The 120,732-nt window shown below is 33.3% G+C and overlaps 4 protein-coding genes across 15 annotated transcripts; 2 read left to right on the top strand and 2 right to left on the bottom strand.

The window, feature by feature from the left end:
* Positions 1–2,238: 2,238 nt before the first annotated feature.
* LOC132749501 (phosphatidylinositol 3-kinase regulatory subunit gamma-like) lies at positions 2,239–16,366 on the bottom strand. Its single transcript, XM_060739291.1, has 6 exons — positions 15,959–16,366; positions 14,588–15,045; positions 10,244–10,476; positions 9,599–9,775; positions 5,255–5,422; positions 2,239–4,474 (listed from the first exon to the last, which is right to left on the bottom strand). Exons 2-6 carry the CDS (start codon positions 14,966–14,968, stop codon positions 4,252–4,254), a joined length of 1,182 nt encoding a protein of 393 aa, XP_060595274.1. The 5' UTR covers positions 14,969–15,045; positions 15,959–16,366; the 3' UTR covers positions 2,239–4,251.
* An 11,438-nt stretch (positions 16,367–27,804) lies between these two features.
* LOC132749500 (kelch-like protein 3) lies at positions 27,805–49,406 on the bottom strand. The gene is made up of 12 exons (XM_060739290.1): positions 49,283–49,406; positions 46,525–46,689; positions 42,134–42,362; positions 41,561–41,736; positions 41,046–41,142; positions 40,227–40,493; positions 39,712–39,829; positions 38,790–38,987; positions 33,328–33,429; positions 32,382–32,510; positions 31,699–31,839; positions 27,805–30,317 (listed from the first exon to the last, which is right to left on the bottom strand). The coding sequence occupies exons 2-12, from the start codon at positions 46,650–46,652 to the stop codon at positions 30,142–30,144; spliced, it is 1,761 nt and encodes a 586-aa protein (XP_060595273.1). The 5' UTR covers positions 46,653–46,689; positions 49,283–49,406; the 3' UTR covers positions 27,805–30,141.
* A 38-nt stretch (positions 49,407–49,444) lies between these two features.
* On the top strand, positions 49,445–105,349 carry LOC132749496 (uncharacterized). Its single transcript, XM_060739261.1, has 21 exons — positions 49,445–49,581; positions 50,194–50,236; positions 53,717–53,860; positions 55,981–56,071; positions 60,392–60,412; positions 62,999–63,076; positions 76,800–76,908; positions 80,396–80,465; positions 81,874–81,947; positions 82,676–82,748; positions 83,289–83,342; positions 83,567–85,940; positions 89,678–89,784; positions 90,439–90,459; positions 91,097–92,418; positions 92,751–92,819; positions 96,190–98,521; positions 102,606–102,921; positions 104,075–104,163; positions 104,646–104,740; positions 105,143–105,349. Exons 2-17 carry the CDS (start codon positions 50,222–50,224, stop codon positions 96,260–96,262), a joined length of 4,695 nt encoding a protein of 1,564 aa, XP_060595244.1. The 5' UTR covers positions 49,445–49,581; positions 50,194–50,221; the 3' UTR covers positions 96,263–98,521; positions 102,606–102,921; positions 104,075–104,163; positions 104,646–104,740; positions 105,143–105,349.
* A 654-nt stretch (positions 105,350–106,003) lies between these two features.
* Positions 106,004–109,839, top strand: LOC132749493 (loricrin-like). 12 transcript variants are annotated; one of them, XM_060739257.1, is made up of 5 exons: positions 106,004–107,870; positions 108,166–108,219; positions 108,592–108,654; positions 108,847–108,894; positions 108,931–109,839. In XM_060739257.1, the coding sequence occupies exons 1-5, from the start codon at positions 106,259–106,261 to the stop codon at positions 109,284–109,286; spliced, it is 2,133 nt and encodes a 710-aa protein (XP_060595240.1). In that variant the 5' UTR covers positions 106,004–106,258; the 3' UTR covers positions 109,287–109,839. The 12 variants fall into 12 exon arrangements, with proteins under 12 accessions (XP_060595240.1, XP_060595243.1, XP_060595242.1 ...); XM_060739260.1 differs by having other exon boundaries at positions 108,823–108,870; positions 108,955–109,839; XM_060739259.1 differs by having other exon boundaries at positions 108,823–108,894; positions 108,955–109,839.
* The last annotated feature ends 10,893 nt before the right edge of the window (positions 109,840–120,732 follow it).

Genomic DNA, 120,732 nt, shown 5'->3' with positions numbered 1-120,732 from the left:
CGTCCGGCCGGCCGTCCGTCAGTTAGCAATTTGGTTTCCGGAGCATAACTTTAATAAGTTCCATTTGGCCCACAATGTTCAAACTTCATAGTATGATTGTCCATATTGGGTAGAAGATCCCTATTGATTTTGGGGTCACAAGGTCAAAGGTCAAGGTCACTATCACCTTAAAACTGAAATCAGTTTCTGGAGCATAACTTAAGTTCCATTTGGCCCACAATATTCAAACTTCATAGGATGATTGTCCATATTTGGTAGAATACCCCAATTGATTTTGGGGTCACAAGGTCAAAGTCACTTAGTCTATTACCTTAAAACTGAAAACAGTTTCCAGAACAAAACTTAAGTTCCATTTGGCCCACAGTGTTCAAACTTCATAGGATGACTTAGTCTGGTTCCCAGCTTCTATTGTAAACAAATAGACAAAGGGCAGGTAATCCAGACTAAGGATGACTGTCCATATTGGGTAGAAGGCCCCTATTGATTTTGGGGTCACAAGGTCAAAGGTCATTCTTACTTTAAAACTGAAAACAGTTTCCATACCCTAACTTAAGTTCCATTTGGCTCACAGTGTTCAAACTTCATAGGATGATTGTCTATATTGGTTAGAACACCCCTATTGATTTTGGGGTCACAAGGTCAAAGTTCAAGGTCACTATTACCTTAAAACTGAAAACAGTTTCCGGAGCATAACTTTAGTTCCATTTGGCCCACAATATTCAATCTTCATAGGAGGATTTCTATTTGAAGGAGGTAATACTTTATGTAATTCCCATGTCTTACAAATGCTTCATCCTTACTAAAAAAAAAAACACTTTCGGGCATATATGCTCCGCCTAGCGATGCTCTTGTTATCAATGTGACATCTAATTTTATTTCATTAATTATATTTTTCATAACACAAGTGGGAAGTAATGGCACCTAATTGATATCCAAAATTACATGTATACTTCATGTAGGTGCACAGAGTCTTCCACATAGAAATTTTAAAAGACCCTGATTTTAAAAGACCCTGTTGTTACAGTATATAAGACTATTTACACCCAAAGAATGTCAAATGTTCTTATAATTTACAAGGTATGTATTCCTATTTGAGACTGGATTTTTATTACAAGTAAGCTGTTCATATTACACACACATATAATAAATCAAATGCATTAATGGCAATTTAACCTGAGCACTTTCTAAGGAAAAAACAAACGGACAATAAGAAAAGAACAGGAAGAAGGAAATTTATTTATGTCTAAATACAGCCTACCTTTGTCGCAAGTGTATTAATAGTTATTCAAAGGGCAGACGCCGTGAAGAAATAAAATATATAATATTCATGAAGTTGTCTCCCTTATAATTCATTCAAAAGAATTATCTCATCAGAAACTTACAACACAAATATAGCTCAGTGTCTTCAACAATGTATTATTATTATTATTATTATGAAGTTGATAAACAAACTTTTAAATTAGAAATGATCTTTGGAGTTCAAATGTTTGAAAAAAAAGAAGACTGTAACTATTCCAAACGCCCATGATAATATTAATATTAATAGTTTTATTTTTAGATTTAGAAATAATTAAAAAAAAATAAAGAAGTTATTTGATTATTATTATTTCATTGACATGTAAAATATATGTGTTTGCTGTTAGTTATACCAGGGATGTATATTATAAACATGCATAATATATATTCTTTGTCAATCAATTCTGGGGCCTAGGCTTGTCACTTTCAGTTCCAACAGGTTAAAGATGAAATGCATTGAATTTGTAGCTGAGGGTTTGCCTTTAAGGGTTGAGGCATTGGAATTGTAGCAACAGTTTATCCCTGTGTGAGCGAAATAGGCAACTAGTACTGGAGTCTTTGCATCTCTTAGCTCCAACAGGTGAGGTGGTTTGACTCACCACTTGTGTTAAGTTTGTATCACCTTAGGTTGGCTAGTCATCTTTCCTGTTTTGGTGCCATAGTTATGGCCTAAATTATTTTGGTGCACGTCTAAACCAAAGAAAAATGAATTTATATATAGAGAAAGCATAACAAATATCAATTGATTTCATTTTGAACCACAATGTTTAATTGTCTATTAATTCCTTTGAAATACTATTTATCAAATAAACATCTTTAAACATGAAAACAATAATGATAATGAAAAAATAATGATGACAATTTTAAATATATTTATCATATACTTCAGAATGAAATATTGATGAAATAAAATGCCTATTTGGATTCTCCTTATTTTCAGTGTTTCACTTCTCTGTATTTTCATAGGTGTCTTCTGAATTCACACGATACACAAAATTAAAGGGGAAGTGTGTCGAATTGTATGGTCAGAAAAGTGAAAAAGTATATCATAAATGTAAAATTCAAGTTTTTCTATAAATAAGGGTCTTTTGGTCTCAAAATTATCATATTTCACTTGTGGTTGCCACCACTTATGAAATATTTATTTTCATACCACTTGATGAAAATAAATCCTGTATTTATAGAAAAGCCTGAACATCCTCTATGTAAGTTTGATGTCTGCTATCCTAGATTTATAATAATATGATAAAAGTTATGTTATATATTACGTAATACATGTAATAAGTTTGTAGCTATTATATCACCTAGCAATCCAGCTGTTTAATACATTAGAAATTTAAGTGAAGATCATGGAACATAATAAATAATATCTTAAAATAATATCTGAAATATATGCATCACTAAATACATAAATTCACCCAAAAAAAAGTATTGGCAAGTTGAATTACGTACATTTTTGTATTTGCAAATCAAAAAGCATAATTAATACACATGTATACACAATTTTGCAAAATATTGGCATAATTAACTTTCTTAAAAACATAATAAAAGCAGCATCTTTATTCCGTTTTAAAAGACCTTGTTGGTCACTACTTGTAAAGTACTAAATATATATGTATCAATTATACATGCAATATATTACATTTCCATGTCCTTCTTATGTAACTGTTGTATACAGAATTATATCATATGATATGGCCATATTTATTATTTTTATAATACTGCACGTTTGTAACGTCATTTTTCATTGGATAATCGTGACGTTTATATAGTTTTATATACACGGCTGCTGTCGATTCATGAGGAAATCTTAATTTTTTCTCTAAAAATGATGCTTGCTGTATTATAAATTCGTTATAAAGATTGTTGACAGGTTATATGGCCGTATATAAATGGCTGTTTGCAATATAACCCTCGCCTAACGGCTCGGGTTATATTTACAAATAGCCGTTTATATAGGGCCATATAACCTGTCAACGATCTTTATAACTAATAATATAAGTACTTTAACAAATAAAACAGTATATCCTGATCTTTCTCACACTTTTTGATATAATAGCAATGTTGTATAATAAATTCTAAATTTTTAATTCCCTGTCTCTAAGTAGGTAAGGGAAATATCTATTTCTTCATTAGTTTCTCCATTGTGTTTAAACTATTGGTTGCTTCTTGAATTATAATTGTTTACTGGTCGGAGAGATAACTCCGACGCATAGATAACCCCGACACTTGATAAATATAATTTTTATAACTTTGTTTTTCAACAAAAAAGCATATGGTCACCTAGTAGTATAGGAGTAAGACAGAATGTGATGATTTTTTGTGTAAGTTAGTAAAGTTTTTAATATTTTTAAATTAACTGAAACTTTTCGCTGGCAAAAACTGCTTCAAAACATTCTTTTTACTAAATTACAATGAGGTAATTAGAAATGTATTGACCACAGGCCACTGACTTGGGAAATATTTTTGAAAACTTGTTTTTACATCAACAAAAAATAGATAAAACATAAAAGATGTAAAAATAAATTAATGATGCTGATTTTCCTGTCATTTTTTACTTAAAACTTTAAGTGTCGTCTTTATCTACTGTTTAGGGGTAAAAAGACCATGTTTTGTATACCCCATTTAGGACCTTAAAGAAGTACCAATTCCCACTTTCATACATAATTTTTGTAGTGAAATGTAAAGTCTTTGAACTGAACTTTATTTAGGTGGTTCAATATTTAAAATATGCAGGACGATAATTAAGATATTACAAAAAGTATGTGATTTAGTGTCGGAGTTATCTCTCCAACCAGTATTGCAATTATAACTGAAGATTGACTCTCTCTGTTTCTTTTTGCATTATAAACAATATACATGAATTATTAAAGTGAAACTAACAATTGACATCTTGGTTGTTTCTTGCATTATTAACCACATTTATTTACTCTGATTTCTCAGTAGTTTCTTGCATTATAAACCATAGATTGGCTCTGCCTCATAGAAGTTTTCAATATCTTTACTCCTGACAGGATATCTTAGTGTTATATCAACACTGGTATTATGTTCTGCTATTGATACACTCTCATAGTGAAGAACAAGGTCCATCAGTGATGGATGATTACATACTCTCTCTGATAACCCAAAACCTGTTTCCTTCTGAAGTATTTTAATATGTACAATGCGGCTTGTGTCCCTGAATAAAATAAAACAGTAAGAATAATATTAAAATGCTTGAAGGGTGTCAACAAGACATTCTGTCAAAGTCATTCCATTTTACTAAATATTTTCTTGCATTGTTACTGTAAAATAACTGGCTACTTTGTACTTATTCAAACATGTATACATATGCAACACTTTATTTAGAGCTCACTCCAGTCAATCAGTCTCTTTAAAATCAGATCATTGTTTTCGCTCCTTTACTCTATGCTATGATGATCACTAAAAGGTCAAAGTAAGGCGACCTCTAATGTGATGTCATCAGATCCTACCGAAGTGCTAGTTAGGTTATGATTTTAATGAGATTGCCCAGTCATAAAATATTCACTCTACTTAATTGCTAATTGAACACTAATTGTTTCAGAAAGTATGTTGACCTATATTTTTATACATGTATATGAGCCTTTGTATATAAATACCCAATTTTCCTTATTAAAATCAACTGTGTGTGACCAAAGTACAAAAAACTAACACAATCATATGCAGTACCAGAAAATGATGCTTGTATCAAATATGAGGATAAAATTATCTCTATTGTATATTTGATTAGAAAATATCAAATGTCCACTGAGCCACTGGATTGTTGGCCATTAGCAACTCTTTGCACTTTGTATAGACTTTGCATTGTAAAAGTTACCGTAGTTAAAAGGAAAATTCAAACTTGAACAGAGAATTTTCTTTAACTTTGCATGCTTTCAGAAAATGATAATTGAAACAAATTAGTCAACCAATTAAATAGAATAGATAGTGATCTTACACTATAGAAAGAACATATGATGTTTTTTTATCTTTCTCTGATTTGCGGATAAGAAATGTCCCTGGTACTCTATTTTCTAAATGTGCGTTGCACTCCTTTCTGTCACATGAACCAACCATCCATGTATCTTCAACTGCATGTGGTAAAGTGTTGGTATCAACTAACCACCTGTTGAATAATGTGATGAAAAGTACAATTAAAATATTTTAATAGCCATATTACTGGTATCTAGATAATATTTATTTCAGTGTTCAGTTAAATATTGAGTATATCTCACTGAGAATGGCTGGACTAAAATATGAAAGAATGTACTTGAAAAATGAGATATATATTCAGATTCAATCCTCATAATATCATTATAAATTTTCATCTTATTTTATGATATCTGATGAAAGGGGAGCAGTGGCCTAATGGTTACAGTGTCTGCCTCTCAACCCAGAGATCATGGGTCCGAGCCCTACTCGGGTCACGACCATGTTTCTTCATATGACACCCGAGTTCTGGTTAGTTCCAGGAAGCAGACTCGAAAGTGATTAATATAAGTTGCAATAACTTGTTTCCCAATCGAGCTTTAATAAATATGTTTAAACCAATCTGATGAAAATTACAAGATTTACTTTTATTAAGGGTGACATCCATTTATTTTGGTATGCTATTTATAACAATTTCCGGTTATTTTCCCATATACTGAAGTAATAACAAACAATATGAGCACATTTCATGATAATGCAGCTTTACTTTGAAGCTGTTATTAGTTTTGCCATGAATATTGAAGTACTGAAATTGTTCAGTTTCTGGTGCAGGGTCAGGTTAAACAGCATGCAGTCTGCAGATAGGTCAATATTCCAAGGTTTACTACAATATTTGGCCACCACTGCTGCACAACAAATACATGTAGCTAGAAAACAAGTCTGAGATTGACTGAAATAGTAACTTCTTGAGTTAAAATTCTAAAATGAAATTTAAAAAAAAACCCAAAAAAAACAACAACAACAACGAAATATGTGTCCCCTTGAGATGATCCTATATCCAAGTGCAGATGATGACAGTCATATGTACTTTTTATAAAGAGTAAAAAATCTGATAATAATTTATTATGACAATAATAGAAGATTGAAATATAACAGACTGGAAATTATAAATCAGTTTTCCATATCTAATATTCCCAGTTAAGCTTGTGCTATTTTAGGGTTGGTTTACTAAAAACGTCAAGAAATTAGTCAAATTTGCACTTGAGATAAGTACAATATTAAATCTGTTATTACAACCCTTGTGACTATTAATTATTCATACGCTATAATTATGATTAATTTATATAATTATCTTTATTTAAATCACTGTTTGTAACAATCATCAGGGTGACACTTCATAACAACTTAAACAATTTTATTGAATCAGGAAATACATTGTTCAAGTTGTTGCTTGTTACTAAGTTGATAGCTGTGTTATAAAGTCTGATCTGAAAGATTTTTAAAACTGTGACAGTGTTTTCCTCATTTTTCAATTATTGCTTGGTGGTTTTTTTTAAATAAATTATAGCAAAACATTTACACATCAATTTTCTAGAGCATTATTTCTGCAATGAAATTATCTTAGCTCAAACAAGAGCGATCAGTAATCACATGTGTCGCCTCATGATGGCCAATTTCATGTTGGGACAAATTTTGTGACAGACGGACAGACAGGCGGACAGTGCACAACTAGACTTGGTACTGATCATTCCTGTAAAGTTTGGATAAAATTGCACTAGTAGTTTATGAAGAGTAGTCCGGACAAGCTTTTGTGTATCTGGCAACACACAGAAAAAAACACCTTTTTATCAAAGGGCCATAACTCGGCCAAAAATCATTCAACCAGAAAACCCGTGCAATATGCGCAAGGACTTGAGCTACAGATCAATCCTGTAAAGTTTCATTGAAATTGCATTAGTGGTATAAGAGAAGTAGTCCGGACAAACTTTAAAATTAAAAATTATTAAAGGGCCATAACTCTGACAAAAATCATTGAACCGGAAAATGCTGACAACATGCACAACTAGACTTGGTACTGATCATTCCTGTAAAGTTTGGATGTAATTGCACCAGTAGTTTATGAGGAGTAGTCCGGACAAGTTTTGTGACGGACGGACGGACAGACGGATAGACAGACGACGGAGAAGTGATCCCTATATGTCGCCACTACTCCGTAGAGGCGACACAAAAAATCAATGCAGTGTGTATAAGTAACTAACTAGTGGTGCAAACATGTTGAATCATGACATGCATGTCCCCATGTAGTTATCAAAAAATCTAAAAGGGTTCTTAGAAAGAAGCTGACTTTAAATCACTTCCTATTCACTCACAGCTTCGGGTTGAAATCCCAATCAAGCTTGTTTACAGACAGTTAGTGTTTCTATTCAGGTAGCCCTGCTCATGCCTGAAATAATCATTATAATGCATGGGGGACACTTGAAAAAGTATTTGACCTAGAATCATGAAACTTTACAGGAATGTTAGTCAGCATGTGAAGTTGTGCACCTGGTGTTTTGCTTGTGGATTAACCCATTACGTTATATACACGCCTTTTAACGCCTTTTTCAAATTTGTGTTGTCTCAAATGGTGAAATAATGCCTTATTTAGGCCCCCAACACTTGTTTTTGTTTGAGAAATGTTGTTAAAAAAAGTGACCTCTTTTTCGGCGCGGCCCCCCAACCAAAAGATACATCAGGGGGTTGCCAGAAGGGGGATGTGCCCCCTTCTGTATGGGGGGTTTGAAAGGTGGGGGGGTCCCCCTCATCGCCAAGAAAATTTTGGACTTGTGGGAGGCTATTAATGACCCCAGATTGATCATAAGGTAGCGTGTAACCAACGATGAAAAGCATTTGACTCTATCTCAATCCATTGAGAAGTTGCAGCACTTTGAAATCAATTTTGATGGAAAAAATCAACGCAAAATAGTGATTTTTGGCAATTTTGAGATGTCCCCTCGTTGCCATGGTAACAGAAAATTTAAGCCTGAGCATGTTGTTGCAAGGGCAATGGTCCAGTCAACATTTGCGCCAAGTTTGATTAGTGTTGAAGCAGCTTTTATAGTATTATAGCAATTTGAACTTGTAACAGGAGACTTTTCAATGAAAACAGCCATTTTTCACAAAATGCTCATGAAGTATTTGGTTAATACAGTTTTTGTAGGGTTATTGCCCTTGACTTACAGTAGTAAAATTTGCAAATTTCAACTTGTGTGTAGCTCAAAATATTTGACCTAGAGACATGAAACTTTACAGGAATGTTGATCAGCATGTGGAGTTGTGCACCTGGTGTTTCCCTTGTGGATTTACTAAGAATTTGTAGAGTAATTGCCTTTGACTTTGTAAAAACCATTCCAAAATGTTGTGTTATGTGTACCTTGAGTGCTTAAGTTAGAATCAGCCAACTTTACAGGGATGGTGATTAACATGTGAAGCTGTGCACCAGTCCTGGGATTTTGTGTGTGCATTATTTCAGTTTTGTTAGAGTTATTGCCCTTGACTTAGTATAAATTTGCAATTATCAACTTGTTCATGCAAAGCTCAAAAAGTATTTGACCTGTAGTCCTGATAGTTCACAAAAATGTTGGTCAGCATGTGTAGTTATGCTCCTTGTGGTTGAGTTTTGGATTAATTCAGTATTTGTGCATTTTACCCTTCAACTAGAGTCATTAGATTGACAAAACAGTGGAGTGCGGGGGCACTGTGCCCAATGGACACATTTCTAGTTTAAGTATCAACTAGCAAACTTGTACCTATTAAAAATAAATTTGTCCTGCTTTGAATTAAACTATCACATGTGAAAGTATTATGTAAAAGAGCTGTCATGGACAGCATGCTCTAAGTACTTTTCCCAGTGCTTTATAGCAAAACAGTAGCCATGCAGGAAGAAAGGTGAGTAATATGTCTTGGTCAGTGACCTACCATTATGACCATTAAGACAAGCAAGAGGTTTTTAGTGGTTAAATGAGTAACTATGAAGATTGAACAGTGCAACACGTACTATACAGGGTTAGTTATCATATAAGGATAGCCCCACTATTTCTTCACATACTCATGCTTAAAGTACCACCTGTAACATGTTTAAGCAACCAGCTGGCCTGGCCTTATACTGGTTATATATGTCTATCCTGATTGTTGTTACACTACTAGCACCCAAAAGGAAGACAAATTTAAAAACTTAACATGACTTTATCATTTTGTCAAGCAATGTATGCACTATAATGATGCTTTTCATGTAGCACACATTGCCTCCCCTGGTCACCATTTTGAGGGTCATTTCTTATCTTAAGATGCTTAAGGTAACATAAAAATCGCTATTCTCTTCTATTATCTTAACCTTTTTCTCTTTGCCTTATCTCTTGCAAGTTTTTTGACTTCTGCCTTCAGTTCAGATATTTCTCCCATGAGACTTCGGTTTTCCTGCATTATTTTACCAATTTCCTGGATGACCGTATCCCTTATATCCCCTATCTCCTCTAGCCGTGCCAACAATGCATTATAATTCTCTCTTAGTCTGAAACACACAAAACATGTAAATTGATTGTAAATTCTTATTGCATGCAGCATATTCAAAAAACCCATCTTAATTGCCTTGATATTTATTAGTTTAGTTTATACAGAATTTATATAGTTTGATGGTGTAGGAAGCTTTAAGCTTATAAAAACTCTCCTAAATCTGTTCCTGGAACCAACCTATGCTAAGCAATGAGTATGAAGTTTCTTGCTCAAATAAATGGCTAGCAATCTTTGGAGTACTGGTCTGAAAACAGTTATCACTTAGCCGACACTTTAATATTTATTAGATTAAAATTTTTAAACATATGCAATTTTATTTTAAATTAACAAAGAACTGGTTTAGTGTAACACTGACACAGTGACATAATGAAATTTACAGTGTAGGAATAAATCTGTAGGTGAACAAATTGAGGCTCTACACACAAAATGAATGTACTATAGAATACATTTGAACATAAACATATACCTTTCAATATCTACTGCTGCCACATTCCCGTGGAACTCTCTGTGAAGTTTAACCTGCTCATCATAGATAAATATTGTTGCCTTAAGACTTTCCTCAAGGAGTTCTTTTTCCTGAAGAGTGTCCTGTAGGTTTGACTTTTCCTCAAATAGATTTTCAAGATTACATTCAGCAAGACGTAAGTTTTCTACCAACTCTCTATAGTCTGCTTTCTTCTTAGCCACATCATCTCCATACTATATTAATACATAATATTTACAATATAAGATATCCTATAAGAAATGGAATTGTTGTAATGGGAGTACAGTACTGTTATATTTTAAATGTTTTTATGCTTTTGGCTTATTAAATTACTTCATGTAGCAACTCATTACAAAATATATACATATTTAGATATGATTGATACAGTAATAATTTTACTTACATCAATAGATTGTTGAAATAAGTTTATAAGACGTTTCACTTTATTATCCATAATATTGTAACATTTCATTACATTTACTATTGTAATTAAAGGCAAAATTTTATTTAAGATGCTGTTTTTATCCACCAAGTCTTTTTTATTTCCATTGTGGTTACCAAGCAGTGTTAATAGCAAATCTTTTCTGACAGTATCAAGACAAAATTAAACAGTCTCCAAAGACAGAACCTGTTCAATGCATGTATCTTGATTTTGTAATCCCTATAGCACATTAAAAACATCCAGATTCAAAAAGAATAGAGAAAAACAGAATCCATAAAGAAAAAACGAAAATGGTAAAATCAAAAATGCTTCAGGCTTGGTTTGATTTAGCCTGTTCAAAGTCCATTTTACTTCAGAGATGAAATTCATACTATCAGTAGTGTAATCTATACTGTATTAATATGAGTATGTTTTAATCATAGTTATCTTTATTATCAAAGATTGCAGAATCATGCATAGATAGAGTTATGAATGACCTTGAATAGATTATGATAATAAGCATTGGGGCATATACCTGTTCCTTTAGTGAACTGAACTTATAGTCAAAACTTTCATCTTTTTCACAACAATTTACTTTCTTTTAATTCTGTACATTGATAAGAAAGAAGAAGAAAATATTGTAAACCTTTAACTTACTGGCACTGAAAGTGATTAGCCTATGCCACTTGTACACAGCAAGGCTAAGAAAGTGATTAGCCTATGCCACTTGTACACAGCAAGGCTAAGAAAGTGATTAGCCTATGCCACTTGTACACAGCAAGGCTAAGAAAGTGATTAGCCTATGCCACTTGTACACAGCAAGGCTTAGAAAGTGATTAGCCTATGCCACTTGTACACAGCAAGGCTAAGAAAGTGATTAGCCTTTGCCACTTGTACACAGCAAGGCTAAGAAAATGATAAGCCTTTGCCACTTGTATACAGCAAGGCTAAGAAAGTGATAAGCCTTTGCCACTTGTACATAGCAAGGCTAAGAAAGTGATAAGCCTTTGCCACTTGTACACAGCAAGGCTAAGAAAGTGATAAGCCTTTGCCACTTGTACACAGCAAGGCTAAGAAAATGATTAGCCTATGCCACTTTTACACAGCAAGGCTAAGAAAGTGATTAGCCTATGCCACTTGTACACAGCAAGGCTAAGAAAGTGATTAGCCTATGCCACTTGTACACAGCAAGGCTAAGAAAGTGATAAGCCTTTGCCACTTGTACACAGCAAGGCTAAGAAAGTGATTAGCCTTTGCCGCTTGTATACACAGCTAGGCCTAAAAAGGATTAGCTTTTGCTACTTGTACATACAGCAAAGGCCAAGAAAGTGATTAGCTTTGGCATTTGTACACAGCAAGGCTTAGAAATGATTAGCTTATGCCACTTGTACACAGCAAGGCTAAGAAAGTGATTAGCCTATTGCCACTTGTACACAGCAAGGCTAAGACAGTGATTAACCTATGCCACTTGTACACAGCAAGGCTAAGAAAGTGATAAGCCTATGCCACTTGCACACAGCATGGCTAAGAAAGTGATTAGCCTATGCCACTTGCACAGAGAAAGGCTAAGAAAGTGATTAGCCTATGCCACTTGTTCACAGCAAGGCTAAGAAAGTGATTACCGTAGCCTATGCCACTTCAGAGATTTTTTTGGGCTTATTTTAAAGCTGTTATTGGTTCATATTCCCAATTGAAAATAGTATATTATTTTCCCAATCCACAGGAAAAAATTCCCAATTGAAAGTTACAAAATAAAAATATTGAATAAAAATTCTAAACTCTTTGCAAATAAGGCTTTCTTCACTGTAATAGTGCTTAAATCTTTAAAGACGCCAGTATAGACAGTAATTGTTTGCATAAGTTTAATCTTTGCAAAATTTCAGTAATGCATTTTTCCCAATTTTTAACAAAACGCCGCTAAAATTCCCAATTCCATGGGTATGGGTCTTGTTTCCAAAATCCTGGAAAAAAAACCTGCACTTGTACCCAGCAAAGTTTAGACAGTGATAATCCTATGCCACTTGTACACAACAAAGCTAAGAAAGTGATTAGCCTATACCACTTGTACAAAGCAAGTCTAAGAAAGTGATTAACCTTTGCCACTTGTGCACAGCAATGCTAAGAAAATGAAAAGTCTTTGCCACTTGTATACAGCAAGGATAAGAAAGTGATAAGCCTTTGCCACTTGTACACAGCAAGGCTTAGAAAGTGATTAGCCTATGCCACTTTTTTTATTAGTCTTTGCCACTTGTGCACAGCAAGGCTAAGAAAATGATAAGCCTATGCCACTTGTACACAACAAGGCTAAGAAAGTGATAAGCCTTTGCCACTTGTATACAGCAAGGCTAAGAAAGTGATAAGCCTTTGCCACTTGTACATAGCAAGGCTAAGAAAGTGATAAGCCTTTGCCACTTGTACATAGCAAGGCTAAGAAAGTGATAAGCCTTTGCCACTTGTACACAGCAAGGCTAAAAAAGTGATAAGCCTTTGCCACTTGTACACAGCAAGGCTAAGAAAATGATTAGCCTATGCCACTTTTACACAGCAAGGCTAAGAAAGTGATAAGCCTATGCCACTTGTACACAGCAAGGCTAAAAAGGTGATTAGCCTTTACCACTTGCACACAGCAAGGCTAAGAAAGTGATAAGCCTTTTCCACTTGTACACAGCAAGGCTTAGAAAGTGATTAGCCTTTGCCGCTTGTATACCGCTAGGCCTAAAAAGGGATTAGCTTTTGCTACTCACATACAGCAAGGCCAAGAAAGTTATTAGCTTTTGGCATTTGTACACAGCAAGGCTAATAAAGTGATTAGCTTTTGCCACTTGTATACAGCAAGGCTAAGAAAATGATTAGGGATTACCACTCGCATACCGCAAGGCCAAGAAAGTGATTAGTGTTTGCCACTGGCATACAACAAGGCAAAGAAAGTGATAAGTGTTTGCCACTTGTATACAACAAGGCCAAGAAAGTGATAAGTGTTTGCCACTGGCATACAGCAAGGCCGAGAAAGTGATTAGTGTTTGCCACTGGCATACAGCAAGGCAAAGAAAGTGATAAGTGTTTGCCACTTGTATACAGCAAGGCCAAGAAAGTGATAAGTGTTTGCCACTGGCATACAGCAAGGCAAAGAAAGTGATAAGTGTTTGCCACTGGCATACAGCAAGGCCAAGAAAGTGATAAGTGTTTGCCACTGGCATACAACAAGGCCAAGAAAGTGATAAGTGTTTGCCACTGGCATACAGCAAGGCAAAGACATCGATTAGTGTTTGCCACTGGCATACAGCAAGGCCAAGAAAGTGATAAGTGTTTGCCACTTGTATACAGCAAGGCCAAGAAAGTGATAAGTGTTTGCCACTGGCATACAACAAGGCCAAGAAAGTGATAAGTGTTTGCCACTGGCATACATCAAGGCAAGTGTTTGCCACTGGCATACAGCAAGGCCAAGAAAGTGAAAAGTGTTTGCCACTTGTATACACATTCATGTACTATACTGTTGGAAGCTTAACTTTGATACTGAAACTATGACTGTTCCAAATTTAAATCAAGGCAGATTCATTGCATTGCACTCAGCAGGTGAAGGGTTGATTATGAAATGCCAAATCTACATGTACTCATATATTTGAAGAGATCTTTAAATAATTAGAGAGCTCACTTACTAATTGATTTGAAAACCTATATACATGAAATTGTTTTATATGAGTGTACTACAAATTAACTTAAAGAAAGGTCTGAAAATAGAGACCTATTAAAAATAAATTTGAGCACAGTGAAATTCAATTTTAGATATCTTGAATTCAATGTTGTAATATTTATAAAATTGTCATTGCAATTAGTGAATTGTGTGGTATTGTAAATCATTATGTAACACATGTAAAAGGAATAAATAAAATAGTGAGAAACTTTACCGAATCTCTCTTGCAATGTTCCACCGGATACAACAGTTTTATATCTAGTTTAGCATTGTATTTACACAGAGAATTATCTCTATAAAACTGAATCAGATCTTCCAGAGAACCAAAGTCATAGGGCTCAGCAAACCCATATAATCCCATTTTATGATATATTTTCACAAGTTTATTAACTCCTCCCTTCTTGATGGTAAGAGTGAAGTCCCCTGGTGTGGAAGCATCTCTCACCAGAAATGAACCATCTGGTAGGTCTTGCAGCTGTTCTTTGACCTCAGCCTTTGACATTTGACCCCAATACCAACTTGGTGAATTTTCATTTAATGTCTGATCATTCGTTGTAGGGTCATTGAAGTCTTCATAAAGGTTTTCATTAGCCATGATGATGGGTAATTACTGATACATGTATATCCACTCATAAAAATATCACTGCTTCATATATGATTAACTTATGATACCTGAAAACAAAAATGATTTACAAAAAAAATGATTCATTAAGTTAAAATTGAAATATAAACTGTCATAAATAAAAAATATTTAAAATAAAGGTTTAATACATCAGGACTCAATACATCGGAATCCATTATACTGACAAATTCAAATAACGACAGTGAATTGGTGGGAACCAATTTTTTTCAACGTTATTATAATCCTTTATAACGGAAAATTCGTATTCCGACTCCGACACAATAAAATTGGAAACCAACATTTATTTTCTATATAATCAGTACCCGTTAAACTGACAATTGGTCAGTCAAGTGCGCGTATCATTGAGCCGTTAGGTGTTAAAACAGGTATTGTAGCTTGGTCAGTTGATTGTTACACCTTATTACAATATTATCATTTTCATATCCATCTTTAACTATTTTATTGTTATTATTTTAATAAAGATGTTGTTTTATGTGTATGATATGTAATGTGTATAATAAAGTGGACACATAAACACACAAATCTTTTTCATTATAGATGTTTATTATAGATCTAAATACATAATTTTCAGATACCAGTGAATAAGCATATCATTACATGATGAATGATGAAATTCAATATACTGACAAATTCGATATACTGACATATCCTTAAGGAACCAACAGTGCCGTTGTAATGAGTTCTGACTGTATTTTATTACTTCTTTACATTAGTTGTCTGAGTCACAACATTGACTATTATTATAATTGATCTCTGGGAGTAAAACATCAATTCTTAATTGATAAAACATTATGATTGCAAGAAAACAACAACAAAAACAAACAACAGAAAAAGTATAAACTGAAAGCATTTTAGTGGAAAAAAAATAAAACAAAACAAAAAAGAAGTTTAACAGAAAGATACTGTGCAGTTTATCCAATTATAAAAAATAAATCACAATACCTGTAAAGAATATCTTTCTCTTTCATATTCCTCATGTTGGAACTGGAAAAAGGACTCAACACAGATCTACTTATAGGAAAAAGTCAGTTCACACTCAAGTTTATATTTTGAAATTAAAGCAAAGTTTGTAAGTCTGGCTAACGTATTCACTTCCTTGTTTTTATACTACCATAATTCCTCTTCTAAACTATGAATAAACATTACTCTATTGGTGGAAAACCAATTACAGAAATATTGTTATATCTAGAGGTCAATATAGAAGTATTTTTGTATCTTTAAACAGTTAATATCACTTACTTTTATTGTATGAGAAAACTTTTTATAACTTTTCAGTGTGAAAGCAATAAGGAAGTTGTAACCCAGTATTCCAGTCTGTTCAATATATCCATGCATTCCTCACATTTTTGTTAAATCTATTTTGATATTTAAAGTCATTTGATTTCACTATTTACATATATAAACTTACATAACTTATGTTTAAAGTGTATCTATCTGTCACTTGAACTTTAAAAGGTTCAGCAAATACATACCATAATACTACGTAATTGTAAAAAAAATTGTATTTTTTTTAGTTAAAATTTATTTCAAAATTATAGAATGCTTTATTGAACCATAAGCAAAGTTTTACTAATAGGCAATAGTTAAGATGTTTAACCCAGATAATTAACTAGGTACGTTAATTATAGTAAGGCAGTGCTCACTAGTATAAACCACTTTATCATGGGCGATATCTAACAAGAATCTTTCACACCAGGAAGTTCACTTTACACACATAATTTGTTGGGCTGATTTGTTTACATGTAACATATTAATACAAGATTATACTTTTATCTAAATAAGTACATCATTAATAATTTAACTTTCTTTACGTCAAAACATATATATATATCATATTATGACACATACAGCATGACAGTAAAGTCATAACTAAAATTAAAACGCAAGTTAGACACCAAAAAACCCTTATATTTAATCAATATTTGAATGAATTTTTAACACCTTATCTCTTCTGCCCCTTTTTACATGACTTTTCAAGCCTTAGGTCTAATGAAGTGTCTTGGCCCTATTGTCATGAAACAAGATGTCTTAGGGGTCACAGTGTCAGTGATTAAAACAGTGACTTATCCTAAATAAAGTATCAATTTACTCTTGGTTTATTCAGAATTTCTTTTAGTTCAATTGTGTAGGAAGCTATAAGCATATAGACACACTTTGGAATGTGTTCCTTGAACCAACCAGTACTGAGCAATGAGTGTAAAGTTCTTGCTCAAGGAAACAATGACTTGCCCCTGATGGGGTTTGAACCCATGCGGCTAGTGATCATTAGATTACTAGTCCGATGCGTTAACCACTCGGCCATGCTGCCACTTTACTCTTGAAGGAAGTATTATGATTTGTGTTTAAGATTGGTTAAAAAAATCATATATCTTTCAACATAAAGCATTAACAGGTTTAAACTTTAAGCAATCTATATCAACTCTTGATTTGTATTAGTTTTTTTGTAATACTCTGGCTGCATAGCAATCTTATCAATATAGGACAACTGTTAACCTTTGAAGGCCTAACACAGATAGCTGGGTTTTTCATGGGCAGCAGTCTAGCATACATATACAGGATAAACCTGTACTGTTCACTGAACCATTATCTCATTGAGCAGATTATAAATGCTAATAGTGCGATATTTATTACTGCTTGTGAAATGTCTTTTATCAGAAGAAATTACTGTGATAAAACAAGAGCACTGTATGCAGTGTTAATGCTTTCCGAAACCAATTTTTAATTAAAATTCTAAGTTAAAAAGTGGTTCAAAAATATAGCTTACAGGATTATGCCTCTTGTGTAAACAACTGCACTTTGTCATGCTAAGCAAGTATTCCAAGTTTCAGCTATCATATTTTTCTTCAAAACAGACAAACTAAGAAGAGCACAACAATAGCAGGGAAATATACACAAGGATGTAAATTTGTTGGAGTAACAAAAAATAATCTTTCAGATAGGGTAGAGACCCAATCAAGAAACTTGTCTGAAAAAATGTTTTATCTTATTATCCTTACGGCACTATATGACCTCCAAACCTGCAAAAAAGTAATGACCCAACAACTGTATTTTCTTTTATTTTCAATTTTATTTATTTTTCATAGAATGTAAAATAGTCTATCACATATCATTGCTAAGCACAACAATTTAAGCCCAAAACAGATGATGAATTACATTACCATACATGTATAACATGCATATTATAATGTACATAGCAAATATATATACCAAAAACAAACAAAAAATAATAATATAATTCATTTAATTAACAAACTAAACAATAACTTTTTCATTTATCTATGCACTTGCTTTAAATAAGAAACTTTAAATATATTCAGAGATCTGCATGTCATCTGACTACACTGTTTTTCAATTACAAACTGAGTTCATACAAACAAACACTATTCTTGAATTTTTTGTGAAAAGTTCAATCTAATAAAGAGACAACACTAATATTGGAAATACAAAAGTACAAGAGATATTTTAGATTCAACAAAACACTGTCGTAAGCCAATGACCTCTAAAATAATATAATAACAGAGTTGTTAAAAGCTATTAACATATTAGCCCTTACCCTACTGGAACTAAAAGTAATTAACTTGCATACAGCCTGGCCAGGCTCTATACTTTGAGCTGAGCAACTTTTATTACTCTTACTATCCAAAAAATTTATTATAGATGGTTCCAACAAAAGAGCTGGAAAAATTCAGCAGGTTAGGGGTGAACAAACTTTATTTTACTCTAGGGACAGATCTACAGCACTTTTATTTTCTCTATTCACCCAATGTTATATTAATAAAAGATATCCAAATTGAACAGAAAAAATACACTGATCAGTATTAAACAAACATTGATGCAAGATTAATTGAAAGAAACAAATTCATAACAATATTTTCATCCATTTTACCCCTACATGACAAGAAGCCAAATAAGGGTCAATAATGTTTGCTCTATTGAATTGAACATGAAACCTTTGCCACCAGTATAGAGCCAGGCCAACCTGTACACAAGTGCAGTCTGACCAGGCTCTATATTGTTGGCAGCTCATTTTTGTATTTTAGTTATTGAAATTCCTTTTACTTTGAATGGACTGTTCCAAATTAAAAGCTGGACAAATCCATTACACAAATTCAGCAGATTCAGGGTTACTCATAAAATGGTTGAAATAAAAATACATCTGAGATCTGAATCTGTGAATTCAGTTGCATGTACACACTCAGAATTATTCATTAAACTGATACCTAATTCACTGAAGTATTCTAACCATAATTAACATATAAAGAATAATATATTGCACTGCATGAGGACATAATACAAACAACAAAACTGATTCTCTAACATCATCAACAACAGATAACTTCCTTCAAACACATACTGTGATATGTCATTATTACAAACATACACACATACATATTGAACTTTCATTTCTTTTTACTTCCTTATTCTACAATGAATTCTTTTTCTTATTCTATTATATCATTTAATCCTACTGAACATTTATATTCCCCTTCTTAACTTGATATGAAATTTAAACTTAAATGTGAGTACCGGTATTTAATTTCCCCTTTCTTCATCTCTACACTATTCTGACAAGAGATATTGTATAATATAGTTATAACCATTTATATAATATATATTGACAATTCTCATATTGTTGGGTTTTTTTCACTCGATATTCTAACTGTCATTTTACAAGTTTCATATCCACATCATTTACAAAAACTCAACTATTTTACAAATCATCCCCACCTCCTCCTTTTTTCTACTTTATATAGTATAGAATCTTATACCTAAGCTTTTATTTTATTTTTTAACTGTAAAATATTGTAGAGGGAAGATGATATACCTGAATTACCTTTTTACATTAAAAAAAAATCTTAATCGTTGGCCAGCTGGAACCTGTAGTGATTTACTTTTGCCAAAGGGCCAGGCCAGCCAGTATATACTTGCAGTCTGACCTATGTACTGTAAGTATCTGTATTATATGACCTGACTGTGTACTGCCGGTATCTGTATTATATGACCTGACTATGTACTGCTGGTATCTGTATTAGATGGTCTGACTATGTTCTGTTGTTATCTGTTTTATATGACCTGACTATGTTCTGTTGGTATCCATTTTATATGACCGGACTATATACTGATGGTATCTTATTATATGACCTGACTATGTACTGTTGGCATCTGTATTATATGGCCTGACTATGTACTGTTGGAATCTGTATTATATGACCAGACTATGTACTGTTGGAATCTGTTTTATATGACCGGACTATGTACTGTTGGAATCTGTATTATATGACCAGACTATAAACTGTTGATATCTGTATTATATGACTGGACTATGTATTATTTGTATCTGTATTATATGACCTGACTGTGTACTGTTGTTATCTGTATTATACATATATGACCAGACTATATACTGTTGGTATCTGTATTATATGACCAGCCTATATACTGTTGGTATCTGTATTAGATGGCCTGACTATGTACTGTTGGTATCTATATTATATGACCAGACTATATACTGTTGGTATTTGTATTATATGGCCTGACTATGTACTGTTGATATCTGTATTATATGACCAGACTATATACTGTTGGTATCTGTATTATATAACCTGACTATGTACTGTTGGTATCCGTATTTGTATTGTAGTATAAAAATCAAAATAACATAGAATGGACTGTTCCAAATTGGAAGCAGAACAAATCTCATACACAAATTCAGCAGGTTGCGAACTAAATATTTCAAAAATTACAAAACAAACAACTTTAAACAATCTGCACCTCCTGTACAGATTATCTTACAGTTTAAGGTTACATAAAAGTATGTCAGATGATATGTAGCACAAAATTTATAACCTCATGTATACATCATTTCACTCACATAATGTAAATGCAGTCAACATTCATATTATCAAAATATAACCACAAACATAATGCACTTCTTACAACATGATATTCAAATATCATAGCAAATGAGGTTCAAATTTTGAGTAAAAAGCTTGTAACACAATCATGCAATGTAGAATAAACAACAAAAATATTTCCTCTTCACTATCATGTGCAATAGAAGTGAAGGGGAGATCAATTTCAGGCAGTGTGAAAACTTCTCCTTTAGATTAGTGTTAACTCAACATTAATATTATGTCTTCATGATAACTGATAATTTCAAATTGGATATATAAAAAAAACTTATGCAAAATAATTCAAACATGATTATGTAGGTAAACAGTGGAATTTCGAAACCCTGAACCACCACCAAAGCAAAACAATTTCTTATAGTTTCTAAGTTTCATAGGTGGTCATGGCACTAAAAGATAAGACAAGCACATCTACTGTAGTTACCTCTAATGCCTTACATAGTTTGGAATACAATGATTCCTCAAGAGCAATAAAAAAGGACAAAATTGAAGACTTGAGTTAAATTAAATCTTTCAAAAATCTGTCCACGTAAATATGAAACAGTTCTTCATTACAGCCTTTCAAATATTAGAACTACAAGTATCGGAATAAAAAATTACCAAGAAACGCAAGAAAATACAATTTTTAAGATAAAATATGAGACAATGGACAAGTTTCGAACTAACATGATTATATCATTAAGTTATAAAACAAAATCAAGAATATTGATGACTCTTACCACAGCTCCACCATTCCACTGACATGATAAACAAACATTGCCAATAAATAAAAACAAAACAATATTCAACCTTAGTGACCGGAACATATGTACATAATCAAATTCAAACTGTACCAAAGGGCAGATAACTTGGTGCCAAATATCTAATATATCAGAGAAAAAAATATACACTCCATTATCTTGATCTATTGACCTAACATGTCTGTTGAAGAATCCTACAGATACAGTAAGATCCAATAATAGAAGGAAATACAACTGGCTAAAATAGGCTCCTCTCTACTACTTAAAGTTTAAGGTGCCTAAAAATTAATGTGTTAGACTAGCATTGTCAAATATGTGGTATGTTCAAATATACAATATGCTATGAAATAGCCAAAAAGTGTTAGGAGCAAAATGAATAGCAAAGAAAACAACATATAATGGAGTAATATGGATTCTTTGATTCAGATCTAGTAAACAACATGTAATATTGATCATTTCTTTAGTGTATTGTTTTAAAAATCTGAGAGCAGAAACACTTACACAGAAAATCTGTTTTAACAGGCAAAAAACAATCACCAAGTAATGGAAATTAAAAAAGGGGAATGCAGAAGAATGAAAATAATTGCACACAAAGGGAAGACAGCTTGTTTAAAAGACACCATGTCAAGCGTTAATGTTTACATTTTTATCACCACTGAAAATAACAATTTCCATACAAAATAACAGCAATTTGTACAGAATTTGTGAAAATACCGGTAGCCTATTAACTGTGATTAAGTCATCATTGATTGATTCATTCTTCACACAATACTGACATCAACTAATTAAGAGCATACAACTTGCTTTACAATGTTATTTCACAAATATTTAACACTCATTTATGATTTTTCTACATTTTACTGGTTTTGACCAACAATATTGATTTAAAAAAAAAGAAAGAACATAGTTAATCCTGATATTTAAGTTACATCAAAACAATGTTGATGCTAATGTAAGCTCTAACAACTACAATACAATGAAATTAAGACTTCAAGAAAAAGCACTATACTATATCAATGTGTACATGAATCAAAAACTGTTGTAACATTGAACAACGCAGATAATGACACAGCACACCTGGAATACAGACATAATGCCTACAGTCTTTGAATGAAGTTAACCAATCATCTGCTGGAACTGACAGTAAATAGTTTTTATCCTGGCTAGCCTTCATATCCATACAGTCTGACCAGGGCTGTATACTGATGGTACTTCAATATATTTTGATTTCCCTGGTTCAACAAATTCAGCAGGTCAAACAATAAATATATACAGAGAGAGAGCATGGAAGATAAAGAGTAAAGGCATAAGAGGTCACATATGAGCCGTGACATGACATTTCCAACATAGTGGTCAAATTTGACATTTTACTTTTTTCAAAGATTCTCAAAATGCAATCTTTTCTAAATCATTCAAGACAAATTTTATTATCTTTAGACCAAGAAAACTTGATTTATAAAGCTTTTTAACATAAGTGACGTCGTTTTATTTGACGGATTAAAAATGCAGCGTGAATAAACTGAATCATCGTTTTGCTTGACATATACTCCTATATACATGTATCTTAGCATGTAAATTATTAACGTTACTAACGACGAAGCTCACATTTTTATTGTTAAAGAGTACCGTGTCAATTGTAAGCCATCTTAAGTACATGTAAAGACTTGTTGCACGAATAGACATATACAAGTATATGGAAAGCCTTGACTAACCTGAACGTTGTTATGTCCAACTAGCAATATATTGAGTCAACCTTTCCGAATACAATGTGCACTCATTAATATATTATGTGGATCCATCTTTATATGTAGTCAACTGAACAATATATGATGTCAATATATCATTATACGATGTGCATTTTTGAATATAGTATTTGGAACCATCCTTATATAAGGTCAAAATACTTAGGTAATGAATGTGAACAGAAATACCAACATTTATGTTTCAAAAAATTGCAGGAATAAATAAAACATGAGATATCACTTTTTGAATACATTCAAGAATCATCTTATTTCCAAGACATGATATAAACATACAATTTAAATACTGCGTAACTGTGACATATCCTCAAAGCAACACGTTCAAGATTTTTGCTCTAATTTTCATGAAAATTTTAGATATATAAAAAATAGCCCTTGCTGTGTTAGCAACACTGAAGAAATATGGTGTAAAAAATCTGAATGCTCAGTCAAGCTTCGGTAATATTCGTCTTCTTTACAAGAAATTGTTTTGGAATAATGGTCGATACGAAAGTCATCTGATAGGTTCAAGGACAGCGTTATAGTAAACGTTTTACTCAAAAATCTGCGTACATGTAAATAGAGGATATTTAGTTGTTCTGTAAAAATGCTATGTTATATCACACAAAGAAGTAATAGAATTATTTTTCACGAGTGCGTATGGACATGTTGATGGTTTGTCACGTCGTTGTGTGATTATATAAATGTATATGTATACATGTATACCATATTGAAAAAAAAACAACAAAGCAATCAACAATATAATACAGTAGGGGCTATTTTACGTAGATTGTAAGTGTTGTTTGCAATGTGTAAACTGCTTCCTTTGTTCACTTCACAATATTGTACTTTTAAATACATTTTCCGAATTGTTATGAAAATAAACAAGGTATGCTGCTTTAACAATATCATAACAATATGTTTTTCGAGGTCATTCAGCACATAGCTGCAATTTTACTGAAATTATCCGATTGAGTCTGAATCACTCAATTTTCATTCAGTTTTACCTGATTATCATCCATTTCCGGCTTCTTTCAACAATTTACGATGCCCTATTCTCAGAGACCAAAACTGGTATTGCAATAATTATTATAAAACAAGACAAAATTATTTCGGTTTATTCTCTTCCCATTTAATTTTATCTAAAGCAGGAATGTATTTCAACAACTTCAAGTGTCTTACTCACATTCACTTAACAGAACAATTGTCTCTTAATTATATACTCTTATTATTTTATGTCCGTTAAGTTAAATAATGATACCAACATAATGTAAAATCTTCCTTATTCTATTGACATTAAAGTGTTTATTCTGATTTATATAATGTATATCAGCCCCTACATGTTACTATATACTTTTATATGATTAAAGAGAAATACTTGGAAAACAACTTGACATTGGAAATAAAATAACAATCGAAAGACTAAATGGGATTATTGTCTAATTACTTTAAGTAAGTAAGCCCTGAAAGTGTTCACTGTCGAAAGGACAATATATCAAGTGTCGTTTGAATAGATGAAATTAAATTTCTCTTTCTTATGGTACTTTAAATACAATTGAGCAAATGTCTGTCAAGGGTTAAAGGTTTCCCGAAAAAGTTTATCAGCGCAGTTGTTACTTAAAAAAATGAGTTTAACAGCGGAATAATGTCATCATCGCGGAGGAAAAACATTACTTTAGTGCAGTAATTGTCATTGAATAGAGAAATATGCTTTGAAAGAACAAGATACACAATACATTTATAGGGAAACTTACGGAATCATAACTTAATACGTAGGCCACAAAAAAATCGGCAAAGCTATATTAACAACACTATGAGTGATATACTCCGAATACTATGGGTTTTATATCACTAAATAGAAACCCAGACTTTTATTTATAAACATAAACTATTACAATGATTTGACAGAGTATTTCTTGCATATCAGACTGGTGTTTCAATTAATTTTACCCATGCCGGATATTTCATCTGTCATCGGGGTGCCAGATGAGTTGCGTGCTATACAATGGCATGCTTTAGATGACGTTATTTCGCCGTTGTGAATGAAGTTGTAATTTCATACGCTACTGTACGAAAATAGTTACGGGTGTAAGGACATAAATTTCCAATCGGATTGGAATATTCGTCCTTTGGGAACCTGCCGATTGGCGAGTCCCCTGGGGACGGATATTAAGATCTGTACAGCAACATATGACAGCTATAATTAATTCAAGTAACAGCCCAAACTGTTGACAAAAAATATCTTATCGTTAAGCAACAGTAATTCCTAAACAGGTAGCTTAGTGGGTGGATTACAGAGGTAGTACGTTTGATTCCTAATTTATTAAAACATTTTTTAAACAAGAAACATGGCAATGCCATGAAACCAGGTTTTCAATTATCACCATTGTAGATAAATATGTTGTATTTGAAATACAAATACAAGCAACAAACAATGTAACTATGTGCAATGTAAAACATGAATAATGTAGGAGGAATTGCCACTGAAGAAGTGTTCACTATAATATTATGTATAAGGAAAAAAACAAAGGGCCATATTTAGGTCAAAAACTATCCAATCACTAAACCCCGAAAATATGTGCCAGGGTGCTTGATGACAAAGCTTCTGTGAAAGTTTGAACACAAGGAACATCGCAATGCGATGCAACCAGGTTTTCAGCAAAATATTTCACAGAAGCTTTGTCATGAAGGGGCATTTGTTTTTAATTGAACTTTTAGGAGGAATTATGGCTTTTTTAATATTCCTCAAACAAAAATGATTGAGAAATTTTATGTTGTCTATTCGCCTTTTTTTCCCAAATGTTTTAGAAAGGTAAACAGTACTTTATTTTTGCTTAATTTTTGCATTTTTGCGTCTCTTGTCATTTTCTTTTGTCAACAATATTGGCGTGTGGTGTTTTGTGCGATATCAAGAAAAGTATGTTAACAATTTTAAAAAAATATTTGAATGATGTCTTGGAAGAAACATGGGAATTTAGTGAGTGCCAGGGCACTTGATGACAAAGCTTCTGTGAAAGTTTGGTCAAAATCCATTGAGAAATGTAGGAGAAGTTGCGCACTGTAGAAATTGTTCACTATATATTCTGTATAAGGAAAAAATATATAAAGGGCCATAATTCTGTCAAATATTATCCAATCACAAAACCCCGACAATATGTGCCAGGCACTTGATAACAAAGCTTCTAAGAAAGTTTGGTCAAAATCCGTTGAGAAATGTAGGAGGAGTTGAGCACAGAAGAAATTGTTCTCTATATATTCTGTATAAGGAAAAAATATACAAAGGGCCATAATTCAGTCAAATATTATCCAATCACAAAACCCCGACAATATGTGCCAGGCACTTGATAACAAAGCTTCTAAGAAAGTTTGGTCAAAATCCTTTGAGAAATGTAGGAGGAGTTGCGCACAGAAGAAATTGTTCACTATATATTCTATATAAGGAAAAAAAACAAAGGGCCATAATTAGGTCAAATATATACCAATTGCAAAACCCTGGCAATATGTGTCAGGGCACTTGATGACAAAGCTTCTGAGAAAGTTTGGTCAAAATCCATTGAGAAATGTAGGAGGAGTTGCGCACAGAAGAAATTGTTCACTATATATTTTATATAAGGAAAAAAAACAAAGGGCCATAATTAGGTCAAATATTATCTAATCGCAAAACCCCGACAATATGCGCCAGGGCACTTGACGACAAAGCTTCTGTGAAAGTTTGGTCAAAATCCGTTGAGAAATGTAGGAGGAGTTGCGCACAGAAGAAATTGTTTACGCCCGCCCGTCCGCCCATCCGCCCGCCCGCCCGCCGACATACCTCAATCTAATAACCAGTTTTTTCCTTCGGAAATAATTCAGTCAAATATTATCCAATCACAAAACCCCGACAATATGTGCCAGGCACTTGATAACAAAGCTTCTAAGAAAGTTTGGTCAAAATCCATTGAGAAATGTAGGAGGAGTTGCGCACAGAAGAAATTGTTCACTATATATTCTATATAAGGAAAAAAAACAAAGGGCCATAATTAGGTCAAATATATACCAATTGCAAAACCCTGGCAATATGTGTCAGGGCACTTGATGACAAAGCTTCTGAGAAAGTTTGGTCAAAATCCATTGAGAAATGTAGGAGGAGTTGCGCACAGAAGAAATTGTTCACTATATATTTTATATAAGGAAAAAAAACAAAGGGCCATAATTAGGTCAAATATTATCTAATCGCAAAACCCCGACAATATGCGCCAGGGCACTTGATGACAAAGCTTCTGTGAAAGTTTGGTCAAAATCAGTTGAGAAATGTAGGAGGAGTTGCGCACAGAAGAAATTGTTTACGCCCGCCCGCCCGTCCGCCCGCCCGCCCGCCGACATACCTCAATCTAATAACCAGTTTTTTCCTTCGGAAAACCTGGTTAACAATATCTCGGTTTTTGATTATCATTTTAAAACATGAAAGAAAACAACACTGTTAAATTAAAATTATCAGGTTTCGCCATAAAAGCAAAACACAAAACCTTTAACTGATCAAATCATCCATTGCAAATTTTTTTTTATTCTCTGTATAGCCAAATGTATGGTAGAACAATAAAACTCAAAATATGTGTACTTCACACATGAAATACGCTAAAATTGTGTAAATGCATGTCTGCTGGGGTTAAACCGAATGAATAGGCAAACACGAATGGGCCAAAAACGAACCAAGCATACTTGACCGTGATGTGTAGTATATCTTTATACAGATAAAGAGATATTTGAATGTACAAGTATATTGCCGGACGCTTGCATATATCTGTCGATGTTTACTATGTTCTGTTCACTGACCATATTATCAGTTTGCAATTGACGTGTTAATATACATATCTGAAAAATGATAGATCAGATTATTTTTCCCTGAAAACTACACAGTGATGATTGGAAAAGCACGCGTTATATCATTAAGAAATATTGGCGTCACTTTTGACGTCGCGTTTCTACGATTACGTCATTTGACCACTATGTTGGAAATGTCATGACACGGCTCATATATATAAAGCTAAAACTTGTTACAATGAGATCATCTCACTGCTTCTAAAAATAGCAAAATAATAGCACTAATGTATTTCATACTCCTTTCTATAAAAACAAATTCACATTAGCAAATACATCACATGTATAACTGTACTTAAATGTTAAAATAGCTTAGATGTTAAATTAGTGTAAACCTATTCACCTACTAATTTCCTAAATTTTCGTCTGAACTGCTGATGTCACTTCAACAACAATGTCAATATGTCATTCTAAAGCTGAAATCCACAAATAAAAGTCCCAATTTTATCAAACAACAATCTTATGGCGAGAGGTTCAACCATATATCAAATAACAATTCAGCATGTCAAAAAACAAACAAACAAGAGCACTGCTAGGCGAGGCATTATATGCCCGAAAGTGAGTTTTTTTTAAGTAAAGATGAAGCATTTGTAAGACATGGGAATTAAATAAAGTATTACCTCCCTCAAATAACAATCCTCCTATGAAGTTTGAATATTGTGGGCCAAATGGAACTTAAGTTATGCTCCAGAAACTGTTTTCAGTTTTAAAGTAATAGTGACCTTGACCTTTGACATTGTGACCCCAAAATCAATAAGGGTCTTCTACCCAATATGGACAATCATACTATGAAGTTTGAATATTGTGGGCCAAATGGAACTTTAGTTATGCTCCGGAAACCAAATTGCTAAGGGACGGACGGACATACTTATCAAATAGTACTTATGTGGTTCTTTGATCTTTTTAGCCATTTTTAGTCACACAAGGCTTAAAAAAAAGACACTCAAGTAAAAACGGAATGATTAGGATCAAAGAGAATTTACTGCTACCCATTGTTCTTCAAGTCACACAAGTACCTCTGGGTTTGTACGGACGGACGGACGCCAGGGGGTATAACATAATATGCCCGAAATTCTTTTGGGCATATAAAAATGCAAGCACAATGTTTAGGATATTCAATAATACAACCTACGTTTTAGCTGTAAGCTAAACTCATGTCATTTTCTTAATAACCATCTTCTTATATCTTCTCAAGAACAAATCTGATTGTCAGACATTTTTACAGAGAAATTGTAAAATTATAAACAATATATTCAACTGGAGATGACATTTTTGTGCCAGATGACATTCAACAATCAGAATGATAAACAGTTTTTCCCTCACATTCACTTTACTACACAAAGTATCAAAGATAATAACTGCACATCAATTCTTACTAATTACTTCAAAAATACATGATAGTTATTACTTTTGGCAAAAGAAAAATCTATATTACCAACAAAAAACATCTTATGTAGCCGTTATAATTAACCCCAGATATAATAGCTGTGTGATTGAAGATGGTTAACAATGTGTAAATGCATGCAAGCATATTGATATTCCCACAATAATAAGTTATATATACACAATTAACTCTATCTCTATCACAACCAGTACTTGCTGCATCCAACATTCCAGTACATATTTCCACTGGGTATCAGCCAGCACTTGACAGGTTTTACTAATGTGTGAATATCCATCAAGAAGGTACAGAAATTACATATGGACACCATGATATAAACTGTTAAAGCCTCCAAACAAATGAAGAACATTTACAAAGTCAAGTCTGGTGCAAGTGTTATCAGTGCCACATGGTTGAATACTGAATACCTTTCTGTTGATAGAAGCACATCTGTGTAGAGGTGAGTATTATAGCCCACTAGATTTGGATGATAAAAGTTCTAGTAAGTAGGTCTATCTATAACAGTTACCCCAGCATAACTTCTCCCAGTCATCATACTACATGATAACAATGTCCAAGCATTAGCTTTAGGGTCATAGCACTCAACTGATCCTAGATTTGAAGATCCATCATCACCTCCCACTACATACAGGTATCCTCCATTTGCTACCACACCTGTGTTATATAAACATTAAACTTCTTTCTTTTCTTGCTCTTTTTTTCTTTATATATTAGTTATGTTGTAGGATATACAGATAATTGTCATATGGCAACTTTCATTTGTTAAAAATAAATTCCAAGATCAAGTGAAATAATTCTAGAAATAGTCACGCTAGAGTTATGAACCTTGTCACACAACATGTATGTAATGATAAGAAGTATATATTTGAAGTTTGAAGTAGATACCTTAAAAAGTAACAAAGTTATAATATTTCTTAAAGAAAATCCTAAGTTCAAAGAGAGATAAATCTGTAAAAATTACTTCAAGAGTTATTAACATTGTCACATAAAATATAATTGATTATATGGAATAAGTATTTGAAGTTTGAGAACTAAAAAAGTTATAGTAAAAAATAACATTTTTCTAGTAAAAAAATCTAAGTTGATGGGGAGATAATTCTTGCAATATCGGTGCTAGAGTTATGAACCTTGTCACATAAGATGTGGATGATGATAAGGTACATTTATTTGAAGTATGAAGTTGATCCCTTTAGAAATAAATAAGTTACAGTAAAAAATAATATTTTTTAAAGAAAATTCTAAGTTCAAGGGGAGATAAATCTGAAAATATTGGTGCTAAAGTTATGAACCTTGTCACATAAGATGGGGATGATGATAAGGTACATATATTTGAAGTATGAGGTTGATCCCTTAAGAAATAAAGAAGTAACAGTAAAAAATAGTATTTTTTAAGGAAAATTCTAAGTTCAAGGGGAGATAAATCTGAAAATATTGGTGCTAAAGTTATGAACCTTGTCACATAAGATGGGGATGATGATAAGGTACATATATTTGAAGTATGAGGTTGATCCCTTAAGAAATAAAGAAGTAACAGTAAAAAATTGTATTTTTTAAGGAAAATTCTAAGTTCAAGGGGAGATAAATCTGAAAATATTGGTGCTAGAGTTATGAACCTTGTCACATAAGATGTGGTTGATGATAAGGAACATATATTTTAAGTTTGAAGTTGATTCCTTAAGAAATGACAAAGTTATAGTGAAAAATATTTTACTGCACCAAAACTTTAATCTGAAATCTGGACGCGGACGCCGGGGCGAGTAGGACAGCTCTCCATATACTTCGTATAGTCGAGCTAAAAATGATGTTATGACTATAAGTTGCAAATCTCACTAGTATGTACAGATTATTTTGAAACTGGGCCTACATGAAGACATCTACATACAATTTATATGACATTCTATGATATTCTACATGCATACAATTATGTTTGAATGGACTAGCTGTAATATAGTTTTTCAGCATATTTTCAAAAAGACACATCTGACATAAAACCAATGCCTGAAGTGTCATAAGACTTTCAATAACCATAACAAACCTGCATTTCTCCTACAACTATGCATATCTCCTAGTTGTGTCCAGGAGTTGGTTTCTGGATTATACATTTCTACAGAGTTTCTGACTAGTGGTCCATCATGACCTCCTACAGCATACAACAGGCCATCCACCACACCAACACCTGAAAATAGATTACATACACTGTCTTTAATCATCTCATGTTGATATGAATGCTGGACAGTATAATTCATTTCACTCATTGTTTATAGAATAGTAACAAAAGAGTAGTAAACAACAATATCAGTAACACCTATGAATGCTCCTCTATGTCCCTTATACAAAGATAAAAAAATCTATTTTAGCCTCAGAGGTACTGATCTTAACCAAATAGATGGAATGAACCAATGAGTGGTAGTTATCATTATATCAAAACATATTAGTCAATAAATGTTGCAGCTATATAAGACACAGCATGAGTAGCGGACAAATTGGTACCTATATGCTGTACCTTATCATTCAGAAAAGCATAAAATGGGGGCATAACTTACAATTTTCTGAAAGAATCTAATAGACAATATTTGTACTAAATAATATAAATATTTCTGACCATTAAGCAAAGTATGTTCAGGTAATTATTATCTTTATCCATTTATTGCACAAGCAGATATACATATACGCATTTTATTACACTGAAATTCTATTCAAGAAAGTAGTTATATAAACCTGCTCCGCTACGTCTACACGACATTTCAGCAACAGCACACCAGGTATCATCATTGGGATTATATCGCTCTACTGAGCTGAGACATTGTCTTGACGAGCCATCATACCCGCCCACTGCGTACACATAACCTGAAATAGTGTTTTATGAGAAATTTGGCATCACATATGAGCCGTGTCACGACAAAACCAACATAATGCGTTTGCGACCAGCATGGATCCAGATCAGCCTGCGCATCCGCGCAGTCTGATCAGGATCCATGCTGTTCGCTATCAGTTTCTCTACTTGTAATAGGGTTTGTAAGCGAACAGAATGGATCCTGATCAGACTGCGCGGATGCGCAGGCTGGTCTGGATCCATGCTGGTCGCAAACGCATTATGTTGGTTTTGTCATGGCGCGGCTCATATGTTGATCCATATACTATGTATATTATATGGTACATGTATGTATTTGGTATACTCATGCAGAATGTTTAGATTAAAATGATGTTTTATTTCTGCTGTTATATTGCATTCCCTTCAGCATAATATTTTAATGGACATTGTGTTGTTTTTAAATAAATGTCAATCATTTTCTGAAGAAAACTCCTTTTACATGTTTAATCATTAATTCTAAACCTCTTTTTGGGTACTTAGAAATAGTTCTTTCAAGTCCTGCAAAGTGCCTTGGTTTCTGGGTGTCTTTACCAGTTATTGCACCAATGAAGATTGAGAAAGGCAAAAGAGAAATTCAACTTTAAGTAATAACATTTAACAACACTTATTACTCATTATACTAGTTTTTAACACCTGGTTGGGGACAGTTTGGATATTATGCTTGTTTGTTACAATAATTCAAATACCAGCTACCTAACAAGTATTCAATATATAATTTATTATTTAACAGATTTATACAAATATGAAAAGAAGTAAAATATATAGAGCATTAGAGAAAAACATGTATGCTACCATTGAGAACTCCCACTCCAACACTGCTTCTCCTTGTACTCATTGGTGCAATCATTCTCCATTCACCACAACGTACATCAAAACACTCGGCTGTATTCAGACCTACAATCACATTAAGGCACCAAAATCATTATTTAATATTTAACCTAGTATAATTCTAACCCCAGCAGTGAGTTGTGAATGAAACATGTTTCTGAAGCATGCAGGTATTATGAAAAGAAAAGACAATGAAAGTAACTAATGCTTAATATTTTTCTTGTGAAATGAAGTGCTATTTAAGGCAAACTTAACATCTTGGGACAAGGGTCTTCGATGCCAAACATCATCTTGATGTTGTAGACATTTATGCCAAGTTATTTTAAAATCCTTCAATGCATGACAATGTTTCAGTTTGGAAACTAATGTGTACCTTCAAACTCTTCTTATGAGCATAAGTACCTTGACCTTTGATGTAGGGACATGGGTCTTACATACAACATGTCATCTTGATGTGGTAGACATTTGTGCCAAGTTATTTTAAAACTCTTCAATGCATGACAAAGTTATAATCCGGACACGAATGTGTGTACCTACATGTATAATCTCTAATTGTGATAACGTAAACCTTCAAAATATAAGTGTGACCTAAACCTTTGAAGAAGGAACCGAGTTCTTGGATGTGACACAACATTGTCATGTGATAGACATTTGTCTCAAGTTATTTCAATGCATGACAAAGTTACAGTCTGGACATGATTGTTGTGGGGATGCACGGATGGACAGACGGACATGAGCCTAAGCCGCGACACATCGTCTTGAAGTGGTACACATTTGTGCCAAGTTATTTTAAAACCCAAGTTATTTTAAAACCCTTCAATGCATGACAAAGTTATAGTCCGGACAAAAATGTGTACCGATAAGTACTTATTTCTGCAGGCTTAATATTCTGCGATTTTTGTTAAAATAAGGAGTTTTAAATTTCTGCGTATCTTATGTCTGCATTCTCGCATTGATGTTTTTTATTTCTGCGGTTTAATTTAGATATTTTTTTTAAAAAATAACCGATACAAACAGACAACATTTCAAGATGTGTTGATGTTACATGTACATTACGTCCGGAAAACATGCAGGCGACTGCTTATGTGTTTTATCGTAATCATCATGTATCAGTATATAAATATTAATAAACAAAGATCAACAACGTGCAATGACAACAATTAATTGTTATACTGCATGTGTATAAATATGAAGTGTGAAAAATAAACAATGGTAAAATCGCACGTAGACACAAGATATTGTACAAATACAAAAGAGTATGTTTATTGCATGCGCCACACTATAATAGTTTTATTTTACAAAAAAATCAAGCTTAGGGTAAGCGAAAATCATACAAACATGATATTTAAGTACTTATACAGTACTTATACAGTATCTTCAAACTCTTCTCGAGAGAATGAGTACCTTCAAACTATAAGTGTGACCTTGATCTTTATGGTAGGGTTATGGGTCTTGGACGCACGTGTCGTCTTGATTTGGTTGACATTTACGCCAAGTTATTCTAAAATCCTTCAATGCATGACAAAGTTACAGTCCAGACACAAATATGTGTACCTATAAACTCTTATTGTGATAAAGTGAAACATCAAAATGTTAGTGTGACCTTGACCTTTGAGGTAGGGACATGATTGTTGGACTTGTCACATCATCTTGATGTGGTAGACATTTATGCCACGTTATTCTAAAATCCTTCGATGCATGACAAAGTTACTGCCTGGACACGATTGTGCATACCTATTAACTCTGTGATGTGAAACTTCAAAATGTTAGTGTAACCTTGACCTTTGAGGTAGGGACATAATTCTAGGACCCAACACATCTTAATTAACACTTATGCCTAGTTATTTTAAAATCCATAGATGCATGACAAAGTTACAGTCCGGACACGAATGTGTGTAACTATTAACTCTAATTGTGACAATGTGAAACTTCAAAATGTTAGTGTGACCTTGACCTTTGAGGAAGGGATATAATTCTTGGATGCGACAAATCATCTTGATGTGGTAGACATTTGTGCTAAGCTATTTCAAAATCCCTCAATGTGTGACAAAGTTACAGTCTGGCACAAATGAAGTGGGGGCGCAGATGGACGTCCTGCCGAATGGAATAAGGGGCCATTTCTTATGTTATTTCCTTTTGTTTAATTGAGGGCCAATGTCACCTTACTCTATTGTTACAGAATGAACTCTATTGTTCTATTTTGTTCTGTTTACAGTTAGATGGCCCTCTATCCCTATTTGGTAGCCTGGACAGACAGACAGACAGACAGACGATGCGATTTTAATATGCTACCCTTCAGGAGCATAATAGAAACCCTGCTTATCATAATTGACTAGAATTATATTGTTTAAATTTGTGTCCTGAAGTTTAAAGTAAATAATACAACGTAGAATAGTCTATTTTTTTAACATAACTGAAAGGTATTCTTGAACCGTGAACAAAAGATTGACTCAACTATTTAAAGTGCTTGATTGTAAAACTAGTGAGCTATTTTAAAGATTATGGAAAAATATTCCAAGTTTATAAATGAATATAACATGTTAAATTCCCTGCTGGAGCTACTGATCCTTCCAATATGTTTGAAATTACAGATGAATACTTTCAGTGGCAAATGAGATAAGGAATTGCATGCAAAAACTATAATTGTTGTGCCATACCAGGGTGTACAGGTAACAGTCAAGTAAAATGATTTATCATTATTTCTAGTCTAACTAGAACTGCCACTGTCATGGCGTGAATACCCCCGCATACCACTTTGTCAGAAGCTTTTTTTAAGTAAAGGCCCCGTGACCTTGAACTTTGACCCAGTGACCTCAAAATCAATAGGGGTCATCTACTAATCAGGACTAACCTCCATGCCAAATATGAAGACTGTGGATCAAAGGAATCTCAAGTTATTGGGCGGACAAGCTTTTTTTTAGTCAAGGCCCCTGTGACTTTGACCTTTGACCCAGTGACCTCAAAATCAATAGGGGTCATCTACTAATCACGACTAACCTCTATGCCAAATATGAAGACTGTGGATCAAAGGAATCTCAAGTTATTGGGCGGACAAGCTTTTTTTTAGTCAAGGCCCCTGTGACCTTGACCCAGTGACCTCAAAATCAATAATGGTCATCTACTAATCACGACTAACCTCCATGCCAAATGTGAAGACTGTGGGTCAAAGGAATCTCAAGTTATTGGGCGGACAAGCTTTTTTTTAGTCAAGGCCCCTGTGACTTTGACCTTTGACCCAGTGACCTCAAAATCAATAGGGGTCATCTACTAATCACGACTAACCTCTATGCCAAATATGAAGACTGTGGATCAAAGGAATCTCAAGTTATTGGGCAGACAAGCTTTTTTTTAGTCAAGGCCTCTGTGACCTTGACCCAGTGACCTCAAAATCAATAAGTGTCATCTACTCATCATGACTAACCTCCATGCCAAATATGAAGATTGTGGGTCAAAGGAATCTCAAGTTATTGGGCAGACAAGCCTTTTAAAGTCAAAGCCCTGTGACCTTGACCTTTGACCCAGTGACCCCAAAATCAATAGGGGTCATCTTCTAATCATGACTAACCTCCATGCCAAATATGAAGACTGTGGGTCAAAGGAATCTCAAGTTATTGGGCGGACAAGCTTTTTTTAGTCAAGGCCCCTGTGACCTTGACCTTTGACCCAGTGACCTCAAAATCAATAGGGGTCATCTACTAATCATGACTAACCTCCATGCCAAATATGAAGACTGTGGGTCAAAGGAATCTCAAGTTATTGGGCGGACAAGGTTTTTTTAGTCAAGGCCCCTGTGACCTTGACCTTTGACCCAGTGACCTCAAAATCAATAGGGGTCATCTACTAATCAGGACTAACCTCCATGCCAAATATGAAGACTGTGGGCCAAAGGAATCTTAAGTTATTGGGCGGACAAGCTTTTTTTTAGTCAAGGCCCCTGTGACCTTGACCCAGTGACCTCAAAATCAATAATGGTCATCTACTAATCACGACTAACCTCCATGCCAAATGTGAAGACTGTGGGTCAAAGGAATCTCAAGTTATTGGGCGGACAAGCTTTTTTTTAGTCAAGGCCCCTGTGACTTTGACCTTTGACCCAGTGACCTCAAAATCAATAGGGGTCATCTACTAATCACGACTAACCTCTATGCCAAATATGAAGACTGTGGATCAAAGGAATCTCAAGTTATTGGGCAGACAAGCTTTTTTTTAGTCAAGGCCTCTGTGACCTTGACCCAGTGACCTCAAAATCAATAATGGTCATCTACTAATCACGACTAACCTCCATGCCAAATATGAAGATTGTGGGTCAAAGGAATCTCAAGTTATTGGGCAGACAAGCCTTTTAAAGTCAAAGCCCCTGTGACCTTGACCTTTGACCCAGTGACCCCAAAATCAATAGGGGTCATCTTCTAATCATGACTAACCTCCATGCCAAATATGAAGACTGTGGGTCAAAGGAATCTCAAGTTATTGGGCGGACAAGGTTTTTTTAGTCAAGGCCCCTGTGACCTTGACCTTTGACCCAGTGACCTCAAAATCAATAGGGGTCATCTACTAATCATGACTAACCTCCATGCCAAATATGAAGACTGTGGGTCAAAGGAATCTCAAGTTATTGGGCGGACAAGGTTTTTTTAGTCAAGGCCCCTGTGACCTTAACCTTTGACCCAGTGACCTCAAAATCAATAGGGGTCATCTACTAATCAGGACTAACCTCCATGCCAAATATGAAGACTGTGGGCCAAAGGAATCTTAAGTTATTGGGCGGACAAGCTTTTTATTAGTCAAGGTCCCTGTGACCTTGACCCAGTGACCTCAAAATCAATAATGGTCATCTACTAATCACGACTAACCTCCATGCCAAATATGAAGATTGTAGGTCAAAGGAATCTCAAGTTATTTGGCGGACAAGCTTTTTAAAGTCAAGGCCCCTGTGACCTTGACCTTTGACCCAGTGACCTCAAAATCAATAGGGGTCATCTACTAATCATGACTAACCTCCATGCCAAATATGAAGACTGTGGGTCAAAGGAATCTCAAGTTATTGGGCGGACAAGGTTTTTTTAGTCAAGGCCCCTGTGACCTTGACCTTTGACCCAGTGACCTCAAAATCAATAGGGGTCATCTACTAATCAGGACTAACCTCCATGCCAAATATGAAGACTGTGGGTCAAAGGAATCTCAAGTTATTGGGCGGACAAGGTTTTTTTAGTCAAGGCCCCTGTGACCTTGACCTTTGACCCAGTGACCTCAAAATCAATAGGGGTCATCTACTAATCATGACTAACCTCCATGCCAAATATGAAGACTGTGGGCCAAAGGAATCTCAAGTTATTGGGCGGACAAGGAAAAACCGACGGACGGGGAGACGGACGGAAGGACAAGCTGATTCCAGTATACCCCCCTTACAACTTCGTTACATATACCTGAAGCACCATCAAATCCTCCAACAGCATAAATGAGATCATTTAGGACAGCTACACCTAGTGTACTTCTTCGTGCCTCCATACTAGGACAGGCCGTCCATACATCCTTCAATGGGTCATACATATCTACAGTTCTTACTCTCAGAGATCCATTAAACCCTCCAACAGCATATACTGAACCATTAATCAATGCTACACCTATAATAGTAAAATAATCAATTAACTATTAGCCTGTTGGCCACAGCAGATTTTACCCCTGCAACTAGTGCAAACCTAAATCAGCTGGCATGTTTGATCATAATTATGCTGTACATGTTTGATATTCAGTCAGCACTTCACTTAAAATTTTCCTTAAAAATGATGAATAATTTTGTCAAATTTGAAAAATGAACTAGACTTAGTCCACTTATGATATTTAGCATGGTCAAGGTTTAAAAATTCCATTGCAATATATCTGTAATTTGGCTTTGTAGCAGCTAGCTAATGCTGAAGGTCTTCTTCAACAAGTAAAGATGAAAATTTTCCATATGAATGTTACAGGGTGCAATTTATTATCAAAATTTTTTTAGACTGACATGATTGGATATTAAATTGACAAACATACTCAAAATACAATGTATTATCATAATACAGGAGTTTCCTGCTTCACACACAGTATAGAACCCCTGCTGTTCTCTTGTGCTGTCTCTAAGTACAATTGTTGAACAAGTCAAAACTATCACAACTATCAACAGTTACTGTCCTCAAGCTAGCTGAAGGGATTCCATGTAAGAAAGAATTTAATATCCAGTATGGGATTCAAGTCATATATCACTGTCATTTAGAAGTATTTGATTCTATCGTAATACAAGTAATAAAAACATGATTTAATGCAAATCTGTATGCTTGAATAATAAAGGAGAAGAATAAAAGTTATATATACCACATCTACATCTTCTAGAGGGCATCTCAGCAAGTTGAAACCATCTATCTTCCTTGAAGTCAAAACATTCCACACTACGTATAGCCTTAGGTGCTTGACCACCTATTACTAACATAACCTTAAGAAAAAATGCAAATAAATTATTAAAATATCTTGTAATTTTCAACTAACATATGCAAGAAATTTAACTATTTATCATAAGAAAGAGAACATTTTAAAGTTTTTACTGTCTGACAGTATTTTGATAAGATTTTCAGTATCACAGAAACAGAAAAAGTCATACATCAGCATTTGAATAAAATCATTTAAAAAGGGTTACTTTGTAAAACAATCAAAGGGCTGTACAATGGTTCCCTTTATAAAATATACAGAAGAACCATTCCTGTGAAATTTGGTTAAAATATACTTATTGGTTTGAAAGAGATGTTATTGAAGAAACTTAAAAGAAAACTGGACATCAGGCAGCAACAAAAGTTCACCATATGCTCTGATGACATAAAAATACAATAACCAACCTTTGGTAGACCTAGTGGTGTCCTAGGTATAGTCCTAGGTGTCTGGAATATTGCCTTTTGTTCCCCTTTAAGTAGATGATATTTCATGGCCTCTATAAGAAAATCTTTACACCGGCTGTTTGACTTGATGAGAGGTTCTTCCTCGACACGCTGCACAAGATATTCCTGCGTCATGAGAGGTAGACGCACATTCTCTATCAATTGAGATACTAGCTCCTGACGATTACTAATGTCATGATTTACCCATGATAATACTGCTTCAAATACCTACAATATCGTTTAGTCATAATAACAATTTACATTTACTGATATATTACTCCTGTGCATTGTACATATATCGCCTCTCAATAATTAGCCAGATAGAAGGGATATTGAAATTTCATGTTTCTTTATCATCATTTACAATAAAATTAAAATAAAATGAAATATTTGAAAAAAAAATCTTTTCTTCTTCATTTTGTAATGCATATTTTGTTGTTACATTTGTTTTATCGTCTTCCTTGACAACCAAGTGTAGCTGTCATACTGAAACTATATCACAACAAAATTGCTACTGTGTCTGAGAGGAAAGATAAAGGAATCTTATAGCTATCTCTTTATTTTATATTATTACCTAATGTCTTCTTTAAATACTAATTTCTTATTTACAACTGTTTAATTGAATCGCTGAAATCCTGTGCATGCGCCTTCGGCCTCTGGCAACAGTTCCAAATGTCATCTCTGATACCTTGTGGCAACAGTTTTGATTGTTCCACAAACACCCATGAAATAACTGTATATTATTCTAGTGTGGTGTTACCTATATATATCATGTATTACCTGTTCTTCTGATGTGACTGTAAGTCTATCACTACAGATAAGTTTACATACATTCTGAACCGGCAGTGATAAAAATTCATCATAGTGATATAACTCTCTGAAATCAACAAACAACAATATTATGTAAACACAACAATATCAACCACTCAAGTTTTGTAAGTCTAGATTTGTTTTACCTTTATAACATTATCTTCTTCTGGTAGACAAGAAACACGTTTTCTTTTAGAAATCTGAATGAATCTTGGAATGTGAAAGCAAGGTACAACACATATTGTCACATAGATATATTATTAAATTTAGAACTTAAAATTAGATTTAATTAATATAAATACTTAATGATCACACTAAAGGGACATCTATCTACAGTCAACTTAAGACATTATTCATGTAAATAACAAGTTCATTTTATATTTTGTTTCAGACTCAAAAATACTTTAAGCCTTGGAATATATTGTTTTAACTTCTACTGTATTGAAGACGTTTAATGACAATTAAGATAAGAATGATGCACTTACGTAAAATGTTGTTCACAATAAGTATTAGCATAATTGAACAGTTCTGTACAAGCATGCAGATCAGCAAATGCCTTGATACCTAGAGCATTTGATGGATGTAATTGAGATTGTAGGAACTCGCAGCAAGCATCTCGTACCTCCGTCATCTGTAGAATATTAGCTGCTGGCAGTAATGTCTGAAATAAACAAGGTGAGCAATTTATACTTCTAGAAAAATATCCTCTACATCAGCTTTGTGTCCAAGAAACATTTTCTTTTTATATCAAGTTAAAATGCACTTAATTGAACTGTCTAACAGTCGGAATGTACCAGACTATCTGTAAACATATGATCTATTTATGTGTAATACATTTGTCTATGAAAATGGTCCTAATTTTCTTAGAAATCCAGGACAACCTGCATTTTCTTTCAGTTTTCTATCATGTTTTAGAAGTACAAATATAACTTTAGATACCATAAACATTCTTCAAAAATAACACAGAAAATGCAATGAAAACTTAATTGGCTTCCTATTATGTTAATAATGGTTCTCTTTTCTTGTCAGAAGTGTGTTACATATTAAAATATCTGTACCTGAACATTTTCTTCTGTAACTTGAATCTCAGATGAATAAACAAAATCTATCAACAATACTAATGCTGTAGGATCTATTTCTTGTAGAGTTATTCTGTTAGATTTAGCCTCTGCTAAGTCTCCAGTAAACATTGCGTAGAAATACTGACTACAGGCACACAGCACCACTCTATGACACGGTATTTCAACATTATCTGCCACAAGAACCACATCACACAATATATCCTGTCTGAAAAAAAAAGCACACACATAAAAAAATTTATTTGAACTTTGCATTTTACTTTCAAATGAGTATGCAAACTCTTTCATCTCGTGCTTGTACCAGCGTGAACATCACACTAGATTTCTGTATGTTTTTTGCCTTCCTCACATTAACCCCAATTATTGGTACAGGTTCATGCATGGTGTCTTTATTCCAAATGGTTATAATATTGGATAACAAATAAGGCTCTATGATAAAAGTTTATATAAAATGTCTGTTTTCAATTATATGTAATCATATGATGCCTGGGGTTAGGTCAATCTTGACCCCAATGCTATTATTTCAATAAATTGTAATAAATTAATTTGATTATAATTTGAAATGTTGTAGTTAGTTAAAGTGTACTTAAAGGCATTTTATGCCTCAGTAAAAAACAAATTTCCTTTATTTAAAAACGGTTTTTAAATGTTTAAAAATAGAATAATAGTTTAAGAGTATGTACAATCATGCTTATTATCTGAAGAGAGTTGCACTGAATCAGAATGTAAAAATATTTCTCATAAAGGATGTGCGTTCGAACTGGAATAAGGATCCATTTCTTATGTTATTTTCTATTGTTTGATTAAAGGACTGTCAGCTCTTATTTATTGTTACAGAATGGATTCTATTGTTCTGTTCACAGCTAGATGGCCCTTTTCGGTACTGCAGACAGATGGATGGACTGACAGACAACAAAGACGTGATCCTAGCTCGAGGCTGGAAATAATATTTTGATATTAATATTCCATTTGATGTACAAATGTATGTCAAGACCAATAACTTGTGTGCAAAATTTCAGATTATTTGCTGTTTTTTCCGGAATGACTATTTTTGCACATGCCCTTCCCCTGCCCGGCAGTATACATTATGGGCAGTGTACGTGGAAATGAAATTTACCTTTTGAACTTAAAATCAATAGGGGTCATCTACCAGTACTATTTGAGATGCATCAACCTATCAAGTATGACATGTCTAAGCTAAAAAGTCTTTGAATTATAGGTTGCACAAACCTTGGTTGACATATAGACCATTAGCCAGATTTGACTGTACTTCTAAATTATAAATTATTATCAATAACCATATATATAAAATAAAATTATTCAATCAACCTGATGTTTTTTGTATTCTTTATTTCATTTAATTAGATGACCTTTGTAGGTAAAGTATTGTGGACTTGTATCCTAGATACCTAAATTTAAGAGCATTCAAGAAATAGTCTTCTAAATCACATCTTTGACAAAAACATGTTTCTCATGACATCTATATCAGTAAATAATTAGTTCAACTTTTTGCAGAGATAATGAGCAGAAGGCAAATAATTGGAATTTTTCTAAGTCCATGGGTCAAAACTATTTAAAAAATTCTCAATCATACTCAAAACAGAACTTGACCTAAATATTCTTATGATAAATCTGTATACCAAATTTCATTTCGGTATGTGTAACCTCTGCAAGGAAAATGAACGGAAACTGTAAAATAATTAGAATTTTTCTAAGTGCATACTGCATAGGTTATAACTCTTCAAAAATTTCTCAGTCATACTCAAAAAAGAACTTGAACTAGATATTCTCATGATAAATCTGTATACTAAATTTCATTTCAGTATCGGCAACCTTTGTGAAGAAAATGAACGGAAACTGTTGGTGGACCGACAGACAGCAGCAAAGCAAAGCTTCGAATAAGGACGGGCATATTAAGTTAATAACACAAACATACCATTTTCAGTTTATTTCAGAGTATATTTCTACATATCTTGTGTATACATATCTTTCTGTTTTAAGTTCTTAAGTTCCCCATCTTACCTATGTAAGAAATTCAAATTTTTAGCGTTTTGGAACTCAGTGGTCAGAATGCCTTTTTTTAAAGGACTATAACTCAGCCAAAAATCATTCAACTGGAAAACCTGTGTTATTTGTACAAGTGCTTGAAATACCGATCAATCCGGTAAAGTTTTGTTCAAATTGCATTACTGGTATAAGAGAAGTAGTCCGCAAAAACTCTAAAAATACACAGGAGCCCCCACACTCCACTGTTTTGTCAATCTTATGACTCTTAGTCAAATATTTTTGGCTACATGTGCTTCAAGATGAAAACTAAAAATTTTACTAAGTAAAGGGCAAGAACTTTACAAATACTGAATAAATCCACAAGCAAACACCAAGGTGCATAAGTACACTTGTTGACCAATATTCTTGTTAACTTTCAGACCTAGACTAGAGATCAAATACTTTTTGAGATATGCATGAAGAAGTTGAAAATTGCAAATTTATATGAAGTCAAGGGCAATAACTCTAACAAAACTGAAAAAAATCCACATACAAAACCCTAGGTGTATAGCTTCCCAGTGATGTTGGTCATTATTCCTGTAAAGTTGATTGATTCTAACTCAAGCACTCAAGGAACACATAACACAACATAATGGAACCGTTTTTAATAAGTCAAGAGTAATAACTCTAGAAATACTTAATAGTCCACAATCAAGATCCCAGGTGCACAACTACACATGCTGACAACATTCCTATAAAGTTAAATGACTCTAGGTTAAATGCTTTTTGAGCTACGCACAAGACAATTTGAAAATTGCAAATTTTCATTAAGTCAAGGACAATAACTCTGACAGACAGAATAAATCCAGAAGCAAAACCCCAAGCGCACAACTTTACATGCTGACAACATTCCTGTTAAGTTTCATGACTCTAGGTTAAATATTTTTTGAGCTACGTGCATCACAATTTGAAAATTGCAAATTTTTACTAAGTCAAAGGCAATTACTCTGACAAAACAGAACGAATTCACAAGCAAAACCCCAGTTTCATAATTTCACATGCTGAACAACATTCCTATAAAGTTTCATGACTCTTGATCAAATTCTTTTTAAGCTATGTGCCACACAAGTTGAAAATTGCAAATTTCTACTAAGTCAAGGGCAATAACTTTGACAAAACAGAGTAAATTCACATGCGAAACCCCAGGTACACAACTTCACATGCTGAGTAACATTCCTGTAAAGTTTCATGACTCTAGGTCAAATACATTTTGAGCTATGAGTGACACAAGTTAAAAATTGCAAATTTTTACTAAATCAAGGGCAATATCTCTACAAAATACAGTACTAAATAAATCCACCTGAAAATACCCAGGTGCACAACATCACATGCTAAGCAACAGTCCTGTAAAGTTTCATGACTCTAGGTCAAATACTTTTTGAGCTACATGCGACACAAAAATGAGAACGGACGGACAAAGGTAAATCTAAATGCCCCCTCTAAAGTGGGAGCACAAAAAAGATTAACCTTTTACCCCATGAGCATATTGCGAGAAATGGCCGTTTTCATTGAAAAGCCTCCTGTAACAAGTTCAAACTGCTATGAAACTTTGAAATATGCTTCAATACTGATGAAACTTGGCACAAATGTTGACTACACCATAGCCTCTGTCACAGCATGCTCAATCGTAAATTTCCTGCTATCATGGCAACGGGGGGACGTCTCAAAAATCACTATTTTGCATTGTTTTTTTTCCATCAAAACTGATTTCAAAGTGCTGCAACTTCTCAATGAATTGAGATAGAGTAAAAGGCTTTTCAGCGTCAGTTACTAGTTACCCTAAGATCGACCTGAGGCCATTTTTAGCCTGTCACATGTCCAAAATTTTCTTGGCGATGAGGGAGACTCCGCCCCCCTTCAAACCCCCCAAACAGAAGAGGGCACATCCCTCTTCTGGCAACCCCCTGATGTAACATTTGCATGGGGGACCGCGCCGAAAAAGTGGTCACTTTTTTTAGCAACATTTCACAAACGAAAACCAGTGTTTGGGGCCTAAATAGGGCATTTTTTCACTGTTTGAGGCCTCAAAAAAGGGGGGGGGGGGGGGCAAAAAGTCGTCGAAACACGCTTATATGAGGGAAAAGGTTAATGGGCCATAACCCTGACAAAAATCAGTAAAATGCAAAAGATATGTACAACAAGACTTGGTACTGATCATTCCTGTAAAGTTCAGATGAAATGGCAGTCTTTGAGGAGTAGTTTGGACAATTTTTGTGACGGAGGGACAGGCGACGGACAAGTTGTCCATTATGTCGTCACTACCTTGTAGCAGGTGACACAAAAAAGGGTAAGTCAGACTACATTAAACTCCTTTGAAAGCTTACTTTCTCATTATGTTGAAGTACTCAAATGCCTTATTGGTATGTTGTGGATGTTTGAAGGCAGGCCTTGGATCCCGACTACCTATCAAGATCTTTGGTCTCATATCAACTTCCATTGCTATTGTTGCCATGGTGACCACTAGCTTCGTATCAACTGGCAGCCATTTTCTAAAATGATATACAAATTCAAATTATTCTGTAACTAGAAATAAATTTCAAAATGTTGTTGTTGATTATAGTTCTGATTACTGTTTGAAAGTATAATTGAAGTAGAAACACTTAATTTAGTTAAAGCAATTGAAACAAGAGCCTCTAAATTAAAGCAAACAAAGAAATGTTTGAACAAATCTTAACGTTTCCTTTTTATAAATTTAATCGATCTATCTTGTCACATAAGTTTTGTCTATATATTATGTATATATAAATAGAAACACGCAATGCATTCTATAAATAGATACACGCAATGCATTCTATAAATAGATACACGCAATGCATTCTATAAATAGATACACACAATGCATTCTATAAATAGAAACACACAATGCATTCTATAAATAGAAACACACAATGCATTCTATAAATAGATACATGCATGCAATGCATTCTATAAATAGATACAAGCAATGCATTCTATAAATAAGTTGTTGTTGTTGTTGTTGTTTGTATTGTTTGTGTTGTTGTATATATATTTACACCAATAAATATATATATAAATATATATGGTCATTTAATGCCCAAAATTGAGAAAATGAGGTCATTTTTAAGGGTTATCCTTGAAGATTAGTATGTTCAAGATTGAAGACAATCCATTCAAAAATAACAAAGTTACAGCCAATAATAGCCAAAAAAATGAAAATTCCAATAATTTGACCTTCAAAGTCAAGGTCATTTATGAAAAAAGGCCAAGGTCTGTCTGGTCATTTTTAAGGGATATCCTTGAAGATTATTATGTTCAAGTTTGAAGACAATCCATTCAAAAATAACAAAGTTACAGCCAATTATAGCAAGAACAAGCAAAATTTGGACTTTTGACCTTGAAGGTCAAGGTCATTTATGAATGAAAGTCAAGGTTAGTGTGGTCTACTGAAAGGTCTTGTCCCAAGGGTTGTTGTGGCCAAGTTTGAAGACAATACACTAAGAACTAAAAAAGGTTATGATCAAGGTACTATCACAATACCAAAAAAAAGTCGAGCAAAAAATGAATAATTCTAACATACTATCTATCTGAAGCCAGTTTAGTTCTAGATAAAAACTAATGGATCAACATAATCTTTTTATGTATACATGTACACAATTCTGGCAATGTTATTATGTAGCAACCGACCTGATAACAATGTTGATTTTCAATAAGTACTTCAGAGTAGAAAAGCATAATTTAGAAACATTATTTAATCACTGAATACATTAAAATCACTGTTTTGAAAAGAAAATTTTATTAATCTTCTCATACTTGTTACAAGTTTAATTTACATGTTACCTGCTGTATACTTCAATGAATAAAAGAGCTGTAACACCTCTAAATATCCTGATTATTAGAATGATAATCTGATGATCACAACTTTAATTGTCTTTTTGAGTATCTATGACACAGAATATTTTATTTCACAACTCATTTATTTCTGTCAATATGTCACCTGAATTAGTGTAAGGTTTGCTTATCTTTAATTTTTGACAATTAAGTTAGATCTGCAAAGTAATATTTGAATTCAATACATGTATAACATTTTTGTATAATAAGCCATTAATTTTAGATCCATGTATATATCAATGAGTGCCCTCAGTATGGCGGATGCCCTCATTTTGTTGAGTAATTTTCTGATGAAATTTATAAATATTAAGCTTGCACTGATAGTTTCTTAATTATTCACCCTCACCCAATGAAATTTTGACACTCAGGGGTATACAACCAATGAATTTTGAGACATATTGGAAATGTTCAGCTAGTTTATGTCTGAAAATCAGTATTTCAAATGTTGATACTGGCAAGCCTTTTTCTAGCCATTTTAAGAAAAAGTACAGAGACAAGTTTTGGAAATTTTGCATCATAAAATTGCATGCTTAATTGGGAAAAATATTTTGTACCTTTTGAAACCTGCTTCATGCTCTTTTGGCATAATATTTTGAATTGTGCAACATTGTTAATTCCAACAAATACAAATACATGTATCATTCAAAGTTTAAAAAATACATTTAAAATTTGACAATGAAACATGTGGAAACATCTGTCTGATACCATACTGGAATGAACTCTATATAGCAAATTTGTCAGTTTTGATATCTGGGAATTTCAGTTTGATTGGGAATTTTTTAATGATTTGCAAAGGACTAGCATATAATTTGCCATTGGGAATGGGTCTGGTAATCTGGCCGATGGGGACACTGGGAAAGGGCTTGGTTGGGCTTATAATTATATAATAAAAAAAAATGATATTGTATTGTATTGCTGTCAGGCCTTACAAGGTCTGATCCGGAGTCTGTGACTTTATAACTAAATGTCACCAAACCATAGACAGAAAGGTCGTCAGATTGATGAAAGATAGTTTTGCTTTTAGTAATTTTACGCTAAACCAATACACACATTACATGATTTATAGATCGAGATTATTTCCAAAATTTACAAAAAAAATATAAGATCTGCCCATTTCAACGATCTTAACTAAGTTTAGTAGGAGAAACTCCACATATGGACTTGATATGTCAAACGATAAATATATAAAATAACTGTCAGTTGGGAATGTGAATAAATGAAAGGAATATTTACAAATTTTCTTGTTTTGACAGCCAATTCTCAGCGGAAGTTTCTGCCAATTAAGCTGCGCGCAGGCGCAAAGCGGATCACTAATAGACAGGGAACCAGATTAATGAAGTGAAGTATTGGTTCCCTGTCACTACTGTATCAACGGTAAAATCCGAGGAGCTCTGCGGCGTCCTTAGTGTCACACATGGCGGGTTACTGTCAAAAAGTGAAAGGGATCTAATAAACACTTTCTCTCTCTTAGGTTTAAACCGTTTCGTTCATAGTTAAAATGGAATATTTCTGACAAAATGTCAGTTCTTCAGGTATTGCAACTTTTTTAACTAGAGTAAATAACTATTTCACCGTATTTAAAATGCTGTGCGTTTAATTAATTAACTAACTAATTAGAACTTTAAATAAAAAGTAAATTAAGAAACAAGATTAGACATGCAAAAGTAAACAGATTAGGCTTTCAATTAGGTAGATAATCTGGATTGTAAGCTTGTGTGATATATAAAACATACAAGTTGTTTTGTTAATGTTATTTAACATTTTTACTCTCAGCTCTAGTTTGACATGCAGCTTATTAATTAATTGATTTAATATTGGATATGACCAGTCGTAAAAAGAATTTTTGAGAGTGGTTTTATTTTATATTTAAAAATTGGTGACCAGCAAAGCACTAAAATCGTTATGCTTAAAGTAAGTAACCTATATCAATTTAAATAGTCTCATATATATATACATATATATATATATTGAACTAAATGAAATAAAAACTAGTGAGGAAAAAAACAACATGCATTACAATGTATCTAGCTTTTTAATTTGGTTTGACCCATTTTAAAAACTTTTTTTTTGATAAACTTGACAGGAAATATTTCATCCTCAATATATTGTTGTATTTTCACTTTCTTTTAAAATATGCAATTCAGTACCTGGCAGTGTTTTCAAGTGGATAAAATGAGTAGAAAAGAGGTAGTATTGTGTTAAGTGTCATTTCCAAATGCATGTTTAACTTAACCATCTGTGCATGTTAAATTCACATCATTTTAAGTGCTTACTTTTTTCAGAGACATATAATTATGTCTGCTTTTTTAAACAATGTTTATAATGCTCATGTCTGGCTTACTACTAGTGTATATCACACATTAAAATCATTTCTTTCAGTTTATTGTATTCCAAACTTTTTTTTTTGTGTATTAGTCTATTAGATTTTTAAAAAATATAACATCATAATTTAGGATTTCCAATTCTATGTACATTGCAATAAGTCTTAATAAAATGAAAGCTTACAAAAAAGGGAAAAAAGTCTTATAGTGGCTGCAGTTTTAAATAATCACTTGTTTTCAGCAGTTTCTTAAAGGGGTCTTATCAGAAAAGTTATTGTAAATAGTTCAATATAACATTCTCGGTTTGGGTTTGTAACGGTCAACACACATACTTTTATTGCTAAACAAATATCTCCTTATCTTTTAGAGTGATTACTAGGTGGATTTACAATATTTATTCAACTGATGAAGTCATTTACTTAAAATTTTGTAAGAAAACACATAGAGAATTTTGACAAGTTAAGTGTTAATATTATTATGAACCCAAGTGCTGTTGTCAAAATTAAAAGAAACTTGTATAGATAGTAATCAAAATCATCTCATTTATAATATTTATAAATATAATATATATAATATTTATCTTATCAGGTTTAAATACATTCAGACTTTTGAACATTTATGTTAAACTAATTAAGGGTACCGGTAACTTGGGAAAGCTAATATTGATTTTACTAGCTACATGTATATTACTGTGCTGTAGCTACTAGCTAGTGAGAAACTAATTTAGATTAGCATGTTTTTTTAATTAATAAATGTGACCATGTATGCTTGATTGGTGTCAGTATTCACAGCATCTCAATGAATCAATTGGATCACTCGTTATACAGCATCAATCATGCCCTGTGTGTTTACTACATCAATAATTGATACCAAGGCAATGAATTGGTAATTACAAGGTCTCGTGAGATACCTGAAATGTTGTGGTGTAGGAGAGAGAATTTCAGTTTTATTCACAATTTTATTGCAATTTTACAATAGAAGAATCATCAAAAGGATTCACTGATTTACATCAAGAGTATAAGAAACTCTGATATAAAGTCACCATGCAATATCTCAATGTGTTTGTTTCTGATGCAAATCTGTCAGAATTATATTGTAAAAAAATAATACATACACATTTATCTGCTTAAGTCAAGAATTGTAACATAAGATTCAACTAATTATTAAACATTATAATGTAATTCAATATAAAACTGCTTGGTGAATATCAATGGCATGACAGCATGATTTATTGCAATTGCTACAATTAAAAAAACAACAAAAGTGTTTTTGAATGTTCCTTGGTACATGTCAAATTAGCTATTTTCATTAGATTACCTGCAGGTAAATGTTTCATACTTAGCATTTCTAAGAGAGTTGATATGTAGAAGTTTCATATTACCTTTTTTTTTAAACATTTTAAAAATGGATGTGCTATAGTTTAATTCCATCAGTGAAGTTATGAAATTGTCATTCCTTTTGTTTTTACAGATTAAAATTCAAAGTTATGAAAAAATATAAGTGATATATTACATTCATGATATCTTTGTTTGAATTAAAGTTGAGCACATTTACTTTCTATGTACATGTATTTATTTCCATTGGGGATAGAAAGTCTATATTTAAATACTAAATATTTGTAGAATACCTTTAGACGCAATATAAATACCTACATTGGCGTGTTTTGTTTGGGCACACTTGTCTGCTTATTGACAAAATTGCTAAATGCACATTCACTGAAATAATATTATCATTAATAATTCACTTTGTGTAAAATTGATCTAATAAGGTATAATCTTGTATTGCATTGGATGTCTGGTACCATGTCCTCAGAATGAAAACTGATATATTGATGATATATTGTCGCATATAGCCTGGCTTAATTGTTAGTTATTAGTTTCTACCTACTGGACAATATAACAAATTTATCACAGTCATTCATCATATACCCCTATGAATGAAAGTATTGTACAAGTGTACTGGATTTTGTTGGATTTTATTACATAGTTAGAGTTTAATTGCGTTATAAATCAATTAAGTATAAACTTGTACTGCTATGTATGGATAATAACTCAAAAGCATGATGTTGAACTAATTCACAAACATGTGATGTCATTTGTTGCCATGTAACCTGTACTTCAGCTGTTTGATTAAAAACTCAGATTATAATGTGTTTGTGCCATGATGTTTAACATATCATGTACCTTCCAAACAAAGATATCTGTATGGTTTTAATTAATATTTAGCGTCCACTTGTTAAGTGAAGGGAAAATAAGTTTATCAGTGACACAGAAGTTGTTCATTCTTTGCAAATGATTTTGTGATTTTTGAAAGGCAAATATAAAAGTGATTTTCAGAGAAAGTGCTACAGGAAAAAATATCAACCTATTTCTTTATTCTTTAATTTAAAAGATATCTTAACTTAAAAATTGATATCTTAAGACTTTAAAGCATTTGAAAACTTATACTTTCTATAAAGTTATCAGACTCGTGTTATTTATCTGTGCACTTTTAAAGATATGTGTTGTGAATGAAGGTAGATAATAATTTATGGATGGATATATGCTAGGTTGCTTGACAATGAAAAGACAACCTTGGATAGGTGGAAGTTTAAAAGTAAGTTTTAATCAATCTGGTTGATTCAAGCATTTATTGGTAACCTAGTGAAAATCAAGCAGTAACACCTTTTTGCCTGTGTAAAGGTGTTTGGGAAATCTAAGATTGTTGGAAGGTCTTAAAAAGGCATAACTTATGTTAACTAATGATTTGAGTGATGAATCATGTTCAAATTAAACTATGATAAAGATAAACATTGCCAAAATATTAAAACTCTCTCTAACATACAGCTACATGTATGTATTTCTTGCTTGTGAATACTAATAACTTGCAAAATTGTTTGAAAACTCATTTAGCAGAAAATTATATTTGTCACTTGTAATAACATGTTAAATAATATATCTTTTTTTCAAAGATTCTCTTATTTATATTTAATGTAAATATATTTTTTTATATATATCGACTCTTTCTCCTATAATTTCTCTTTTGATTTTTATATTTTATACAAAGTTGCATGATATTTCAGTATATTTACATTAAAATCAAATTATTTTAAGACCCTGTCAATAAAGACCATATTTTCTAATCTCTAGATTTTTATAGACATATGGTCTTTATTGACAGACAGTCCCTTAAACATAGAGTTTTGTACTGCAACAGTTTGTATTGTACATTAAAATACTGACACTTTGTGACTTACTTATGGTCTCTAAGTATTATAGGGTTTTTGTTATTTTTGTACTGACTCAGTGACTGTATTGAATAAGATTAATATATATATTTTAATGAGTATTTTATTTTTGTATTATAGGTGTACTTGAACTGGGTGAACTCAGTGTTGAGTGATGTAGGAGGTACACCATGTAGTGGAGTGAGCGTTATTCAGGAAGGACGTATTGTTTGTCAGCTCATCGACAAACTGTGTCCTAATGCTGTCTTACAACAAAATGTGCGGGTAAGAATTTTATTCATTTCCAAGAAGATCAATCTTATTTTACTATCTGATTCATTTATGTAAGTGACTTGTATTGCACTGATTTTTTTTGTCAAAATGCATAAAATTAGAAGCAAACTGTATAAAGTCTGATGATGAGAGTGCATGCTGACCGGACTCTTTGATGATGGTATTATAAAATTATCATCATGGCTAACATTTTGTGTGAAAAATTTGTATTTAAAAAGAGGAGAGAAAAAATGTACATATGTAAATTGAAGTTGTCAAGCGTTGATTACTGTTTTTTATTCAGACCTGGAGATACTTGATAGATTATCCTTTGAAATTTCTAAATGCTTATTAATTAATTCTTAACTGCAGGGTGCTTTCATTTCATTTTTGTTTACAGACAAAGTTATACACTTCTGTCATGAAATTCTAGTTCATTTAAACAAAAAAATTAAAAAATTACTTCAATTTCTTAGCTGAACAAAAAACAAAAATAGATATACCGGTATGTCATTTCCAAATAAGCATGTCAAATATTAATGTTGAATTAGATTTGTTTGTTTTGGTAAATAAATTCTATATCATGTGATACCCTATGTAAAATATAATAGCTTTAGCTAAAATTTCATATGAAAGATATAAACTATTTTAGGATTAATTTGTAAATATATTCAATAACAGTTTTATTTGTTCATTGCATCACAGTCAAATGTTTGATAGAAAGAACATTTTGAAATTATTTATGATGCAAATTTTGATAATTTATTTATCTGAATATATCTTTATTATTATTTATTACCAGGTCAGTGTATAAAAATGATATTCTTTCCTTTTCTTAATAATGTTTTAAGTTAGGGTTCAAGTATTTACATAAAGACTTACAATATATGCCTTTAAGGAGATTTGATACATTTATATCTTGAATTATAATAGACCTTAAATGGAGTTTTTGTTGTTAGTAAAATATAAATGGCCATTAAGTCCTTGCTTTTATAAGGTGTCTGTTTACTGTATGAAAAGAATTTTTATGGACTGACAGGTTGGTAAACACTTGCGATAATATATTTAACATGGAGATTTGAAAGATTATCAGTTAATTGAAATTTCTATTAAGCGTCAAGTATGTTTCTTAGGTTTTCGGTTAAGTGTATGAAGGGCAAGCTTCTATCACGCTAACCTATGATTTTGGCAACCTTATATATAATAATCATAAGGCCATTTTCCCTTTATCTTGTTCTAATGATTTAAATGTATATTCAGCAAATTTCCACCTAATTGAAATGTTGTTGAAAATGTCTTTAGAAAATATGTGTAAAATTGATTATGATAAAAGGTTTATATTTAATATAAGGGTAAAGGTATTTAAGTCCTATTCAACTGTAAACTGATGTCTGATCTTTAAGGAAGGATTTCTTTGACATGTAAATTCGCCTCTTTATTTACATCAAATGCACTTGAAGAGTACAAAAAATGTTTTGAAAGTAAGAACGCATTAAATTGTACTTTATATTTGAAATGTTCTTGGGTTTGATGATTTTGAACAGAATGTGAACTACTGTTTATTTCTTTCCATTTGTTAGGATATGGGAAGCATTTGTTCATGTGTGGTCAACACAATTTAAATTTTCATGGTGAAATGGATATGAATGGAATCATGAATTATTTGATATCAGTTTCATTTATCTTTCTACACTTATTTGATTTGTATATTATAGTTACATTTTATGGTTTAATTTGTAAAGATAAAAAAACACCATCAAACATGCAGCATTGTTTATGCCTAACTTTGACTACAATTTTTAACAAAGATACATCTGAACATTGGTGAGAATTAACTGTGTTATAAATGGAGTATTTTTAAGCTTCTAAAGATATACTTTAAGGCTTTGATTCTTTAATAAGTTGAACAGTATTATCTAAGCTTTATACATGTAGGATTCCACTGTTTCAGTATGTTTTTTTAAATTCACGATACAATCATATTTCCCGATCCTAATGAAAAGATGTGCCAATTACTTGTTGAAAAAATCAATTATTTTAATTGCTAAAAGCTGTCATCTTAAAGGCAAATTTTTATGTATCTACGTTAATAAATAACTGTAAACTATTGAAACTACTTTGGTATTTTTCAGAAATCAGGGAACATAACACCTCAAAGGTACCTGCGAGCTGCGCTAGACCACATGCGAAGTCATGGCGTAAAGTTCCATTTTACACCTCAAGGTATGTTTGTCCACACCATGCATTATCTGCTACTTTACAGCTTCAGCTAGTACAATACTTTAACACTATTGTATTTACATATTTATATTATAATATATATTTCTTTTATCCTGTACATAATTGCATTAATTTCCTGGGCTATCTCCTTTGTTTTTACACATCTTCATAATTGTCTGATTTATTTTAAAACCTTGATCTGTGAGGCCATGCTGGAAGCTGTTTATATTTACAGCATTCTGCCTAATTTTAATAATTTATTACATTTCTGTAGCATATAAGTCATTGTAAGAGTATCTCAAACAAAACAATCTTGGACGTATATCATGCTCTGGTTGATTTTGCTTGGTCAGAATTGTACGAGGTACACACGTGCAGCCTAACAAAATTCACAAAAAAAATTAATAAAACCAAACCCATCAATAGAGCATTTAAAAAACAAGTAACAATGGAAATATGGATTTTTTTGTTTCTGGTAAGTTGTTTTTGTACATAAAATCAGTATACATATATTTAGCAAAACATAAAGAGGTTAATTAATAAATATCAATAATTGATCTGGGGGACAATTTTTGGATGTGTCATGTTGCATCATTATTACCACAATCTGATTTACACCTTGTGTTGTATTATTTTTGAGATATATTATTAAATTGTATGAGGAAGATAATTTGAATGTCATTTCATTACATTAGCATAAGCTTATGCTTTACATTATTTTATAAAAGCAATGCAATAATGTCACATGATTTTTGCATTACATTAATACTTTGCCATGGTTACATATGCAGGGTGCTTGTTATTGTCATCATGGACAAATATAGCGCACTAGTGCACACAAAAGATAATTTGAAGAAACTTCTTCTCAAGATGTTATTACTTTTTTTCAGTCAACATCTAGAAAAGAATAATTAATGCTGTCATTTGCTAATTCATATTTTTATGTAAGATTTATAACATACCAAAAATGCTTCCTTGTGTGTGAAATAAGTCACAAAATGGTACATTTAATCAGTGTTAATGATAACATAATTATGCAACCAGTATTAAGACCTTAACATACAATTGTACTGTTTATTCAAAGTAAGTGTTAAGGTAATGGTAAACAGGGTCACCAAACTACAAGAAAAGAAAAAATATTGACATTAATCCAGAGATTTGCATGGAATTTTATAAATTCATTTGTATTCAGTTTACTTTTCTATATCTTGATTAAAACATTCTTTATTGAAAGTAGGATACAATGAAACATAAGTATGGAAGTTAGGAACAAAAAAAATGCTCTCTAGTGCATAATTTTCTTCTGTAAGATGTAAAATAGTAGTGTATATTTGTGCTTGTGAATACATAATTCATTACATTCAATGAGTGTATAAATTGTGTTTGTTCAGACCGATCTAGGATAGAAAACAGTTTGCATATCGTAACTTTATATTGATTTTACTCAAACAAATTCGTTTGATTTATTGCAGGCACTTTTTTAAAAATATTTAAAGGCGAATACATAAATATTGAATTTTTCCTTGAAATGTTAGATATAAGCTGATTTTCAAATGTAAATACTGTTTAAGACTAAATAAAATGTTTGTATTAAAAGTTTTAATCATTTTTGTAAACAGAACATAGGTGGATTAAACATGATCTTCTTTTTACAAGTTGGATTACTCCAGATAGAAATACCTGTGAAAAAATATTTAATCTAAATATTTCTCACTTAATCAGCCTGGTGGACATGATCAGACATATCACTTACTACTATATCTAAGGTCAAAGGCGACCAAAATAATAAAAAAATAATTAGAAATTTTATCTTAAGAAATAAATAGATTCTTCCGAACAAAAGTATGATGAAATTTTATGTTTAGTAAATTAAAATTTAGATGAAAATTGAATTGAATTATATTTTAAGATTTTAAGGAAGCTTGGTATACTTTGAGATGAAACATTCAATCTAAAATGTTACAAGTCTGAAATTTTCAACATTTTTTAACAATTGCCTAAATAGCTAATAAGTAGACTTCAATAGCTTATTTGAATATATGAGGACCATTCTGTATTCCTAAGATTTTTTTTTGGGGGGGGGGGGGGGGAAGAAAACACAACATATCATGGGTCAGTATATTTCTGGCATTAAAAAGTAAATGAAACAGTGGTCTGTTAACTAATATATGTCCTTTAATGCTGCAGTTACTTCCTGATAGGGTTTTTAACTCCTGCCAAAGCAGCAGTAATGCCTGTCCACTGTGCAACCAATATGTGGCCAGGCCATCCAGCAGTGCTGTTGTTTGGTCACTATTACTACTTCTGTATTGAAATCCTTGTAACTTCCAATAGACAGTCCAAAAAGTAGGAAGATATAGAAGGAAGTTCAAAAAAATTTAAAATAAGCGTAAAATTTCTCATAGGTACTTTTATTTATTGGTACACATTTTCTAGCTCAATGAAGTATTGTGCTTGAAATATGAAAAATTATACTGTGGAATCAATTTTCACTTAAAAAATTATCAACCATTTTCTGTGAATATATTTGTAGAGCAAACATTGTTTGATAACTGAACTACTGAAAGGTTCAATTATTTTCACTTTTTATTGAATTAAGCCAATAAAGACATTTTTAAATGGAATTTGCTTGTACAATGTAATAAATTGTTCTCTTAATTATTAAGGTATTGTAGATTAAAGACTAATTTTCTACAGATTTACGTCAACAGCAACATACAACTCAGAAGTATACAAATTGTTCATGGTCCCTATATAGAGCTAAAGTCAATCTTTGTTATCTGGACAAAAAAATAGTTTCAAAATTTTGAGTGAAAATGAAAACGCTCATTAAACTGAGACAAAACTGTACAGTTATGCATTGAAAACAGATAAATTACCATGCTCCACCGATAACTAAATGGAAACAATGGGCGAAATATCAGATAAACGCCAGATTTGAAGTTACACACCTACTTAAATTACGTCTTTGTGCAAAACTTTCACAGGGTAAAATCTACACTACTGGACTTTGCCTGTAATGGAATTGAAAGCTTTCAAAATGTTAATCACATAATCCAATTCAATCTTGAATATCTCAAAGTTTATAAAACACAATAATACCCTAGTCTAAGCTGACAAAATGCTTTAATAGCTCAGATAGAAGAGAAAGATTAGACTGTATTAATTATATGGTCAGAAATATTTTATGTATATCTAATTAAAAAGAAACATAATTTGCTATTTGAATATACTAACAGTTTATTTGCAATGTGTACACATTTTCAATGTAAACAGTTTTTCAATACTTCATTTTCTCTATAGTTTCATTGTTATATTTTACCATACTATATAATTGATAGCACATTTTTATGCCCTTGAAGGACGACATATTAAAATCACACAGTCCGTTTGTCTGTCTGTCCACCCATCAGCCTGTGCATCCCCACTTACACAACATTCGTGTCGGGACTGTAACTTTGTCATGCATTGAAGGATTTTAAAACAACTTGGCATAAATGTCTACCACATCATGATGTGTCGCTTCAAAGACCCATGTCCCTACCTCAAAGGTCAAGGTCACACTTAGTGTTTGAAGGTTCATATTCTCACAGTTAGAGTTTAAAGGTACAGACTGTAACTGTCAATCATGCAACAATTTTTAAATAACGTAGCTTATTTGTTTACCACATCAAGAAAACATGTTGTGTCTAAGACCCATGTCCCTACCTCAAAGGTCAAGATCACACTAGTTTTATAGTTTGAAGGTACTCATTCTCACAAGAAGAGTTTGAAGGTACACATTCGTGTCCGGACTGTAACTTTGTCATGCATGGAAGGATTTTAAAATAACTTGGCACAAATGTCTACCACATCAAGATGAAATGTAGCGTCCAAGACCCATGTCTGTACCTCCAAGGTCAAGGTGGTAACTTTGCTATTAATAGCAAATCATTTTACAAGAACAATATTAAGCAGTTAGTTACTGTTATTCTCTTTTCTTTTCATAGTACCTTTCTGCAATACTTACAAAACCTTTTTGAGGGTATTTGTCACTTTTGTGTGATAGCTCTTGTTAATCAAATACTTTTAAAAAGTATTTTAAAAGATTTCTGTGTGTTAAATTGATGAAACCTTGAGTACCGTAAACCTATTCAGTAATCAATTTTAAACTTGAAAAGAAATGAATATTATATTAATTTTGTCAAGAATTTAAGTAAAGCTGTTTCTTATGTTCTTTTTTTTCTATAAAAGACATTAATTCATTACTTTAATTTGTCCCTGGTTTATTGTTTGGTGCAGTTTATCTAGAATTTTAATTTTATTACTTGACAACTATTTTAGACTGGATGAAATGGCAGAAGAGTAAGTGAATGAAGAGATCATCATTTTATCATTAAGGCTCTTTTATCCATCAATATTTTCATACATATTTTAATGATGCAGTGTGGGTAGTGTTATTTTACAGCAATGTCTCCGTATTTCCTGTAGCATATGACTGGCTTTACTTCTTACTACTTTTGTCTTCTTTTCTTCAACTCTTTCATCTTTGTAAAAAGTATGAGTTTCTGTTCTAAAACTGCTTTTTTCCATTAACATTGTTTTCCCTGCGTACATTTACAGCTACATGTATGATACTAAAGCCCTCTCAGATTTCTCATTTACTTTTTCTTTCTAAACTGGTTTATTTGTGTTTTTATGGTGGTTTTTTTTGATACATCTCTTTTATTGCAAACAGTTCTTTTACTGCAATCATACTTTTACCAATATCTTTAATATCTGTTCAAGTTTACAGCACATTCAAGAATTTCTTGTATGTATGCTGTCATTTTATGTAAGGGAGGTTAATCTAGTAGTCATGTTACAGTAATCTAGAGGGAGACAACTCAAGAAAATATAACAAGAAGTGTAACTCTGCTTGCGTTATTTTTGAACTGAAGTAGTAGTATGTTACTCATAAGATCATTTACATTTTATCAGGAGATTTTGAGTACCTTATTTATGTTGTATTGATTCTAACCCAAAATAAACTCATTTATATTCCATTTTATTGGCAGGCAGTTAGGTTTGAAGAGAAGTTTAACTGATAAAGAAAATTAAACATAAATTGATCACTTTGATTCAATAAAAATACATTCCTTTAGTAAGACATAAAAGTTGTAAATGTGAAAATCATTCAAATCTATTCAATATACTTCCAAACCCTCACTATTATTGCATATATCTTTTGATCTAATTGTACAATTTGTGTGACTTAAGTTATTCCCAAGTTCCTCCTTCATTCATTTACATTTTTTTTTTGGTGGAAAAGATGATGTTTACTGTTATTGCAGTTTGTTGAAAAGCTATAATTATATCAAATCAGGAAATCGGTTTGCATTTAAGGCCTTTTTCTTGCTAAGATACTAGTATCATATATGACTCTGTCTGATACATGACATTGTGCAACAACAGTAGGGGCCTGCTTGTTACAATTGTGATTCCCTGCTATCTGTCTTAACTATCTGTTGTTGGCATCTAAATCTTCACCAATTATATTGTTCTTGGTAAATGTTGAAATGCTAACAGCAATCATCTCTATAGTGGAACAAATTTGTTATCTTTGCCAAGAGAATCAAATTATATATACATTTTATCTTAATCCATAGGAATAATAAAGTGTGTGAGGCAAATTATCTAAAAATTGCCAAACAATATTTTATGTAAAACTGATATGAAGAGCAATTTAAGTATTGTGACTATTTCTCAACTTGTATATAAGTGCTATAAGCCTATATAGATGTAGTGTAGAAAAAGTATACATTTAATTGATCGGAAGACTTAGTGAATATTGACAGGGCTTTAAGATAATGATGCTCTGATGAATCTTGTAGGATTATCAACAGCATTATGTTTGATATGTAGATATGTTATGTACACAATGTGTCCCAGTCTGGCTTACTGCACACATTGATCAGACCTGGAATTCTCTCTCAAGTTAATACAAAAGTAAAGACAACTAATCTATTGTCCTATATATGTATAAATTCTATCACAACTATGAGGTAAATATTGGTACGGATCTCATCTTTACAACTCAGTAGGGAGACAGTTTGGTATTTGGACCTTAGGAGGCTCACTGCTGGCCACTGCATATGTTTCAAACAATATGATATATTATGCTATTGCCATTATGCCATTTAATTAATGAGTTATTAGTGGAACAACTTTGAGAGATTTTGAGAGTTCTTGTATAGTATCCAGGTTACTACTCACCTGTCATAGATTGTCCAAAACAGACTGTGTTTATTAACAGTATACATGTATACTGTGGTATCTTGACATGCCTTCATAACAAGGCATTTTGTATACTGTGGTATCTTGATATAAGTTATGTTTTGAGAAATTCATATCACATGCCTTCATAACAAATCATTTTCTGAATTAAGAAAAGGTCTGATGCTTTCATTGAATAAAACCATCTAAATAGCTTTATTTTAGGTCAGTCATCCTTCAATACAATATTTTCTTGCTTTTAATTTTACATAGTATTTTACTTTCTAATGAAGGCATATGGTCTTACTGTTCTTCTTTCTTTTTAACTGTGATTTGTTACAATCATTCTAGTTCACCAAACATTTTTTATTTGAAAATAAAATGTTTTCAAAATTGATGCAGAAGCAGAATCAAGTTCAACAAATTATCCAACATTTTTATTATTATTATTTGTTTATTTGTTTTTGTTTTTTTGTTTTTTATAAATAACAAACTGAAATAATTTGGTTTAGAATGTTTGCAAGTTGCTTATCAAAATTTAAGATCTGAACATCATTAAGTAAATAAATTTGCAGCATTGATAAGTTCAGCTTATTTTGTCTTTTCTTTTTAATTTAACAATTTAAAACAAATCTTGAGGCATTTTGTTGTAAGTGGTTATACATACATTTATTGTAGTCTGTGTTTACATTTCAGATGTATTGGATGGGGATATAAAGTCAATCCTTGATGTTCTATGGCTCATCATATTAAATTATTCAGTACATTCTATTAGTAAGTATTGACCATGCTTTATTATATGGTTACGACAGTTTCTATATATAGTAACAGTGTTTGTATGTGAACTTTTTTAGGTACATGCATGCATTGATACCCTGGTAATTTCCGTCTTTAAGATAAAGCTTTAAAGGGACTTTGGTGTCACACATGTTTACTTTTTGTTGGTTTCTATATCCTTTCACATATGTGGACCTTATTACTTTTGGCCTATACACAGCTGTTTAAGGCAGTTTTTGTATTTTCTGATCAAAGATCAGGAAATACAAAGCTGACATTCTATCTCTGACACAGCGGTTAACGACAAACCTAACAACAAGTAGTTCTTAAAACAGCTTAAAACTAGCGATTTAAAAGAAAGAAATATTTCTATTTTGTTACATGTATCCAACAAATTACAACGCATTCAAAGTTTAAAAGTATCATTGTCTTATAGAATTGTCAATAAATGCACCATCACAAATTTCCCAAATGATTTTAATCAATGAAAATGCTATTTTTAACGATGTCGATTACCAAATACTACACAAATAAATCTGACTGTCGAGTAGTGGAATATATAGATTGTACATGTCAGACTGTTTTGGCGAGAAGATTTTCGCTAAATTATTTGCATTAATTTAAAACAACAGGTTTATCATGAACAAAATACCTTTAAATTAATAAGGATAACAAACCCGAAATGCAATGGAAATTCTAAATTTGAATTACTTAATTTTATTCAGGCTTTGCTCGTATAACTTCTCCATGGTGCAGGGGTAACGCGCTCGTTTAGTGTGTGAGAGGTCTGGGGTTCAAATCCCAGTCGAGGCAACTATTTGTTTTATTTTTTTTTAAGTGTCTTTGTTAAGGAAGTAGCCACTATATGCAAGGATAAAGTGTGGCTGTCATAAAAAATGAACATAAATGATTTTTTGATGAAACTCTAGTTATGCAAAATTCCGTATGTATCAAACTCTGGTGCCCTGCAAGATGAATTATAGTACATAAAAATAAACTTATACAGGAAAATACATACAAATATACAGTACGATTTAGATTGCAAAGATCAAAAAATACCACAAAGCTTGCAGCACTTTGATTATAGATGGGGGTAATGGGGTAAATATTTGTGACACTAAAAGACTTTACATGTCAATGTAAAATACACAAAAATTCACAATCTAACTCTATTAGTCCACTTTGCTATTTCACTATTGATTTTTTACATGATTATGTCCTATTTCACATAGAAATTATTCCTAAATTTTGTTTTTAGCTCACCAGAACCGAAGGTTCAGGGTGAGCTATTAGTATCAAAGGGGAATGCTCCGGCATCCTTCGTCATGCGTCAACAAGCGTCTTCTCTGAAACTGCCGGGCAGATTGACTTCAAATTTGGTCTGTAGCATCTTTGTGACAGTCACACTTGAATTTGCTCATGTCATTTCCATTGGCCCCTTTTATGGGTCAACAGAGCTAAAGATAGAAAAACCTTTAAACATCTTCTTCTACAGAACTAATTGATGGATGATCACCAAACTTTGCCTGTAGCATTCTTGGGTAGTCTTTTATCAATTTTGCTCATATTTAATTTGATTGGCCCCTTTTAGGGGCTGCTAAAGCTAAAAATAGAAATACCTTTAAACCTCTATTTCTACAGAACTAATGGATGGATGATCACCAAACTTTGTCTGTAGCATCCTTAGGTAGTCTGTCATCAAGTTTACTCATATAAATTTGATTGGCCCCTTTTAGGGGTCTCTAGGGCTAAAAATAGTAAAACCTTTAAACATCTTCTACAGAACTAATTGATGGATGATGACCAAACTTTGTCTGTAGCATTCTTGAGAAGGCTTTTATCAAGTTTGCTCATATTAATTTGAATGGCCCCTTTTAGGGGCTGCTAAAGCTAAAAATAAAAATACATTTAAACGCCTATTTCTACAGAACTTATTGATGGATGATCACCAAACTTTGTCTGTAGCATTCTTAGGTAGTCTTTTATCAATTTTGCTCATATTAATTTGATTGGCACCTTTTAGGGATCTCTAGAGCTAAAAATAGAAAACCTTTGGACATTTTTATGCCCCCGCCATATAATGGCTGGGGCATATAGTGTTACCCTGTTCCGTCATTCCGCCCTTCCGTCATTCTGTCTTTCCATCATTCTGTCATTCCGTCATCACCAGTTTTCATTCATTATCTTAGTAACGGTTGCACACATTCAACTCAAATTTGGCATATGGATATTTCATGAGAAAATACAGGTCAAGTTCGAATTTGGTCATGGTTCGATGATTTTTGGCAGAGTTATGCCCCTTTCACTATGAAAATAATATGAAATTTTCAGTTTCCGTTCATTATCTCTCCAACAGTATTACACATTCAACTCAAACTTGACATATGGATATGTCATGAGAAAATACAGGTCAAGTTCGAATTTGGTTATGGTTCGATGATTTTTGGCAGAGTTATGCCCCTTTTACTTTGAAAATAATATGAAATTTTCAGTTTCCGTTCATTATCTCCCCAACGGTATTACACATTCAACTCAAACTTGACATATGGATATGTCATGAGAAAATACAGGTTAATTCAAATTTGGTCATGGTTTGATGTTTTTTGGCAGAGTTATGCCCCTTTAAAAAAAAGGAAATTTTCAGTTCCCATTCATTATCTCCCCAACAGTTGTACATATACAACTCAAATTAAAGATATAGATATGTCATAAGAATGCATTGGTCAATTTCCAATTCGGTCATGGTTTGATGATATCCCTCTTGAACTTTGAAAAAAAATCAGAAATTTTAAGTTTCAGTTCATTATCTCCCCAATGGTTCAACTCAAATTTGACATATAGATACATCTTAGGAATAAGCAGTTCAAGTTTGAATTTGGTCGTGGTTCAATGATTTTGGACAAAGTTTTCTCCCTTGAATGTTGGAAACATTTTGAATTTTCAGTTTCAGCACTCATACTTTTGTGGAAATGTAAGTAGCGCTTAATTTGGCTAGAAATATGCAACATGCAATATACAAAAGGTTAACACTGAATAGTTTCAGTGTCTTGAACTTTGTTTAAAAATGGTTTGTGTTAACATTGAATAGTTTTAAGGGCTTTGAACTTAAAATGAAAAAAATAATTTGTGCAAACAAATTTGGAACTAAATATTATGACATCTGAAATTTTGGCTGCATGCGGGGGCATCCTTGGCGTGACGACACATGTCTAGTCTTCTACAGAACTAATTGATGGATAATCACCAAACTTTGTCTGTAGCATTCTTAGGTAGTCTGTTATCAAGTTTGCTCATATTAATTTGATTGGCCCCTTTCAGGGGTCTCTAGAGCTAAAAATAGAAAAACCTTTAGACATCTTCTTCTACAGAACTAATTGATGGATGATCACCAAACTTTGTCTGTAGCATTCTTGGGTAGTCTTTTATCAAGTTTGCTCATATTAATTTGATTGGCCCCTTGAAGGGGCCGCTAAAGCTAAAAATAGAAATACCTTTAAACGTCTATTTCTACAGAACTAATTGATGGATGATCACCAAACTTTGTCTGTAGCATTCTTGGGTAGTCTTTTATCAAATTTGCTCATATTAATTTGATATGCCCCTTTAAGGGGCTGCTAAAGCTTAAATGCCCCAGGTCATGGCATTTCTTCAAATTATTGTTTAAACATATTCTATGCTCAAATTTGATATTAGAAAATATTGACAATGGATAATTTCCAACACTGAAAAGCAGTTTTTCTGGTGAGCGACTCAGGGCCTTCATGGCTATATTGTTTCTTTATTGGAAAAGATAAACTTAAAATGTAAAATATACAATATCATGACAATAATGGTCAAGGACATGTAGAGAAGTTGACAGCTACTTATGGAGGATAAGCTAATAGTAATAAAATTAATCAGGGATGCTTTTAAATAAAACAAAATTTTATCCTACTTTAACCAAAAGTGATGATCCTTTGCTACCAGTATAGAGCCAGGTCAGCCTGCACATCCATGCAATCTGACCAGGCGTGGTGGTATAGAGCCAGGTCAGCCTGCACATCAATGCAATCTGACCAGGCGTGATGCTATAGAGCCAGTCGGCACACACATCCATGCAATCTGACCAGGCGTGATGCTATAGAGCCAGTCGGCACACACATCCATGCCATCTGACCAGGCATGGTGGTATAGAGCCAGTCGGTACACACATCCATGCCATCTGACCAGGCGTGATGCTATAGAGCCAGTCAGCACACACATCCATGCCATCTGACCAGGCATGGTGGTATAGAGCCAGTCGGTACATACATCCATGCAATCTGACCAGGCGTGATGCTATAGAGCCAGTGGGCACACACATCCATGCCATCTGACCAGACATGGTAGTATAGAACCAGTTGGCACATACATCCATGCCATCTCACCAGGCATGGTGGTATAGAGCCAGTCAGCACATACATCCATGCCATCTCACCAGGCATGGTGGTATAGAGCCAGTCAGCACATACATCCATGCCATCTCACCAGGCATGGTTGTATAGAGCCAGTCAGCACATACATCCATGCCATCTCACCAGGCATGGTGGTAAAGAGCCAGTTGGTACACACATCCATGCCATCTGACCAGGCATGGTGGTATTGAGCCAGTTGGCACATACATCCATGCCATCTCACCAGGCATGGTGGTAAAGAGCCAGTTGGTACACACATCCATGACGATCTGACCAGGCATGGTGGTATAGAGCCAGTTGGCACATACATCCATGCCATCTGACCAGGCATGGTGGTATAGAGCCACATCCAGCAATCTGACAGGCATCCATGCCATCTGACTCAGGCATGGTGGTAAAGAGCCAGTTGGTACACACATCCATGCCATCTGACCAGTCTTGTGGTATAGAGCCAGTTGGCACATACATCCATGCCATCTGACCAGGCATGGTGGTAAAGAGCCAGTTGGTACACACATCCATGCAATCTGACCAGGCGTGATGCTATAGAGCCAGTTGGTACACACATCCATGCCATCTAACCAGGCATGGTGGTAGAAAGCCAGTTGGTATACACATCCATGCAATCTGACCAGGCATGATGCTATAGAGCCAGTCAGCACACACATCCATGCCATCTGACCAGGCATGGTGGTATAGAGCCAGTCGGCACACACATCTATGCAATCTGACCAGGCATGGTGGTAGAGAGCCAGTTGGTACAGACATCCATGCCATCTGACCAGGCATGGTGGTATAGAGCCAGTCGGCACACACATCCATGCAATCTGACCAGGCATGGTGGTAGAGAGCCAGTTGGTACACACATCCATGCCATCTGACCAGGCATGGTGGTAAAGAGCCAGTCAGCACACACATCCATGCCATCTCACCAGGCATGGTGGTAAAGAGCCAGTTGGTACATACATCCATGCAATCTGACCAGGCATGGTGGTAAAGAGCCAGTTGGTACACACGTCCATGCCATCTCACCAGGCATGGTGGTAAAGAGCCAGTTGGTACACACATCCATGCAATCTGACCAGGCATGGTGCTATAGAGCCAGTCAGCACACACATCCATGCAATCTGACCAGGCATGGTGGTAAAGAGCCAGTTGGTACACACATCCATGCCATCTGACCAGGCATGGTGGTAAAGAGCCAGTTGGTACACACATCCATGCCATCTCACCAGGCATGGTGGTAAAGAGCCAGTTGGTACACACATCCATGCCATCTCACCAGGCATGGTGGTAAAGAGCCAGTTGGTACACACATCCATGCATCTGACCAGGCATGGTGCTAAAGAGCCAGTCAGCACACACATCCATGCCATCTGACCAGGCATGGTGGTAAAGAGCCAGTTGGTACACACATCCATGCCATCTGACCAGGCGTGATGCTAAAAAGCCAGTCGGCACACACATCCATGCCATCTGACCAGGCATAGTGGTAAAGAGCCAGTCGGCACATACATTCATGCAATCTGACCAGGCGTGATGCTAAAGAGCCAGTGGGCACACACATCCATGCCATCTGACCAGGCATGGTGGTATAGAGCCAGTCAGCACATACATCCATGCCATCTGACCAGGCATGGTGGTAAAAAGCCAGTCGGCACACACATCCATGCCATCTGACCAGGTGTGATGCTATAGAGCCAGTCAGCATGCACATCCATGCAGTCTGACCAGGCTCAATACTGTTGGTTGACCAACTTTAAACTTTCAAAAATTTTATAATGAACCTTTGTGAAAATGTATGTTCCACAGGTTAAGGGTTGAATTGAATTACAGTCCAAATTTAATTTTCTCAAACAAACAATATCAATATCAATACTGAGATTAAACTCAAGAGCAACTTGACTTTATTTTCATATTTGTTTGACAGGTGATTGGAATTTGTATATCCTTTTATTTTAAATGTTTAGAAAGGGGGGAATTAAGTATTAAATACTTAAATTTATAATACCTGTCCACTTAAACAGAAAAATTATCTTTGTAATTGATGATCCTTTATGAAACCAATCTTAAATTACAGACCTGTCTTAATTTGTATGTATTCAATTGAACTTTGATACTTCATGTAAATGATTCAATCAAACGATTGCTGATCGATCAATAGTATACCCGTAATGCATTAACGACCCATCTTTAGTATAGATTTGCAATAAAATACCTTGCTTTAATGTCTTTATAGAAATTCTGGTCCCAAAAGGCACACCTATGCAAGACTGATTATATTAATATGAACATATTCCGTGATATCTTCAATAGCAAACAATTGTATATACAAAGTTTGCGTTTTATAATATTCTTAAGGGAATAAATATACATGTTTTACACCAGTTGCAGATGTCCCTACATATTGAGTTATAACTTACTAACATGGAGTTCTATTTTTTTTTTAAATGACTTTTTTTAAATTGGAGAACATAATTAAGATTCATAGGTTTTATTATAAAAATGGACAGGTTATTGTTGACTTACTAATGAATGTGTGTTTGCACTGTTCTTCTTACGTGGTAGGTGTAACAGGAGAACTGATTCTTCTGTTTGTATAAAGAGTAAATAAATCCTAGACAAATATTTCAAAAATCTTATATTGGAATTTAATACAATCCTCTAAGGTAAAGTAAACTTCATATTAGATTTAATGTAGATATATTCTGGATAATTTGCATTTGATAAGTACAGTATGAGTAAGTTAATTTTGTAATTATTTCATAATTCTTTCATTAGAATATACATGATACTGATACATAATTATTATAATAGCCATTTTCTGATCTGGAACTCAAATGTGTTTAACTAGGTCAGGATAGCACAAGGCACCAGGTTTTTTCTAGTAAAATAAAACCCCATCAGTGCAAAATACAAGTTATATATCAAGCAATTCTTCTAATGAACTTGCTTTATATAGTAAATATCATTGTATTTTGATGTCATCACATTTGTATAATAATGCAATATTGAACCATGTTGTCATATTAATCTATGTTATACTAGCAGAATATATAGCAAAATGGCTGCAGGTATAAAAGTTTCTTGTATGTCATTATTCAAAGAAAATATTTGAAGGGATTCAAAACAGTTGTATTTCATTCTTGATGTCATATAAGAACCATTTCCACTCTTTGTGTGTCATCTATTCTGCTTCTCCTTAAACAAATTTTCATATCATTGCCAGCTAGCCAGTGACAGTCATCAGCTCATGTAAAAGCTGTAGGCCATATAAATTACATTTGTACATGTATTTTTGTAATGATAGTGAGATGCAATCATAAACTGCTGCAAGTGATGAGCAATAAATCTTAGGTTTACTTAAATGGCTTTGAATGATAGTAAAATATAGTTCTAACTTAAAATCATTATTTATGTAAGAATTTTGTATGTAAGAACTGATAGTCATTTTTGTAAAAAGATGTTCTAGTTAAAATGGCAAAGCACTTTGAATGGTTAGCTACAGTAAAATAGACAAAGATAAATGTAATGTTCTACTGTAAGAAAGGCAGATCCACTGTAAAATGGTAAAGCTGAATATAACCACCATTACAAAAAGGGCAGAGCTAAATATAATGGTCCCTTGTAAGAAAGGTAAAGTTGAGGTAATGATCCACTGTAAAAAGGCAAAGATGAATGTTATCGCCAATGCAAGAAAGGTAGTGCAGAATGCATCGGTCCTTTGTAAGAAAGGCAGAGCCAAATATAATGGCCTACTGTAAGAAAGACAAAGCTGAATAAAATGATCCACCTAAAAAGAGAGAAGCTAAGAATGTAATGGCTACTGCGATAGAGGCAGTGCTGAATGCAAATGGTCAGCTGTAAGACAGAGCTAAATGAAATGGCCCTCTGTAAGACGGAGCTAAATGTAATGGCCCTCTGTAAGACGGAGCTAAATGTAATGGCCCTCTGTAAGACAGAGCTTAATGTAATGGCCCTCTGTAAGACAGAGCTTAATGATATGGCCCTCTGTAAGACGGAGCTAAATGTAATGGCCCTCTGTAAGACGGAGCTAAATGTAATGGCCCTCTGTAAGACAGAGCTAAATGTAATGGCCCTCTGTAAGACAGAGCTTAATGTAATGGCCCTCTGTAAGACGGAGCTAAATGTAATGGCCCCCTCTGTAAGACGGAGCTAAATGTAATGGCCCTCTGTAAGACAGAGCTAAATGTAATGGCCCCTCTGTAAGACAGAGCTTAATGTAATGGCCCTCTGTAAGACAGAGCTTTAATGATATGGCCCTCTGTTAAGACAGAGCTAAATGTAATGGCCCTCTGTAAGACAGAGCTTAATGATATGGCCCTCTGTAAGGACAGAGCTAAATGTAATGGCCCTCTGTAAGACAGAGCTAAATGAAATGGCCCTCTGTAAGACAGAGCTAAATGTAATGGCCCTCTGTAAGACAGAGCTTAATGATATGGCCCTCTGTAAGACAGAGCTAAATGTAATGGCCCTCTGTAAGACAGAGCTTAATGTAATGGCCCTCTGTAAGACAGAGCTAAATGTAATGGCCCTCTGTAAGACAGAGCTTAATGATATGGCCCTCTGTAAGACAGAGCTAAATGTAATGGCCCTCTGTAAGAGACAGAGCTTAATGTAATGGCCCTCTGTAAGACAGAGCTAAATGTAATGGCCCTCTGTAAGACAGAGCTTAATGATATGGCCCTCTGTAAGACAGAGCTAAATGTAATGGCCCTCTGTAAGACAGAGCTAAATGAAATGGCCCTCTGTAAGACAGAGCTAAATGTAATGGCCCTCTGTAAGACAGAGCTAAATGTAATGGCCCTCTGTAAGACAGAGCTAAATGTAATGGCCTCTGTAAGACAGAGCTAAATGTAATGGCCCTCTGTAAGACAGAGATAAATGTAATGGCCCTCTGTAAGGAAGGAAAAGCTAAATGTAATTGCCCTCTGTAAGACAGCTAAAATGTAATGGCCCTCTGTAAGACAGAGCTAAATGTAATGGCCCTCTGTAAGACAGAGCTAAATGTTTTGATGGCCCTCTGTAAGGAAGGAAAAACTAATGTAATGACCCTCTGTAAGACAGAGCTAAATGTGATGGCCCTCTGTAAGGAAGGAAAGCTAAATGTCATGGCCCTCTGTAAGACATAGCTAAATGTAGTTGCCCTCTGTAAGACAGAGCTAAATATAATTGCCCTCTGTAAGAGAGAGAGCTTAATGTAATGGCCCTCTGTAAGACAGAGCTAAATGTAATGGCCCTCTGTAAGACAGAGCTAAATGTAATGGCCCTCTGTAAGGAAGGAAAAGCTAAATGTAATTGCCCTCTGTAAGACAGAGCTAAATATAATGGTCCCTTGTAAGAAAGGTAAAGTTGAGGTAATGATCCACTGTAAAAAGGCAAAGATGAATGTTATCGCCAATGCAAGAAAGGTAGTGCAGAATGCATCGGTCCTTTGTAAGAAAGCAGAGCCAAATATAATGGCCTACTGTAAGAAAGACAAAGCTGAAATAAAATGATCCACCTAAAAAGAGAGAAGCTAAGAATGTAATGGCTACTGCGATAGAGGCAGTGCTGAATGCAAATGTCAGCTGTAAGACAGAGCTAAATGAAATGGCCCTCTGTAAGACGGAGCTAAATGTAATGGCCCTCTGTAAGACGGAGCTAAATGTAATGGCCCTCTGTAAGACAGAGCTTAATGTAATGGCCCTCTGTAAGACAGAGCTTAATGATATGGCCCTCTGTAAGACGGAGCTAAATGTAATGGCCCTCTGTAAGACGGAGCTAAATGTAATGGCCCTCTGTAAGACAGAGCTAAATGTAATGGCCCTCTGTAAGACAGAGCTTAATGTAATGGCCCTCTGTAAGACGGAGCTAAATGTAATGGCCCTCTGTAAGACGGAGCTAAATGTAATGGCCCTCTGTAAGACAGAGCTAAATGTAATGGCCCTCTGTAAGACAGAGCTTAATGTAATGGCCCTCTGTAAGACAGAGCTTAATGATATGGCCCTCTGTAAGACAGAGCTAAATGTAATGGCCCTCTGTAAGACAGAGCTTAATGATATGGCCCTCTGTAAGACAAGACAGAGCTAAATGAAATGGCCTCTGTAAGACAGAGCTAAATGTAATGGCCCTCTGTAAGACAGAGCTAAATGTCTGTAAGACAGCAGTATGGCCCTCTGTAAGACAGAGCTAAATGTAATGGCCCTCTGTAAGACAGAGCTTAATGTAATGGCCCTCTGTAAGACAGAGCTAAATGTAATGGCCCTCTGTAAGACAGAGCTTAATGATATGGCCCTCTGTAAGACAGAGCTAAATGTAATGGCCCTCTGTAAGACAGAGCTAAATGAAATGCCCTCTGTAAGACAGAGCTAAATGTAATGGCCCTCTGTAAGACAGAGCTAAATGTAATGGCCTCTGTAAGACAGAGCTTAATGATATGGCCCTCTGTAAGACAGAGCTTAATGATATGGCCCTCTGTAAGACAGAGCTTAATGTAATTGCCCTCTGTAAGACAGCTAAATGTAATGGCCCTCTGTAAGACAGAGCTTAATGTAATGGCCCTCTGTAAAGACAGAGCTAAATGTAATGGCCCTCTGTAAGACAGAGCTTAATGATATGGCCCTCTGTAAGACAGAGCTAAATGTAATGGCCCTCTGTAAGACAGAGCTAAATGAAATGGCCCTCTGTAAGACAGAGCTAAATGTAATGGCCCTCTGTAAGACAGAGCTAAATGTAATGGCCCTCTGTAAGACAGAGCTAAATGTAATGGCCTCTGTAAGACAGAGCTAAATGTAATGGCCCTCTGTAAGACAGAGATAAATGTAATGGCCCTCTGTAAGGAAGGAAAAGCTAAATGTAATTGCCCTCTGTAAGACAGCTAAATGTAATGGCCCTCTGTAAGACAGAGCTAAATGTAATGGCCCTCTGTAAGACAGAGCTAAATGTGATGGCCCTCTGTAAGGAAGGAAAAACTAAATGTAATGACCCTCTGTAAGACAGAGCTAAATGTGATGGCCCTCTGTAAGGAAGGAAAGCTAAATGTCATGGCCCTCTGTAAGACATAGCTAAATGTAGTTGCCCTCTGTAAGACAGAGCTAAATATAATTGCCCTCTGTAAGAGAGAGCTTAATGTAATGGCCCTCTGTAAGACAGAGCTAAATGTAATGGCCCTCTGTAAGACAGAGCTAAATGTAATGGCCCTCTGTAAGGAAGGAAAAGCTAAATGTAATTGCCCTCTGTAAGACAGAGCTAAATGTAATGGCCCTCTTTAAGACAGAGCTAAATGTAATGGCCCTCTGTAAGACAGAGCTAAATGTAATGGCCCTCTGTAAGGAAGGAAAAACTAAATATAATGACCCTCTGTAAGACAGAGCTAAATGTGATGGCCCTCTGTAAGGAAGGAAAGCTAAATGTCATGGCCCTCTGTAAGACAGAGCTAAATGTAATGGCCCTCTGTAAGGAAGGAAAAGCTAAATGTAATTGCCCTCTGTAAGGAAGGAAAGGCTAAATGTAATGGCCCTCTGTAAGGAAGGAAAAGCTAAATGTAATGGCCCTCTGTAAGACAGAGCTAAATGTAATGACCCTGTGTAAGGAAGGAAAAGCTAAATGTAATTGCCCTCTGTAAGGAAGGAAAGCTAAATGTCATGGCCCTCTGTAAGGAAGGAAAAGCTAAATGTAATGGCCCTCTGTAAGGAAGGAAAAGCTAAATGTAATTGCCCTCTGTAAGGAAGGAAAGGCTAAATGTAACGGCTCTCTGTAAGGAAGGAAAAGCTAAATGTGATGGCCCTCTGTAAGACAGAGCTAAATGTAATGGCCCTCTGTAAGGAAGGAAAAGCTAAATGTAATGGCCCTCTGTAAGGAAGGAAAAGCTAAATGTAATGGCCCTCTGTAAAGAAGAAAAAGCTAAATGTAATGGCCCTCTGTAAGACAGAGCTAAATGCAATGGCCCTCTGTAAGGAAGGAAAAGCTAAATGTAATGGCCCTCTGTAAGGAAGGAAAAGCTAAATGTAATGGCCCTCTGTAAGGAAGGAAAAGGTAAATGTAATGGCCCTCTGTAAGGAAGGAAAAGCTAAATGTAATGGCCTTCTGTAAGGAAGGAAAAGCTAAATGTAATGGCCCTCTGTAAGGAAGGAAAGCTAATTGTAATGGCCCTCTGTAAGGAAGGAAAAGCTAATTGTAATGGCCCTCTGTAAGGAAGGAAAAGCTAAATGTAATGGCCCTCTGTAAGGAAGGAAAAGCTAAATGTGATGGCCCTCTGTAAGACAGAGCTAAATGTAATGGCCCCTCTGTAAGGAAGGAAAAGCTAAATGTAATGGCCCTCTGTAAGGAAGGAAAAGCTTAATGTAATGGTCCTCTGTAAGGAAGGAAAAGCTAAATGTAATGGTCCTCTGTAAGGAAGGAAAAGCTAAATGTAATGGCCTTCTGTAAGGAAGGAAAAGCTAATTGTAATGGCCCTCTGTAAGGAAGGAAAAGCTAATTGTAATGGCCCTCTGTAAGGAAGGAAAAGCTAAATGTAATGGCCCTCTGTAAGGAAGGAAAAGCTAATTGTAATGGCCCTCTGTAAGGAAGGAAAAGCTAAATGTAATGGCCTTCTGTAAGGAAGGAAAAGCTAAATGTAATGGCCCTCTGTAAGGAAGGAAAAGCTAATTGTAATGGCCCTCTGTAAGGAAGGAAAAGCTAATTGTAATGGCCCTCTGTAAGGAAGGAAAAGCTAAATGTAATGGCCCTCTGTAAGGAAGGAAAAGCTAATTGTAATGGCCCTCTGTAAGGAAGGAAAAGCTAATTGTAATGGCCCTCTGTAAGGAAGGAAAAGCTAATTGTAATGGCCCTCTGTAAGGAAGGAAAAGCTAAATGTAATGATCCTAAAAAAAAGGCAAAGCTGAATATAATTGCCACTGCAAGAAAGTCAGAGCCAAATGTAATGGCCTTCTGTAAGGAAGTATGATCCAAAGCTTAATGTTATGGTCCATTGGAAAAAACGGCAATGCTAAATGTGCCAGTAATTGTACACTGTAAAAAGGCAAAGTTGAATTTTATGATCCCTTGTAAGATGGACAGAGTTAAATGATAGTCAACTGAAAAAAGTAGAGTTGAATGCTTTGTACGATAGGCAGAGTTAAATGATAGTCAACTGAAAAAATATAAATACTTTCAATGTTGACTATTAGAGTAACAATATTTATTATGTGATACGTTTGTTTTTATCCTGTAAAGTTAACTTTAATTTGTTTGGATGTTTTTAAAGATGTTAGTAAGATTTTATATGAAATTACTGAATATTTTAGGTAGCAGTCCTTACCAGAGGAGTGTTGGGATTGGCAAGAAATTGTTGCTGGACTGGTGTCAACGGGAGCTCCAGGTTGAGTTTGATCCCCAAAACTCACTAACATACAAGTATGTTTAGCTATTTTAAGATCAGTTTGCGTTGTGTTTCTTTAACTGTTTTAAGTGATATATTGATCACCTTCAAAATAATCTTATTTTCCAAGGTGTTTGACTGTTTCTAAGCCTCACAGGTTGATTGCCATCAACGGAACCCATGGTACATGTTCCATATATACTGGTTGGTATATGGTTTATAGCCTGGGTTACCAAGGATAGTTAATTGCTGGCACAAACCAACTGCTTTGTTACCTTGCATACCAGACTGAGCAATAGTATTGTGTGGAAAAAAAACAGCCTTTGTTTGGAGTTGTCAACTGCACAAATTATGGAATAATTTAGAAATTAAATGTACTTAATATTTAAGCTATCATATTAGTAAAGAGTCCTCTTGGCACACAATCTATAATATGTTTAAAATATTTATCTGTTTGCGTCAGGAAGCATATGGATTCCATTATTTATTCTCGCGTTTCATAAAGAGTTTAATTAAAAAATCAATTGACAATGCAGAGCAATGTTCCATGTACGAAAATAATGGTAATGCACAAAGTTAAATATCTTTAATTGATTTGAGGCAGTATGGGTATACAATATGATTGGTATATATCAGTGAACTGGTGCTAAATGTTATTGTAGTTACATCATTATTGCAGGTTTATAAAGTATGGATCTCTGCTAGAGAATGTTTGATATGTATCTATCTGCTTAATATTTCACTATTGTCTGTTCGTCCTGTTTCATTGATTATATAAATATTAGCAACTTACAAGGGATAATTGCCTTATAAACACACACACTTTCTGACTGTTTATTCTTTTTTTTAAGATCCATTTTGCCTCTGACATGAACAGATTTTCCCTTCTTTAGAAAAGACAAACATATGTTTTAATAATCTATATAGGGCATGTTTAGATGTGTATCACATCAAGAAAGAAGTGTTGAATATGAAATAATTTGTCATTAAGGTAGCAAAATGTAAATATAAGTGGTATTTTCACTTCCATACAAAAATTTCTGCAACAGTACTAAATGCAGAAATGTAAAACAATGTAAAAGAAGCAAAAAGGGGTTCAGTTAGTTATATAGCTAATGAATAACTTTTTGGAAAGTGTCCAATGGGAAACAAAAAGTAAAAAAGTTTTGAAAATCAAAGATATTATACAACTTTATAAATTTTTGGTCTGTGAACAAGTTTTTCAAGACGGAAATATATACTGACCATTTTCTTGCAGATTCTTTCTTTTTTATATTTGGTATCTGTACTTAATACTCCCATTCTGTGCAGAGATTTATGTTTTTTTTTGTTTTGTTTTTTTAATTTTAGGATGCACTCTTATTACCCAGCATGTTTTCAAATAGAAAATATTTTTGCTTCTCTATAAAGAATATTTGTATAACAGACCCATGTTTGTCTGGTATGAAAACATTATCATATAAGCCTTCTTGCTTTAAAGTCCCAATTTGTATACTCAAGAACTTAGTTTCTATTATGTCTTTTGAAGGAGTAGAAGTTTTGTCAATATCTACAGAAAAGTAAATGTTTGTTAAGTCGGTCCTAATTGCATTTAGCCTAGAAACTTGCAGTTAGTAGTGAAATTTGGCCTCGCATAAGAAACGGACATTGAAAGTTTGTATAATGGTATAAGAAGACAAAGTTTGTCATCAAATATTTATTGTTTGTAAGATGATTGATCTATGAATGGGTAAGATTTAACCAATACCATTCCTGATCCGGGTTAACCAATGTAAGGTACAAATGTAATTACATGCCCGCTGAGAATAAATTCTTACCATTTATGTGAGTACTCTTTTTATCTTAAACAACTTAATGATTTTTTTTTAAAGTTTATCTATGAAATACTTATTATTCTGTTTTGTTGGTGCACTGAATTAAATCTTGATTTGAGTTACAAGAATTTACTTAGTTCACTTTATGTTGTTTTATGCATATATCAATATAAAGTCATTTAGAGTTTAAAATTCTAGTATGCAATATAATTTATACAAGTATTATAACAAAGAGAAATGTTGCTTTTTTATGCATTAACACATGCCTTAAACAGTCGAACCTGAACTGGAGATCCCACAGCTTATTTCTGACTTCAAAATATTTGTAGATATTAGGAGGTTTGAATATTTCGTGTACAGAGGATATCTTATTAGCTTGTGCTTGAAATATTTATTAAAAAAAGAACCTATAATTTGATCTTCCATCACAAGTTTAGCTCAACTATGTTTGCCATATTTACCTTTACATTGCTAGTGTGAGGCTTATATTCAAACAACAGGAAAGAAACATGTAAACTTAAGAAACCTGGAATAAAATAGTAATACTTAAAAATGTAAGTTTAATCTGTTAACAATGTTTAATGTTACAGTAAATACATCTATAAAGGTATTGTACTGTTTGATGTTTCTCTAAAATTGACTTTAATTTCTATTATGTAACATGAAGATTTCAAACTGTCACCTTATAAAGACATTTTACAGCTCTGTTTGCATGTCGTCTTGTATTTATATGGATTCAATGCTTGATTAAAAATGTAAATACTGGTTTGCAATGTTTGTCGATTCTAATGATTTGTTCGTCAAGCGATTTTCAAATTTGTGTGTAGCATTGATAGTGATAACATTTTGAAAGGGGTATTTACAATTTCTATTTGTTTGAGCATGTAAGATTGTAAGTGAAACATTTTCAAAAGGTTCGTAGGCTTTAATTCCAAATATAGATAACGTTAATTTATAAACCGTGAAACTTTATGAAATTCAAATATCTATTTGTAGAGGAGTTTTATGGAGACTAATTGTATAGTTTATAAATTGCTCGTCCATACACACTCTATTATTTTATTACTTATTGGTTTCCTATCAGTTTCGGAAATTGATATCAAAATCAAACTGTAGGAATTTACGTTAAATAGAATGGACGTTGTAAAACAAAAAGGACATAGATAGATATAATCAAATATTGATAGCGGACAATAGACTTTTAGAAAATTTGAAGGCACAATTGATGAATTCATGTAGAAATTTACACCTTGTGGTTGCAGATAAACTTATTTATGATTGAATTGAAAAAAGAAAATCTAGATTGACTGTTTTCTAGGGTTTGTGTTGATCTTTTGATGTGTCATGATTTAACCAAATAATAGAGCAATAGAAATTAGAACAGATTTTTTTATAACATCAGTGATTTACGGACAATAAATTTATCATAATGACTACTTGATTTTTATATCAGAAAATGTTTACATATATATATTAGAATGGAAACAGCGTTGTAATATACAAATCAGCAGATCAAAGGTTATTCTTAAGAGGCTTTTTAGAAATTATGTTAGTGATTAAAGGAAAGCATTGTTTACTTGGAGTAAAATAAAATGTGGATGTTAAATCATTAAACTTTGTAAGTGATCATAATTTTGGAAGATAATTTTTCAGAGAATAGTAAAGTATTTTTAACTTTATATAAATTAAAGTTGGATTTTATTTTCAGTTTATGCACTGGAGATTGGTTTTTGAAATTGTTGGCTAAAAATTCAGACAAACAGCTAAATGAAGATATAGTAAGTATATTATTATGGTTTTAGTTTACATTGTTGGCTAATACATGTTGAAATAATGCAAAATATTTTTTAATGAATGACTGACCATCATTGGAAAATTTGTTTGAAGTTAATTTTATTGATTCAAAGAGAAGGTATTTAAAGTCATCAGCATTGGTTAAGGAACTTAGCTACAAGCATTAGATTATCAACTTACATTTTTAGTTATATTTTCCTAGTGCCTCTTGAATGTTCAGCATTATAAAAATGGAATACTTTCTGTTTTGAAGACTGAATACTTTTAAATTTGAAATTGAATACAGTATTAGCAGGTGCTAGTGGTGTTGAGAGATGTTTACTTTATCTCTCACGAACAAACTCAAACAAACAATCACTGCAAGTTTCATGTATTAATGCACTGCTTTCTTTCCCCAGCATTGTTATAATAGCATTGTCTTGCATTATTGAAGGATGTAAAAGAATAAGTGCATTTCTAGTGGAAGAATTGCTGTGGCCTAGTGGTTAAGGCATCTGTCTTTAAACTCAGAGATACTGGGTTGAAATTCTATTCAGTTCACAGCATTATTTCAACATATAACACCAGTACTGGTTAGTTCCAGAAAGCAGACTAGAACATGATGAAAAGAAAGTTTCAAGAAATTGTTTTACAATAAAACTAAAATATTAATAAACATGTCACGTCACCTTAGTGCAATCACTGAATAAGGCCGCTATTCCATTTATACCTGATCAGTGGTCCGCGTCCGTCATCCGCGTCCGCTACCGATTCGCTTATCAAAGAATACGTTGAGTCTATTCCTTTTGTCCGTTTACAATCCGCTTCCGCGACGGTATCCGCGACGTTTCGCAGGATGAGCGATTTTTTACGGACGCGGACAGTCATGGACAGGTCTCCTCAAGACAAAATGCCTCGAACGAAATTAAATACTTCATCGATTTCGAAAGAAAATACTAAAAAGCTCACCAAAATAGTGTTGGAGAACCCATAAGTTTATGATGCACCAATGACAGATTAAAAAAAACAACATCTGGTCTTCGGTTGCTAAAGAGATGTTATTCCAAAACCTAACTGGTATTCAATGTTTTTCCTTTTTCTTTTTACCTAATTCTTTGATGTTACAACTGGTTTTGGTATTAGAATGAAATTATATCATATTCTACAAATAATTATCCTCTGTTCGCTATACTATAATTAAAAGTATATAGAAAATAACGTACCTATGGAATAATACTCACCGACATGTCCCGGACACGGATCACGGACGCGGGTCACGGATCGCGTACCAATGGAATAGCGGCCTAACTGCTGTTAAATTAAGAAGCACTTATTTCATTATTGCACTAAGGTGACGATGTATGATCTAGCATATCAAGCCTGTGTTAAATGAAATTCATCTATTATTTTCAGGAGAGGGAAGAAAATTTGAAGGCACAACTTTTAGCTGTAGAATATAAATATGGAATAAAACATACACTTATTAAGTAAGTTTCATATATATAGATCTATCATCATCTCTTTAAGTGAAATAACTTTTGCCTATTTATTTAACCAACATTTCCCAGTGTCAAATTCTATATTCTACGAGGGCATACCAGTCATATATCCTAGGTAGTGAAATTAATCATGGGAAGATTGTGAAGATGATAGGTTTTTAAATCAGGGACGTGTACACACATGTTCTTGTTAATCAGTGATTGAGGTTTACCAAAGAGTTTAAAGAATCTTAGCAAGTGTGTTGACATAAGTTTAAAGTTTATATATAGTAAAGTTCACTTGTAAGGTTTTATATACATGAATATTATATCTAAATGATATAGACATTTGATCAGCATAGAAAAATAAATGTAGTTCAAATTCAAAACAGATTTTTGTCCTTTGTTTTATTGTTGTTGTTTTTTTTATTATCATTTTGTAAGGTTTATTGAATAACCAACATTATTATTTCTTATTAATTTAATAAAAATATAAAAAACAGCAACAAAGTAATTGAATAAGCATTTAATTTTACAGACATTTTTAAAGTTTATTGCTTTCCTCAAAGTTTATTATGTTTAAACAGTAGTATCTGGAAATTCACTTACCATTCAAACCAGACTATCATGTATGATTTAATATTCATCACCATTAGCAAATTTACTATCTTGCATTGAATTCAATAATTCAAGTTTTAATTGATCAGTATCAAAGCAGATTACACATATTTTTTCAGTCCAACAGATATAACAGAAGGCACTGTTGATGAGCACACTTTGATGATCTATATTTCTCTTCTTAGATTAAAGGTAATCATTATTATCTAACATATTAACACATTCATCACTGTTTTTTTACCTTATACATATCTTATATATATTATATAAGAGACAAATTTTTAAGATTGTGAAATAAAGGAAACAACAATGAAATATTCTTATTTGAGTTTTGAGATGCACATAGAAACAAATTGATATACTATTGAACAGTATACATGTAGTAGTAATATACATAATGACATGCAGTTAACTTATGTCATATTATGACATCATAATGGCACATGCAAACTTGTATCCTTTATATCATTATTTATCACAGGTTAAAATGTGTTTGAATTACTTAATCCAAACAAAGCTAAATGCAAACAAAGCAACCATTGTGAGACTTGTGAATCTATTCTTAACTTCTTTATTTATTTTTCTCAGGATAGAAACTTCAAGAGACCAAGAAGATCTTTTCTTTACAAATTTATTTTTTATTTTTCAAAAAAAAAAAAAAGCTATACTTTTTCGTTAAGCTGTTGAATGCTAATTTTGTCAAATTTATTATAGTAAGTTTTTCTATTTAAGATTGGAGATTCTGTAGATGTGCCTTTGAAGTCCCCCAGAGAATTATCATTTCAGGTAAATACAAAACTTTCAGTTTTTAATATAATGTTACAATATTTTGCAATAAACAATACTGCACATTGTTTAACAATCTGTGAATCATTTTGTATTTAAGGTATTTTATGTAATCTTATTTCATCCACAATTTATATATAACCTTTGTGTAGAAAGTAAAAACTGTTATTTCAAACATTTTCTTTTTTATTTCATCTGATTTATTTATATTTCATATTTTTCAGCCTGTAGAGAAGTGTAATTTAGAGGAGAGTGTATCTAGTACTAAATCTCAAGAAATACCAGCCATAGTGTTATCAACTGCCAAATCACCTAGTCCTGAGACTGATCTAGAACCAGCCCAGATATTCTCCACACCCCCTCAGTCAGTATCACCAGATTCCTCCCCTACGCAATCACCACCACGGAAACGGTCGCCAGAGGGATCAGAGACTTCTGATTGGATGTCCCAGTCATCTGGTTCACCGATGTCATCACTTCATGAAAAAATATATGGACAAAAATCTCCAGAATTACCCCCAGAAGCAGAAACTGTGATAAAACAAACAATAAGTGAGCATGTTGAGGGGCATATATCACCTCTAGAAGACGGCATGCAAAGAGACAATAGTAATGGTAAACATGGTAGTAGAATTCCTGTAAGAGTAAAAGATGGTGAGGAATCTCATAGATCTATAAGCAGTCCTGGTAGATTAGAAGGTGATAAAGATAAAACTGTTTCTAGAAAAATTAGTATTAAAGTTCAAAGACCTAGAAGTCCTAACAGTATAATGGCTGAGGCTAGGGCTAGACAAGAGCAGGAGAAGGAGAGAAAAAGGCGGGAAAAAGAGGAATTAGAGAGACAGAAAAGAGAAGATAAAGATGAACCTGTAATGACAGGTAGTGCAAGTGAAGCTGACATTTCTGAAACTGGACCTAGAATTAAATATCATACTGATATTGATCCAGTAAAATCTGATGATGATGACATAGTAAAAGATAGACCTAAAGCTACTAGTGTTAGTGTTAATTTACCTAATTCAATGCAGATGAATGGAGAAATTCATGATGGAGTGCCAGTTTTTGTGATGCCAGGAAAAAAACATGATATGGAATTATTATTAGAAGCATTAAGGCATGCTAGAACTGAAGCTAATATGCAAGATCAATTAATTCAAAACCCTCCATCTGATCAGCCAGATTTTCAAAATGTAGTGGATAAAAATATTGAACAATTAGAAGCACAATTAGCTGCAGTGAAAGCCCAGTCTAAAGAATTATTTGAGGATCGTAATAGAAAACAAGAAATGGAGAGAGGAAGAATGTTGGCCAGAGAGCCACACAGGAACAGAAGGAGTGAAGGACACAGCCGGCCTAGAGGAATTCTTGATGTCATGGTCAATCAGAATATACAACCCCAGGAGACTTCCCCAAAAGAGAGGATGGATGATGAAGTTAGAAGCAGTACACCACAGGGTATACTACGAAATAGAGGCAGATCTCCCACAGATCATATTGGAAGGTTTTCTGAAGGCGGAAGGTCAAGAGGCAATTCCTATAGTCCAGACAAGCACAGATCATCACCATATCAGAATGGAACTGATGGGGATGATGCCGATAAAAGGTTGATTAAATTTTTAACCAATGAAATTGAAAATATGAAGTTAAAGATGTCTGTCCTGGAACAGAAAAACCAACAAAGATCTCAAAGTCCTTATGGAATGGGTCCCAGGATTACCAGTGGCTTGCCAGAAAGGGACAAAAGTCCAGCTCAAATCAGTTCAAGAGCCAGAGCTAGATTTTCTGATTCTGATGGCAATTTTGGAAGTTATTCTCCTGCAAGAAGGGTAAGGTCTTCTGATATGATTGAAGAATTAAGGTCAAGGTCACCCAGATATGATAGTCCAGGAAGGTCACCAAGATATGATAGCCCAGGAAGATCAACTTCTAGGTCACCTGCTCGCTCTCCAAGCCATTCCCCAGCACGATCACCTGTCAATATGTACAGATCTCGTACACCAGAGAGACTGTCATCAAGGGAGAGAATTCGCCCAATCTCACCATCTGCTAGAGTTTTAAGTTTACAAGATTTGTCTACCTCTATAAATGATGATCTTGATGGGAACTTAACATTCTCTCCAGCAAGTGGTTCAAAACCTGTCAGTTTAGGATATAGTAGCCCTATTAGGAAAGTAAATGATGAAATCTGGGGCTATGGCCAGACAGAGGATGAATATTATGCTGACACTGCCAAATACGAGGGATGGAAGCAATTAATTTCACGTGAAGCTGTTACAGACGAAGACAATTTAGAACTTAAACAAGCACTTGCTTCTTCATTAGTAGAACTAAATATATTACAAGCAAAATTAAAAAATGCCAATTCTGATATAAAGGAAAAGATGGGTAAAACTACAGAGGTGTTGAATGATTGTCGTGCACAGATTTCAAAATCACAGGCAGAGAATGCTGAGCTCCGTTCTCAGTTAGATCGTGAGAAGCAGAATCGTGAGGCACAGGAAGCACGACTGAAAGACATGGAACAGAGCCTGCGCAGTGCCAAAACTAACCAGGATGATAAAACCCTAGAACTAGAGGAATCTGTTGTAACACTTAAAGGTAAGGTTAATGCTTTTTTACATTTCATTTAATAATAACTAAAGCATACTGGAATGAAAAACAGCTCATATTTTATGAAAAAAGTACAACATAAATTAATAAAAAGTAAAAAATGTGCATCATAAGTGGACAAATATATTTTTCCATATAATGAAATTAATTATGTTCATTAGGAATCAAAGAGATGATATACGGGGGAGGGGGTCTTGTAGGCTAAACATGCATTTGGTTAGACTGGATTTTTGTAGGCACTTATGTTAACAAATGTTAAGCCTGAACCTGCTTAATTTGTGTAATGAGCTTTCCATGCTTTGAATCCAGAACATTCCATTCAATGTTGAAAGGATTTCAGTATCAAAATACAAAAGTTGAGTTACTAGTATTATATAGTCTTGTCAGATCAGACTGATCTAGTTCTATACCTGTAGCTATCGAAGGTAAATAGTTAACAATATATACATTGCTAATGTACATTATAAGAGCAGTCTGATTTTACATTGTAATGTATCATTGTTTTTCTACATTAAAGTAATGGATAGGATAATCAGTTTGTAATTTACACACCTAGATTAATTATCATTGATGATATCTATTTCAATTACACATTTTTCTATCAGTTTTACATGCAGAAATAATGACACAAAGAAATTCAAACCAAACATTTGTCATGTATTCTGATTGATAAACTTTGTCCCATTTTCAAATTAATGAATATTGCGTACAAACAGCTTGTAAAGTTGTGTCATTTGTGAAATGAAACGTCCAATATGTATTTGATAACTTGTGATTGGGCTATGAGTCAGTATTTTAGGCAAAACAATCTAATTGATCATTCTAGTACAAGATACCAACTTGTTGTTTAAATAATTTTTGTTTGTTTTAAATTACTTAAGGAAATTTCCATCAGTGATATTCATGTATATGATAATTATAGTAAATATGAATATATGGTCACCTTAGTGCAGTAACAGGATACTCCTATTAACTACAATAGAAGTTAACCATTTACTGCACTAAGGTGATGATAATTTACTTTTTGTACTAGTACTATATATGGTCAGATTTTCATCTGTAATTTCCTTCTAGCAAGAATTTGCTGAACTTTGCTGCTTCCAGAGTAAAAGACCCCACAATTTTTGTAGTTTTGGGTGTAGAAGGGCAGGGTTCTAAATGACTTGTGGTGTAAAGCAAAGAGGCTTACACCTGTATGTTACAAGTAAACAGCATTTGATGATTTAAAATGTGAGGAAACAGACAATACATATAAAAACACTGATTGTTTGCAGAATGTAATGTTGCTCATTAAATTAGTGCCTGGTTTAATAATTAAATCATATTTAGATAATTGTTGGATCTTGTGTAAGGAAGCAAATCTTAACATTTTCATTTATTTCAAGGATTTTCTAGCTAAATATTTGTTCAATTGTACATAAAGATTATGTTAAATGTATTTTGTTTTTGTCAACATTAAATATTGTGACATCTGCAAAATTGAGGTGATTGTTAAAATAGGCAAAGGAAACTATTACAGCTTTTTTCAAAGGTCTTTGTTCATTTTGTGCATCATGACATGGCACCATATAGCGAATCAAAGAACTTCACCAATGATCTAAAAAAGATTTGTTCACAAAACATATCTTATATTTTATAGATAATTTCTTGATACATGATTGGATGTTCTGACTGGCTAGCAAACAGTGCAGCAGACAGCACAGTTATGATGGCAGATCTTGTTCTGCACTGATCACATGGTCATATATATGCTGCCCCTAATCTAACATCATATCTTGTAGAAAACCTGCCAAAAAAAGAAAAAATTCTGACAAAAGATTAAGTCTGTGAAATGAAATAGTAACATTTTTGTGCCAATTGTTTTAACACTGTCAGATAGAATAATGAAATATTCATAAATGTAATCATACACTGGTACTGTTTTATGTGCCCAATATTGATTGACTATTTTATTGTTTATAGCTTGAATAAATTGTTAGAGACTTGTGGAAAAAAATGGATTTTTTTGACCCGCATGATTATGTATTTCTTCAAGGTAATTCTTAAATTTGTTGGTTGATTATGTAAACTAGGTGTGATTTAAAGGAGGAAAAAATACCTCATCAACAAAATCTTGATTACATATCTTATAATTATATGCTTACAATACTGAAAGACAATAACCATAAAGATCTGTATAGAAATCTGGTAGTTAAGAATATTTGCTATATTCGAGTATCGCCCTTGAAATCTCTGTACATTATTTAAAGTTTTAAGTTTTATTTGTTATGCCTGTATTTAATGATATTTTATTAAATGAACAATATATGATTGATAAAGGGTTTGAATACAAGTGTTAACTTGCCTGTGTACAGACACAATATTGGTCTCATTATTTTTGTTAAGATTTACCATGTATAATGAAACTCCCAATTAGACAAAGCTTAATTTGTAAAGGAATTTAAATGAAGTGTTTGAACGTGATTGTCAAGTGTTTGGCACCAGGTGTAAAGTGTTTAAACAATGTTTACAAGTGCAAGAGAAAGTTATTTGTATCAGAATAGTTTCAAATCAAATAATGAGATGTATAAGCTATTAGACAGCAGATCCATCCACAGTCCAGACTGGTCATCCTCGCTAAAATCAAGCCAACCTTTAAACAATTCTAATAGGAATAACAAGACAGGAAAAACTTGGACATCCAATTTTGAGTTTAAGAATAGAGATTCAAGTCATACAAGTCGTAATCAGTTTGATTTTGCACGTTCAGATTGGAATAAAGGATCATTGAGTGAATTAAGTAACTTTTCTAATGATAATTTGGATAGGTATTGTGAAAGGGGTCGTCATTTATCACAGACCTCATCCAGCTCGGGAAGTGAACTGAAATACTCAAGTTTTGTTGAAGATGTGATGAGTCAATCTTCAGAAAGAGAGAGTTTAAATAACTTTGAAACAATGTCAAAAGTAGAAACTTCCCATATCAGAACAAATAAAATAAGTATGACTGGTGAGCACCCATACAGTGCAAACAGTAGTCAGTCTGGGTTGGCTTCTACCTACAAAAGTAAGGTCAGTTTTGAGGACCCTATAACAAGAAGTGTTAAATCTGATTCAATTGATCGGAAATTAAAAAGATACAGTGAGACAAACACTAGTAGAATAGGTAGTTACACAAACCCAAAAGAATGGAATGCTATACAAAGGAAAATCTATTATGATTATGTGGATTATGAGAACCGGAGATGGAAAATGACTGGTAAAACTGAAGCTAAAGAAAATATATGAATTCATATTGTATCACTTTAAATCTTGAATTTCTTACATTTTTAATAGGAGGCAGGGAAGGCCTTGTGGTTGTATGATATACACTGGTAGTTCAGTATTATGTGAAGGAATGATTATATTGCTAGGATACTCTTTATTTTATTTGTATTCTCTTGGGGCTTATTTTATACTCTATTGTAGACTAATCAACTGTACAAGTTATTCCTATTTGAAATTTTAAAACCAATTTATTTTTCCAGGATTCAAGTATTTTCATAGGGTTTTGAATAAATTGATAGATCTATTATTCTATTTACATTATCACAATATATTTAGCATTCAGAGTGAGGGTTTGCTCCATCCAACACAAGTTACCTGTAATTTGACATACTTTTATGTTTTTAAACCGGGATAATTTCTATTTTTCACATTTTTATAATGAAAAATATCTGTTAAGTGTAAGTGATTTCTATTTTTAGGCATTGTGAATTTAGACAAGAACCAGATGAGCCAACTTGAAGAAGAAAATGACAAGCTGAGAAAGAAAATTTCTGAGTTCCAGAGAGAAAACATCAAATTGAAGGAGGTAGTTGAACCCTTATAAAATCCTTTGAATTTGTGCAATGTGTTTTCTCAGCTTTAGATTTGGAAAATTGCAATCAAAGTCTAAGGGATTTCATTATCAAAATACTTCAAATAAGCTGCCAATAGTATAGAGCCTGGTCAGACTGAACAAGTTTGTAGGCTGGCCTGGCTTTACACCAATGGCAAAGGCTTATAAGCAGGCTAAAGCTAAGTGAAGGATAGATTATATTTGGGCATCTGTAGGCAATTAGTTAAGGTTGCTATCTTTCAACCATGTACCATGGAGTTAGGATTGTTGCCTGTGTGGAAGCCATTCAGGGTGCTTATGGGAGATGGTTCTACTCAGTTGGTTGAAATAATGCATCAAGGGACTTCAACCAATTAAGCCAACATACATATTTTTTACATGATGAAATTAATAAATAATGTATTATTCATGTATGAATATAGTAATACATACAGAAAGTTCTGTCTGTATGTACTTTGATACTTCAGCTTATAACTGGACTGTTAGAAAATACAAGATGCGAGTACCAATATTTAAAATGGATTTATGTGTTTACAAGAAAGTAAGCATTTATCCTGAGAATAGTTTTGTTATTTTGAAATTAAAATAAGGAATTAAAGTAAGATGAAGGCATTTGTATATTTTTAGATATCTTCATGCTGTATTCAGGTACCTTATACAAACTATTTACTTACACTGCACCTTAGTGTAGATAAAGATAAGATGGAATGTAAATTTGTGCACTATGTTCACTCTCTTAAAAATCTTCCTAGATCTTAAAATTTGCAGCAGTGTTCTTTTGTTTGTGCTACACAATAAATAATTATGTAATTTCTAATGATTTATCAAGCATTTCAATTTTCTAGTTTGGTGAAAAAGTTACTATTGTTGATGGATTTTTATTGCACATAGAACAAAGGGAAAAAGATGAAGTAGTTTTCGTTTAGATCAATCTTTTTGCATTCTTTTTCATACAGGCTTTTCAACACATTTTTCTGTCAACATTGAAGTATCACTAACACATCTTATACCATGATAACATTATTTATAATCTTTTTTTTTTCTTGTTCTTGTGTTCTATCTACTTGCCGTACAAAAGATATAAAAAGTGTTGTTTTTTCTGGTCAGTGTGTCACAAACTTACAGATATTGTATCTTCTTTTATAAACAGACCATTGTCTTTTGTTCATGTTTTAAATTAATTGTAATGTGCAGAAAGATGCATGTTAAATGAAACATCAGTTACTAATGTCAGTTTGTCTTAATTAGATATACATTTATTGTAAATAATGTTTGTACATTACAGGATTTCAATGAGTTGAAGATATACAATGACAAAGCTCAGCAGACTATAAAAGATCTGAAATCATGTTTAGAAGATGCTAGAACAGAGAGAAACGAGATGATGGCTGAGATAAAGAAAATGAAAGATCAAAGCAAAAACAACAATATCTCTTCTATCATTAACAACTACTCAGAGAAAGGCCTATACGAGGATGCAGAAAAAGATCATTTAGCTGAAAGAGACAGGTCAAGGTCACCAAATAGATTTTTTCAGCCAAGAAGTGTATCACCTGTTTTCTCAAGACCAATAACACCCGTAAGGTCTTCAAGTCCAGTGAGGATGACAGACCATAGCTACACAACTTACAACCCAGGATCAAGGTCACAAACACCAACTCCTTGTTCATTCAGCTATGAAGATCTGTCACCAGATGGCCATGAGATTTATCCTCACAGGAGAACAAGGTCATATGTGCAGAAATTCGGGGCACAGGATACATCTTCATCTCAGGTTGATCTGAATGATCCAGAAATAGCAGAATTGTTGAAACCTAAAACAAGGCTGACCTATGACCTTGATGATAACCAAGGGGATGGTCCTCAAGCCAAACGTAAATTATTGTATAGTCCATATATGGATAAAGACTTTGTTCCTCGAAGTAATCAAAATGGTTACACAGAAAAAGAAAGTATTTATGAACAGGAGAGCTTATCTTTACAGAAAGATACTAGTCATAGGAAATCTGAAGTGGAAGAAGAATGGGAAAGTAAGAAATTTATTGATGCTTTAGATCATGCAGTAAAACAGACACCTGCTCAATTAGCACAACAGCGCTTCCTTCAAGAACTCTCCTCTACTGGAGATGAGAGTGATAGGTGGAGAAGTCCATCCAAAGGTATACTGAAAAACACAAAGAGTGCACAGAATATGTCCATAAAAGAAAACATCTCTCCAAGCAGACGATCCTTTGAGTCAAGGTCATATTCACCATCAGTACGGTCACCTCTAACTTACTCTCCAGGAAAACCATCCACAAGGTCATATACACCGGAACCTTCTAGAAGGTCATATAATTCTCCAACAAGGTCATACACTAATGACAATTCCCAGAATAGGTCATATTCTCCTAACAACAGAAATAGGTCACTATCACCAAGGAGTGTAGGTCAAAGATCATATTCACCTGGAAACAGATCATCTTCCCCTGGATATAGAAGCAGTACAACAAAAGACAGTGGATACAGTACACCAACTCAGCCATTGAGATATAGGTCTTCAGTTGCCAATGACAACAGAGATTATAATCGACCTAGGACACCAACGTCTACTAGGTCACATGCTGAGTAAGAATTTCTGTCTAACTTTTAGTTAATTTACCATTTTTATAGATAAGCTAAGTACTTTGGAAACAAAAGCTTACTTCATGACTGGATTGATTTGACTAATTCTTATTATCAGATTTGTGGATACAAGAAGAATTTTACCACAACATATCTGTTTACAAAAGAGCACATGTAAGTGTTTGTGGTAGAATCTATTGTTATTCAAATAAAAGGTCAAGAGAAGTGATCTATCAATGGATAAATGATATAACATAAAAGTGTTAGTTGTGCTTTTATAAGAAATAATATTTATATATCTAGCTGGTAACTGTGGTTATATTTCTGTTTTTCAGAAAGAAAAGTGGTTTATTATCTGACGAGGAAAGACGGTATGCTGATCTATTGATCGACAAATATACCAGGCAACATATTATTGGAATCCCTTTAGCCTCTAGCTAGCCTCTAGTTTTGTCTTAACTTTAGGTAAAATGTCCTCTTTTACTAACAATCTGGTACATATGCTCCTATGGCCTTTCTGTTTTCTGTAGTCAAATGCTAGCATACTGATAGAAGTTATTTATAAACAGATGTCACTTAGTCCTAGGGATAGTTAGGTGATTCCTCTACCTAAACAATCAGAAAGTTGTTACCTGTCATATTACCTGATTGATGTGAATGGGATTTCAAGAATCTAACAGTAAAATGATGTGGGCTTTTTAGTATTACTATAAGAACTATAAATGGCAAATTGTGAATGGTTAATCATGAAATATTTTGAAGATAAATATGGAAATATAAACATGTTGTTTAATAATAGGAGCTATTGCTACAGAAAACAGGTTGTCCTTCCTTGTTCCCATGTATTTATTATTTATAATGCAGGTATCATGTATATGCAGGTATTGTTTAATGCATGTTTTGACTACACAAAAATATTGTCTTTCTATAAAATATTCATTTATTTGATTTATCTTTGGGGCTATTGATCTGCATTACCAAGATGGTAAATTTTAGACAAAGCTCCTGCATGTTTACATGTGTACTATTTACTGTAGAAAGTAGAAATGGTGTCAATAAGGGATCCATAACAAATATGATTAAAAGTAGTTAAATTATATTAATTGAATGTTTTTAAATCTCTTCTAGTTTTCTGTTAATTGATGATACAGGCAATCTAATAAAAAGATAAAAGAACATGTATATTAATAAAATTATATTGATACATTAAAGGCCCTATAAACAACAATTTAAATTGCAACTCTCATATCATGAAAATCTGTTTTGTTTCATTTGAATCATTTTTATTTGGTTCATTTCAATTACAATAGTTACATACAAACACATGATTAGAAAAGTTATTATATCTTTATTTCAAACATTTTATAACATAAATAAAGCCCTTAACTTGAGGAATTTGTGATATGAATTTGGAGCAATCCATTTAAATTTTATGGGATTACATGAACAAGATACAAAACTTGTGCTGGAAGATTGAACAGTCAGACTGTACAGAAGTGCAGTCTAGCCTGGCTCTTTACTGTTGATATTGGTTTATCATTGTCAGCAGATGTGCAGTCTAGCCTGGCACTTTACTGTCAGCAGATGTGCAGTCTAGCCTGGCACTTTACTGTTGGTAATGGTTTATCATTGTCAGCAGATGTGCAGTCTAGCCTGGCACTTTACTGTCAGCAGATGTGCAGTCTAGCCTGGCACTTTACTGTTGGTAATGGTTTATCATTGTCAGCAGATGTGCAGACTAGCCTGGCACTTTACTGTTGGTAATGGTTTATCAGTTTAGCATTGTCAGCAGATGTGCAGTTTAGCCTGGCATTTTACTGTTGGTAATGGTTTATAATTGTCAGCAGATGTGCAGTCTAGCCTGGCACTTTACTGTTGGTAATGGTTTATCATTGTCAGCAGATGTGCAGGCTAGCCTGGCACTTTACTGTTGGTAATGGTTTATCATTGTCAGCAGATGTGCAGGCTAGCCTGGCACTTTACTGTTGGTAATGGTTTATCATTGTCAGCATAGCCTGGCACTTTACTGTTGGTAATGGTTTATAATTGTCAGCAGATGTGCAAGCTAGCCAGGCACTTTACTGTTGGTAATGGTTTATCATTGTCAGCAGATGTGCAGGCTAGCCTGGCACTTTACTGTTGGTAATGGTTTATCATTGTCAGCAGATGTGCAGTCTAGCCTGGCACTTTACTGTTGGTAATGGTTTATCATTGTCAGCAGATGTGCAGTCTAGCCTGGCACTTTACTGTTGGTAATGGTTTATCATTGTCAGCAGATGTGCAGTCTAGCCTGGCACTTTACTGTTGGTAATGGTTTATCATTGTCAGCATTTTCATTGTGACAAACAAACATTTGGTATTGGCACATTCAGGTCATTAAGTAAATTTTGATTTCATAAAAGTATTTTTTTTTAATTTCCTTGTTTACATGTCAGACAAAATAAAATTCTTGATGAATTACCAGTGTTCACACAATAAAGTTTTGTTAAGCCCACTAATAATGAATTTAGAGCTCTGTGGTTTTCCTTTTTCAGATTAAAGCTACATCATTTGTTGATGACTTTTGAAAAAAATAAATTATGTTCATGCAGTGCATCCCTAGTTATTGTGCTGAAATTGTGGAAAAGGACTTATGTGAAAATGTTTTTTGTTAAATTAATTCACTTACAAAAGTTAAGCAACTGACATGTCAATCTTATATGAAACACTGTTCATGTTTGATGAAACCCAGCTGTATATTTGCAACATAAATCAGTAATTTTGGCAACTGATGCTTAGAATAATTTAAAGATTTAGGTACATAACTTGTGTGCAAATTTCATGTCATTGGCTCATTTCTTTTTTTCTGTAATAATTATTTTAAATTGTGCGGAATTACCCAAAAATGTGTAAATGCTTTTTACTTGAATCTGGCATAGAATCACACAAAAAATTATGACCTCACTGTAAGATCCAACATCAAGAAATTAGGCCCATCAGCAGCTTTATTGTACTTTATTGTATTTAATAATTCAATTAATAAATGTTAATAGCATTAGAAATTTAACTTGAATATTTTAAAAACTAACAATTTACTTTCTTTCTGTGTTTAATTTGTTAACAGTTATTCTCATACAAAATTTAATCTTGATAGATTTAATTATGTGATCATTGTCATTTATTCTAAGATCTTAGTATTTAAAATGTTTCGCTTAAAAAGTTGCTAAAAAAAGAGTTAAACACATCTATCTTGCTCCTTTGTTTTATATAAATGCATATTTAAAAAAAAATGTTTTTATTTCACCAGAGCTGAATTTTTTTATAATAAAGCTGTGTTTGTGCCAAATGTGATTATGTTAAAGTAGTTATTTCTACTGGTGCTTAGTCATTTAATTCAAATGCACAGAAATTTTGTTGTCATACATTATTAAAATGTGTGAATATTTTTCCCAATGAAGAACAACTTGTGATTTAGCTGTTACAAAATAATACAACATGAGAGACATGTCTAAATGGTTTATCATGAATTAAGTATGCAAAAAAACATGTTAAAATAAGATCTTGTACAGTATGGCTAGGCAATTGCTGTATCAGATCATATAAAATATTTTAAAAAGATGATATTCACTAGATTTACATTGCTGGGTGACTTTGATGAGGTTTTTACTGACATGATTTTCCTTGAAACACTTTTATACATGTACGGTATAAAAGTGTTCAATATTAATATTAATATAAAATGCAAAATAAGTTGAACAGAAACATTTGTTAATAATTATATTTGTTATTTTACAGTGATGATGTTATCAATGTACAGCAGTGTTATACAGAAAGCCTTCAACTCAAACCAACTCACCTCTGGTGCTGACCTTGACCTTTAGGGGTAACCATAGCAACCAACTTTACAGGCAGCAATATACCATTCCAGCCATTACTTGTGTTTTCTTATTTTTTCAAAGAGAATGGGAATGATTCTATGAACAACATGGATTGTATGTGTAGAGAACAGCTGTGAAATACAGTAACTGTACAGTACAAAAAAATTGGTATAATATTTTATTAAGTTATGTTTTATCTTTGATATTGATAAAATTGCTTGAATGTTTAGGTGATATATCTTGAGTGATAACTTATCAAATTCCGTCCAGTTCTTCATTTTATAATGTGCTCTTTTTAAATTTTATTGTATATCTATTTTTTTTGTCTGTAGGCTATATATTTGTTTACATATAATGTTGGTATATTATAAATTGAAATTTTGAAGAGCTGTTATATATTTACAGTGATTAAACTATATAACCTCATGCCAAGACCATTTTATAATAATTCTGTATAGATTAAAGGAACAGTTCCAGTTTCCTTCTAAGTTCACAATTATGCTGGGAAAAAAGCTAATTTAACAAGTTTATTTTACAAGTTTCAACATTTGGCTCATGTTTCAAACCTACTTTAACTGAGTGGCCGTTTGGCGGAGAAGTTAACGTGTTGGACTAAAAATTTAAGGATCGTTGGTCCAATGGGTTCAAACCTGTCAGGGGCAAGCTGTTGTTTCTGTGAGCAAGAAACTTTACACTCATTGCTTAGTACTGGTTGGTTCCAGGAACATATTTGAGAGTGTTTCAATAAGCTTATAGCTTCTACCACAATCAAACTAAAATAAATTAGTTTAAACCAACTAAACATATTTTAACTGATATGAAGCCTTGATTTAATAAGTTCTAGATTGAAGTGTTATATGATTTGAAGTTAGAAATATTTGTTTATGATGACTATAAGTGATGATTGACAGATATTGTTATACATGAAGGACAGGAATGAGGTCATACATCTTGTAGTTTTTGATCTGACTTGACAGATAACATTGTTGTTTGATGTTAAAGGTAATTGACAGCTTATTTATGGCTTTATCAAACACCTGTTCTCCTTTTGTGTTTTTTAAGACTGCAAATATATATTTCTTACATTTTGATTATTTGAAGCAGATTTTCTAATGGGGTTTAATAGTTACATTTGCTTGATTAGATTTTAGAAAAAGGAAACATTCTATATTTTAGAAAAAGGAAACATTCTATATATGCATAGATTTGTCTTATTCACACATTGACATTTAATATTCAATATTAATTTGTTGAATGATATAGAAGTTTAAAATCATTGATTTATATGCTTTTGGTTCTGAAAGTATTTGGGCTATTTTTTTACATGGAATCAGTGCCAAAGCAGTTGACATTTTTTCACCTAAAAGTAATTTATTCCATGTTTTTTATTTATTTGATTTAGAAATTTTTACTTTATCTATTTATTTTTAGTAGATTATTTAAGATTTTAGAATTAGAATTTGAGATTTTTAGAGTTTTTATTTATAAATTGTAGAAATTTGTTACTTGTTGTTGTTGTTTTTCCCCGTCCACAAAAAGCACATGTGATCCTCTATTACTTCACATTAATGTCTGTGATATCTTGTATGAAATTTTTAGTGTTTTTTTTTTTTCATAATGTTATATAATATTGGTGTAATTTGTTGTTGCTGACAATTTTATAAATCTAATGAGGAAAAAAAACAAGCATACAAAATTACAGTTTACTGCATGCTTAAGTAGATCAATGTTATTCATGTATATTCTCGTACATTTTTATCAAGTTTCCCCAAGTCTTCTTTATTGCAATTAAATTAATGGGGTTATAGGTAACATGATAATTTTACATCACTAAATTAGTGAAAAAGTAAGAAAAGGGCTTTGGTTGTTCAAAAGTACAACAGTGTTTTAGTTAAAGATCCTGTTTTTTGTAATTAAGGTTGTTACCATACTTAAGTTAAATCTTATATAAGTATATAATTATGTTTTACAAACAATATGTACTGCAAATATTTGCGCTCATTATAATTATGTAATCATTAAAATATATGCATACATTTCTTATTGAAAAATTTGACTTAGACTTTATAGAAAATAAATTTTTAATTACCTCCCTTTTTTAATATGAAATGTAAATTCGGTAATATCTTTACAAGTAATACTTTTTGGAACTTACAATATTGATAAATCTCCATTTAAGCATTATATTTATTATATAAAACCATAAAAAATTGAGTTACAGGATCTTTGGATAAATTAAGGCATGTTTTGTAAATATAAAGAAATCTACCAAAATTTGTTTGAAGATTTTTAAAAAAAAAATTTAACTTAAGATTTTTAAATCTTTTTAAAGACTTAAAACATAACTACATGTAATGGAAAATATAACAGGAAGTTTGAGTAACTGCTATATTTTAATATATGTCTTAATTCAAAATAGGAAATCAAAATTTTAACCAGTATATTTATACATGTGTATTAACTGGGCGATTTGTTTTGTTACATTGTAATACTTATTTTGAGTGATGAGTGAATTATTTCCTTGTTACATTACATGTATTAATGGTTGTTATTATTATTATTGATAACTTTACAATTAGATCATAAAACCACAAATAATTTCTTTTAGGCCAAACAATTGTAGTGTTAGTTACTTATCCTTTTTTCCAGTCATTAATATTTTCATGTTTTCGTTAATTTTATGTGAAAGTATGATGGACTACTGGCAAACCATTGGGTTTTTTTTTATAGCAAAATTGTTTCTTATATTTGACAAGATTATATTAAGTAAAGAAAAATATTGAATGAATTTAAGCCATATAGAGACAATTTTATTTGACAGAAAGCTTTGCATTTTTTGAATTTAAAAGTGGTTATTTAAGCATATTTTTCTTTGTTTACTGTAAGTGTTTTTTTAACAATAATAAAACATAGATGTTTGCTCAATTATTTTGCCTTAAAAAGTTTTACCACTCATAATTATTTATTGAAATATTCAGGTCAATCCTCAGGTGAACACTGGTACATGTTTGCTCTGCCTTATACAGAAATCGTGACTTGAATAATGATAACATAGTTACACATGCTCATGTGATACAATTCATTTTGCTTGTTTACATGTATTTAAACACAATGCATCTAGATTGTGTGTACATACATGTATATTCACTAGTTTCATGTTGCTGTGATATTCACTAGACATGCTAATGTGATATTCACTGGACATGTTGTGATATTCATATGGCATGTTGCTGTGATATTCACTGGACATGCTAATGTGATATTCACTGGACATGTTGTGATATTCATATGGCACATTGCTGTGATATTCACTGAGCATGCTAATGTGGTATTCACTGGACATGTTGTGATATTCACATGGCATGTGATATTATTTTGGCATATGGCTGTGCTATTCACTGAAAATGGTTTGTGATATTCAGTGAATGTTGCCATATGTTATTTCTAATATTTATGTGATTGTTCATTTAATGCTGATGAACTGAGCTACCATTATCTTTTTACCACCTTTCACTTTGTTTCTCTTATATTTTGATTGAAAAATCACATAATGCCATAGGAACAAAATATTATTTTTTTAATTTTACTTTGTTTGCTAGTTATACATCAGTTAAGCCATTTTGGTAAATTGATCAATGTTCCATTAACCCTTGTTCTTGATTAGACTTTTTCACCAGTATAGAGCCAAGCCAACCTGAACATGCAGGCAGTCACACCAACTTCTATGCTGTTGGTAGCTTGACTTTTATATATTTTTGTTTAAATGAAAACCCTTATAATTTAGTCCCATATTTAAAGCAGGACAAGTCCATTTAAGAAATTCTCAGTTGGTATGTGATCCATGGTGGAAAAAAATGAATTTATTGGATCTTGTTAACATTGGTATAACATCATTTTTTATTTCTTTTGTTTTAGTATATACTATCTATAGAAAGCTGTCATTGTTGACAAGACCAGTGTTGTGATAATTGTCAACATTCTCATGTATGTTTTGTAATTGGCTAATATAAAATGCTTTTAATGTCATCTTGAATTTATATGAACATGTAGATTATACAAAAATATAAAGAAAAATGTTTTAAGATGCATGAATCAATAATGTGTTTTCTGTGTGTGTTTTAAATGTTTCAATGAGTGTACTATTTTACAATTACTGTATATTTTACAGATAATGTCCACTTATAAATATATATAACATACTGTGTGACTCGTGCACTGTTGATGAGAATATTATGGTTTGATAAGAAATAAACATTGTTTTTTTTTCTCTGTAAAAGTAGGCCTAGATTCTGGACCAGATTGACTTGCTTGTGTTAATATAACAGTATATCTAGCTTGCAAACATGTTATTAACTTGTTTATAGAGTATTATTTTTTTCTTATTGCAACTATACACATTAGGAAATAAATTGTTTGATTAAAATGTATTGTTATTTATTTATGCAATGATTCTTTCTATTTCTTACTTCTAAACTTAAAAGACCAAGTAGGCTGTACAGATTAGGCTTTAGGTTGCTTCAGTCACTTATATACTATTATTTACACAACAAAAACATGTGATAACACTCCTACAGTTATTTATTTACACGTATACATATATTTGTTAATGTAACAAAATTGACACAGTATTTTTTAGCATTTTATGGATAAGCTTTACAAGTTTAATCAAAAGAAAATAATAAAAAACAAAAATGAGTTAACATTACTAAGAAAGGCTAAATATAACATCAAAGATAATTTATAAGGGCGGTGACTTTAATCGATTCATGAAAGAAAGAAATAGTTACTAAATGCGCTAATGATCAACTGGGTTACTGATAGTATCGGTAACCCAGTTATCAACACTGTCAATTAATTATTTGTCAGACTATCTCTCCTATATAAGGGGCCGAAATGTCGGGTCAACTAGAAAAAAAGAGATCTAGAAATCTTAATATCGCAAGGTTTGAAATGTCAAGGTGTCTAAGTTCCTTTACTTGCATTTACACCGAAATAAGTTGACCTGACTACCATCAGTGGCTTACGTTACATTCAGTACAGCACTGTAATTTTTTTAATGTCCATTTTATATCAAGAAAAAACTTCTTGCTAATATATTTGTAAGACTATCTCTTCTATGTGTTTTATATACCATCTTTTATCAAAATGGGCAAGTACTCTAAATATTGTTTATTATTGGGGAAATTGAAATATATATGGAAGTTAGTTTTAAATGCAAGCTTAAAGTGTATATAGTCATATAGATATCTGCTGCATATAGTTGACAAAATAAGTATATGAATTTTGAAAAAGAAAAATTCCAAAATATCTTTATAAATGAAATATATTTTCATTTTTAAAATCGAATGTCTCCTGCACGAAATTGTTGCCAAACAACTGAAAGCCTATTTCAAATAACAACATATTATTTTGTTCATTTTATTCTGTTTACGTTCAAAATTCATGTGTTTAATATTTAACCAAAACATACTATGTTATATTTCTTTCGATAATCAGTCATAAGATTTTGGAAACGTCATGCTTTTAGCGTTGATAAATTTTATAAAAAATAGTTTATATACCCTTTAAATACCTTCCATAAGCATCATGAATGAAAGTATTTTTTTTATAAAAAAAAAGGGGGCGTATCATAAAAAAGCCGAGAAAGATGGAGTAATGTTAATGTTAAATTGATATCTTTTTGAAATCCTAAACAAGATTTATATAAATAAATGCTAAGTCCGTTTAAAATGATAAACGCTGAAAAGAGCACGTTTAAGTAGTTATCAATAAAGTTAAATATCGATCACTCCAGTGTCAACTTGTCAAGACGATTCAGCACACTTTAAATACAAAGTTATTTGTTACAATTTAAAACATTTTTAAGAAGATTACGCCACGCCTTTAATAATTTATGTCCTTCAAGGTATGCCAAAGTTTTGTCCGGAAAAAAATAAAATGCGTGCATTCAACGAATTGACGTCATTTCTGCGACACCCGGTATGACCGTAGGTGGCGTCGAGTGCGGTTTGTTCACACTGGATATCACGGCAATTTAGAACTTGACCAGGTACTCGCTGTTTAACCTGTACGCCCTGTATAACTTTAAACAAACAAATCAATCAGAAATGATCAGTGGTGTCTATGTAATTAGTTTTTGATGATAACAAGAGCTGACCACTGCATGACAATAATCATAAAATGTAATATTAATGTCAAAAAGCGAGGTATTTAACATTTTAACCCCACAAATAACGTAAACAACTTATCAGTATATATAAGTGTTCCACATGTAATGTGATCATAAGTTATTGATAACTCTAAATGTTAATCTGTTATTGTTTTCTTTGAAAGGATTCTAGTGCAAAAATATAATGAAGTCGGTTTTGAGTTTGAGTCTATTTTTCGCCTGTGTTTTACAAACCATTGCTCAGAACTTCCCTGTATTTATTGGACGTAACACACCACCAGTGCCACAACCAGTGTACAACGTTCAGGGACAATTTGGAAACTCAAACCCGGTACAGCCGCCAATACCGACCAACCATGGCATGTCATTAGGTCAACAAAGAGGTCCTATGCAACAACAGAGTGAGCCATGGGCACCAGGTGAGCCGGAGTGGTTCTTTCAGGGTCGTCCACAACAATGGCTGAACTCATGCCAAAGGCGGTATGTATAAATATTTTGTAAACGTATTCATGTAATTTTAGTTTTTTTTACGAGTCGGCAAAAATCAATCTTAGATATAACACATGCTTTATTTATACATGTATACTAGTAATTATATATATACTATATAATTATATACTTAAATATGTTATAGTTTTCTTGATCATGTTGACCGCGCAACATTCTTAATTAAAATATCTTCACCTGAACCTGTCGAAAGATCTATTTCACATTATTTTTCAATTTTCTGCAGAAATTTCGCACATGAACGCGAAACTGTTTTTTGTACATGTTTAAACATTTTATATAAACTCGATTGTGATGGAATCTCGAGGCTTTTAAGAAACCTAGTCTGGTGCCATACCAGGAAACATGGTCGCGAACCCAGTATTGCTCGAACCCACGATCCCCTTAGCCACTAGGCCACCGCTCGTGTTTATAAATTCGAAATTGATTAAATTCCGCAATTAACCTCTATGAAAGTAATACTCAGTAAAAAAACATCAATCTTTTCATTCTTAAAACGAATAAAAATATGAAAATAAAGAATTTGGTCATGCATTAAGAGAAAAAATAAAACAATGTCCCCTTCGTTTAATACTTTACAATGAAATGTTTATCTTCATTAAGATAATTACTTCGACATAAAATATAGATAATAAATCATATTAGCGGTAATAAACATTTACACGATAGACTGTACAGGCATGTCCTCGAATAACCTAATTGTTTAAACAATGCATTCCATATACTTTGTAACCGTTTTGGTTTTCATTGTACATTATATTATAATTTGAATTTTAGCATTGAGTTCATTATATAGAGGATATTTGTTAAGTTCAGTGTAAGATCGGAATATATTTCACCGAGTGAGCACCAAAAGGTATATTTCACGAGTGGCGCCGAGTGAAATGTGGACTTATGGTGTTCACGAGGTGAAATATATTTCGATCTTACACTAAACTTAAGTTGGTTTCAAGTTCTGTGTACGCTGGTATTTCACTGAAACAACGTAAGGGGCTTAAATTCAAAACAGTGAAGTTATCAAATTGATAATTTCACTTTTTCAAACAGTGAAATTATCAGTTTTAATTCATTGATATATTTCTTTAAACCTTCGAAAAGCATGTAATAAATTGTTCTTTTATTACAGAGGTTGTTCAGAAGTTGGCACTCACTGTGTGCTGTGGGGAGGCTTATGTCCCGGCTCTGTTAGACGAGTCCCATGTAGATGTCAAAGAGGTAACGAAACTAATGAATTTAAAACATATCTAAACTATATGTTGATTGATCTTTGTTGTTCATTTTAATGGTTCCCATGTTTTTACACACATTCATTGAGACGCTCCTTATGCTCTTATGACATATATGGTTGCACCGTTTGTTGTGTGTACTAATATTTATGTCTTTTTGTACTTACCATTTTTGTACTTACCAGACAAAATACACGTATTACATAAATATAGCATAGAAATATGCTGTCTGAAGTATGCACGGTTATAATTATGTCATTTAATTAATTAATTAATTAATTAATAATTAATTAATTTATTTATTAATATAGAATTTTGATGGCTTGTAAGTTTGAATCCCGTGATCAAAATTACCCACCCACACTTGAGTTTCTGTTTACGCATACGAAATATTCACATCACATCACCTTTGAAATTTCTGTCATAACAACTTTCAATACATTTCTTTAAAAGATTATCACTGTTTTTTAGGTTGTAGAGTCGACACACATTTTATTCCATTTGGACAGACACGTGTAATGGACAGATGTAATAATATTTGCACGTGTAACTCGAGAGAGGGAGTGGTACGTTCATTTTTAGATTTAAATATGATTGCATATATGTTTCATGTATAATGCTTCCAGTACATTCTTTTAAAATCCCAGCCCTAGAAAAGTGTCGCAAGATTTTGTATACATATTTTGTTCAAATTCGCTTCAAATCATATTCTAACAGAGATGCTGACCCTAAAATACATTCTTCCGGGAAATAACATGCAGTTTTAAGCGGATTAATTTGTCACCGATTAATTTTGTCTGGATTAAAAACAACAAAACTTTGCTTATCTGTTTATATACATTGTGTTTCCGACAATAAGTACCGACTGTCATATATAATTATGTTGATTTTACGGCGACAGTTCTTTATAAATATAAGAGAAGAAAGCTTTTTTATTTTAATTTATTTAATTTTTATTTGTATTTTAGGCCAGGTGCACAACAAGGCGTTGTTGAATGAGAAGCTATATATGAGATCGATGTGAATTCCACATAATATTTGTTTCTTGGACTGATTATTTGCTGGCCAATGATATCGGACGATAAACAATCATTATTTCTATACATAGTGTTATAATAATGTATTTAAGTGAATAAAATAATGTATTTAAGTAAATAAAATATTCAAAAAAAAAACCACTCTCTTTCCTCTTTTATATGTGCACATATGTTCACAATTATGAAATGGTTTTAAAACACCAAACCTATTTGAATTGTGAGTTTCAATTTTTGATTCTACAAGCATGTCAGATTCCACGCACGCGGCCGAAATGTTAACAATTTAACTGAAACTGATACGAGTACAAGATAACATAAATAGAATAACATAATATAACAATGGTGCAATTATATATATAAAAAAAAGAAATAAATCGTCAAAATATGGTAACTTCTCTGCATAACTTACGGAAATATTTATCAGTTTTATTAATGATTTACTTATAAATAAAATACAAAATACAAAAAGGGAAGGGCATGTACAGTATTATTTACATAAAGCACAACTTCCTTTCGCGTAATTATACAACTGCTGGTTCTGCTTGCATAGACATCTGTTGACATTAGTTGTAATATTATTGTCATGATTATTGTTTTAATTACGTTATTTCATCTCGTCTCCATACTAATAATAATTTTAGCGTCATGCGACGCGCATATATTTGTCAATTAGTTTACATGTTGGCTGACCCTAACTGCCATGTAACATGATTGGTTAATTGACCGTGCGCGGCTAATTATGGATCTGTAAATGATTAAAGGTAAAAAGGTTTTGTAGTTTTTGTTTCTGTCATAGGCCTACAGGTGATTGATGCAACGTAAAACCGTGCTTACCTTAGCTTTACGTCATTAACGGTTAAGTAAATTGATACGTATAAAATCTAAACGTTGTTACAAACGATCAGTGTTTAACGGAAACGGAGTGAGGGAAAGTTACCGGACATAAAAGAATACTCTGGAGAGTTTAAGAAAAATTTAATCCAAGTAAGGAAAAGGAAAAATATTTCGTAAAGTTAAAAGGCATTTAAATCAAGATCTGGAAAGACAATGAAAAAAACTTCCGTTTCCGTATTTTTCGTGTTAATAGGACTTGTGTGGGGTCAGGGGTTAGATCAACCCGCTAGCGATGGTTTTGTTACAGATCCAATAGGTCCCACAGATCCACCGTTATCATTAGAAGCCGCGGCTAGTATACCAGGTTTAGACACTGTCATGGAAAATCTGAGTTCGAGTTTAGGTGGTGGAAGCGTAGATACTGGTGGATTCGTTCCGGCTACCATTGAATTAACCCCAGTTGTTGACACGCATTTACCATCGGCAAGTGCATCAAGTTCAAAGAGCAGTGTTCCTGATCTCAATAGTATCCTCAGTGGAGGATCATCTAGCAGTTCTCCAGATAGTTCATCGAGCCAAGGAAGCCAAAGTGGATCAATGCTTGGTGACTCTTCACGGAGTGGAGGAGCGATGAGGGATAGTGGTGCGGTGCGAAGAGGGGGTGCGATGCGAGGTAGTGGAGGTTTATCGAGAGGTGGAGGTATTGGTGGTTCTGGTGATTTTATGAGTATGGGTGGTATTGGTATGCCTGCTGGTAGAGATACAAGAAGGGGCAGTGGCAGATCAGACAGACGAGAGTCTACTGGAATGGGAGGCAGACGAGACCCATTAAGCATGGATCCAATGCGAATAGATATTGGAGGTGAGGGAATGGGAATGGAAGGTGACATCAGAATGGGTATGTCAGACAGACGTGATTCCATGGGAATGGGTGGAATGCGTCCCGACAGAAGCATGGATTTTATGGGAATGGGTGGAATGCGTATGGATCCAATGGGAATGGGGCGTAGAGATCCTATGAATATAGGTATGGGTAGTCCCAGGGATTCTACTGGACTTGAAAGAATGGGAACTGGACCTGACCCACGAGTAAGCGATAATGGGCGACGTGGTCGTATGGGTAGCCGGGGATCTGATTTAGACAGACGTACATTGGGTGGAACTGGTACAGATAGAAGATCAGGTTCTAGAGATATGCGCATGGATTTGTCCGCAGCAGGATCACGTGATGGCTTTCGGGCATCAAGCGAAGCAGGAAGAACTGACAGAAGAAGTGGCGGCAGAATAGATGCTCGCCGTGGACCAACAGGTCCAATGCCAGTAGGTTTCATGCCAGGTATGGGATTCGACCCTCGTATGGGTGGACCACGAATGATGGACGGATCAATAGGAGTACCTATGAGTGGTATGGGTATGCCAATGGGCGGTTTGCCAATGCCAATGGGTGGCATGGGAGCATCAATGGGTGGTAGTGCAATGCCAATGGGTGGTAGTGCAATGTCAATGGGCGGTATGCCAATGGGTGGACGTGGAACATCCATGGGAGGTTTGCCAATGAGTGGAGGCGCAACAACTATGGGTGTTATGCCTATGAGTGGGGGTTTTCCTATGGGAGGAATGGGTGGCGGTAACAGGACTGGTTCTACTGGAATTGCAATGGATCCTCGATTTGCTTCTTCAATGATGCCAGGATCTGTGGACCCAAGAATGGCGCGATTTGCTGCCATTGGTGGAATGCCTGGTGGTATGCCATCCGGTATGATGTCTTCTGGTGGTTTCATGCCTTCGGGGACATTTAGTAGCGGAATGCCGGGGACAGGAATGAGTGAGTATGAGCTGTTTCAAGTACATATGTATAAGCTGTTTCAATTGTTTCTTTGCTGTAAATCATAATTTTCTGTCTAATGAGCCGATAAATATTTCATGATTCATGGTAATTGTAGTATTTCCGGAACGATAACAGAAATATATATTATTGTCGGTTCCATACTATTGTGTCGATTTTAACTTCGTTCATTCCAAAGACATGCAATTTCAAATATGTGGAATCTAAAAGAGCATTAAACACAACTATAATAGAATATATATATTGTCTAATGTCCTAATAATATCATTTGCAGTTGTGCCAATGGGCTCTTTTCCATTTGGAATGCCAGGCGGATTCATGGATTCGGGTGAGTAAACTGCAAATCTTTTGTACATTTGTTAACATGTCAGTGTTTCTTTTTTCAACGTTTTAATAAGGTGGATTTATTACAATTAGTATTGGCCTTTAGCGCCGTTTTAATCCAAAAGATCCAGGTTTAATATTATCATGATCTTAGAATTTGATACAGTACTGTATACTGAGATATTGTAATTAAGCTAACTATTAATAAACATGTTGAAGCTTAATCAATTACATGTGTATATAGTAAAAGTACTTTTTATGATAATATGATTCCTTAGAAATGTTAGTAATCTAATATTCTGGACAATGTTTATTAATAATATATATAATTATATGCTGTTATTTTCTCTATGTATATCATCTTTTTTTTCCAAAGTACCAATGAGTGGAGCAATGATGCCTTCAGGAATGGCTAGTGGCATACCCAGCGGTATGTCAGGTGGTATGCCAAGTGGTATGCCAAGTGGTATGTCAGGTGGTATGTCAGGTGGTATGCCAAGTGGTATGCCAAGTGGTATGTCAGGTGGTATGCCAAGTGGTATGCCAAGTGGTATGTCAGGTGGTATGTCAGGTGGTATGCCAAGTGGTATGCCACGTGGTATGTCAGGTGGTATGCCACGTGGTATGTCAGGTGGTATGCCAAGTGGTATGTCAGGTGGTATGCCAAGTGGTATGTCAGGTGGTATGTCAGGTGGTATGCCAAGTGGTATGTCAGGTGGTATGCCAAGTGGTATGTCAGGTGGTATGCCATTTGGGGGTTTCGTTTCTGGTTTGCCAGCACGTGGTGGTATGGGACCAACTATGGGACCATCTATGAGAGATTCTATGATGGGACCAATGGGTAGCGGTCCAATGAGCAGTGAATCTTCAGGACGATCATTGGGCGTTGATTCCATGGGTAGATCATCTAGTATGGTAGGCATGGGCGGGGAAACCATGGGTAGACGAAGTCCGAACGGTAGGGAGTCATTCAGTAGTGGACCAATGGGCTTAGATAGCTTGATGGGTGGTGGAGCTATGAGAAGTGGTGATATGATGCGTGGCAGGATGTCAGCACGTGGGATGATGTAAAAAGAAAACCTTGTCTAAACATAGACATTACGCATAATGACGAAGAAATACGGCAGCGTGTGGAGGCCATTTATGCAAGAAAATCCATAAATATTCATGTTATTTTTATGTTGTTTTACCCAGTAAAATATTTTGTATTTTCTCTATTTCACATTGTAATGGTTATTTGTATTAAAATACTTCCGTAATTATTCATTTCTCACCTGTCATGTGCAATATGCACGAATATTTCGAGATAAAAATGTTTTGGATTGAACTGAACTAATTAAAAATCAGTATCTCCTGTCGCTATCTTGTTTTTCAGCTTTGTACATTTGCTGTGTATGTTAACGTGTTATATTTGCTTCTATTTATTTCTTTTCGACGGTTTTATATTAAAACTAATATGCAGAGTGACACAAAAAATTCGATATTGTAAATCGAGCACCACCCTGTACTTTGCACTGAGATTTGTTTTTTTGTGAATGTCTCCGTTGAATATGTGATGTGAATTGTGAAGATGGATTGTTAGTCCTGACGGTTGTAGAGATAAATAAATTTTGTTTTAAAGTAATCAATTACCTTGATTTGTCATTGCCACGTGGTAAAATCACGTGGTGTAAAAGATCAAAAAAATATATAATGATTTGCGACTTTAGTGTCATTAATAATGTGACGTACATTATGTCATTCATTATGTGATGTGAATACGCCTATAAATAACGGTAAATTAATAAAACAAATTGAAATTTAGAAGAGTTGTAATATAGCAAATATGAAGAAGTTAAAAGAGCAAAGCTCTGCTTTTTACGGAAACACCATAATTCAACGCCTTTTACCAAAAATCATGGAAACTTTGCTTGTAAATATTGATGTTTGCAAAAGTAAAATTAACAAAAAAAAACAAGATTGCATTTGAGAAAAATGCCATGCCACCGCATTAATACAACACTAAGCCTTGTACCTTCAGACAATAAGATTTTTTGATTTTTTTTACTATATATATATATATATATATATATATATATATAATATATATATATATATATATATATATATATATATATATTTATATATATACATATATATTGAAATCAATGACCCTGGGGCAAAGGCAATTTTGACACCAGGGCTATAATTTAAACAATCTTGCTAGAAGTTCACTACATAATGTTTCATGCAAAATATCTAACCTCTAGCATTTGTCAATTACTAGAAGAATTTTTTAAAAGTTTTTACTACATGTATAAGTTTTAACTATATACATATAAGGAAAACCAATGACCCCTGGGGCGGGGCCGATTCTGATCCCAGGGCTATAATTTGAATAATCTGGGTAGAGGTCTACCAGACAATGCCTTATGCAAAATATCTAAGCTCTAGGCCTTTTGGGTCTTTACAAGAAGGTATTTTAAGTTTTTGCTATATGTACATATATTGAAAATCAATGACCCCCGGGGCGGGCCGATTTTGACCCCAGGGCTATAATTTGAACAATCTTGGTAAGGGTCTACCAGACAATGCCTTATGCAAAATATCTAAGCTCTAGGCCTTTTGGGTCTTTACAAGAAGGTATTTTAAGGTTTTGCTATATGTACATATAGTGAAAATCAATGACCCCTGGGGCGGGACCGATTTTGACCCCAGGGCTATAATTTGAACAATCTTGGTAGAGGTCTACCAGACAATGCCTTATGCAAAATATCTAAGCTCTAGGCCTTTTGGGTCTTTACAAGAAGATTTTTTTAATTTATTCTTATAATTCCTTTTGGTTGCCATGGCAACCAGATTTCTGTATGGAATGAAATTCTTTGAACAACTTTGGAAGCCCTTCACCCAAGGATCAATCCTGCCAAGTTTGGTTGAAATTGGACTAGTGGTTTTTCACAAGAAGATTTTTTAAGTTCACTATATAATCTATATAACACACACACACACACACACACACACAAACAAACACACACACAGGTGAATCGCTATATGCCACCGCATCGCAGATGCTGCGGTGGCATAAAAACAAACCCAAAACAACTAGACCACTTAATTTTTGTGGATTAACCAAAGTATTGGCAGAATAATATAATATTAGCGCGAATATGAAAGAAAATTTATAACGCATTATACTCCATTACGGAAGCTTCAAAAGGTCACCTTTTACGCGATCTTTTGTGAGTAGATTTACGAAAGTCGAAAAAAATTTAGGCGCAAAGGCATGATATTATTAGTGTTTTCGCAAAAAGATAATTCGAATAAACCAAAAAGTTTGAGTTAATTGGCCGAATGTTTTCATGCAAAATCAGAAACAATGCACATGACAAGTAATATTTTGATAATTTGACCCCAAGGATTTTTTTCCAAATTGGTAGACACTCACTAGGATATGTTTCATGCTCTAGCTCATAAGGTTTTTTTTTAAAGAAGCCTTTTTGTTGTTACTATATGCATTTAAGGAAAACCAATGACCCTCAGGCGATTCCAATTTTGACCCCCAAGGCTTTTATTTGGTAAAGATATCTAAGCTCTAGCTCTTTGGGTTTTTTAAAAAAAGGTTTTTACTATATACATATAAGGAAAAGCAATGACACCTTGGGGCGGGGCCAATTTGACGCCAGGGCTTTTATTTGAACAAACTTGGTAGACACTCACTAAAAGATATTTCATGCTTAATATCTAAGCTTTAGCTATTTGAGTTTTTTTTAAAGAACATTTTTTAAGTTATAAGGAAAATTGACGACCCCCTGGGGAAGGGCTAATTTTGACCCCAGGGTTGTTTTTTTTTAATTGGTAGACACTCACTAGAAGATGTTAAATGCCATATATCTAAGCTCTAGCTCTTTGGTTTTTTAAAAGCCTTTTATTTTATTTTTTACTATATACATATAAGGAAAATCATTGACCTTTATTTGAACAAATTTGGTTAGACACTCACTAGATGTTTTGTGCTTAATATCTAAGCTCTAGCTATTTGAGTTTTTTAAAAGAAGATTTTTTTAAAGTTTTTACTACATACATATAAGGAAAATCAATGAACCCCAGGGGTTTTATTTGAACAAACTTGATAGACACTCACTAGAATATGTTTCACTCATTTCTTTTTTTCATTGCGTTTTTTCATAAGAAGATATTTTAAGTTTTTTCTTTCAGTTGCCATGGCAACCAGAATTGTGCATGGAATTAAATTATTTGAACAACTTTTTAAGATGACCACCAAAGGAACATTCCTGTGAAGTTTGGATGAAATTGGCTCAGTGGTTTATGAGGAGAAGTTGTTTAAAGTAAATGTTTACGGAGAGACCCGGACAAAAAGCAGTCACAAAAGCTCACCATGTCACTTTGTGACAGGAGAGCTAATAAATCTAAACAAAATAAACAAATAACTGCAATTCAATTTATTGAATCAATAAAGCATCTATGTAAGTGTAAATAAACAGAATGTTTTGGTTTAACAGAAATCTTTGTGTCTTACATACTCCTGTAAAATATATGTCTACATTCTTTGCTACAAATTCTGTTAGAAATAACTATCACAATGTCACTAAAATATCCCTAAACAACCTGTTACTTTTCATATCACATAGTACTGTCATTGATTTGATAATTTGTATTGATATCATATCAAAAACCAAATAATGATGATATATCAATTAAACAAATTAAAAAGACAAGAGAGTGGAAAACATTTGAGAACATGTTATAAACTATCATCCTGATGTTCATGTTGTTTTAGATTTAACGTAAACAACATACTAAAGTATGTTTTTCTAGTGACCTCTGTGTTCAAGCTTGTCTAGAGTTTTCCTTCTTTAAAAAAAAGACATCTGTACAAAACAGGAAAAATGCATTTTAAATTGTATTATAAATCAATATTAAATCGAATGTTGAATATGATGACATATTAATATTACAATCTTCAATGACAGCCCTAATACATTGTGTATTGAATATCTGACTTATTATCAATGTTTTGTTGTTGGAACCCTTTGATATTTGGAATAAAATAACTAACCACCAAAAGTGATAAAATGGATATGCCTGCATGTTAATTTACTAAGTGTATGTAAGAAAGTTAAACTGAACAGTTGTGTGTTCACTGGTCAATAATAACCTCTAATCAATGGACCAATTACCAGGGAAACACATAAACAGATTTTATCACACATTTGTCAGCACTAGTCACTCTCTACTCTTGAACTATATCAGAAACAAAACAAAAAATAATATTAAATCACTGTTAAATGAAGATGTAGTACCTTACTTTTCTTGGAAGTATTGATGAACATTGTTTTTTCCTCTTAATCTTAAATCCTTTTCAACACTTGTTTGCCCAAAACAAATATGTCAAACTGTATGAATCACAAGGAAATAAGTATTAAAGGAACTCCACAGAGGTTCAAATGTCTGAAAGCATAAAATTTAAATTTCTTACAAATATCAACTAGGACACTTGAAATAGAAAGATATGCAAAGGATAATTAAGAAATATACTCAGACATAAAAAGTTGATCTATTTTAGAAAACTTTTTAGTCACAGGTTCTTTAGTCACAGCCATTATAGCTTTCCTATGGTCTATCTTTATCATCAGAAATTACATATAATTATGTCAAAGGAATTTGGAACAAGAAGCGCCGCAATGCGACGAAAACCAGGTTTTCAACGACCAAGTTTTGATGTGACAGCAATCAATAGGTCAAAAAGCACTGAAGTTATTGAGTAGAAGCTGAAAATTCTATTGTAAGCAAATGACCTTGAACTTGCTCCCAGATATCTTAGTGGCAATCCAAAGCTGCCACTCAGCAAGTTTGGTGTCAAAAGGTCAAAGCAAACTCAAGTTTAAATACATGTACATTAACCTTGATCACAGACACCTGGGTAGCAATCCCAAGCTGCCTCTTGATATAAGCGACCCATTCATCAAGTTTGGTGTCATTAGGCCAAAGCAAACTCAAGTTATTGAGCAGAAACTGAATTTCTATTTTTAGTAACAGTGACCTTGACCTTGCGGGGAATCTGAATATCTATTTTTAGTAACAGTGACCTTGATAACAGACACCTGGGTAGCAATCCCAAGCTGCCTCTTGATATAAGCTATCCATACACCAAGTTTGGTGTCAATAGGCCAAAGCAAACTTAAGTTATTGAGCGGAAACTGAATTTCTATTTTTAGTAACAGTGACCTTGAACTTGATCACAGACACCTGGGTAGCAATCCCAAGCTGCCTCTTGATATAAGCTACCTACAAACCAAGTTTGGTGTCAATAGGCCAAAGCAAACTAAAGTTATTGAGCGGAAACCAAAAGTTGACGAATGCCGGCCCGCCCGCCGACTTCAGCATTACAATAACCTGGTTTTGCCCGCCTGCCCGCCAGCCGACTTTGGCATTACAATAACCCGGTTTTCGTTAAAAACCTGGTTAATAAAGTCGTAGCCCACTGCCTCTTGCCACAAAGTCTCTGGGCCAAGCTGATAAAAGTCACTAGGCTGACTGGCCTGTGCACAATCAGCAGCTGATCTTATTTTTGAGGATGAAATGACCAAATTTTAATTGGAACAACTCATTATCTTTGATTTAGGGAATAAAGTTACAAAATAACTGAATTATTTTTCATTCTTGACTACTTTCTAGTTAGAAAGTTTAACATTATTAGGCATGTAAAGCTACAAGACATTGCCAACCACTAGCCTGTAAGGCTTACAGTTTCCTGACCCTAATTTCTTTGACATTCAAAGTATGCAGAAATAGATCATACCCAATTAGCAACAGATTGAAATCATTATATGTTAAAAATTGTAAATTCAGTTCTATTTTGAATACAACCTACAAGCTGATGTACTTTTAAGGGTAACACTTAATACCCTTTAACTATATTTACAATGGTAGCTTTCAGGATTGACTTTTTGTCATAGCATACAACTAACAATGTTTCAAAACACACAACAAATTTATACAGTAATTCATGAATCTAGAATAACACTGACATAGCATGAAACTACATGGAAGACAAAGTTTAACCAGACTTTTTACAGTTCAGTCTTCTTTTCAAATGCATTAAAAAAATCAAAGATAAAAATCTGAGAAACTGACTAAAATTTAAAATAAAGCATTAAACAAGAATTGTTAAAATGAACAAAAAAGTATCAATGTATATCTTTTAGGAAAAAAATTGTTTATTCAAAAGTAGTAAAATTATGTCTGAAGAAAAAAATTGTAAATTAAAATTGAACAAAAGTTAAAGATAAATATACATAAAACTAAATAGTACAATGAACAGTGAAGAAAGTCATGGCCAAACAAATTTATATCCATAGTGGATTATCTTTAACAAGTGGCTAAATGCAACATTAACTATACATAAGTTTTATACACTATTTACAATAGATAAATTCTCTATCTACAAATGACTGTACATTCAACAGTGTCATAAAATGCAGCGTTCTACCTTTTGAAGGCAAAGAACACTTGGAAAGATTAAAGAAAACATGATAAAAGATGATATGCATCAAATATCACAAAAAAGTCAACATAACAAAGATTGGCAATCACATAATGTACAAAACAGAGTCATTATAACCATTATGACAAATGATGTATGAAACAGAGTGACATTGTCACATCGCATGTGAAAAAGTGTGGCAATGTCACATTATTAGTAATATGGTGTGACATTGCCAAATGATTAGTAAACCAGTGTCACATTGTCACATCACATGTGAAAAAGTGTAACAATGTCACATTATTAGTAATATGGTGTGACATTGCCAAATAATAAGTAAAACAGTGTAGCATTGTCACATCACATGTGAAAAAGTGTGGCAATGTCACATTATTTGTAATATGGTGTGACATTGCCAAATAATAAGTAAAACAATGTGGCATTGTTACATCATTAGTAATATGGCGTGACATTGCCAAATGATTAGTAAAAACAGTGTGGCATTGTCACATCACATGTGAAAAAAGTGTGGCAATGTCACATTATTAGTAATATGGCGTGACATTGCCACATTATTTGTATAACAGTATGACAATGTCACATGATTTGTAACATGGTGTGACATTGTCACATTATTTGTAACATGGTGTGACATTGTCACATAAATCAGTATGATAATGTCACATAACACAGTGTGACAATGTCACATAATGCATGAAACACTGTGACAATATCACATGATTTGTAAAACAGTGTGACAGTATCACTATATGCATCAAGCAGTGTGACCACATCACATGATGTTTGAAATAGTGTGATAATGTCATTTGATGTGTAGAACAATGTGACAATGTCACATGATGTGTGAAATAGTGTGATAATGTCACATGATGTGTAGAACAATGTGACAATGTCACATGATGTGTGAAATAGTGTGACAATTTCACATGATGCGTGGAACTGCATGCCAATGCCACATAATGTACAAAATAGTACATTTATATAAAAAAATGCATGCAACAATGTAACAACGTCACATAATATACATAATATTTTGAAATTTTCATACAACGTCTGAAAATGCTTGAAACATTGTGACAATTTCACATGAATAATGATTTACACACACACACAAAATCATCAAGGGATCAAATGTTAACCATGCATTTTATTTGATTGACAGCTTAACTGATTAACGACAATATGCATACTGTTCAGTGTTATATGAAGAGTGTGATTTATTGTTTATGACAAGTCATGTTACATACACAAAAAAGGACCAATTACATGTTTCTATCATGTTATGTCACATATTATGAAACAAAACATAAAACACATGAAACATAACTGTTACAAACATAACAAATGACAACATTATAAGAACTGACATTGTAAATGTATGACATGTTAATATCAGCAAAACATGTCACTGTAATTCCACATTCTAACACTATCGGTAATTTTTCTATATAAACAAAGAAGGCCCAAATGCTTTATTCTACAACAATGCTCTCGCCGTTCTTATAATCTCGCTGTGTATTTTCACATTGAGGTCTCCATTTTGTTTGACAAATCTGATAAATAAAAACAATTTTTTGTCGAATTTTGTTGTGAAAACTATCTACAATGAAAGAAAAAGGTCTAACTAAGAAAATGAATCCAAACACCAATATCTTTAATTCAGTCGTTAACGCTGTACAGACGTTTAAAGAGTTGTTTACCTGACGTCACAATGTAGCGCCAAACAGCACGTGCAAAACGATCAAATCAAGTACGCTATTTCAATGTCGCAAACGAGTTAAGTTTTACGTTTATTTCACTTTTAAAAATTTGTATTTCGCTTGGAAATTCATAGACTGAAATAAAATGAACAAACAAAGTTTTATCAACGTTTTCAAAATTCGTTATTCTCAAAATGTTTCTACACACGGACATTTTTTTCAACCCACTGGACAACCTTTAAAGAACATTTCTATTGGAAACTCTGAGGCGAAAACAAATTTAACCACCAAACATGAAGTCCAACTTTTTAAGAATAATTATATTTTTTCTTGACGTGTTAAAATAGATATTAATTCTTCGTGCATTATTGTATAATAATGCACGTTTTTCGTTCAAATGCTTTGTAGTTAATCACTCAGGCCTATTGGCCTTCGTGATTATATTACTACGCATTTAAACTCAAACCGTGCATTATTCTACAACAATGCACTCAGAACTGATATCTATTTCCTAAATAGAAAATACAGAAAGTTACCAAATAAAACAGGCAAGTGGTCAAGGTCAGGATTTGTTTGTTTGTTTATTTTGGGTTTTACGTCACATCGACACAGTATAGGTCATATCGCGACGTTCCAGCTTTACTGGTGGAGGAAGACCTCAGGTGCCCTTCCGTGCATTATTTCAGGCACGAACGGGTACCTGAGTAGAACCACCGACGTTCCGTAAGCTAGCTGGATAGCTTCCTCACATTAAAGAATCCAAAGTCCCTGTCGGGATTGGAACCTACAGCGGTGAGGGGCAAGTGGTTTGAAGTCAACGACCTTAACCACTCGGCCACGGACGCCCCGTCAAGGTCAGGAAATGTGGGTTCAAACCCTGCTGGGGTCATGACCATGCTCCTTATATCATACCACATCAGTATTGGTTAGTTCCAGGAAACAGACTTAACACTCATTCAAATAAACTTCCTTTACAATCAAGGTATAAAAAATGAAATTTAAACTAAACAAATCTTACAAGCTTCCGTACATTATATGATTGACAAACTAGTTTGTGACAATTCAGTAATGTACATGACTTATGATAATTATATACATGTACAACTAAAACTTGTAAAATAATGCCTCAAAAATGCTTCACATAAGCAAATTTTACAGAATGAAACTTCAAGAATGATTTACTCCACAAGAGAACAACAACAACTGACAACAACTTAATATGTTATAACATTCTGGAAGGAACCCTTATCACACTATCAAGTTTTGATTCTTTATACAAGCAGTGTAAGAACAAACAAGAGCCACTCCCAGGCGGGAATCATGCTCAACTTTTTTTACTTCTAAGCTCAAAGCATTGAAAAAAGAATATTGCAGTAAAGAATACTCCTAGAAAACATCAGGGATTTTTTTTGCCTTATTTTATTGCCGATATTCGGTCATATTCCCAATCGAAAATAGTATATTATTTTCCCAATCCACAGGAAAAAATTCCCAATTGAAAGTTACAAAATAAAAATATTTAATTTTACAAATTCTAAAATCTTAGAAAATAAGGACTTCTTCACTGTTATGGTGTTTAATAGTTTGAAGATGCCTTCCTAGACAGTTATTCTTTGCATTCATTTAATCACTGCAAAATTTAAGTCATGCAATTTTTCCCAAATTTTAACAAAACATCGCTGAAATTCCAATTTCCATGGGTATGGGTCATGTTCCCAAAATCCTGGAAAAAAACCCTGAACATAAATGTCTTGAGCAAATTATAATTCAAATTTCATATTCAAGGTGACATTTGAAGTTATCATCATTGCCAGTTTTGTAATAAGTTCAGTATGGTCAACTAAGAGGTCTTTTCCAAAGGTTGTTGTGTCCAAGTTTAAGTTCAGTATGGTCAACTAGGAGGTCTTTTCCAAAGGTTGTTGTGTCCAAGTTTAAGTTCAGTATGGTCAACTAGGAGATCTTTTCCAAAGGTTGTTGTGTCCAAGTTTAAGTTCAGTATGGTCAACTAAGAGGTCTTTTCCAAAGGTTGTTGTGTCCAAGTTTAAGTTCAGTATGGTCAACTAAGAGGTCTTTTCCAAAGGTTGTTGTGTCCAAGTTTAAGTTCAGTATGGTCAACTAGGAGGTCTTTTCCAAAGGTTGTTGTGTCCAAGTATGAAGGCAATCCACTGACAAATCAACAAATTAAAAAAATTATGACTAATGTTAAAGTGTTCGAACAGCAACGGCAATGTCAATGACAACATGAAGGTAGCAATAGCTCTTTTTTTCTTTGAAAAAGTCGAGCTAATTATAGATAAAAAGCACTTAATTGTTGGCAAGGTACTTTATAAAACTGAGGTAATACATATTTAATCAGATCATTACAATATTTATCATTTTGATTTGAAATAAGTTGATGAAACATAAAATTATTCTGAGTCACATTATGTGACATCATTATTTTAAGTTTTAAAATAATAAATACCTATACATGAACATAAATTATATAATGATATAATCTCCGTTTTTTAGCTACACGCCATTTTCCAGTCTACCATCTATATGCACCTGTTACCATCCATACATATGTAATTCGTTGACACATAATAATACTTTTTTATCAATAAATAAATATTGGTCAAAAATGGAAAACTGTACATTTCAACAAATATAGTACTAACTACCAATACCTAAGTTTGATAAAACTACGTCTTATGAAAATAAAACATGAGCGCTGTCACTGTTACATCCTAATCTAATTGGTATGAGTTTGTTTCGTCCATTTCAAAGGGCCATAACTACCTTAAAATTATAAGGCCAGAAATATACTATTTGAAGATTGGTTGTAATTTGGTAATTTCTGAAAACTTAACAACTGGTTTTGAAAAAATATTTTGGAAATGAGGACACAGATAAAAACTCATGGTAGTTGCTAATAATAATACTAGACTACAAGAACTAAATTTTTTTTTCTAAAACTATTCAAATGTTATGCTGAAATTATTCATCTAAAAAAATGTATTTTCCATTGTTCTTGACAAAGCTGTACCATGTAGGTACAAGCACCACAACAACATATACAATTTGTTTATATCAATGTTTGGACAGTAAACATTCTTGTTTGACTTTGTATAATGCTAAAACTTAGAAATGTGTAGTAAAATCTTGATAAATGTCCACAAGCAAGAAGTTTTAAACTTTCCCTAATCCCTATTGTACAAATTGGAATGCATTAAAAGTCAAAAAGTATCACAGTTGTGTTATTTCCTTCCTTCTATTTCTGTCTAACAATATCCAATAAAATTTATTCAACAAAAACAAGAATATTCTTAAG

This window comes from Ruditapes philippinarum, unplaced genomic scaffold (genome assembly GCF_026571515.1).
Source record: "Ruditapes philippinarum isolate M1 unplaced genomic scaffold, ASM2657151v2 ctg575_1_1_1_1, whole genome shotgun sequence".
In the NCBI taxonomy this organism is placed as follows: Eukaryota; Metazoa; Mollusca; class Bivalvia; order Venerida; family Veneridae; genus Ruditapes; species Ruditapes philippinarum.
This window is presented reverse-complemented; position numbering and strand designations above follow the sequence as displayed.

Coding starts and splice junctions, on each gene's coding strand:
- LOC132749501 (XM_060739291.1), bottom strand. CDS start 14,968: ATGGCTAATGAAAACCTTTATGAAGACTTCAATGACCCTACAACGAAT. Junction 5,423..9,598: donor GATAAGGCAAAGAGAAAAAG/GTTAAGATAATA, acceptor ATTATTCAACAG/GTGGTTAGTTGATACCAACA. Junction 4,475..5,254: donor TCATATGTTCTTTCTATAGT/GTAAGATCACTA, acceptor TATTTTATTCAG/GGACACAAGCCGCATTGTAC.
- LOC132749500 (XM_060739290.1), bottom strand. CDS start 46,652: ATGGCAACAATAGCAATGGAAGTTGATATGAGACCAAAGATCTTGATA. Junction 32,511..33,327: donor TGGAGTGGGAGTTCTCAATG/GTAGCATACATG, acceptor ACACTATTTCAG/GTTATGTGTACGCAGTGGGC. Junction 30,318..31,698: donor TAGTTGTAGGAGAAATGCAG/GTTTGTTATGGT, acceptor TATATAACACAG/GTGTGGTAGCAAATGGAGGA.
- LOC132749496 (XM_060739261.1), top strand. Junction 76,909..80,395: donor CAAAACTCACTAACATACAA/GTATGTTTAGCT, acceptor TTTTATTTTCAG/TTTATGCACTGGAGATTGGT. Junction 85,941..89,677: donor ATCTGTTGTAACACTTAAAG/GTAAGGTTAATG, acceptor TTCTATTTTTAG/GCATTGTGAATTTAGACAAG.
- LOC132749493 (XM_060739248.1), top strand. CDS start 106,259: ATGAAAAAAACTTCCGTTTCCGTATTTTTCGTGTTAATAGGACTTGTG. Junction 108,220..108,591: donor AGGCGGATTCATGGATTCGG/GTGAGTAAACTG, acceptor TTTTTTCCAAAG/TACCAATGAGTGGAGCAATG. Junction 108,751..108,894: donor TATGTCAGGTGGTATGCCAA/GTGGTATGCCAA, acceptor GTGGTATGTCAG/GTGGTATGTCAGGTGGTATG.